The following is a 123,329-nucleotide window of genomic DNA, read 5'->3' on the forward strand; positions in this document are numbered from 1 at the left end:
AATAAGAAACTTCCAAAGCTAAAACTAAGGAAGAATCATGTGATTTTAAGTGCGATGATGAATTGGGCGACAATTCTATTGATGTTGATGATGCTCAAGTTAAGGATGCTGCTACTTCTTCTAGAGCATGAGGTGTATTGATATATAGAATGCTTTCATGATCTAATTGATTTGGATGCTTTTCTTGTTTCTCATATTCAAAAGGAGACTATAAATCAAGTAAAAAAACTATATTATAATGCCACTCAAGCTAAGATTGTTCCAAAGAATACTGAAACTAAGATTGTTCTATTTCACTAGTTACTCAAGTTTTCCAAGTGCAGCCTATACTCGTCAAACATCCATTAGATGCAAACATTCACCAACTCCTTTTCATCATGAGATTCTTATATATCTAATGCTCTTTCTTTAAAGCTTTGGATGTATTTGAAGATATTTTCCTTGGACTTTTGTTGCTCTCTTCCCAATCAATGAGAGTAACATTTTTCATGGGTAGAGAAACATCCTAGACATATGGCTCCAAGATTCTATAGAACTAGAGGTAAGATTGTCATACAATGTATAAGCCTTTTGAATGAGATACTCGGAGATTGCCTTCAACTTGAAGTCATCATCTAATCTCACAACTTAGAGAGTTTTCACAAACTTCATAACATGCTCATTTGCATCCTCGGCCTTACCAATGAATTTCTTGAACTTGAGATTGATGTAGTCCTTATGGTATGACTTAGTATCCACACTAGTTGGATATGGCAACTTAAGATCAAACTTGAAAAAGTTCAAGCTCTTATTCTTTTGATTGAGTAGGCTTTAGAGCTTTTTTTTTTTTTTCATAAAATCGTTAATAGTGGCCAGTGGGATTACTACAATAAAAGTAATTGGCAAAATTACCACAGAGGCATTAATTGTGTTGGGATTTCCAGTGGCTACCATATCAATAATATTCTCTCTTCCACTCCTATTTGTATTTACAATCGCAAGAGTAACTCTATTTGACACTTTTTTTTATTACTATTAAGCTGTGTGGGTTGAGCTTGAGAAGTGATGGTAGTAGAGGATACAAGTTGGGATATTGTCTCTATTATTCACTCGTTGTTATCTTTCAATGTTTGCATCCTCTCTTAAGAAGTTTGTATCATTTTCATAAGGGCTTAGATATAAGTGGGAAAGGTGCATTTTGGTTGCTAGTGAAATTGTCCATCTCTTTGAGTAGTGCGAGGTTTTTCCAATGAAATTTTAACTTATTGCAAACACTCTTTCTTAATAGAGTCGTCAAAATAAAAAAAGGGTTCTTGTGATAAGGAGAGATAGTATTGCAAATAAGTAAAAAGGATGTGCTAGAAACGACAAATATGAAGATTGGAGCAACCTTTAAAGTGTTAGATGTTGTGGCAGGTTATGATGAACAAAGGTGGTGTTTGGTACTTTACAATGTAATGTGATTGTAAGTAATGTAATTGTAAGCATAGTGATTGCAAGGAAGATGACATTGCAATATTTGGTATATAGACAAAGTAATGATTAAAATGCAGAGAAGATAACCTTATAGCGTTTGGTTTACAAGTATTTTGCTGAAAAAGTAATATCAATTTTCAAAATTACCCTTATTTATTAAAATGCAAGTTTAATATACTTATATTTTTTTATTGTTAATTTTTATATAATATAATCTCTTAAATATATTTTTAATGTTGTATATTTTAATTTCATTTCTTATTATAATCTTATATATTCTATTTTCATTGCTTAATATAATTTCTTATATTATATATTTTAATTTAATTTTTTCTTTTAAAAGACAATATAAATTTTATTGATAGTCACCATTGCTATTAAGAGTAATAAAGAGACATCCTTCGAAATTTATATAAAAAAATAAATTATAACATTGCAAAATATTTTTAACAAAGTAACAAAGTTGAAGGGTAAAAATATCTTTAAAAACATCACAGAGTGTAATGCAATATGATTTCATTGCTTTGGACTGCAATCATATTACATCTATTGGCTGTAATGTGATTGCATTGTAATATTACATTACAGTGGTTTATTGTAAAATAAACACTACTATGCAATTCAATTAGACATATTGTAAGGAATGTGCTCTTTCTTCCCTTATACCAAATGCTATCAAAGTGTAAAAAAATATGTAAGTAATAAAATAAGGTGGAGAGAATGGAAGGGAGTAGATAAGTAGTAGAGCAAGGTGGAGAACAACGCAGAGAATGGTTAAGTAGAAGAGAATTTGAGAAAGAATAGTTGGAGAGATAGAGAGTTAAATGTGAGTCTATTTGCCTTTGCCAAGGAAATCTTTTTTTTTTTATCCCTAAATGAATTATCAAAGTTTTATATATAGAGCAAAAAAAAAAAATTAGTTACTCATGAGCATGCTTTAATGCAAATGATGAGTAACAATTATGAATAATAAGTGATAATTACTGAAATGCCCATATGTGACCATCGAGAGTATTGGTTTTTTCTAACGGACTTTCATTAATGGTGTAATAAATGTTTTTCTTGAGAAAAAAGGAAAACGTAAAAAGGAAGCGAGAAAAACACTTGTATTTAAGAAAAAAGTAAAGAGGAAAATATGGCTATATATAAATTATGGCAATATATTAATTATTGACCTGACATAATATTTATAGAGCAATTAAGCAATATAAGCACTGGCACAGTATGCGTCGTCATATATATAGAATATATGAGACCCCGTGATCATCAGCTTCCAATAGTTTTAGTGCATTTTTTCTTTTGGGGTTTGACAGCGGCCATTGCCTCCCATAGTCCTATTTTGAAATTGCAATTGGCTAAGAAACTTCAGCACTATAGAAACATTTGCTCATGCTTGCCGCCCACCTGTCCTGCCACACATGCCAAGCTTGCTGTTGAATATTATAACGTTACTGGTACTGGTGAGAAGGAAAAGTGAAAGGACGGATTTTCATTTTTAATTTAATTGGTTATGTTGCTCCATTTATTTGCCTTCTTATGGTTGCAGCCTTGTCATTGGAAAGAAAATTTTTCGCCCCTTCCTATTTTTCATTCCCATCAAACATAGCCTTAAATTCTGATGTTCCCATTACTACTTTCAAGTGTTCATATATGAATATGTATGTGTATGCGCGTGGGTTTTATCAAAGTAGCTAGTTGATGAAAGAGTTACAATTAAAAATATATAGGTCATATGCTGTACAAATAATTTATTTTTATGCAATGGCAGAAGAAGCCTGCAGCCATAAAAAAATTGACTGAAGCCCCGACCAAGCTGATCAAGTCAGAAAGCGACAATCTATATATTTCAGATTGAAGACTAGCATCATTGGTTTCTCCACTACCCCAATTTCACCATGGCTTCAAAGTTAGATCAGCTTCATTTTGTTTTGATACCCTTAATGTCCCCTGGCCACCTTTTACCGATGACAGACATGGCAAGACTGTTGGCAGAACATGGCGTGATTGTTTCGATTGTTACCACACCCCTTAATACCATAAGATTCAAGTCCACCATTGAACGTGCTGTTGAGTCTGGTCTCCACATTCGACTTCTCCAACTCCAATTTCCATCAGATCCGCTTGGCTTGCCAGAGGGGTGTGAAAACATGGACCAGCTTCCTTCCCGTGACTTGATCAAGAACTTTTTCAAGGCTGCTAGCATGCTACAGCAACCATTTGAGCAACTCTTCAATGAATTACAACCCCGGCCTAGCTGCATAATATCCGGTAAGAATCTACCTTGGACAGTTGACACTGCTCTCAAGTTTAATGTTCCAAGGATTTTCTTTGATGGAATGGGTTGCTTTTCTTTCTCCTGTACTCATAATTTAGAGGTTTCTAAGGTGCATGAAACTATGTCTAAGTTTGAGTCCTTTTTGGTACCTGGCTTGCCTCATCGAATAGAATTAACAAAAGCTAAGTTGCCTGAAAATCTCAATCCTGGCTCAAATGATTTGACAAATATGCGTAGTAACATTAGAGCAGTTGAGCTAATAGCTGACGGAATTGTGGTCAATACTTTTGAAGAACTAGAGAGTGAATATGTCAAAGAATATAAATCAGTTAAAGGAGACAACGTTTGGTGTATTGGCCCGCTTTCAGCTTGCAACAAGTTGAATTCAGACAAAGCCGAGAGAGGTCAAAAGGCCTCAATAGATGACAACCAGTGCTTGAAGCCCTGGCTTGACTCAAAGAAACCTGGCTCAGTAATTTATGCCTGTCTTGGTAGCATATCTGGCCTCACAACTTGGCAACTCGTGGAGCTTGGTTTAGGCCTGGAAGCGTCAAACCAGGCATTTATATGGGTTATAAGAGGAGGCAAAAAATCAGAAGGATTAGAGAAGTGGATTGCGGAGGAAGGTTTTGAAGAAAGGGTTAAAGATAGAGGACTTATAATCGGTGGTTGGGCACCGCAAATATGGATCTTGTCTCATCCTGCAATTGGAGGGTTCTTAACACACTGTGGATGGAATTCAACCATGGAAGGCATCTGTGCTGGTGTGCCAATAGTAGCCTGCCCGTTGTTTGCCGAGCAATTTCTCAACGAGAAGTTGGTTGTGGAGGTGCTGGGAATTGGCGCAAGTGTGGGAGTCGAGGCTGCAGTGGCATGGGGAATGGAGGATAAGTTTGGTTTATTGATGAAAAGGGAACAAGTAAAGCAGGCTATAGACAAGGTGATGGACAAAGGCAACCCAGGAGAGGAAAGAAGAAAAAGAGCAAAGGAGCTCGGGATGAGAGCAACTAAGGCTATTGAAGAAGGTGGATCCTCTTATCAGAACATGGAAATGTTAATCAAATTTGTTCTTGAACGAACAAGAGGTGGCTAAACTAGTTCTTGAGCAAGATGAAAATTAAGATCAACATTTCTTAGTTAGGGTCATACCTTTTCGTTTCCTTGTTTAAGAGAAGGCTTGTATGAAGTCAAATAAAAAGCTATGGTACAACTTTGACAACTAAATTTCTTAAATAATTCAATGAGCTTTTTTTACTTTGTAACATCGTTAATTTTAGTTTATAATTTTTTTTTAATTATCTCGGCCTTCTAATTAATTAAACCTAATTGTGTGACTAAACAAAATTGATTGATTTTAAATTAAAAGATATTTTCAAAATCATTTTAATAATCAGTGTCACGTCGTAATCAATTTACCACATCTATCTCAATTTCAGATTTGATTTAAACAAGCGGAGACTTTGGTGACCTACGATATGTCTTATTATGTCTATGAAAAAAAAGTACAGCTATTTGAGTTAGATTGTTAACTGATAGTGCGAGGGGGTGGCCTGGGTACATCTTGAGCAGCCTGTCCAACCTCTTCCAGTTCCACAATGGTCCACTTGCTTTCCAGTTACCTTTTCTTTCACGCGCTACTACATGTTAAAAGCTCATTGTGAATTCACAATATTCCACAGCTACAGGAGAAAGATAAATGCCATTATTAAATGAAATAGAATATATATTGGATAAACAGTATTAGCACAGATATTTTGTAGTTCTTTAGCTTATCCAAAAGAAAAGGAGGAAAAAGAATCTAGCTGCTTTCGTGAACCATGTTTTTCTTGTTATTTTTCTCTATCCAGCGTAGTGCCATTAAGTGGGGTGAGCTTTGATCCTTTCTTATCTAAAGGACATGAAGCTCCCCTCCTTTTTCCAGGACAATCTTCATCAACACCAAATGGCCGTATTTATGTTTCCCAATAGACGAGCAGCTCCAAATTATCTTGTTAACTTTATATGGGCCGTGGCCACATGAGAGGTCTCCTTGATAGACGTATATTGCAAAACTGTGGGTGTAGAATGGTGTGATTAGACAGATATAGATACTTGATTTTAGTTAATATATATCATTTACAAAATTATTTTATAGTATCATATTATGCAGAAAATAATGAGAACAACTATTACAAGTGAAACACTATTTTATGTAGAATAACTAAAACAAGTGAAGTGCTACTTCATGCAGAACAATTACAACAAATGAAGTGCTACTTCATACAAAATAACTAGAATAAGAGAGGCATTACACTATATGGAACAACTAATATAAGTAAAATAGTTACTGTGCACAAAAAAATCATTTCACATGGATGACAATGAAAGTAACTCAGAATAAGTGATGGGATTCATGAATTACTTTCATCTTGGAATGTTCTGAAAAGTTTGGCTTGATGGCTCTGATATGAAGATAGTTAAGAAGTTTTCCTCTTAATCTTTTCCTGAAGTACAAGTGTTCACCCTCCTACCTTGTTCTCGTATACCTATTCACGTATACCTTTTTCTATTGTACCCGTTCACGTACAACTTCTTCTCTTGTGCCTTTCCACATATGCCTCTTTTCTGTTACCTTTAACTCGAGAATAAGTCTTATTACACCTAATTACTTTAATGATTACATAATGGGTTTCTAATCGTTACTTGACATTAACTCTTAGTAATGATTACCCAACATTAAAACTCTTATTAATAAGGCCATTCATTACGTGCATTAAAACATTTTTTTATAATCGTTATTTTTGGCACCATATATAGAGCCTTCACAATACATTAGGGGGCTATTCCCCTTGAGTTAGAAATGATCCTTTTGAGCTTTTCTCTCTAATTCTTTTATACTCCCTAATTCTCCTTTTATTATTTTTCACCTGTCACGACACTTTGTACTTCAAGAACTACTCCAATTTTCCTCTCTGTCGTTTCTGATGCATCTTTTTACTTGTTTGTAACGCTTCCTCTCCCTATCACAAGAACCTTACATTTTGGGGACTCCACTAGGGAAAAGTGATTACATTAAGTAAAACCATTACTATCACAACTTTGCTTTACTAGAAAGAATGGACAGTTCTTTTGGCAACCAAGATGCATCTATTCCCACCTACATCTAAGAGCTGATGAAAATGATCGATACTTCTCAAAAGAGAATGCCAGTGTTGGAAGATAACAATAGGCGGATGTTGGAGACCATATCTCAATTTGCATCCTTCACTGCTACTACTTCTCAAGCTCAACCTGTACACCTTAATGGTGATAAGGATGCAATTGATGGATCTACTCCCCTAGCTGTAAACACAAATGTGAATGGAGGAAATGGAGAAAATGCAGTTGATGTGATAGGTGTTAGAAATCCTAATTTAATCAATTATTCTATGGTTGTTAGGCTAGCAATTACCTTTACTGCAATAATCCTTCCAACCACTACTCAAGGCTTTGTGACAATGGAAGAGCTCTAAAAGTTACTAGATCAAAAGAATAAGAGATTCAGTTTTTTGGAATTTGATCTTAAGTTTCCTTACCTAGCAAGTATATCGTTTAAGCTATATCTTAAGGACTATACTAGTCCTAAATTTAAACAATTCAATGGTAAGATCGATGATGCACGAGAGCATGTTATGAAGTTTGTGGAAACACTCGGAGTAGTGGGATTGGATGATGATTTGAAGTTGAAGAAATTCTCTAAATCTCTCATTGAAAAGGCTTATACATGGTATGTTAATCTCACCTTTGGTTCTGTTGAATCTTGGAGTCAAATGTGTAGGATGTTTGGAGAGAAGTTATTCTTTACTCAAGAGAAGGTTACGTTAGTTGATCTAGGAAAAGAATATCAAAAGTCTAAAGAAGACTTCATGGAGTACATCCAACTCTTTAGAGAAAGGATGTTGGACATACAAGAGTCTCATGATGAGAAGGAATTAGTGAAAGTTTGCATTCAAAGGATGTTCAATGAATATAAGCTACACTTGGAGAATTTATCTCTTCCAACATTTGTTACCTTGCTGGAAGCGGCACGAAAGACCAATAATACGGTTCTTAAACAAAGGGGAGCTACTCACTTTGATAAAATGAATACCCTAATAGTGAATGCCATTCAAGGAAGAGATAGAGAAAGAAAAGGTCCATTACAATCAAATTTACATCCTAGAAGAGATGATCTAAGGAGAAGGCCATATGAAGAGAACGAGTCTTCTCCACCATTCTTAGTTCCATTAGATGGAGTGAAAGTGCTTCTTCATGAATGGATTAAGGATAGATAGGTGAACTTGCCCCATGTTACACAAACATCAATAGTAGAAGAGAAATCCAAGCCAAGATATTGTGACTATCACAGAACAATTGGTCATTCACTTATTGAACATAGAAACTTGCATAGAATATTGCCCAAAAAGACACAAGCAAAAAGTTACTGATTGGGAACAATAAGGTCTAGAGCAACCTGCTTCCCACTCATGTTTGATACTTTACGACTTTGACTCTTTATTACTTCATGTATTGAAATTTGAAATTTGGAAAGACAAGAAATTCATACTTTAGCTACTAGCTTTATCGCTTATACTTTGGTTATAATTATATTATACTATTGGTTGTAAGATTTATCATTCATTCTTTAACCATAGCTCATCACTCTTACTTCAATTGCAAACCTTACCGCTCATATTTTAGCTATAATAATATTGTTTCTATTGGTCGCAAGCTTTATCGCTCATTTTTTAACCATAATTCATCATTAATATTTCAGCTGCTAGCTTTATCGCTCATAATTTGGCTGTAATGATGTTATGCTATTGGCCGCAAGCTTTATTGCTCATTTCTTGATCCTAGCTTATTACTCACAAATTGGTTGCAGCTCTTATACTTACTTATTCAAAGGGTTGAACTAATCTTTTTTATATTAGGTTAAGAGTTAACCTCCTTGATGTGAAGTTGAGATTCCCCTTTGGCCGCATATAGTAATATGGAGAGTGAGCATGTAACATTCATATAAATATTATTACTATGATCAGTCTACAAAACTAATAAAGGAGTAGCCAACTATTGAGTTCCACAGAGAAGAGTTGCTATTTTTATGATTGGAGAAAGTATCTATATTCTTGAGAAAAGTCGCTCTTGAAAGAAGCATCTAATCATCTTTGCAACTTCTCTTCAGTAAAACAATCTTTGCTACAATATTTCTTGATGTATCTAATTATTCTTAAGAAAAACCACTATTGAAGGAAATATCTAATCATCTTTGCAACTCATTTTCATTTCAATACAATAATCTTTGTTGCAATTCTTCTCAACTTTGCTAGCATTATATATGAACTGTAACAACAATTCTCATTTTTTGAGAAGTATTTGCTCATGGAATATTGGCAATCATAAGTCAACTTTCAAATTCTTTTGTTACATATGTGTTACACAAGGGCTAGAAGCACTATTAGCAAACAGAAGTTTGAATACCAAAACTCATATGAGCACAACTCTTAAGTTTAGCTAAGAGAACATAGAGCCTTTCTAGAAGAAACAATGAAACACAAGAAGAAAAGTGGTTATGAGTAAAAGGTTCACACAGGTGATCATATTTTAATTGATGCACTACTCTATATGAAATATGAGGAACTTCACCAATTTTGCAAACATCATGCCAAAAACGAGATACATTCTCATATGCAATATTATTATCTTTTTTTCTTTATACACATTATTACAAATTTGACATTAAACTACATATGTTTTAAAATGTACAAAAAAAATAGTATTAGTCACTTTTTTTGTTCTAGCATTAACATAATAAAGAATGCATAAAATAACAAAAAATACATTTCTATATTAATAGGAGAATGCCATTAAAAGATTAAATAGTTACATTTTTTAGATTTTATTATATAAAGAAATATATTATCTAAAGAAATATTAAACTTTGTTATTATTTTTAAATATCTTTTTCTGTTATTTATTTTTTTTAAATATAACATAAAAAATATAAATACAAATAAAAATAAAAAATCAATAAAAAAATCACTAGCCCCACTTAAAAGAGCTCACGACGTGGCAAGCTCTGCTTAATGTGCCACAAGCTTCAATTGAGCGAGCTCACAGCTCTTCAAAGTAAAAATGCCATGAGCTTTAAAACAAAAAGCTCGCGATGTAGATTCAACACTTCAAAGGAACAATTTTATATATATATAAAAAAGAACATTGTAGCCTGTGACCTTCAAAACTAGAAAAACCCACTTATATATGTAAAGAAAAAAAATGTGAACCATAGCTTGCAGCTGGTGCTGCCAGCAAACCAAAGAAAAAACAAAAAGCTGACAAGTAAGCCAGCTTTTATTTGCTTCTTTTATTTATTGTTTCTCTTTTCTATCAAAGGCTACATATCAAAATAAAATAATAATGGGTAATAAGGATTGAAATAAATCCTTACATCAACAAGGATTTTTTTTCTTTTGCATATCAAGGTAGGTTTCTTTTGAAACGTAAATATTCTTGCTTTGTGATTTTCTTCTAAACTCAAATAATTTATTTGTTTGTTTGAATGTATATATATAATTTTCCTTCAATCAAAAAGATTCATCTTAGTATGAAAATTTCTTTTCTCATATTTTAATAAAAAAAATTTTCATGCATGGGCCAACAAGTAAGAGAAATTCAAATTTTTTGAAAAGTAAGAAAAATACATGTAAAAAAAATTAAATAAGAAATTACAAAAAGAAGAAAAACTTACTCACTTGAAAAGATCCGTAAACGAACTGATTTTGTTTTGAATTTTATTTTGCTCTACTTTGAATCTAATAAAAAGAATTATTCATAATAGTTTCGTATTTATAAGGCATACAAAACCAAGATTTTTATGAAAAACATTAAGTTTCCTTTTATCAATTGTATTTTGAAAATCTTATTTTATATGAAAAATATATTACAATATAATCAAACAAATATTACACAAGATATTGACATCACACCTTACACAAGACTGTAACATATTACTACCTAAATCATTATTGGCTAAGATATTACTATTTAAGGTATTACTGGTTAAGGTGTTATTGCCCAAGGTGTTACCCAAGCTGTTATGGTATAATGTGTTATAGATATTTGATTTTGGTTAATATATATTCTCTAAAGAATTATTTTATAGTATAGTATTATATAGAGAACAATGAGAACAACCATTACAAGTGAGACACTATTTTATGTAGAACAACTAAAACAAGTAAAGTGTTACTTCACACAGAACAACTAGAACAAGTGAAATGCTATTTTATGCAAAACAACTAAAATAAGTGGAACACTACTCCACATGGAACAATTAATATAAGTATAACAGTTACTTCACATAGAATAATCACTTCACATCATAACAGTGAAAGCAATTTGGAATAAGTGATAGGGTTCATGAGTTATTTTCATCTTGGGATGTTCTAGAAAATTTGGTTTGGTGGCTCAAATATGAAGGTAGTTAAGAGGTCTTCCTCTTAATCTTTTCCTGAAGTACAAGTGTTTCACTCTCCTACCTTGTTCTCATATAGTTGTTTACATACACCTTCTTTTATTGTACCTATTCACATACAGATTCTTCTCTTATACCTTTTCACGTATACCTCTTCTCTGTTACCTTCTATTCAAGAGCAAGTCTTATTACATTTAATTACTTCAATGATCACATAGTGGGTTTCTAATCGTTACTTGACATTAACTCTCAGTAATGGTTACTCAACATTAAAGCTTTTCTTAATCAAGTCATTCATTATGTGCATTAAAGTGTTTTCTTGTAATCGCTATTTTTGATACTATATATAAAGCCTTCAGAATTCATTAGGGGGCTCTTTCTCCCGAGCCAACAAATGATCCTCTAGAGCTTCTCTCTATAATTCTCTTTTTATTGTCTTCCACCTGTCACAACACTCAATCTTTCAGGAAATGCTCCAATCTTCTTTTCCGTCGCCTTCAGCGCATCCTTTTACTTGTTTGCAATGCTTCCTTTCCCTATCACGAGAACCTCTTTACACCAGACATATAAAACATTATGCAGCCTAATTATTCAAACGAATTCTTGCTCACAAAAAGATTTTTTTTTCTATAAAATGACCATGACAATGACAATGTTATTTAGTGTTTGGCAACCATGTAATGTGATGACAACTTTAATTGGCAGGTAAAATCTCCTATAGTATGTAGCTGGAATTGGATGAAGCTATTGAAGCTACGAGCAAAAGCGAAGGTATTGATTCAACATTTGACTAGTAATGGTGAGAGAACATTTCTTTGGTATGATAATTGGCATTTATCGGGACTTTTACTAGATAAGTTTGGGATGAAATTAGTGTACGATTCCGCAATCTCAGATGAAGCTAAAGTTGCTGCTGTCATCAAGGATGGTCATTGGTTTTGGCCTCCTGCGTGATCACTTTACTAAGTATAGATTCAGATTGGTTTTTTTGGCATCATGGAACCAGTCGCTGATAAACAGCATGTAGTCATTTGGCTAGCGTCCAGCTCCAGGAAGTTCACCACTTCTGACGCTTGGGATTCGCTAAAGGATAAAAAAGCTAATGTTCCTTCTTGGCACAAGCTAATCTGTTCTAGATTTCACATTCCAATATTCTTTTTTATTGCTTGGCTGCTTATCCTGAACAGATTAATCACTTTATACGGAATTCAGTCATGGGGGATTTCCTTGCATTCTACTACTTGTGTTCTTTGCAATTTAGAATAGGAAAGTGGACACCACTTGTTTTCACTTGTAGCTACTCTCAAGCTGTGTGGAGAAGGGTGCGGCAAACATAAGGGAACCAAAGATCTTTTGGAGATTGAGACACTGAGCTTATAATTTGGGCTATTTCTGTGCTGAAACGGAAGACTGTTTCTTCTTTACTGCTGCGTCCAGCTTGGACTGCCTATTTCTATCATATTTTGAGGGAGAGGAATTCAAGGAAGCATAACTTCAGAACATTACCTCATAATTCCTTTTTTACTGAAATAGCTGCTGATATTCGAGCTAGATTTAACTCCTTAACTATTTGTAATACCAATCCCTCACACGTAGAACTTCGTAAGAGCTGGGCATCGTTCTTGTGTAATTGTAGATGCTAGTATTTAGGCTTTGCCTATCCTGCTTATTTCATCATATGAAATAAATTTCAGTTACTCAAAAGAAATGTTATTTTGTTTTTATCTTTAATTAGATTAAAAAAAAAACTAAAATATTTCAAGCACTCTGTAATGGCAAGCAGCTTTAAACTTCCACCATGTCGCACAGGCCAGCAGTCCTTGGTAGACCAACAATTAGTACCTTTGTATGAAAGCCTCCGCCCTCTTTGGCATATAGGAAAATGTTGTATCCTCTTCCCAAAAGAATAGTCCAGTTTCTTGGTGGTTATGTATGTCACGTCTCAAACTCAAAGATTTAAGACACGACGACATGATATGTTTAGGAAATAAATTTAATAAGTATGTAAGACCACATATCATACTAATTGCCTATTTGGTCTGAGGTTTTTTTGACTTATCTATTTCTTAAAAGTAGAAGTAAAATCAAATAGGATTTTGAAAAGCTTTAAACAAAAAACACTTTTTCAAATAATAAAATCTCAAAAAAAAAATTTAAGAAAAGCTTCAAAGAACAGCTTTCTCTTCTCTTTTTTTTTTTTTAATAAGATACATCAATTTTTGAAGAAAACTTTTCTTTTCGTTTCAAAAATATCCTCATTTATTAAAAATAATCTCAATATCAACCTCTCAAAAAATAACATCTCTCTCAATAGATCTCCCTCTCCTCTCACTCCCTTTGCAAATCACCTCTCTGCAATGCAAATCGCGATCTCTTTCTTCTTTATCTCTTTCTTCTTTATCTCTTTTTGCAAAAACTACTAAAAAGGAAAAAAATGCAGAAGACATAGACTACTAAAAAGTTATTTATTAAATACTCTTCATAGTAATTTTGTAATACCCCGTACTTTGATATGTTGATTAATAGAACTTGTCGGATATCAATTGAGGATGAATTAATAATATAAAAAGTGATTTGGAAGTGAATCGGGGCATAATAAGACATTTTGGGTGCTAAGGAGACAAGTGAAAAATTTTAAAATAAAATAATATTTTATTAATAAAATAATATTAAGATATTAATATTTTATTCAGTGTCGAAATTTTCTATGAAGAAGGAGTATATGGTCAATCTAAGTGGGGGAGAAGAAGAATGAGGAAATTTCGGGGAAGAATGATGTTAATGGGATCCACGTGTTTTTATTAAATAAAGCTAGCAAGGGTAAGTAAATATTTAAATATTTCGGTGATACCGCGTTGAAGCATGAACTTGATATTTTATTGATACAAGTTTTAAGGAAGAAAAATAGAAGGAAATTGAAATTAAAAGATTGTGGGACGATACAATTAAAAAGGGTGAAAATCTTGGGTAAAATGATAATTTTGCCATTAAGTTCGTCAAAGCTTCCAAAGGAAGCTTTGACTCTTCATCCTTATCTCATGGCTGGTTCTTATCTCTAGCCACAAGATATTTTCCTCTTCTCCTCCATGCTGCACATCATTTTCAAGCTTCCATGCCAATTTCACCTTGCTACCATGCATTTGAAAAGAAAAATGGCTATGTTTTGCAAGGAAAACCGTACTTTTGAAAAGAAAATAGATGAGATCAGTTGGTAGAAAGGAGAAAGGAAAGAAAGAAAGGAGAAAGAAAAAGAGAGAAAGGAAGAAAAAACTTGGTTTTGGTGATTCAAGCAAGGAAAGGTAAGGGTTCTTGTTTTTGGCTTGAGTAATTCTTGAAAATGAGTTAGTAACTAAGAAAAATGTCTTGTGGCAGCAAAGATTGGCTTGATTGGAGAAAAATTGGTGACGTACAAGCCAATAAACTCGTGGGTACATGATGGACTCAAAGTGAAAAAGGAAAGCGGTAAGCTTAACACTATGTTTTAAAGCCTACGATTAGTTGAATATTATGTGGAATTATGGTTGTTGAAAGTATCTATTTGCATAAGCTAGTTGAAAATTGTTAAGTTTGTATGGCATGTTGTTTGAAAGAAATGAAAAAGGAATATTGTGGAGGGAGAGTTGAGGAACAAAGTATTGAAAGTTAGATAGATAATGATGCATATAAAGTTGGAATTAATTGAGTAAAAGTGAAAATGATTGTTGCTGCCATATTTGTAGTTTATGTTGAGAAATATATGACGAATTTGAATAAAGATAGTTGGAAAGGTTGAAATGGGCACTTGATGTTATAAACAAGTTGCCGATACTTATAATTTAAAGAATTACGCAAGTAAAGGATAAAAGCAATTATGGTAAAATTGTATCAAGATATAAGTTAGTTGAATAAAGATTTATGATTGAAGGAAAAAGAGAAGTAGAAATGATATACACTAAAAATATTGAATTTGGATTGTTGCTAGGAAATGAAAAAGTAAAGATAGTAGACTGTGGTGGTGTGTCGGAGGAAATAACGAGTAACTAGCAAGTAGAAATAGCTAGATACGCCTCCGAACTAATAGAGATGTAATATCCCGCTATCGTAAGGTGAATAAACTTGCATTAAAATGATTTGGGATAAATGCATACGTGTTTAATTGAATCACCTGAAATGTTTTATCGGACTTTTCTTTAAAATGTGCATGGGAACAAGCCCTTGATGAAATGATTTTATGTGGTAAAATATGTGATATAATGAAACCATGTGTTCCTATATTATGTGGATATGTGTGTTATGCTTTGAGTGATAATGTTGTATAATAGCTATAACCGTGCACATGCGGTGTGGGAGTGCACATGACGGTGCCGATGGTGTGCGGTGTGGGAGTACACATGCCGGTAATGATGTGGGCGGGATTGCGTGTGATGATGTTGAAATGTGCGTGTAGGGAGTGCACATAATGATATTGCCTTATGCATGTAGGGAGTGCACAAGAGCTAAGAAAGGCGGCGGTGGTGTACATGTATATATATATGTATATATATATGCTATAGACAAGTTATGAAAATAAAAAATGTGATTGTACTATATGTTATAGAATGCCTTTCTGCTGCTGCGAGATTTGCTCTGCTATGCTTGCCTTGCTTAAATTTCCTAAATGTTTTAAAATGAGTTGAAAAATAGCACGGCATCGAGTTTTATTGATAATATATAAAATTGCATTGTTTTTACACAAGTGCATTATGTTTTCGAAAAGCTTTCTATATCGTTTGCTTATTCCCTTCTTATGTTCACTCACTGGGTTTATGGTTACTTTTTTTAACTTCATGTTTTCAGATTCGGAGGTAATTGGGACCTAGATTGAATTGTCCATTTGTATTTGCGATTTGGTAAGTACCATGGTATCCTGCAACTTCACCCATACCCAGAGTCACTCCGCTGATAGTCAAGGTCTCTTGTCAGTGTATATATATTTACTGAAATATAAATTATGAGATTGTTATACACTCTGTATATTGATTGATTACCCTTATCGATTAAAGTTGAAGAATGATAACCGTATTTTGAGGATGTTATATATATATACACACACACTTGGTTCTCACGATCTAATTTCGAAAGAACATTTATTAGAAATTTTAAATAATAGATCTTAAAGAAAAAGAGGCTTACTTGGATCTAGTGGGCTATACCTATTGGGCCCTTGTGTCGGTCATGACCCAAGAATTGGACTGTGATAAATTTCAACAAAAATTAGAGCTTATATAAGTTGTTTTATCAAATAGTTTATCCATAAAAAAGAGCTTATAAAAGTAAGTTTAAATCACAATAATATTTCCAAAAATCTCTTTAAAATTTATATTTTACAAACCCAAAAGTCTCAAAATATATAAATATTATTATTTGAAATCTACAAAACTTCCATCTACCTAACTTTTTTTACAAACCAAAACTGAATATTCACATAAAAAATTATACAAGCAAAAAAGATAGATGTTAATCGTGCTAAACAAAGCTCTCCCTAAACAAATCTAATTCCTCAAATATGCACAAATATCAAAATCTATAAAAATAAAAAAAATTAAAAGAATGAGTATAACCACTCAGCAAGACTTCCCTGATGTTGGATTAAGTACGTTGCAAAACATTTAGACTATAGTTATCAATAATAATAAAAATGGTAATCTCATTTATTAACATGTTTTCTTCAAAAATTATATTTTCACATAACAGAACTAAATTTAGTTTCATTTCAATTAACATAACTAAACATAATTCTCAAAAATTGTAATTAGTAATTTTTTGTAATGGCCTCATTTAATCATTATATCATAGGTTGGAATCATAACAAAAATCACAATTAACTTCAATGGCATCAAAATCAGAACTAAAATCACAATTAACCCTAATGACGTGGATCAAAAGTATATTAGAAGCAACCAATGGTTACACTAAATAATATCACAAAAACTATTATTCAATAATCGGTGGTGCGATTTGACACCGGTTTCTAATAACAAAGTACATCTCGACGTGGCTAACCCCCATTGGCAAGTAAGAGTATAGCCATACTACGAGACAAACAAAACCTATATTAAGATTATCTAAAATGTACAAAGCACTATTTATTCACTCGTTACAAAACAAATATCATATAAAACCAATTTCATATAAAGATAGATTTAAGTATATTAAACAAAATCCTATTCCGAGTTCAAAACAAAGAATCATATATTGTACAAATTATACTCCAAAATCGAAGCAAAGATATATACACACACACATAATTTAATGATGAAAGTAAATTTCACATTGAGGTTAATTTTCAAGGTGTAAAAATACCAAAAGAATATCAAGTCACTTATTTAATTCATTAAAATCAAAATAAAAGAACAAAACATTCAATCCTCTTGAAGCTTATTAATCCAAAACTACTCAAAATTAGAAACAAAAACCACTAAAATATCAAAATAAACCATGACTTTCTACTTGTCATTCTACGGCATTTAAGACGTATAGCAACCTCTTTTGCAAATTGAAAATAGTTTCCTATACTAAAAACAATTTTCCTTTTGTAAAAGAAAGGATCCAAAATTATGTAAAAATTGAAAAGTAAAGCTTACTCAATAATATGCACTCGAGCATTTGGCTCATTGGTTTGTGTATTATCTCCCTACCTAAAAAGCAGAGTTCGAATCCCCCCTCCCTCAATTATAAAAAAAAAAGCTTACTTAATAATATCAATAACACTTATGATTTTTTATGAAAAATCTAATACTAATTTCAGGTAAATTCATATTTGTAAATTTTTCCTTAAATCAAATGGGTCTTTACAAAATCAATCAACAATTTTTTGAAATATTTTATTTATGTAAAAATTTAACAAAAATCATAAAACTAAAACTTATAAAATTTTATAGCAAAATTAATTAAATATTGTTCAAAATTTATTTTTTTTGGACAGTGTTCAAAATTTATTTTGGAATAACGAAAACATATTTTTTTAATTTTTGAAATTCCATATTCTTGATGGTCATTTGGCATACTTTGAGCACTTTTAACTCCTAATCCGAGTTTATTATAGTGATGAATTGAAGACCACTTTTATGTATTCATGTCATACTAGCTATAACATAAAATATTTTTCAATAAAAAATATAACAAAATTCACAAATTCCAAAAGTCAAAATTTTGAAACTCATTATAGTATTATCCATTATTTTTAGGTTTCAAATTCAACAAGCACACTATGAATCTTCAATTCTTTTATAACATAAAGATCCTAACCAAGCCATTGAAACTGAAATAAAGATTATGTTTCCTACTATAAAAGCTCTCAAAGGATCGATAAAAAACGTTACCAAAATGTGGAGTTCCAGTGATACAAACTTGGGTCATTAAAACTATAAAAAATAGGTTTTTAGCAACTTCGAAATTAATCTCTCTAATTACTCAACCAATTAAGGTGCTACAAAAACCATTAGAAAGGTTTTTTGAAGGCCTTTTTATCGATATCCATCATACTTTGGGAAAGTCATCGAAACGGTATTGATTTTGTCAAAAAATTGAAACACTTAAAATGAACCTAATTTTGTGTAAAACTATGCAAAATGCATTTCATAAAATTAAAGAATATTCTTACCTTCATCCTTCAATTGAAGGGATTTTTTCCCTAATTTCTAGCCTCTATTTTTTTTAGGGTTTTCTCCGATAAAAAGAAAAGTAGTCATTAGCATTAAATAAATTTAATTAAACCAATCCTATTAAACTTTGTAATAAACCCCTAAAATGAAAAATTTTAATATAAGCCCAACTATTTATGAAGTAATTTAATGAATGATCTGTTTGTTGCATTTTGGGAGATTATAAATACAATAATACAAATGTTTTTTAGGTTATGGTATTACAATATTATCCTTACATAGCACATTGGAGGAAGGATATATTTTTATATTGTATTTTTAAAAAAGGCAAAATGCATAAAAAAGTTATTGAATTATTCACAAAAATTCAAATAAATTTTTATTCTTTTATTATATTCAATCAAATCCTAATAATTTTATTTTGAATCAAATAGACTTTTATGATTAAAAGTTGATTAAATGTCATTAGTCAAAACTCCACTTCTTATTTTTATGCAATATGATGCTGATATGAAATATTAATATATCACAATAGATGACGACATAACATGATGACATGGTCACATAGTATTTTCATTCTCTACATTAGCGTCACATTATTGTCACATGAAAATAAATGACACATGATATTTTGATTAATCAAAGTTAGTAAACCGTTAATCTTGAGAACTAATTTAATTTAAAATAAAAGTATAGGGATTTGATTGAATGTGATAAAAATAAAAAATTATTTAAATAATTTAAAAACATTTGAAAATATTATGAAGGAAGGATATCTTTTGATCTCGTGCCAATAAAAAGAAGGAAGAAATTTCAATTTTCAAGTTCCACGGTGAGACTTGGAGAGCAAGGTTTACTCCCGAGTGGCAAGAGTCCTAATCCTTATATATATATATATATATATATATATATATATTTGAAGTCCTAATCCTTTACCAATTTAACTAAAACCCCTATAAATTCCCAAGACCCAAACCCTTTTTCCTCTGTGATTACTCTTCTCTGCCTTCTTTTTTCTTATTTGTTTCGAGTTTGCTCAGACTATAATTTGGTAAGCAAAGAAGAAAGAAGAAAAAGATGAAGGTGATAGCCAACATATTTGTTGGCGGTTTTGGGAGGAAATACCAACCCTTCTGCGGATGATTTGAAGCACATTCTTGGTTCTGGTATTCTTTCTTTTTCCCTCTGTTTCTTGAGTAATGCGTTGCATGTTTTCTTTTTGTCCCTACTGATTTTATGTTTTGAAAGATGAAAACTATTATTCCTGCGGATTTTGACATTCTGCTTTTTCTCTATGGAAGATTTTATTATTGTTCATCCCTGAATTCCTTTAGTTTCCACCTATGTTTAGTTTGAATTTTGGTCATTGGCAATAATTTACATTACACAGATCAGTTTGAGTGTTTTAAGCGAGAACAGACTCCTAAATTAAGTAGGACAATTAGTCTGCATTTTTCCCTTTTCACATAATATATGTATTATTCAATGTTAAAAATTTTACTATAGTAGGAATTACGAAAAATATAAAGTAGCGTAAGGGAGAATCAAACAAACTTATAATAAGTTCAGGTTTATTATTTTCTACCTTTTTATTACTTTTTTCTTCCTACATCTTACTGTTGGAAGCAAATAATAATACTAGTAAAGGTAAAAAAATGTATTTGAATATAAAAAAATAATAATTTAAAAGAAACAGAAGTTAAGATTTAACTTTCATGGATAGCAAGTTATCATAATTTTACTTTTATATAGAAAAAACATGTTTAGAATGATATTATACTTAACCATTTACTAACTTCATCAGGCATAATTTTGTTTCTACTAGTGAATGTTTTCTTGGTAGCAACTTTCGTAAGTAGTGGAAAGAATAAACAAATAAAACCGTTATTAATTTTAGTTTGTTACTGCTGCTTTCGTTAACAGTTGGAGTTGAAGTGTTGAGTTTTAGATTGACTAGAATTCTAGATCTTATTTGATTATGATTTTTTGTTTGTGTACAACATTGAGTAGTTGTATGGTTTTAAACTTCTTATTCCACATCGAATCCTAATCACATTTTACTTTGGACTTTTATACTATAAAAGTGGATTTCTAGGCTTTAGAATTGAAAGTAGTGCTTTGAGAGCTCAAGAGAGGGAACATCTTGTAACTCTATCTTTTGCTCTAGGTGGAGCTAGAGTGGTTTGAGTGAATGTTCTTGGGAGATTATTGAGGAAGAGTGTGCAAGGGATCTTGGGTTGTTTTGGGAAACCATAAAGGTCAATTTATTGTACTTTAAATTCTCAATAATAGAAGAATAGTTTCACTCCATGGACGTAGGCAAGAGGCCGAACCACGTAAATTCTTGTGTTTTTCTGTTTGCTTATTTTCTCTAGATTTTATCTTTGTTGATTCTTGGGCAATTTCCATAAAAAACTGGTATCAGAGCTTCGGGTTCTGTAAATTCAAGATTCAATAAGGATGTCGAAAGTTACTAGTTCTACGAATTTTTCAATTGAGAAGTTTGATGGGAATACTAGTTTCACGCAGTGGCAGAGAAGGATGAAAGATCTCATTGTGCAACAAGGTTTAATGCGCCCCTTGCTAGGAAAGGAGGAAAGACAACCAGATGACATGAAGGATGTTGAATGGGCAGAGTTGGAGCAAAGGTGTGTGAACACTATTCGGCTTTGTATTGGAGATAATGTGTTTAATCATGTTATTGATGAGGATTCTGCTCTAAGATTATGGGCAAAGTTAGAGAAAATTTACTTAGCGAAAAGTCTTTCTAACAAGTTGCAGCTTAGGCGAAAGTTGTATCGCTTGAAGATGGAGGAGAATGGAGACCTCATGAAGCATATGAATGAATTCGATGGAATCATTTATCAGTTGAAGAAGGTTGATGTCAAGGTGGAGGAAGAGGAAAAGGCACTATTGTTCATGGCTTCGCTTCCAGACTCTTATGGGGTATTTGTGGAATCTCTTGTATGTGGGATGGATACAATAACGTTAAAACAAGCACAAGCAACGTTAATGTCTCGTGAAGCCCGAAAGAAAAGTAAAGAAGGGGATGGAGATCCAAATGGCTTGGCATTGGTAATTGAGGCTAATAGGAGGAAGTCAATTGGTAAGGGATCTAAGGGTGGCAAGTTTAGATCCAACAATGTTCAATGCTTTAAATGCAAAGGGTATGGGCATATTAAAAGGGATTGTCCTACAAAAGAGGATGAAAGTAACAAGAACAAAGGTGAGTGTGCTTTCGTTACTGAAGGTGATGATTGTGATGTTCTTACAATTTCAGAAAATATAGATGCAAATTCTGATTGGTATTTAGATTCTGCTTCTGCTACTCACATATGTTATCAAAAAGATTGTTTTGATTTACTTCAAGGAGGGGTGGTTGGGAATTTGACTTTAGGTAATAAGTCAATAGTGAAGGTCATGGGGCTTGGAGTGACGAAAATCAAAATGTTTGATGGGGTTGTGCGCTCTTTGGGTGGTGTGGCCTATGTCCCAAAGATGCGTAAGAATCTAATATCATTGAGCCTGTTAGACTCTAAAGGGTATGGATATTCTACTTGTGATGGAGTAGTAAAAGTCGCACAAGGCGACATGGTCCTGATGAGGGGGAATTTGCATAATGGCTTGTATCATCTAGAAAGTGAGGCCTCGAAAGGATGGGAACAGTGCATAGGGGATGGTAGCTACCAAAGTGAGATTTCATTTGCCGAGGAGGTGATGAAAGGTTCCCATGGTGTAGACGATGGTGAAAGGACGAAAAATCTTGCTAGTAGTGAATTGGAAGGGTCATCGAGGTCTCTTTTCGAAGTCAATTAGTGCCATTGACTTGACGGCTACACAGGTGCATTGGCCGTTTTGTGGAATCAAGTGTTGGACCATGCTTGATTCGGTATGTGTAGTCGTGGTAATTATAAAGGTCAATGATTTAGAAAGTCTTGTGCTTGGAGAGTTGTTCAAGGTGTTGGAAAGTAGGTGGAGTTAGGAAGTTGCAATTAGGTGCGACTAGTGGAAGAAGTTTAAAGAGTTTGAATTCAAGTCAAAGGTGGAGATTTGTTGAGTTTTAGGTTGACTAGAATTCTAGATCTTATTTGATTATGATTTTTTGTTTGTGTACAACATTGAGTAGTTGTATGGTTTTAAACTTCTTATTCCACATCAAATCCTAATCACATTCTACTTTGGACTTTTATACTATAAAAGTGGATTTCTAGGCTTTAGAATTAAAAGTACTGCTTTGAGAGCTCAAGAGAGGGAACATCTTGTAACTCTATCTTTTGCTCTAGGTGAAGCTAGAGTGGTTTGGATGAATGGTCTTGGGAGGTTATTGAGGAAGAGTGTGCAAGGGATCTTGGGTTGTTTTGGGGAATCATAAAAGTCAATTTATTGTACTTTAAATTCTCAATAATAGAAGAACAGTTTCACTCCGTGGACTTAGGCAAAAGGCTGAACCACGTAAATTCTTGTGTTTTTCTGTTTGCTTATTTTCTCTAGATTTTATCTTTGTTGATTTTTGGGCAATTTCCACAATAGAGTTGAAACTGACGATGACAAGATTGAGTTGCTTTTGTCCCAAGTCAAGGGAAAGGATTTGGCTGAGCTTATTGCCGTTGGAAGGGAGAAATTGGCAGCTATGCCTTCTGGCGGAGCTACTGTCGCGGGTACTACAGCAGCTGTTGGAGATCCTGCTGCTACCCCTGCTGTTTCTACTGAGGCCAAGAAGGAGGAAAAAATCCAAGAAGAATCAGATGACGACATGTGCTTCAGTCTCTTTGATTGAGGAATAATTAGAATATTAAAAACTTAATTTTCTATGTACGTATCAGTTAATAGGATAGGATCATAGTTGGTAAACATACATACATACACACACACACATATATATATATATACATACATACATATATATATACATACATACATATATATGTACATACATACATACATATATATATATACATACATACATACATATATATATATACATACATATATATATATACTGCTAATACATTTCCAGTTTAGATATGGATATAAGTTTTTCTGTTTGTGTTTCTTCCTTCATGTTTTTCTTATGCTTTTGTATGTTTAAGCATTTGATTCTTATCAAAGTTTTTAACATTAAACAAGTACAGCTATTACATTACCAGAACAGTGTGCATCATATTGATCTATCTCATCAATTGCAAGGAACAAAGAAAATAATTTATTTTCTCTCATTAGTGAGAGTAATTTATTTTCATCAAAATATGTTGTCAGTCTGATAAAATGATATATACATAAAATGGACTAAAAGATCATTAAATTTAGATAGTAATTTGAAACTGGCTCTCCTCTTGTCTCAAAGCTTAGCTGCTTCACATAACTTTAAAGAGTAAGGTTGGAGAACTTGCCAGGAAAGGAAACCCAAAAGGAAAACAAAGAAGACGTTTCGAAGTAAAGTCGCATCCAACTCCTGACACTGAACATTAACCTATTTTAGCGTTTTCCTGTTTGTTCATATATTATTCTTAAGGAGCTAAACCCGGTGATTGTGTACCACATGTAGATGGAACCCATAATGATTTTTGAGTCTAAACCCATTGTAGCCTACCACACGTAGGTGGATCTTATTGATAGTGTACAAGTGGCTGAAACTCATCCCAAATATTGAAGCTTCCACCCATCTCTCAGCTTTGAACCAAGTTTCAAAAACAGGGACCTTCAATACCGTTTCAAACTTCTGTTTTTGTTTCGTTGGTTTCTTTGGCCATATCGCCATATCATATTGTCCTTCACATATTTAATGTTCAAGTAATATAGTACTCTTTTCTAATATTTCGTCAATGTTGTGTTTTGTCCTTAAAGAGCATCGCCATGTATATGTCTCTTTACTCTTCCCTTACACACATACCAGTCAAATACTCAGGGTCACTGCACACCACGTACTGAAATGGAGTTTACTTGAGACAAACAAAAATGATGAAACTGTCCAACAGTCCACACAGTTCTAGGCTTTCTAGCCAACCACATCTATCACAATTTGCAGAATAAACAAGGTGCTTATGTATGCTTTTTCATCAGCAGCGAAGTTATACCATACTGAAATGAACTTGCAACTTTTCTATATATAGCAGAACTCGGCGCCCTTCTGTTACAATTCACTTTCCCTGTTCCTTCTAGTCGTATTGCCATGGGTTCCCTGTTGGCCAGCTTCACTTTGTCTTGTTCCCTTTCATGGCTCAAGGCCACTTGATCCCCATGGTAGATATTGGTAGACTGTTAGCACAGCGTGACGTGATTGTTACCATAGTTACGACACCTCATATATTAGAAATGAGATGAAGAAATAAGTCCTAGAGTATTATAAATGGCTGAACACCTGATGAAGAAGTGAAGCCATAAGCAAGACCGAGGGAGTTGCTGTACGCACCGTTTTACTAAACATAGGAGGAAAGGCAATAGAATAGATGAAGCACACCATTTTACTAATAAGCCATTCTTTCAAAAATTAGTCAAGATTAGTTAAGTTGCTTAACTTAGGAATAGTTAGAGTTTTTCTCTTTCATCTAAACATAGTACTGTATATATTCTCCCATTCTGCTGCACAGTTTTTTGCTTACATCATATTTTTCATGGTATCAGAACAAGTCGTTTCTAAGGTTTAGTGGGATATCACATTCTTTTAAAGGAATCATTCATCTTTCATTAAATCAATAAGTTCATTTGAAGAATAGACTAGTATTTTCTTTCCATTTTCAAATCAGTGATTGTTCATTTTCTTTATTTTCATTATTGAAATCGATTGAAAAACCTACAACTATGGCTGATTCAGCTAAGTCCAGACCAACTCAGACCACAACTTCATCATAGACTAATACACAAATCACTCAAATCCCTCCCATAGCTAATCCTCAATCACCTTATTATCTACATCATATTGACCACCCAAGCTCAACAACTATTAACCCCAAACTCTCTACTAGTGATTACATTACCTGGAGCAGATCCTTTTTACTTGCCCTTTCCATCATAAACAAACTTGTGTTCATTAATGGAATCATACCAAAACTTGAAATCATAGATCCACTTTTTCTATCATGGACTTGCTGCAATAACCTTATTGTAGCTTGGTTACTAGATTTGATTTCTCAACTAGTGGTTTCAATCATATTTTATATGGATTCAGCCTTAGTAATGGAACACTCTCAAGTAGAACTTTGCTCAGCCTGATGACACTAGAATATGCAATCTTCAATATACGTTGGGGAATGTAACTCAAGGAACAAGAACTGTTGATGCATATTTCATTGAATTGAAGGGACTTTGGGAGGAAATGAAAAGCTACAGACCATTGCCTCATTGTGAATGTGGGAATTGCAACCCTATTTGTTTTAAAAGGTACTTAGACCAGCACCAAAAGGGCATGGTATTCAGGTTCTTGAATGGGTTGAATAAGTCCTTTGTAGCCATTAGGTCCTAGATTATTCTCATGGATCCCATTCTTGCACTTGACAAAGTATACAGTTTAGACTTAAGAGAAGAAAATCAGAGGAATGTGATGTTTCAAGCTCAACCAACAATTGAGTCTTCAGCTATGATGATTAATGCAAAAAGCAAAAGAAAATGGAAGAAAGATATTGTTTGCAACCACTGTGGGAAGAAAGGGCATACTAAGGATAAATGTTTCAAAATCATTGGTTTTCTAGGGGACTTCAAGTTTACAAAAGGGAAAGGAAACAACAGGAAGGGAAAAATAGTACTAAACAATGTAGCCGGAAGCTTTGAAGCAGTTACTGGGGAAGAAACTCAAACTGAGCAAGAAAAAGATTCAAATGGAATTGGTTCCATGTCTCAATTATGAATTCTTCAGCAGCAGGTAAGCGAGATAATGGGGCTTTTAAATGTGAATGATACAAATGGAAGAGATGGTAATAATATATCAACAACACCACAAATAGCCAAACACTCACTAGTAAATTCAGCATTTGCAAGTATTGTCTTAAATCATTTCTATTTCAATACTGCGAACAATTTGCCATGTAAATATGGAAATGTGGATACTAGCATGATAAAACAAGATCATTGGATAGTGGATTTAGGTGCATCAGATCTTATATGCTATACTTTAGATGTTTTTGCTCATGTTAAGTCAGTACACAATTACTTTGTTCAGCTGCCAAACAAAAAAAAAAATTCTTGTGTCACATATAGGGACTGTTAAATTAACAAATTCATTGATATTGCATAATGTCCTATGTGTCCAAAGTTTCAAATTCAATCTCATATCAGTAGGGCAAATTACAAATGATGAGAAGGCATTAGTTCTTTTTACTGACAAACATTGTGTTGTCCAGGACATATCATCATGGATAGTGATTAGGGTTGCTAAAGCCTACTAAGGACTTTACTTGATGTAAGGCAATCAAGATGACCAAGATTTCTCAAAATTCTCTTTCGAAAAGCTTGTAAAGTTTCCCAAAGTTTTCTATGTTAATATTTCAAAAACATATAACAAATGCTTTGATCTATGGCACTTTAGGTTAGGCCATACATTTGTTGAAAGCATTAATGTAATTAATCAAAGGTTTCTAGATGTGAAGTGCACAAAAGACTTACTTTGTGAAGTTTGCCATTAAGCTAAACAAAGAAAACTCCCTTTTCCAATTCATATTCAAAGTTCTCAAAAACCATTTGAGTTAATGCATATTGACATTTGGGGTCCATATGAGACACCAACATTATCTGGACAAAGATTCTTTCTCACCATTGTAAACGATTACAGTCGTTTTACTTGGATATTTTTAATGAGGAACAAATTAGATGTTTTGACGATTATTCCTTCATTTGACAAATATGTTCAAAGACAATTTAATTCATCAATTACATTTTTGAGGTCTGACAATGGTCAAGAATTCAGACTTGGTGATTTTTATTTAAAAACAAGAGTTGCTCATCAATTGTCCTGTGTAGAAACTCCATAGCAGAATGTTGTTGAAAGAAAACATCAACACATTCTATCTATGGCAAGAGCTTTTATACATCAATCAAGTGTTCCACCACATTTTTGGGGTGATGCAGTAGTTACTACAGTGCATATAATTAATAAGGTGCCAACTAGAATACTAAAAAATAGGTCACCTTATGAGTTATTATGCAACAAACCACCTTCCTATGACCATTTTAGGATATTCAGATCTTTATGCTTTGTGTCTACACTATCACATAATAGGAAGAAGCTAGACAAAAGAGCAAGTAAATGTGTTTTTCTGGGCTATCCAAACAATGTCAAAGGTTATAGAGTGTATGATCTTGATGCAAACAAGGTCCTTATATCCAGAAATGTTGTTTTTTATGAAAAAGTATTCCCATTTCAATATTCACAGCAAAGTACACAATTATCTATATTTTCTCAAGCACATGATGTGCATGTTGCTCACCAAAGTCATTTTGATACTTATTAACCTAATTTCCCTTTCCATGACGACACATCAGCTGATCCAAGTTTGTTTGAACCCGTTTCACCTTCACAAACTCAGGAAAACACCAGATTCCAATGATTTGCTATCAAATTCACCTAACACTGTCAACATGCCTACCATAGTTGAAAGTATGCATACTGATACAACCAGCAGCATTGTTCATGATAGTAATGATTTGGAAACAGTTTTGCCAATTAGGCAAAGTACAAGAATCAAGCATACTCCTAAATATCTTGATGTATATTATGCAGATTTACCTTCTAAAACAAATGCTGTCATAGCATATCCAATTTCACAACACTTATCCACTCAACATCTATCACCTGCACATAAGACATTCACCATTTTAGTTTCACAAATACAAGAACCAAATTTTTATCATAAAACCATTAGTCATTCACATTGGAAATATGCCATGAATCTTGAACTGAAAGCTATGGAAGATAATGATGCATGGAGTTTAGTTCCTAAACCTCCTAATGCTCATGTAATAGGTTGCAGGTGGGTTTACAAAGTGAAACTCAATGCTAGTGGACCAATTGAGAGATATGAGGCAAGATTGGTGGCTAAAGGCTACAATCAAGTTGTAGGTTTCGATTACTAGGAGACCTTCAGTCCTATTGCAAAGCAAACCACAGTAAGAGTATTTTTTGCATTAGCAGTAGCATACATTTGGACATTGTCACAATTAGATGTGAACAATGCTTTTTTACATGGAAACCTACAAGAAACTGTTTACATGGAGTTACCAAAGGGTTATTCCATTAAGGAGGAGTATCTTACAAGAACAAAGTTAGTGTGTAAGCTACATAAGTCACTTTATGGACTAAAACAGGCTTCGAGACAATGAAATGCCAAATTCACAACCTCCATCCAACAATATGGATTTAAACAATCGACTGTAGATTATTCCTTATTTATTATGAAGACAAAAGAGGGAGAATTTATTGCATTATTGTTGTATGTAGATGATATCTTAATTGGTAACACATCTGTTGAAGCAGCAAACAGTGTTAAAGAATTTTTGAACACACAATTCAAATTGAAAGAACTTGGTACAGTGAAATTCTTCTTGGGGTTAGAAATTGCTGAATCACCAGAGTGAATCTTTATATGCCAAAGAAAGTACATGTTAGATTTACTAGAGGAGCATGGACTCTTATGGGCTAACCTACTACTACTCCTATAGATTACAACTACAAGTTACATAAGGCTGAAGATGAAGAAAGATTAATAGAACCTACGAAATACAGGCAACTCATTGAGAAACTGCTATATCTTACATTTAGCAGGCTTGATATTTCATATGCAGTTCAAATTCTTTCCTAGTTTATGGAAAAACCATCACAAAAGCATCAGATAACAGCTTATAGAGTGTTAAAGTATTTAAAAAGTTCACCGAGACAAGGAATATTGATAAAGTCCAAATCAAATTTAAAGGTCAAAGCTTATTGTGACAGTGACTGGGTAGGATGTCCAAACACTAAAAAATCAGCCACCGGATATGAAATATTCATTGGAGATTCCCTTGTAAGTTAGAAGTAAAAGAAATAGTCAGTTGTGGCGAGAAGTTCTACAAAAGCAGAATACAAATCAATGGCCACAACTTGCTGTGAGATTATATGGGTAAAACACCTTCTGTCAAACTTTGGAGTCAAACATGAAAAGGTGGTAGAGCTATATTTAGATAGCCAATCAGCTATACACATTAGCAAAAATCCAGTTTTTCATGAGAGGACAAAATACATTGAAATGGATTACCATTTTATTTGAAAGAAGGTTATGACAGAAGAAATCAAGCCAGTATACATCTTAACAAATCTGCAGATTGAAGACATGTTTACAAAGGCTTTGCAGCCTAACCAATTTCAGAATCTGTTGAACAAGATGAACGTTGACAACATCCATCGTTTATCTTGAAGGGGAGTACTAGAAATGAGATGAAAAATAAGTCCAAGAGTACTATAAATGGCTGAACACCTGATGAAGAAGTGAAGCCATAAACAGGACAGGGGGAGCTGCTGTACACACCGTTTTACTAAACACAAGAAGAAAGGTAATAGAATAGAGGAAGCACACCATTTTACTAATAAGCCATTCTTTCAAAAATTAGTTAAGATTAGTTAAGTTGCTTAACTTAAGATTAGTTAGAGTTTTTCTCTTTCATTTGAACATTGTACTATATATATTCAGCTTGCACTGTACCTTATTTTTCTAATGAGAATGTTCCTAATATTCTCCCATCTTGCAGCATAGTCTTTTGCTTACACCATATTTTTCATCATAATGCAGGCATAGTCCAAAAATCAATCGCCAATGCCACGGAATCAAGGCACCATATCCGTTTAGTTGAACTCCAGTTTCCTTTCAAAAGAGTAAGATTACAAGAATGGCGTGAGAATATAAACATGCTATCTTCTATAAATTCTTTAGTGCAGCAAACATGATGGAAGAAGCAATGCATAAATTATTTAAGAAGCTAACACTCTAACTCAGTTGTATTATTTCAGACATGTGCCTGTATTACACCAGCAAAATTGCTAGCAAGTTTCAATTTCCAAGGATTGTGTTCCAAGGATTTTGCTGCTTTTGTCTCCTTTGTTTGCACAATATACACTCCTCCAAGATACTTGAGAGCATAACTTCTGATTTTGAATATTTCACCATGTCAGGCTTGTCTAACACGGTTGAATTTACTAAAGTTAAGTTACCACTTAACTACGAAGAAACCTAGATGAAAAGTTTTGAACCAATAGGAGAAGTTGACCCAGCATCTTAGGGGGTTGTCATAAATACTTTTGAAAAGTTGGAGTCATCATATGTCAAAGAATACAGGAAAGTAAGAAAAGACAAAGCCTAATGCATTAGTCCAATTTCTCGAGCCATAAAAAAGAGCAGGATAAGGCTCAAAAGGGTAACACAGCTTCAATTAATGAGCACCAATGTTTAAGAGGCTTGATTCTCAAGAACCGAGCTTTGTAGTTTATGCTTGTCTTGGAAGTAGTTGGTGTATTTTAAAATAGAAGGTTGTCTCAAATAATGAAAAGCTATCTTAGCTTAAACGTTATGTCACATAAAATAACATAGTGTGACTATTAGATTGTAGGTAGGTTTTTCATGTAAATAGTTATATCTCTTGGTAAAGTGACATATTGAAAATCACCTCTAAATCCAAAGGTTATAAGACAATTGAAAAAACATCACAACTTAAAAGTTTGAATATGAAAAGTTATCTTTTCATATTGCAGTTCAAAGATTATGTCTTATGGAATGAATGGTTGTCTTTGCATTAGGTGATTATTGAAACAATATTTTTATCCAAGGATTGTATCTTGCAAAATGCAAAGGTATTTTTAAGACAAAAAAGTGCCTTGATGAAAGGGTTGTGTCCTTGAAAAGAGACAATTCTAAGCCTATATAAGGACTTGTTATCAACTATATTGACACACCAAAAACAAATAAGATAAAGAGTAAAAAAATCAAGAGCATTACAAATGTTATATTATGAAATTAAACATAAACACTTAAGTTCCCATCATTTATCAAAAGAATCCAAATTCCTTATAATATACTTGTTACAGAAAGTAGGCTCTAAAGCCAAAGAACTTTGCAAACCCTCAGATGTATTTAGCGGTCTGTTTTTATAAACTGCAAAGATGAAATTAGACATTGGTTTTATTGTATCTTTAAAGCTATATGCATAATTTCCTTTTTTACATACTGAGTGGTGGGGGCAAAATAAATATTAAAGATAATGTCTATGAAGTGGATTGCCTTGAAGTCAAATTTGTCGGTTCCTTGAATTCCATCTAAATGCCATTTGCGCCAACAATTTTAAGACTTATGTTTCATGGTGTTGGAATTCAATGGCTTCCCTAAAAAAGATATACCAATTCATTGGCAAAAGATGGACTAATTTGATGGTGACAAGGAAAGTGACAAAATGGTTCCTCATCAGATTACGAGTTAAGTTTTCTTTCCTTACTTGATATGTATGATATTGTATTTGGTATGCATGGAAAACGTATATTGGTTAGAATAAAGGACTTCGTTATATTCATATATAATCTTGATATGGATAAGGTTATTGTTATATCTTTTATAATTGACATACTTCTTCCATCATGGAGAAACACTGAGAAAACTTTAAAGCATAAGAAAGAAAATATGTCTCTTGAGAATCTTGGTAATCATCTTCGAAATAAAAAAAGATTGTCGTAACCAAGATGAAGTCATAAATGAGATGAGAAAGATAAAGATCCTAAAGTAAACCATCTTGAGTTGATGAAGGTCCATGTGATGGAAGACATAAGACGTGGGCATGTAACATTCCTATTATACGTTAAGGTATAATGATGTTAGTATCTAAATACCATCAAAGTCCATGTGATAGGTGGGCATGTGACATTCTTATTATACATTAAGGTATAATGATGTCAATATGTAAATACCATCAAGGTCCATGTGATAGGTGCGCATGTCACATTCTTATTATACATGAAGATAAAATGGTGTCAATATGTAAATTTAACATTTTGGTATATGGTGCATTCCTATTTTATCATCGAAGGCATAATGGTGCAATATAGATATTCAATATCTTTGACATGGCATCCTATCGTGCAATAAAGGTCCAATGGTACTTGTGTGAACATATACCTTGATGTGTTAATTTGACATTTTGATTATACAATAAGGTATAATGGTGGTGTGAATTGAGAAAAAAGGGAATGCGTGTAAGCTTGTAAAGCCTTTGTATGGATTAGAACAAGCACTTAAACAATGGTATGAAAGATTGATGACGTTATACTAGCTAATGGTTACAAGATCAATCAATCTAACAAATGTGTCTATAGTAAGTTCTAATTGTCATCGTTAATTTGTGAATATGTGGATGACATGTTAACCTTAGTACCAAATTTAGAACAAGTGGAAGACACAAAATGGTTCTTGTCAAAGAATTTTGACATAAAAGATTTGGGTGTAGTGGATGTTATTCTTGGTATAAGAATAATGAAAGATAATAATAGCCTAACATTGTCTCAATCTCATTACATTCAAAGGATTGTAGTGAAGTATGGTAAGTTAGATTGTACGTTAATATTTACACTTTATGATTCTAATATAAGGTTAGTACCTAACAAAGAAAAGCTAATAGCACAAAATGAATATGTAAGGGTGATTGGATGCCTAATATATGCAATGATGTGTACAAGGATAGATATTGCATTTGTGGTTGGGATGCTAAGTAGGTTTACAAGTAATCCCAGTAAAGAACACTAATATGTTGTTCATAGAGAACTAAGGTACTTAAAGAATACAATGAATTATGGCATTTGTTATTAAGGTTTTCCTTCGGTTTTAGATGGGTATAAAGATGCTAGTTAGAAATAAAATAAAATGGATCATACCTCTATGACTGGTTGGATTTTTACAATTGGTAGGGGTGTTGTTTCTTTGGATTCTAAGAAACAATCTTGTCAAACAGACTCCATTATGATAGTTGAATTTATAGCCTTAGCATCTACCACCAAAGAAGTGGATTAGTTAAGAGATTTACTCTATGAAATTCCGTTGTGGCCTGAACCAAAGGCATCAATCTTGATATATTGTGACTATTAAGCAATGCGATCAAAGGCATATAATCAAGCATACAATGAAAAAAGTTAATATATTGGACTTCGACATAGCATCATAAGACAAATAATCAGTGATGGTATAGTCATTATAAGTTATGTGAAAATTTAGCGGATCCGTTCACCAAAAGTTGAAAAAAAGACTTGGTAATGAAGACCTCAAGAGGGATGGGTCTAAAGATTACGTTAGATTGAATAAATACTCAAGAAATCAATTCAATAAGAAATAAAACACATCAGGTATAAATATACCCAAGCATCAATGCGAAAAGAATGAAAAAAAAAAACAAAAGAAGAAAACTAAGAAGAAACAATTGGCATAGGAGAGAAAACAATTTTGAGTTCTTGGGCTCTTAGGTTTTGATTTCTTTCTAGATCTAAAAGGATGGGTTTAATTTATAAAAAACTTTTTTGATTAAAGAAACAAGGGAATTGAGAGGATTTAAGGAGTGAGGTTGTCTTTTAAAGAGGTAAGCTCTCACTTAAAAAGAGAGTGAAGAAGTTAGAAATAAGGAAAAGAAGGGAAGAAAAGCTTTTATATCAAAAGCAAAACTAAGGGAGAGATTTGTGCACTGAATCTAATTGATCTGACCCACGCTTGGTATTTAAGCATGCCTGAACTCATTTGGGTAACCTTGACCCATTAATTGGTTTTTTCTTTAGAATGTTTGGTCCAACTAGATGAGTTTTCTTTTTATTTCTTTTTATATTGAAATTAATTTAATTAATATTTTTTAACATTTAAATTAAAGTATTTTCTTAATTTAATAACTTTTGAACTATTTGCTTTTATGATTCTAATTTTTATTTTTATTGTTTTGGTCATTTAAAAATTAGAAGTTTACATAACTTTAGGAAATTTTCCAATGATGAAATCTCAAAGATCTCAATAGAGGTAGTTCTTAGGAATTTCTAAGTGAGAAAATCTTCCAAAATTATGCCATAAGAGCTTAGAGAATTTGACCTTTAAAAAAAAAGAGTTTGGAGATTTTGAAACATTTTTTATACCAAGGATTTACATAAATATTTAAATAAAGGAAAAAAGGATAAAAAACTATAGAATTAAATAATTAAATTCTCCAATGATGGAATCTCAAGGATACCAAAAAAGGTGGCTTCTTGAGAATTTCTAGGTGAGAAAATCTTCCAAAATTATGCCATAAGAGTTTGAAGATTTTGGAAAATTTTTAATACTATGAATATTTATTTATTTATTTTGATAAACTAATAGAAAACGTAAATTATAAACATAGAAAATGGGTAAAAGAAATAAAATTGAATATTGAACTAAATTTGATTTAATAAGACTTAAAAGACACATAATTAATTCGATACCAATTAAATAGGTGTTGTGAGGGTGCTAATACCTTCCTCACATGTAACCGTACTCTTCAACCTAAGTCTGTTTTATAGACTAGAACTTATTCTTTTTAATGAACCTAAATCATGCTTAGGAGTTGATTAGGAAAAATAGATTTATCTAGGTGGTCAATCGCACCTAAACAAAAAAGATTAATGGTGACTCTTTTTAAGTCGAATTGTTGCTTTTTAAGACTCACTCGTTATCAATTACACATCTTTGCACTTGATTCCACTTAAGAAGAAAAAAAAAAACAACGTAAATAAGTAAGAAGAGGAGGAAAGAGATATAGTTGCTACCACTCTTCTTGCTTCTACTTGTCAAAAAAGGAAAAATCGTGTCTTAAAGAAGTGCATTTATTCTTTGCTACTTCTTGTTTTTTTATTTTGTGTCATTGGTGTATTTATTTCCTCATTTTGATCTTTAGTCTTTTCTTTTTATGATTATAAATGTAGAGGTCAACTTAGCCAAAGAATAAGAAACTTCCAAAGCTAAGACTAAGGAAGAATAATGTGACTTTAACTGTGATGATGAATTGAGTGACAATTCTATTGATATGGATGATGCTTAAGTTAAGGATGCTGCTACTTCTTCTAGAGCACAAGGTGTATTGATATATAGAATGCTTTCATGATCTAATTGATGTGGATGCTTTTCTTGCTTCTCATTTCAAAAAAAAAAAAAAGAATATAGATCAAGTAAAAAAAATATTATAATGCCACTCAAGCTAAGATTGTTCCAAAGAATACTAAAACTAAGATTGTTTTATTTCACTAGTTACTCAAGTTTTCCAAGTGCAGTCAATACTCATCAAACATCCTTTGGACGCAACATTTATCTACTCCTTCTCATCATGAGACTCTTGTATATCTAACATTCTTTCTTTGAAGTGTTGGATGTATTCCATGAGATCTTCTTTAACTTTTGATGCTCTCTTCCCAATCAATGAATGTAACCTTTTCATGGGTAGAGAAACATCTTAGACATATGACTCCAAGATTCCATAGAACTAGAGGTAAGATTGACATACGATGTATAAGCCTTTTGAAAGAGATAGTTGGAAAATTCTTTCAACTTCAAGTCATTATCTAATCTCACAACTTTGAGAGTTTTTATAAACTTCATAACATGCTCATTAACATCCTCGGTCTTACCAATGAATTTCTTGAACTTGAGATTGGTTAGTCCTTATGGTATGACTTAGTATCCACACTAGTTGGATATGGCAGCTTAAGATCAAACTTGAAAAAGTTCAAGCTCTTATCCTTCTGATTGAATAGGCTTTGGAGCTATTCTTTTTTCACAAAATCTTTAGTGGTGGCTGGTAAGATTACTAGAATAAAAGTGATTGGTAGAATTATCACAGAGGCATTGATTGTGTTGGGATTTCCAGTGGCTACCGTATCAACAATATTTTCTCTTCCACTCCCACTTGTATTTACAACGTAGGAGTAACTCTATTTAACACATTTTTATTACTATTAAGGTGTGTGGGTTGAGCTTGAGAAGTGACGATAGTAACGGATACAAGTTGGGATATCATCTCTATTATTCGCTTGTTGTTATCCTTCAATGTTTGCATCCTCTCTTGAGAAGTTTAGATAATTTTCATCAAGGCTTAGATATAAGTAGGAAAAGGTGCATTTTGATTGCTAGTGAAATTGTCCATCTCTTTGAGTAGTGCAAGGTTTTTCCAATGAAATTTTAACTTATTGCAAACGCTCATCCCTAATAGAGTTGCTGAAATGTAAAAGGGTTCTTGTGATAGAGAGAAATAGTGTTGTAAATAAGTAAAAAAGATGTGCTAAACATGACAAATATGAAGACTAGAGCAACCCTTAAAGTATTGGATGTCGTGGCAAGTTATGATGAACAAAGTGTAAAGAATAGGTAAGTAATAAAGTAAGGTGGAGAGTATGGAAGGAAGTAGAAAAGTAGCAGAGTAAAGTGGAGAATAGCACAGAGAATGGGTAAGTAGAAGAGAATTTGAGAAAAAGTATTTAGAGAGATAAGGAGTTTTTTCCTTTTTCTTTTTTGAAAGGCTAGAGATTGGGAGTTAAATGTGAGTCTATTTGCTATTGCCAAAGAAATCTTTTTTTTTTATCCCTAAATAAACTGTCAAAGCTTTATATATAGAGCAGAAAAAATAGTTACTCAGGAACATACTTTAATGCACATAATGAGTACCAGTCACTCAAAAGAGCTTTGATGTACATATTGAGTTATAGTTACTAAAATGCCATTATGTAACCATTGAGAGTATGGGGCTTTTCTAACGGACATCATTGGTGGGGTAATAAATCTTGTTCTTGAGTAATAAAGAAAAGGTAAAAATGAAGTAAGAAAAGTACTACTTTCGGAAAAAGTTAAAAGGAAAATATGGCAATATGACAGTATATTAATTATTGACCTGACTTAATATTTATATAGCAATTAAGCAATATAAGCACTGACACACTTGCACATGCGCTGTCATAGAGAATATATGAGACCCCATGATCATCAGATTCCAATAGTTTTAGTGCATTTTTTTGTTTGGGGGTTTAACAGCGGCCATTGCCTCCCATAGTCCCATTTTGAAATTGCAATTGGCTAAGAAACTTCAGCACTATAGAAGCATTTGCTCATGCTTGCCGCCCACCTGTCCTGCTGCACATGCCAAGCTTACCGTTGAATATTATAACGTTTCTGGTAATGGTAAGAAGGAAAACTGAAAGAACGGATTTTCTTTTTTAATTTAATTGGTTATTTTGCTCCATTTATTCGCTTTTTATGGTTGCAGCCTTGTCATTGGAAAGAAAATTCTTCACCCCTTCCCATTTTTCATTCCCATAAAAAATAGCCTTAAATTCTGACGTTCCCATTACTACTTTCAAGTGCTGATATATAGATATGTATGTGTACGCATGTGTATTATATCAAAGTAGCTAGTTGGTGAAAGTGTTACAATTAAAAATATATAGGTCATATGCTGTACAAATAATTTATTTCTATGCAATGGCAGAAGAAGCATGCAACCATAAAAAAAAAAATTGAATGAAGCCCCGACCAAGCTGATCAAGTCAGAAAGGGACTATCTATATATTTCAGATTAAAGACTAGCATAATCAGTTTCTCCATTACCCCAATTTCACCATGGATTTAAAATTAGATCAGCTTCATTTTGTTTTGATACCCTTAATGTCCCCTGGCCACCTTTTACCGATGACAGACAGGGCAAGACTGTTGGCAGAGCATGGCGTGATTGCTTCGATTGTCACCACACCCCTTAATACCATAAGATTCAAGTCGACCATTGAACATGCTGTTGAGTCTGGTCTCCACATTCGACTTCTCCAACTCAAAATTCCATCAGATCCGGTTGGCTAGCTTGCCAGAGGGGTCTGAAAACATGGACCAGCTTCCTACCCGTGACTTGGTCAAGAAGTTTTTCAAGGCTGCTAGCATGCTAAAACAACCGTTTGAGCAACTCTTCAATGAATTACAATCCCGACCTAGCTGCATCATACCTGGTAAGAATCTACCTTGGACAGTTGACACTGCTCTCAAGTTTAACGTTCCAAGGATTTTCCTTGATGGAATGGGGTTGCTTTTCTTTCTCCTGTACTCATAATTTAGAGGCTTCTAAGGTGCATGAAACTATGTCTAAGTTTGAGTCCTTTTTGGTGCCTGGCTTGCCTCATCGAATGGAATTAACAAAAGCTCAGTTGCCTGAAAACCTCAATCCTGGCTCAAATGATTTGACAAATATGCGTGGTAACATTAGAGCAGTTGAACTAATAGCTGACGGAATTGTGGTCATTACTTTTGAAGAACTGGAGAGTGAATATGTCAAAGAATATAAAATAGTTAAAGGAGACAACGTTTGGTGTATTGGCCCGCTTTCAGCTTGCAACAAGTTGAATTCAGACAAAGCCGAGAGAGGTCAAAAGGCCTCAATAGATGACAACCAGTGCTTGAAGCCCTGGCTTGACTCAAAGAAACCTGTCTCAGTAATTATGCCTGTCTTGGTAGCATATCTGGCCGCGCAACTTGGCAACTCGTGGAGCTTGTTTTAGGCCTGGAAGCGTCAAACCAGGCATTTATATGGGTTATAAGAGGAGGCAAAAAATCAGATGGATTAGAGAAGTGGATTGCAGAGGAAGGTTTTAAAGAGAATGTTAAAGATAGAGGACTTATAATCCGTGGCTGGGCACCTCAAATATGGATCTTGTCTCATCCTGCAATTGGAGGGTTCTTAATGTTATTGTTAATTCACAACAGAAGTATCAAGCACGCAAAGAAGAAAAGTAAAGACAATGAAAAGAGAGGAACTTGGTTAATATCGATCATACCATTAACTGAAGAAAGATACATAACTATATACATGAGATGCATGATTAAAACTTGTACAAAATCACCAAGTGTTTAACATAACATTAAGGTAAGCATGAAATGCTTACACTTTCAAAGGACATGTAGCAGCAACAAGGACTCATGCTTATCAAGCCAATACAACAAAGCAAAATGGACACTTGTCCAATACTTAGTTAAACAAAAATAACACTCAAGCTAGTTTTCATCTCAATACTCGTTTTAAACACTAGCTTGATGAACATTTAATTTGCTTCTTAGTTCCTCAAACCTGGACAAGTGCAGAGGTTTAGTTAGAATGTCTGCAAGTTGATCACTGGAACTACAATGTTGAATGGATATCTCTTGATTCTTCTCAACTTCTCTCAAGGCATGGTATTTGACCTTGTTATGTTTTGTTCTGCTATGAAAAACAGGATTTTTCACCATAGCAATAGCAGACTTGTTGTCCACATACAGTTTGTGTTGGGTGAGGGCTGATCATGCATCAAATGCAAATAAAACGCAGCGAAAATAAATTTAAAAATTAAATTTATGCCTCACCCTCCTAGGATCTCTTTCATGCTAAATTGAGTACAAAAGTAAATGAAAATAAAATTATGTGATCATATCACTTTACCTAAATAACAAAGGTTGATGAATTCTTTGTTAAATCACTAAATCAGCCTTCAAAAAGTTCAACCACCTCAGCCCGGTTGTTGCAAACCAAAGTTGTCCAAGGAATCCTTATGCAGCCTCTAATGGTGATCCACACCAATGAATAAGAAAAATCCTTCTGTAAGGATTGGAAGTGCTTAACCTTGACAATGTGCTAGTAAAGATGAGTTTCATAAACTCAAAATCCACACAAAATTGTGGGGCTGAACACACAAAAAAAAAATGAAATGAATGAAAAACTATTTTTCTTCACACAATGAACGACAAGACAAAAAAATTTCTAATGTGCCGTTCACTTTTTTTTTTCTTTTCAGCCGTTTTCCACTCTCTTATTTGGAGGCTATAGCAAGGTATTTATACCTTGGATTAATTTTAAACCCTAATTACAAAACTATTTTGTAATTGCCAATTAATCGAATAATTTGATTAAATAATTTAATTAAGTCCTTAAGAAGCCCAATTAACGTAATTGTTTAATTTAATCAATTAGGCCCAATAACTTAATTAAACAATTTACTTAATTAAGCCCAACAATTTAATTAAATAATTTTAATTAACTAGGCCTAATGACTTAATTAAACAAATTTAATTAATTAGGCCCAATAACTTAATTGTTTAATTTAATTAATTAGGCCAAATAACTTAATTAAATAATTTAATTAATTAGGCCCAATGATTCAATTAAACAATTTAGTTAATTAGGCACAACTTAATTAAATAATTTTAATCAAGTGCTTGAGAAGCTCATAACTTCTATTTTGATTAAGTCCAACTTAATCACCTCTCCCATTTTATTTTCAACATTCATTTTAGGCGTGTGACCCATTAAGCTTCTAACATATTGGCAATGAACTCAACATATAATTCTTAAGCTAAACTTAGAATTAGATAAATTTAAACTACTTTAAATTTATCATTAATCAAGTTAACTACCTAGAGTTCATAGACCAAGATTGGGATCTAGCAATTCATCATGGCCACCCAAATGTTAGAAGAATCAAGATGGTTTGACTCAACCTTTCAGTGATCAACCTTTCAGTATAATTCATTCCCTCATCATATATCCCGGAGATGATAAGAGCATGGTGCAGTGTCTACTCTTATTGATCTCCATATTCATTCTTAAAGTTTGATCATCAGCTTTATAAAGACTTATGAAATTTCTTTCATAATCTTCAATTCGCCTTAGCCAATGACTTCAATAAGCTAATATCAACCAAGAACAGCTAGGATATGTCCCCTACATCACTTGGGGTGATGATTCTTATCTTGACCACTCATTTGCCTTCACATGCTTCATGCTATACCCAAAAGCATCTTATTTTGGCATCCTTGGTTAGGCACTCGTAGAGATAAAATCAAATCATAACACTCCACACATAAGACAACCTGGTGTCTCAAGTCTAGGGAGTATTTACACAACTGACACATGAGAAGTATTGCATAGACACTTGAGTGAAATACCAAATACACTTCTCATGGCGGGTCACGTTCAGTGAACTTGCTCTCCTAGGCAAGCACCTACATTCTAGTTTCAAGTATCTCTATACTTTAACCTATGAGATCAGTTGCTTACTTCTCAAGTAAGAAACATAGAATGTACCAGTTTCTAAGTATCATTGATGTCTAGTCTCAATGATACATTGACCAAGAATATTTTGAGATTACGCTTTGATGCATAAGGATCTCATAACTGCAACCCATTACAGTTCCCTAGCAAGGCATAGTAATCTCATGGACTTCATCCAATTAGATTTATAACTTGTTATAATTGATGTCTTATTGATGAAGGAAAACCTTTAATCATTCAACATGAATGATGTTGTTGTATGATTGGAATCAAGCCTTAACCAATCCCAATTGGCTACAAGGCTCATCCCAATAGTTTGACTAGAGGCACATGAAGAAAACCAAGATCAATTAAAATTTTCTTCACTTAGATGGCTTGATTTGGAGCTATAGCTGCCTCTATATACTCTGCTTCTGTAGAGGATTGAGCAATAGTCTCTTGCTTATTTGAATTCCAACAGAAGACACCATTTCCAAGTGTAAACACATATCCATAAGTACTTTTGTAATCATCCACACATCTTGCCCAGTCATTATCTGAGAAACCAACTAATGCAATTGACTTTGCATCAGAATTAGTGAATTGAAGACCAAGATTAGCAGTACCTCTTAAATATATAAGCATTTTTTTAGCCGTTAAAAAAAGCTCAGTGGTAGGAACTTGCATGAATCTAGACAGATAATTCATAGCAAACATCAAGTCAGGCCTTGAAGCACAAATTTACAGCAGTGATCCTATCAAGCTTCTAAATGCTAAAGGATTTTCAAGTATAGATCCCTTATTAACTAACAGCTTCTCATGAGTAACAAGTAGAGCTCCTACAGTTTTGCAACCTAACATTTTAAACTTGTCCAGAACTTCACCCATGTAATTTGATTGAAATATATAAATTCTTGTATTACGTTGAAGAATCTGTAATCCAAAAAATAGCTCATCTGTCCAAGATCAGTCATTCTAAATCTGTTTTGCGTTTCAAACTTAAGTTTTGTAATTATTTGATCATCTTCTCCTACAACAACATGTCATCAACATATAATGAGATAATCAAAGGATTTTGATCACTAGTTTTTTGTATATACAAGGTAGCTTGATTACTGCTCTTTTAAAATCCTTGACTCTTCAAATAGTCATCAAACTTGCAGTACCAGGCACGTGGTGCCTGCTTCAAACCATAAAGAGCCTTATGAAGTTTGTATACCTTGTCTCTACTAGGCTCAATTTTAAAACCATGAGGTTGCTTAATGAAAATTTCTTCCTGCAAATCACGATTTAAGAAAGCAGATTTAATGTCTAAATGGAATATATTCCATTTAAACTTAGCTGACAATGCTATCAGCAATCGAATGGTATCCATTCTGGCAATTGGTACAAATGTTTCATGATAGTCTACATTAGGCAATTGAGCAAAGCCTTTGACAAAAAGCCTTGCTTTATGCTTGTTCAAAGAACCATCAGAATTCAATTTCTTTTAAACACCTATTTCACTCCAAGAACATGATGATGCTTAGGCCTATCTACTGAGATCCATGTCTTGTTAAGATTTATCATCTTCACTTCCTCTTTCATAGCTTCTTTCCATTATGGGAATGTAACAGCTTCTTCAAGTGTAGCAGGCTCAGATACTGCTACATTACAGCTTTCATAAATATCTTGTAACAGTCGGGTACCTCTCACAGAAGGTTCATTTACAATCTGTTCTATATCAAGCATCTCATCACTACTTACAAGTTGAAGATCAACATTTTCATCTAAAATTTTGGTATACTGCACTTGCTTGTGCTCTCAGTTCTAGTATGCTCTTTCATCAAATGCTACATGTCTGCTAACAGAGACTTTACTAGACTCAATTTGATAAACTTTATAAGCTTTAGATTGTTGGCTGTAACCAATAAAAATTCCCATATTTGCCTTGGGCTATAGCTTATCTCTAAGTTTTTCAAGAACATGAAGATAACAAATGGATCCAAAGATCCTTAAATGATTCATAGAAGGCTTGATGTTATGCCAAGCTTCATAGGGAGTTTTGTTATTCACAGCTTGAGTGATCAAGGTATTTTGCAAATAAACTTAGTGTGAGCTGCTTCAGCCTAAAGCTTTTATGAAGCATCTTTTTAAATAGAAGACACTTGGACATCTCAACGATTATTTTGTTCTTCCTCTCACCGACATCATTCTGTTCAGGACAATATGGAGTTGTTAACTAATGATGAATACCCTCATTCTCTAATTAGCTTGTGAACTCTGAAGAAGTATATTCTCCTCCATTATCTGTCCTTAATGTCTTGATCTTGCAACTAAATTCATTCTCAACTCTAGCTTTGAATTTCTGAAACACTGAGAACACTTCTGACTTATGCTATATGAAATAAATTCAGGTCATTCTAGACATATCAGTAATAAAAATAACAAAGTATTTACTTTCATTTAAAAAAGGATCACTCATAGGTCTAGCAACATCAGAATGAGCTAAGTTCAATTTGTTCACTGCTCTATTCAAAATTGACTTGGGAAAAGACTTTCTAGTCAACTTACCATATTGACAGGAGCTGCAAATAGGACCATTTCCATGCAATTTAGGAAGATCTAATAAAAAACCAGAGGCAATTGCTTGCAGTAAAGACTTATAATTGCAATGGCCTAGCCTTTTGTGCCATAAATAGGTTTGTTTTGATGAAGATTCTATTGCAGACAAACACATATTTCCCCATTTAACAGGAAAATAGTTTCTCACCATAGGAATAACCATCATGTAGACACTAGAAGGTTCATAAACTGTGCAAGCATTATTTTTGAATACCAACATAAAGTCATCATCAACTAACTAGCCAACACTCAATAAATTTTGAGCTATTTCAAGAACCAAAAGCACATTTAGAACATACCTGGTGCCTAAAGTAGTTTGGATTGCAACTGTTCCTTTCCTTATAGCATTTAGTATAAAGTTATTTCCAATTTTAACTGAAGAACAGTGATCAGTATCAAGTTCAGATAATAACTCAACCTTTGAAGTCATATGATTAAAACATGCACTATTAAGAAACCACTGGTTTTTATCTACTAAATTAGAACTTCAATAACCATGAACAAGACTTCCTCTACAACTTCAGCTTTCTTAACTTGTTTTGCAATCTGAGGCTTTTTATCTGCAACCTCAGCTTTATTCTTTCAGACTTTTTCTACATCTCATTGCTGCTTACATGCATTACATTTGACCCCAAGTCTGAACTAGCAATAAGCTTTAAAATGGCTTCTCTTCTTACAATAAGAACATACTGGAAACTTGCCTCTTTTATTTTGAAACATTCCATTAGCTATACTAGCTTTGTCATTTTCTTTGTTTTCATTTGAATTCTTTTTAAATGAAGGATCAGCAAGAGCTTTACCTTTTGCATGAGCTGCCAACGCATGATCAGCTTTTTCATCTTTTCTTGTTGCCTTCCTTTGTTCATCAACTTCCAAAGCACTCACAAAGTCTGATATTGAAAGTTCTGAGATGTCCTTTACTTACTCTAGAGAAGTAATTATGGAATCGAACCTCTCTAATAAGCTGAACATAATCTTCTCTACCACCTTTAAGTTAATAAGAGAGTCTCCCATAAGTCTAATTGGTTTACCAATTTCATCAAATCTTCAACAAATGCACCTACTCTCTAGTTCTCTTCATTCACAAAAGCTTATATTTCTTTCTGAGATTTTGCAAACGCACCTGTTTGCTTCTTGCAAACCCCAAAAACTTTTCTCAAGCTTACTCTAAGCCTAGTTTGCAGTCTCACATCTCATTATTCTGTTAAAAATTGATTCAAACACAGCTGAATGTATGAAAGATAGAGCTCTATATCTCTTTGTAATGTTTTCTTCATGTTACTTCACTTGTGCCTACATAGCATTCTCCTTCAGCACTGGTAATTCAGTCTCAAACTTAACAGCATTCCAAAGATTAACACCTTTGAGAAATGCTTTCATTTTTACAACCCAAACAACATAGTTTGAACCATCGAAAGAAGGTGGTGATTGCTGTGTAACATTTGAGGTTGAAGTTGACATTGTTTGAAAAGAAGTTGGGTTATGGTAGAAGAAAGATGAGATTTTAAGATTGTTTGTAAGTATTTTAAGTGACTCAAGGATCGATTATGAGCACTAATACCATGTTATTGTTAATTCACAATAGAAGTATCAAGCATGCAAAGAAGAAAAGTAAAGACATGGAAAATAGAGGAACTTGGTTAATATTGATCATACCATTAACTGAAGAAAGATACATAAATATATACATGAAATGCATGATTAACACTTGTACAAAATCACCAAGTGTTTAACATAACATTAAGGTAAGCATGCAATGCTTACACGTTCAAAGGACATGTAGCAGCAAAAAGGACTCTTGCTTATCAAACTAGTACAACAAAGCAAAATGGACCCTTGTCCAATACTTAGTTAAACAAAAATAACACTCAAGCTAGATTTTTTCTCAACACTTAACACAGTGTGGATGGAATTCAACCATGGAAGGCATCTGTGCTAGTGTGCCAATAGCAGCTTGCCCGTTGTTTGCCGAGTAATTTCTCAACGAGAAGTTGGTTGTGGAGGTGTTGGGAATTGGCGCAAGTGTGGGAGTCGAGGCTGCAGTGACATGGGGAATGGAGGATAAGTTTGGTTTATTGATGAAAAGGAAACAAATAAAGCAGGCTATAGACAAGGTGATGGACAAAGGCAACGAAGGAGAGGAAAGAAGACAAAGAGCAAAAGAGTTCGGGAAGAGAGCAACTAAGGCTATTGAGGAAGGTGGATCATCTTATGAGAACATGGAAATGTTAATCAAATTTGTTCTTGAACGAACAAGAGGTGGCCAAACTAGTTCTTGAGCAAGATGAAAATTAAGATAAACATTTCTTAGTTAGGGTCATACCTTTTCTTTTCCTTGTTTAAAAGAAGGCTTGTATGAAGTCAAATAAAAAGCTATAGTACTACTTTCATAACTAAATTTCTTAAATAATTCAATCAACTCTTTTGCTCTGTAACATCGTTAATTTTAATTTATAATTTTTGTACCTAATTCGGCCCTTCAATTAATTAAACCTAATTGTGTGATTGAACATAATTGATTGATTTTAAATTAAAAAATATTTTTAAAAATATTTTAATATTCAACGTCAATTTCAGATTTAATTTAAACAGGCAAAGACTTTGGTGACCTACTATACCTCTTTTCTCATGATGTGAACACTTATTTTAACTGATATTGCGAGGGGGCGGCCTGGGTACATCTTGAGCAGCCTGTCCAACCTCTTCCAGTTCCACAATGGCCCACTGCTGCTTTCCAATTATTTTTTCTTTGACGCGCTACTACATATTGAAAGCTCATTGTGAAATTCACAATATTCCACAGCTATAGGAGAAAGATAAATACCATTATGAAATGAAATAGAATATATATTGGATAAACAATATTAGCAAAGATATTTTGTATTTCTTTAGCTTATCCAAAAGAAAAGGAGGACAAAGAATCTAGTTGCTTTTGTGAACAATGTTTTTCTTGTTATTTTTCTCTATCCAGCATAGTGCCATTAAGTGGGGTGAGCTTTGATCCTTTCTTATCTAAAAGACAATAAGCTCCCCTCCTTTTTCCAGGGTGTTCTTCATCAACACCTAGTGGCCGTATTTATGTTTCCCAATAGACGAGTAGCTTCAAATTTTCTTGTTAACTTTATATGGGCCGTGGCCACATGCCAGGACGTCTCCTTGATGGACGTATGTTGCAAAACTGTGGGCGTAGAATGGTGTGACTACTGTCCCCTTGACAGACATGACGTTATGCAGCCTATTATTCAAACGAATTCTTGCTCACAAAATGATTTTTTTTTTTTATAAAATGACCATGTAAATAGAACTGAAAATTACCATGTAATAACAATGTTATTTAGTTTTTGGCAACCATGTAATGTAATGACAACGTTAATTGGCAGGTAAAATCTCCAGGAGTATGTAGCTGGAATTGGAGGAAGCTATTGAAGCTACGAGCAAAAGCAAAGATATTGATTCAACATTTGACTAGTAATGGTGAGGGAACATTTCTATGGTATGATGCCTGGCATCTATCGGGACTTTTACTGGATAAGTTTGGCATGAAATTAGTGTACGATTCCGCTATCTCAGATGAAGCTAAAGTTGCTAATGTCATCAAGGATGGTCATTGGTTTTGGCCTCCTGCGTGATCTCTTTACTAAAGTATAGATTCAGATTGGTTTTTGTGGCATCATGGAACCAGTCGCTGATAAACAGGATGTAATCATTTGGCTAGCATCCAGCTCCAGGAAGTTCACCACTTCTGACGCTTGGGATTCGCTAAAGGATAAAAAAGCTGCTAATGTTCCTTGGCACGAGCTAATCTGTTTTAGATTTCATATTCCAAAATTCATTTTTATTGCTTGGCTGCATATCCTGAACAGATTTAAGTACTTTCTACGGAATTCAGTCATGGGGGATTTCCTTGCATTCTCCTACTTGTGTTCTTTGCAATTTAGAATAGGAAAGCGGACACCACTTGTTTTCACTTGTAGCTACTCTCAAGCTGTGTGGAGAAGGGTGCTGCAAACATCAGGGAACCAAAGATCTTTAGGAGACTGAGACACTGAACTTATAACTTGGGCTATTTCTGTGCTGAAACGGAAGACTATTTCTTCTTTGCTGCTGCGTCCGGCTTGGACTGCCTATTTCTATCATATTTTGAGGGGGAGGGATTCAAGGAAGCATACCTCCAGAACATTACCTCATGATTCCATTTTTACTGAAATAGCTGCTGATATTCGAGCTAGATTTAACTCTTTAACTATTTGTAATACCAATCCTTCACACGTAGAACTTAGTAGGAGCTGGGCATTGTTACTGTATAATTCTTGATACTGGTATTTAGGCTTTGCCTATCCTGCTTATTTCATCATATGAAATAAATTTCAATTACTCAAAAGAAATGTTATTTGTTTTTATCTTTAATCAGAATTTAAAAAAAAAAAACTAAAATATTTCAAGCAATCTGTCATAGCAAGCAGCTTTAAATTTCCACCAAGTCGTACAGGCTGGCAGTCCTTGGTAGACCAACAATTAGTACCTTGGTATGAACGCCATCCGCCCTCTTAGGCATATAGGAAAAGTACTGTATCCTATTCCCAAAAGAATATCCCAGTTTCTTGGCGGCTATTTATGTCACCCCCCAACTAAAAAATTTAGGACACGATAACATCACATGTTTAGGAGATGAATTCCATAGGCACGCAAGACCACAGATATTATACTAATTGCCCGTTTGATCTGACCTTTTTCAGGCAAATCACGATTTTCCTTTCTTCTATCTTTTTTTTTCCTTTCTTCTATCTTTTTTTGTAAAGATTATTAAAAAAAACAAAAAACAAAGACCACTAAAAGTTATTTATTAAGAGTCTATTTGGTGTTATTTTTTTTCAACTTAAAAAATATTATAAAACTCTTATGAAAAATAATACTTTTTAAAATTAAGTTAAAACTCTTTGGTAAATTATTTTACAAAATAAATTATATAAATTTTAATTTTGATTATAATTATTATAAAGGGTATTTATATCATCTTCAATTACCTAATAAACTAAAGCGGAACAAATATGTTAGGAGTTTATATACGATTTCAAATATTAAAAAAAAATTCATAAAGAAACAGAATAACTATTAAATTTGTATAGTAGTAATAGTATTAGATTTTTTGACGCAAAAAAGAAAAAAATTTTAAATAGTATCTGAATGTAACTTTTAATTTTGGGTTTCCTTTTCTCTTAATTTTTGTAAGAGTAAAAAAATTTTAGATTTTGTTACTTTATTGCTACGTCTTCTTTTTTTTTTTTTGATAATTTTTGTAGAGAAAGATAGCAAAGAGGGAGATAGCAATTTTGCGTTAAGGAATGGTGATTTATAAAGAGATGTTACAAAAACCATTGAAAGGTTTTTTTTAAGCTTTTCCATCGATAACCATCATAAGTCACCGAAACGATATTGATTTTGTCAGAAAGTTGAAATATTTTGAAATAAACGTTTATTTCAAGAAAACTAGTTTTTTCCAACAAAAAAAATTTTATTGAAAATTTTCAACGAAATTCCGAGGAAAATATTACTTAACTTTTTCCAAAGGATTTGCAACAAATTTTCAATGGAAAATTTCCATTGGAATTTTTTTTGGCACAATAAAATTACTTCTACCAAACTTTCTCCAATGGAAAATAATACATCGGAAATCCATCAAAAAGTTTAAGGGGCTAAAAAAATATAAAGCCTGCTAAATTTTCCAACGCAATTTTCCTTTGGAAAAATAAATTACTAATTAAAATTTTCCAACAGAATATTCATTTGGAAAATTCTGTCGGCATTGCTATTTTTAAAATTTTATTAACCCTTTATAAGAAATATATTAATAAAATTAAATATATACATACTGAGCTTTATAATATTAAAATTTTAAATATGTTTCCTTAGCTTATTTTTTTTCAAAATATTTTGGAAACTTAATTGAATCTTAAATTATTTTGAAAACTAGGTTAACCTAGTTTTATGCAAAACTATGCAAACTACAAGATTTCATAAAATTAAAGAATATATTCTTACCTTCATCCTTCAATTGACGGGATTTTTTTCCTAATTTCTAGCCTCTATTTTTCTTTTAGGGTTTTTTCCGAAAAAAAGAAAAGTAGTCATTAGTATTAAATAAATTTATTTAAACCAATCCTAATTAAATTTTTTAATAAACCCCTAAAATAAAAAATTCTAATATAAACCCAACTATTTATAAAGTACTTTAATAAAGAATCTATTTGTTGTATTTCAAAAAAAATAAAGGATTTATTTTTTTCTATTATTACATTTTGAGAGATTATAAATACAATAATACAAATGTTATTTAGGTTAAGGTATTACAATATTATTCTTGCATACCAGATTGGAGGAAGGATATATTTTGATATTGTATTATTAGAAAAAAGGCATAATACATAAAAAAATACTGAATTATTTACAAAAATTTAAATAAATATTTATTCTTTTATTGTATTCAATCAAACTCTTATAATTTTATTTTGGTTCAACCAAACCTCTATGACTAAAAATTGACTAAATGTTATTAATCAAAGCACCACTTTTTATTTTTATGTAATATGATGTTAACATAACATGCTAACATATCACAATAGATGTCAACATAGCATAAGAAAATGCTCACATGGTATTTCTCTACATTAACGTCATGTTGTTGTCACATGAAAATAAATAACAAGTGACGTTTTTATTAAGTAAAGTTAGTTAACTGTTAACCTTGAGAACTAATTTAATTTAAAATAAAAATATAGGGATTTGATTGAATATAATAAAAAATAAAAATTTATTTAAATAATTTAAAAACATTTGAAAATATTATGAAGGAAGGATATATTGTGATCTCATGCCCTCAAAAAGAAGGAAGAAATTTCAATTTTCAAGTTCCACGGTGAGACTTGGAGAGCAAGGTTTACTCCCGAGTAGCAAGAGTCCTAATCCTTACATAAAAACTAACAAAACACAGAAAAATTTTCAAGAATATTATCATAAACCAAAATATAAGAAATACAGAACATAAAAGCAGAAACAAAACAAACCCAGTAATGTTGATAAAACAATAAAATGTTTTATACGTGGAAACACTGGTCATATTTCTAAATATTGTAAAATTAAAAAGAAAATTACTCAACTCCAACTTTAGGAAGAAATAGAACAAAAAATTAATGAGATACTTTAAGAATCTACAACTAATGATGATGCAACAGAAGAATATCTAGGAAATTGGCAGATAGATGAAATACAAACAAGTTCTCAATCCTCAATAGAAACTGAAAATGTAATACAAGTCTTAACAAAAGACTAGGAATTCATGATTGAAATCACTGATAAGATACAAGACTCAACTCTAAAGAGAGAATATTTACAAAAACTAAAAGACTCAATAAAAGAAAAATATGATAAAACTAACCTCCTATACTATGAACCTATATATAACATTAAAAGCATCATCTTTGACAAATATGAAAAAACAAAACCAAGGAAAATAGCAAAAGAAGAATTAAATTTAGAAATAAAAACCATAAAGGCAGAAATCTCTGAACTAACAAAAGAACAATAACAAATTAAACAACAAATTGAATTTGTTAAGAACACAGAAATTCAGACAAACCAATGCTCTTCAGAATCAAAAACAGAAGATCAAAAAACACAAGAATATATGATGATTCTTATTGAAGTATCCATCCAAAGATACCTAATAAAAATAAAACTCTTAATTAATGAAGAATTTCAATTAGAAACAATAGCACTATTTGACACTGGTGCAAGTCAAAATTGCATCCAATAAGGAACTATACCAAAAAAATACTATGATAAAACAACAAAAGGATTAAAAATAGCCAATGGTGAAAAACTCAAAATTACATACAAAATATCCAATGCAGAGATATGTAACCAAGGAATCAAGTTCAAAACACCTTTTCTAATGGTCAATAATATAACTTAAGATATTATTTTAGGAACTCCTTTTATATCATTATTGCAGCCGTATCAAGTCACTCACAAAGCCATCACTACCAAAATATTAAAAACCAAAATAACTTTCCTTTTTGTAGAAAAACCAAGAGTCAGAGACATTAATTTGTTAAAATCTCTATCAATTCATACAAATCAAATTTGTCACGACCCGGAACTCCCATCGAGCCCGTGACAACCGCCGCGACGTCCCGATAGGCACTCATTACCCCGAATGCCGATCGAAACCCCGCAAGGCTTAGCATCAACTTCTGCATCTCCCTAGTGAGCGACAATTATTAAATCTCACATTTCAAAAAAAATCATAAGTCATTTCCAAATCAAAACAACAAAATATTACTTTCTGGCTCACAGGGGCATTTTCGTCATTTTTCTTCGAAAATACCAAAACTCGCCAAAAACATGGTGTAAAAGCTAAATATATTCATACATATTTTAAATTAAATAACTGAAGAATAAAATTACTTTTACAGTGACACGTGGGCCCTCAACTGACTAAGAAGATGTAGGGCTACGAACCCTTACTTCCTATGATGCAACTTCAAGATTAATTCTCGTCTTAATCAACTATCAACAAACTGTCCTGAGCCTGAAAAATGGATAGGAAAAGGGGTGAGATTATGATTACATAATCCCAGTGAGTAAACAATTACCATTAAAAGCATCTAAAGCCGAGTAGATGGAGACAATATAAAAACGTTATATCTCAATAATGTTCATAACACAAAATTCGTTTCAATCTATACCAAATAATTTCTTTTTATCAAAATTTTCCAGCTTATGAATTTCTTAAACTTGGCCCCTGCCATAATCATTCTCGCGGGTACCTTCGTCAAGGTATCCCACTGAGACCGCCAAGGCTATTCAATGACCCATACCCATAAACATGTTTTCACATTTGACACACAGCCGTTCCTTGGCGTTGGCTGAGTCTCACTCTCACGTGGTGGCCCAAACGTGAGGTGCACTCAAATCATACCTCAGGAGATACTTCACCCAACATCTCCCCCCGGAGGTAAGTATATAATTGAGTTACCGTGCCCCTCTCATAGGCAGTCCACGGAAACCCCCACCACTGCAGTGACCGTTTAATATACCACCAAACCCATAAAAATTCTAGTAGCTTAATATGGCGAATAAAATTTAATCCAGTCTACCGAGACCAATCCAAAATTGTTCATATATTTCATGCCAACCCCAAAAATTTAGCCATCATGCTACCATAGTGTCATAAGCCCCAATTTCAATAACATATAAAATCATAAATTTTAACACAGTCTCCATATACTCAATTTTCTCAAAACAATATTTGATTTCAAAACCAGTATAAATCTCATTTTTATTAAAAAACATTTTAATTGGAAAACATAATATTTTATAATTTAAATTCACCATTCAATAAAAGCATCAAACAAGTATAATTACTCTAGATATTTAAGACGATAAATTGTCCACTCGTACTTTTAGGAGTCGATGTACTCCTAATCCCAATCTTCAAGCACAATTTCTGTACTTTTACCAGTGTAATTTGCTCACCACCTATCCATAATGTACAATACATAATTCACCACATCAATGCTTAACCATTATAAAATCAATTCAGGCTCGGTATAGATGCATGATATGACATGCAACTTATCCGACTACCGCTTAAATGCGGTGCTAACCTAATTCGGCCTATTACCCGATTAAATTACTAACGCGTCCAATTTAATCTCAAATTAATTTTTTTCAGTTTCTATACCTCAATTGCACCCAAATTGACTTAATGTTCCTCAGTGTGGTGCAAATTATCAGTCTTGGTAGCAAATTACGAAAATACCCCTAGTGGGTAAAAATTCGTATTTTTGCTCCGAAAATTCCTATTATTTTTTTAGGCTCATAATTTATCATTATTCATCATAATTCCTCAAATAAACATCAAGATCAGCAGCCAATATTCCCCTAGAAAATTCGGCCAATAATGGTAGTGGAGGAAAATAAATTCTTTTCTTGTTGTTTTGTTCCTAAATATGCTAAATAACTTAAAACACTAACATAACTTAAAATCAAATTAATCTAACAAGTTTCTCTCTCCTAACCCATTTTTTCAGAATTGAATTCATCCTCAAATCACATGATTCAACCGTGGAAAATGATGAGAAATGCATGGAAATGATAAATCTTAAGCTAAGCTTGAAAAATCATACCTTTAAACACTTGATTCCTTGAAAAATCACACTATTTCTTTGAATTTTCTCACTCTAGGGTTTGTTCTTATTTCTCTCTCTCTCCTGCTGGTTCTGGCTGACCATCCCAATGAAGAATTCTGGAATTTTCAAGCCTTTTAATAGGCTTAATAAAATATTATTATTTTATTTACCTTTTGAATATTTTATTATTTTATTTTTTCTAGCCATTTTTTTGACTTTCTTTTTCTACCACTCAATCCTCTTCACTTATCCATGTCTTCCATGAAATTTCTAGACTTTTCCAAAATTTTGGTGAAGCAAATTTTTAAAAATTACACTTTTACCCCCGTAAAGTGAAAAATTACATTTTTACCTCAAAAACTGAAAAATTGCCCATAGACATATTTTTCATCCCTTCTACTCATACCATTCTCCAATTTGTAAAATGTGATCTAAATTCTCTCAAAATCTCAAAATTTATCCGTGGATGGAAAAATTACGATTTTACCCCTAGATAGTGAAAATTCTGATTTGACTCCGAATTGATCTTCAAACTCCGAATTACCATTTTGAGTCATCCTGAACTGTTAAACTCTTAATTTCACCTTAAAATTCCTATTTGAACTAGTTCGAGGCTTAATCGACTCAATAGTACCATTAGGGGCAATATCATCTTTTAACGATTTCTCGAACTTCCTAAATATACAAACATTCTATCGAGCATGTGAATGACATTATAATTATTTTACAAAGCAGGGTTTGACAAAATTAATTCTTTAATCAATCATAAACAAAACCAAATCACCTATTTAAAAGAAGAAGTCTCTTTTGAAAAGTTAGAACAGTAATTAACCACTCACAACATTAAACAAAAAATTGAACAAATTAAGAATGAAATAGAAAAAACAATATGCTCTAATATCCCTAATGCTTTTTGGAACAAAAAAGAACATGAAGTAGAACTACCATATGTAAACAATTTTGATGAAAAACAAATCCCTACAAAGGCCAGAGCCATTCAAATGAATAAAGACATGGAAGAATACTGTAAAAAAGAAATCCAAGACTTACTAGACAAAAAATTAATTAGAAAAAGTAATTTACCCTAGAGTTGTTTCGCTTTTTATGTAGTAAAAAATGCAAAAATAGAAAGAGGAATACCAAGATTAGTAATTAACCATAAACCCATTAAATAAAGCACTGGAATAGATTAGATATCTTATTACAACAAAGAAAGATCTTTTACAAAAACTTTGCAATGCTCAAAATTTTTCAAAATTTGATATGAAGTCAAGATTTTGGCAAATCCAAATCAAAGAAAATAAAAGATACAAAACAGTCTTTACTGTCCTTTTTGGACAATACGAATGGAATGTGATGCCCTTTGGCCAAAAGAATGCCCCATCAGAATTCCAAAGAATAATGAATGAAATATTCAACCCATATTCTCAATTAACCATAGTATATATTGATGATGTTCTAGTCTTCTCAAAAAACCTAGAAAAACATTTTAAACATCTCAAAATATTTATCGATATTATTAAAAGAAATAGATTAGTTGTGTCCAAATCCAAAATCAGCTCGTTTCAGACCAAAATCAGATTTTTAGCTCATTATGTGACCCAAGGAACCATAATTCCAATAGAAAGATCAAATAAATTTGCTGACAGTTTTCCTAATAAAATTACAGACAAAGCCCAACTCCAAAGATTTTTAGGAGACCTTAATTTTGTTATTGATTTCTATCCTGGATTAAATAAAATATGTAAACCCCTCCATGATAAGCTAAGAAAAAAACCCTACTCCATGGACAAATACCCATACTGAAATAATCAAACAAATAAAAACCCATATAAAAGAACTTCCATGCTTACATTTAACAGACCCTTTTCTACAAATCATAAAAATAGATGCATCAGAAATAGAATATGGTGGCATCCTCAAAAAGATCAAGAACCAAAAGGAATACATAATCCAGTATACCTCCCAGCATTAGACTCCAACTTAACAAAACTATAGTACTATCAAAAAAGAGATTTGATCAATTGTTTTGTGTATTTCAAAATTTCAAAGTGATTTATTAAACCAAAAATTTCTTTTAAGAATTGATTGTAAATCAGCCAAAGAGATTTTACGAAAAGACGTACAAACTATTGCATCAAAACAAAATTTTGCCAGATGGCAAGCAATTTTAAGTGTTTTTGATTTTGATATTGAATACATCAAAGGAGAAGAAAATTCTTTACCAGACTTTCTTACCAGAGAGTTTTTATAGAAAAAAAACATGCCAACAAAATTGAGAGACAAAAAGAAAGACAAAGGAAACGAGAAAGAGGAAGACAAACCTTCCCAAAATTTGACCCAGAAACCTATTAAATCATGGTATGAGATATGTACCTAAGAAGAACAAGAATTACAAAAAGAAACTGAAAGTTCCTCAAAACTGTTACAAATATATCAAGACTCCCAAGACCCATATGAAATAGATTCCCAAGTAAAAAAATGGATAGAATCTCTATCCCAATCCCTAGAGGTTGCACTAGCCCGAGCCTCTCAAATAAAAGAACAAATACCTCTTAAATAAATTGCTTTGACAGCAATAGAATCCGCAAAGAAAAATGAGATTGTGCTCCATCAACCCAAAACCCTTCAAACAATTTTCCCTGAAGACCAAACACTGACCCAAACACAATCCCAGACATCATCCTCCCAAAAAAGCCAAACCCAATATTTTTGAAAGAAAAATATCCAAAATGTGTTATTAATTGAAGAAGGATTCTATCATGAATACCCCCAAATAGCCATTCGAAAAACCTTCCAAGGATGGCACTATAAACCATGGGATCTGCAAAAGCCCCAACAATATTACGAAAATATTTTAATCCAAATAGGTTCTACTCTTTTCAAACACTATACTGATAAAAAAGACCCTACTCTTATAACCCATTATACTGCCCAGATTTTAAAAGTTTTTAAAGCCCATAGATTAGGGAGAAAATTTAAATCAATTTCAAAGATTTCTAAATAATTTTGCAAAAACAATTGACCATTGCCTTGTTTTCAACTATTGGGCTTATCAACAGGCATGGTTCAATACTTTTCTTTTTAACAACAAACATAATCGACATTCCTAGTTAATGTTTTTCAAATTTAGAACCCAATACAAATTTTCAATATGGTTCTCACATTGGTGGAATTGGTTTGGACCATTAAGAGAAATCCTTCCACCAAAAATTGATCAATTATATGAAAAGTTTTCCCAAAATTTCCAACCTGAGGAAGATCAGGCAAATTTGCATGTATCTATACATTTTTTTTAAATTAATTATATCATGGATTACATCATGGGACTATTCCTATGATATTGATCCTCATTCTAGAGCCCCAGTAGTAATCAGAACATTTAAGATGAAATGGTGGGACAAATTTGATGATAAAAATATGATCACCAATATCTACTGACATGGTTCGAAAAGAATCCAAAACTATGCAAAATTTCTCATATTTCCCAAGAAAATGCAAGGTTCTTGCAAGAAAAATCCAACGCAAGTGCTCTACTTGCTCAAGCAAAGACAAAAACTGAATATAAAAGAATAATGGCAGAAATGCTCAGTCCTCTGGACTCAGATGAAGAACCAGAACAAGAGGAAACTGCTTCATCTAGAGCGACAGCAGACCTCTCCCAAGATAAAGACTACATTCCTCCAAGAAGAAAGAGATGAAATTGCACACAAACATGTCAAGACAAAGTAACAGACTCCCTATCATCACGAGAGGCACAGTAAAAAGTAGATTTTCTGCAAAAAGACATCACAAGGTGTACAGTAAAAAACATATTCTCTGCCCAAAGACATCACGAGGTACACAGTAAAAAGCAACAGATTCCCTACCAAAAGACATCACGAGGCGCATAGTAAAAAGCAGATTCCCTTCCAAAAGACATCACGAGGTGCACAGTAAAAAACAGATTCTCTGTAAATAAATGTAAAATTCAAATTGAAATGAAATGAAAATTCAAATGTAAAATCCATCTATATAAGGATCAGAAGCTCAAAACATAAGGCAGAATTCTCTGAATCAAGTTCAGAACTTCTCTTTCCAGTCTCCTTGTATTCCAATATTTATTTTCAATATATTTTCATTTTGATTATTTTTCCCGGTGATCGATCCTCGTTGGTCTTGGTATTAGAGCACTTCATTTTGATTTTCATTTTGATTGTTGGCAGAGAACTTCATTTTGATTGTTGTCATGAATTCAATGTACTCAAAACTATTACAAATATATCAAGACTTCCAAGACCCATATGAGATAGATTCCCAAGTCAAAAAATGGATAGAATCTCTATCGCAATCCCCAAAAGTTGCGCTAGCCCTAGCCTCTAAAATAAAAGAACAAATCCCTCTTAAACAAATTGCTTTGACAGCAATAAAATTCGCAAAGAAAAAAAAGATTGTGCTCCATCAACCCAAAACCCTCCAAACAATTTTTTCTGAAGACCAGACACTGACCTAAACACAATCCCACACATCATTCTCCCAAAAAATCTAAACTCAATATTTTCGAAAGAAAAATATCCAAAATGTGTTATTAATTGAAGAAGGATTCTATCATGAATACCCCCAAATAGCCATTCGAAAAACCTTCCAAGGATGGCACTACAAACTATGGGATCTGCAGAAGGCCCAACAATATTACCAAAATATTTTAATCTAAACAAGGTTTGTTCTTTTCAAACACTATACTGATAAAAATGACCCTACTCTTGAAACCCATTCTACGGCTGCGATTTTAAAAGTTTTAAGGCCCATAGATTGAGGAGAAAATTTAAATCAATTTCAAAGATTTCCAAACAATTTTGCAAAAATAGTTGACCATTACCCTATTTTCAACTATTGGGATTATCAACAAGCATGGTTCAATACTTTTCTTTTCAACAACAAACATAACCGACATTCTTGGTTAATGTTTTTCAAATTTGGAACCCAATACAAATTTCCAATATGGTTCTCATATTGATGGAATTGGTTTGGACTATTAAAAAAACTCCTTCCACCAAAAATTGATCAATTATATGAAAAGTTTTCCCAAAATTTCCAACTTGAGGAAGATCAAGCAAATTTGCATATATCTATACATTTTTTTTTTCAAAATTAATTATATCATGGATTACATCATGGGACTATTCCTATGAGACTAATCCTCATTCCGGAGCCCCGGTAGTAATTAGAGCCAGCATCGGATAAAAGGTATTTTCTTTAAAATGCAAGCATTGTGTTATTTCCAATATATTTTCTAAGTTCTGGTTTTAATTGTTCGATGGTACTATATTGATTTCTGTTGAGTCTTTGGGAAATTAGTCTGTTGAGCCGTAAGTTAGGCATGTTAGACATAATTTTCCTTTGTAGGCAGAAAACATAAAGTGCCACCAGAGCAGTAGAAACCCCCTTATGTAGGAGAATAAATCGAAAATACAACATGCTTCACTTTTTAAGAGCTACTTCTTGCTTCAATTCAAACTCTAACCAAACCCAGAGTGTCAATGAGGAAAATATTCATTGTGAAAATATTATACAAGAAATTAAAAAATTAGGAAATTCCAAGAGTCCCTTAAAATCAAATTTACAAATCTTCAACATTCCATGCTTTGCATTTAAATTCCTTTTACGAATATTTAATTAAAATAAAAGAAAAAAGAATACCAATTCAAAATCAATATGAAAATATCCAACTTTTGGATCAAGATACAATTCAAAAGCTTAAGAATCAAAAATATAATTACATCTGTTTTGGACTAATACAAGTAGGAGCTAAACCTCTTACCAAAGAAGGATTAGATACTTCTATCCTCATAGTTCTTAGAGACAAAAGACATCTTCATTTCAATGATTCTTTGTTAGGAACAATAGAAACAAGCCTCTATAGAGGGTCAATACATTTTAATTGTTTTTCAAATTTCATGGTCTCATTAAAAGATAGAAATATTCTAAACTCATTAACACTCCAAATTCAAACTCATAATTACAAAATGATGCCAGGATCTGAACCATTAACTGTAGTATATAGATTATATTACAAAGCAATGTACTCTGTAATTAATACTAAGGCTTTAATTCATAGCCCAAAAGGAGAAACTCTCTTAATACAAACAGACATGACCAGATCTTATACAGTGATACCCAGAACCATTCAATGGCATGAGATACAACTTCCAAATAGATAGAAAATAAAAAGAGCTACTAATCCTGTTATCATTCATAATACAGAAATAAACCATGTAGCAGAATATAGGGATGGTTTGGTAGAACTTGTCTTCAATAGACCTCCAAGAGTACCCCCTAGACAATCTTTTGATACAGAACAAGCAATAGCCTCTATAAGAAGTATAAATATTTTAGGAGAAAATCCATCCATAATAGGAATAGACTTTAGAACAGCTAGAGCATCTGTAGCCTCAATACCTTCTACTATTAGGACAAACTTACAAGGAGTAGACAATTCCTCAAATGTACCACAACCTGTGTACACCAGACAGCAAAATAATCCAACAAACTCTCCCAATATGTCACCAACATACTCCTCAATGACCAATAATCCAAATCTAAGTGCAAATGATTACCAAATTCAAAAATGTTTGTATTAGAAAAAGAATTTAAAATTAACAAGGAATGGTGCAGAAACCATTTTTATTCAAAGCAAAACAAGAAAAAAAGAGAAAATTATTTCAAAAAGTATGATCAACAAAAAGATGAAATCCTAAAAGAATATTATAATTTCATGAATAAACATAAAATCTTAATAGAGTTCTTTAAATGGTTTGAAAACCATTATGAACCCCAATTAATAAATACTGTAAAAAATATTACTAAATGGCAAACAAATAAAGGAGAAATTGAATCACAACATCCCCTTCTAATAGAAGTTTAGTATACACACAAAAATGTAGGAATCAGAGCAACCCTATTAAGGACGCGATCTTCTGACATAGGAGAAACTGTTTCCTCAAAAGACATAAAGATGATAGTTGAACAAAATAATTATACAAATCTAAATCTACATACTATATCAAAACAATTAGAAAACATAGAAACTATAGTAGAAAACTAACCCAAAATTTACTGACAAATACAGAAGAAATAAAACCCTCAAAACCTATATTTACACCTTTTGAAGTTCCAAAAAGATACCATCAGGAATAACAGAATTAGTTTTTAAAAGAAATACAAGCTCGCATTGATGCTTTAGAAAGTCTAAATTCAAGAATAATAATCCCTAAAACACCAACACAACAAATTCACACAATCAATGTAGTAAATAACCAAACAGATTCTCAAAGCAACTCAGATGATTCAGAAGACCAACAAATTAATAAAATGGTTTGGAAAGAACAACCTCAAAGACTTTATTACCCCAAGATTACTGCACCAGACATAAATATTGAAGAAAAACCATTATTCCAAAATAAGTACAATGCTAATACAATTAATGAATGGAATATAGACGGAATATTTGAATATAACATCCTCAGTACACTTCAACAAATGACAATAGTTTCAAATGTATACAAACATAAAACCAAACTGGTCAAATTACAGATCATGCCATAGCAAATCTTTTAGTCACTGGCTTTATTGGACAGTTGAAGGGATGGTGGGATAACTATCTTACAACAAATCAACAACAAGAAATATTAAAAGCCACGAAAAAAGATAATGAAGGCAATAATATCTTAGATAGTCAAGGAAGAGAAATACAAGATGCTGTTATAACCCATATTTTCTCAATATCTAAACATTTTATAGGAGATCCTTCTCACCTTAGGGACAGAAATTCAGAATTATTGTCAAATTTAAAATGCAAAAAATTGACAAACTTCAAATGGTACAAAGATATGTCCATGACAAGAGTAATGCAAAGATCAAACAATAATCAACCATTCTGGAATGAAAAATTCTTAGCTCGACTTCCCACATTGTTAGGAGAAAAAGTTAGAAATCAAAAAAGAGAAAATTATAAAGGCATAATACCTTATGAAAATCTTACATACGGTGAACTAATAAGTTTCACTCAAAAAGAAAGACTAAAAATTTGCCAAGATTTAAGACTCCAGAAACATTTAAAGAAAGAAAGAAAGCAATATGCCAAAGAACTAGGATCATTCTGCCAACAATTTGATATCAAAGAACAACAATTTACTTCAAAACCCTACTGTTCTAAAAAACCAACAAAATAGAAGAAAAATTTTCAAGAATATTATCAGAAACCAAAATATAAGAAATATAGAAAACAAAAACAGAAACAAAACAAACCCAGTTATGTTGACAAAATAATAAAATGTTGTAGATGTGGAAAAACTGGTCATATTTATAAATATTGTAAAATAAAAAAGAAAATTAATTAACTCCAACTTGAGGAAGAAATAGAACAGAAAATTAATGAGATACTTTTAGAATCTACAACTGATGATCATACAATAGAAGAATATCTAGGAAATTGGTAGATATATGAAATACAAACAACTTATCAATCCTCAATAGAAACAAAAAATCCAATACAAGTCTTAACAAAAGACTAGGAATTCATGATTGAAATCATTGATAAGATACAAGATTCAACTCTAAAGAGAGAATATTTACAAAAACTAAAAGACTCAATAAAAGAAAAATCTAATAAAACTAAACTCCCAAACCATGAACCTATATATAACATTAAAAGCATCATCTTTGACAAATATGAAAAAACAAAACCAAGGAAAATAACAAAAGAAGAATTAAATTTAGAAATACACACCATAAAGGCAGAAATATCTGAACTCAAAAAAGAACAACAACAAATTAAACAACAAATTGAATTTGTTAAGAACACAGAAATTCAGACAAACCAATGTTCTTCAAAATTAGAAATAGAATATCAAAAAACACAAGAATATATGATGATTCTTATTTAAGTATCCATCCAAAGATACCTAATAAAAATCAAACTCTTAATTAATGAAGAATTCCAATTAGAGACAATAGCACTATTTGACATTGGTGCATATCAAAATTGCATCCGATAAGGAATTATACTAAAAAAATACTATGATAAAACAACAAAAGGATTAAAAGCAACAAATGGTGAAAAACACAAAATGGCATACAAAATATACAATGCAGAGATATGTAACCAAGGAATCAAGTTCAAAACACCTTTTCTAATGGTCAAAAATATAACTCAAGATATTATTTTAGGAACTCCTTTTATATCATTATTGAAGTTGTATAAAGTCACTCACCAAGCTCATCACTACCAAAATATTAAAAACCAGAATAACTTTCCCTTTGTAGAAAAATCAAAAGTTAGAAACATTAATTTGTTAAAATATCTATCAATTCATACAAATCAAATTAATTCTTTAATTAATCATAAAAAAAACCAAATCACCTATTTAAAAGAAAAAGTCACTTTTGAAAAGTTAGAACAGCAATTAACCACTCACAACATTAAACAAAAAATTGAACAAGTTAAGAATGAAATAGAAAAAACAATATGTTTTGATATCCCCAATGCTTTTTGGAACAAAAAAAAAACATGAAGTAGAACTACCATATGTAAAAAAGTGTGATGAAAAACAAATCTCCACAAAGGCCAGAGTCATTCAAATGAATAAAGAAATGGAAGAATACTGTAAATAAGAAATCCAAGATTTACTATACAAAAAATTAATTGGAAAAAGTAATTCACCCTGAAGTTGTTATGCTTTTTATGAAGTAAAAAATGTAAAAATAGAAAGAGGAATACCAGGATTAGTAATTAACTATAAACCATTAAATAAAGCACTGGAGTGGATCAGATATCCTATTCCAACAAAGAAAGATCTTTTACATAAACTTTGCAATGCTCAAATTTTTTCAAAATTTGATATGAAGTGAGGATTTTGGTAAATCCAAATCAAAGAAGATGAAAGATACAAAACAACCTTTACTATCCCTTTTGGACAATACGAATGGAATGTGTTGCCCTTTGGCCTAAAGAATGCCCCATCCGAATTTCAAAGAATAATGAATGAAATATTCAACCAATATTCTCGATTCACCATAGTATATATTGATGATGTTCTAGTCTTCTCAAAAAACCTGGAAAAACATTTTAAACATCTCAAAATATTTATCGATATTATTAAAAGAAATGGATTAGTTGTGTCCAAATCCAAAATCAACCTGTTTCAGACCAAAATCAAATTTTTAGGTCATTATGTGATCCAAGGAACCATAATTCCAATAGAAAGATCAAATAAATTTGCTGATAGTTTTTCTGATAAAATTGCAAACAAAGCCCAACTCCAAAGATTTTTAGGAAGCCTTAATTATGTTATTGATTTCTATCCCGGATTAAATAAATATGTAAACCCCTCCATGATAGGCTAAGAAAAAACCATACTCCATGACAAATACCCATACCGAAATAATCAAACAAATAAAAACCCATATAAAAGAACTTCCATTCTTACATTTAGCAGACCTTTTTTTACCAAAAATCATAGAAACAGATGCATCAGAAATAGGATATGGTGGCATCCTCAAACAGATTAAGAACTAAAGGGAATAAATAGTCCAATATACCTTTGGCATTGGACTCCAACTCAACAAAACTATAGTATTATCAAAAAAGAGATTTTATCAATTGTTTTGTGTATTTCAAAATTTCAAAGTGATTTATTAAACTAAAAATTTCTTTTAAGAATTGATTGCAAATCAGTTAAAGGGATTTTACAAAAAAGTGTCCAAAATATTGCATCAAAACAAATTTTTGCTAAATGGCAAGCAATTTTAAGTTTTTTTTATTTTGATATTCAATACATCAAAGGAGAAGAAAATTCTTTACCAGACTTTCTTACCAGAGAGTTTTTACGGGAAAAAACATGCCGTCAAAATTGAGAGACAAAAATAAAGACAAAGGAAAAGAGAAAAAAGAAGACAAACCTTCCCAAAATTTGACCCAGAAACTTATTAAATCATGGTATGAGATATGTACCCAAGAAGAACAAGAATTACAAAAGGAAACTGAGAGTTCCTCAAAATCGTTACAAATATATCAAGACTCCCAAGACCCATATGAGATAGATTGCCAAGTCAAAAAATGGATAGAATTTCTATCCTAATCTCTAGAGGTTGCATTAGCCCTAGCCTATCAAATAAAAGAACAAATCCCTCTTAAACAAATTGCTTTGACAACAATAGAATCCGTAAAGAAAAAAGAGATTATGCTCCATCAACCCAAAGCCCTCTAAACAATTTTCCCTGAGGACCAGACACTGACCCAAACACAATCCCAGACATCATCTTCCCAAAAAAGTCAAACCTAATATTTTCGAAAGAAAAATATCCAAAATGTGTTTTTAATTGAAGAAGGATTCTATCATGAATACCCCCAAATAGCCATTTGAAAAACCTTCCAAGGATGGCACTATAAACCATGGGATCTGTAGAAACCCCAACAATATTACCAAAATATTTTAATCCAAGCAGGGTCTGTTCTTTTTAAACACTATACTGATAAAAATGACCCTACTCTTGTAACCCATTCTATGGCCAAGATTTTTCCCAACATTTTCGATAATTATCCTACCATCCCTTCAAGTGTCTAGTAAAGCCAACGACTAAAAGATTTTCTATGGCGTGATCTGTAATTTGACCAGTTTGGTTTTGAGTTTTGTATACATTTGAAACCTTTGTCATTTGTTGAAGTGTACTGAATATTTCATTCATTATTCTTTGGAATTTTGATGGGGCATTCTTTAGGCCAAAGGCATCACACTCCATTCGTATTGTCCAAAAGGGACAAGTAAAGGTTGTTTTGTATCTTTCATTTTCTTTGATTTGGATTTGCCAAAATCCTGACTTCATATCAAATTTTGAAAAAAAATTGAGCATTGCAAAGTTTCTGTAAAAGATCTTTCTTTGTTGGAATAGGATATCTAATCCATTCCAGTGCTTTATTTAATGGTTTATAGTTAATTACTAATCTTGGTATTCTTCTTTCTATTTCTGCATTTTTTACTACATAAAAAGTGAAACAACTCAAGGGTGAATTACTTTTTCTAATTAATTTTTTGTCCAGTAAATCTTGGATTTCTTTTTTACAGTATTCTTCCATTTCTTTATTCATTTGAATGGCTCTGACCTTTGTAGGGATTTATTTTTCATCAAAATTTTTTACATATGGTAGTTCTACTTCATGTTTTTTTTTGTTCCAAAAAGCATTGGGGATATCAGAGCATATTGTTTTTTCTATTTCATTCTTAATTTGTTCAATTTTTTGTTTAATGTTGTGAGTGGTTAATTGTTCTTCTAACTTTTCAAAAGAGACTTCTTCTTTTAAATAGGTGATTTGGTTTTGTTTATGATTGATTAAAGAATTAATTTGATTTGCATGAATTGATAGAGATTTTAACAAATTAATGTTTCTGACTCTTGGTTTTTCTACAAAAGGGAAAGTTATTCTGGTTTTTAATATTTTGGTAGTGATGAGCTTGGTGAGTGACTTTATACGGCTTCAATAATGATATAAAAGGAGTTCCTAAAATAATATCTTGAGTTATATTTTTGACCATTAGAAAAGGTGTTTTGAACTTGATTCTTTGGTTACATATCTCTGCATCGGATATTTTGTATGTAATTGAGTTTTTCTCCATTGGCTGTTTTTAATCCTTCTATTGTTTTAGCATAGTATTTTTTTTTGTTTAATTCCTTCTCGGATGCAATTTTGATCTGCACCAGTGTCAAATAGTGCTATTGTTTATAATTGGAATTGTTCATTAATTAAAAGTTTTATTTTTATTAGGTATCTTTGGATGGATACTTCAGTAAGAATCATTATATATTCTTGTGTTTTTTGATCTTCTGTTCTAATTCTGAAGAGCATTGGTTTGTCCGAATTTCTGTGTTCTTAACAAATTCAATTTGTTGTTTAATTTGTTGTTGTTCTTTTTTTAGTTCACAGATTTTTGCCTTTATGGTTTTTATTTCTAAATTTAATTCTTCTGTTGTTATTTTCCTTGGTTTTATTTTTTCATATTTGTCAAAGATGATGCTTTTACTACATGTTTGGGACAGGGAATAGCTAAGTTATTCCCTGTCTATTCCCATGTGTTTGCTTTACCTCTGTTTGGTAAGCAATGTCATAGGGAATAGCTATTATCTAGTAATAGTTATTCCTTATGACAGGGGAAAAACTCAGGCTTAACTACATCCAAGCTTTCCCATGGGTTTTGCTATTCTATGACTAATGGAATAGCCTTAAAATGTGATAAGATTAAAATACCCTTTATAATTTAAAAATATTACAACCCTAGACCTATAAATATTTTTTTTCTCATTTTTCTTTCTTTTTTCTCTCTCTTCTCACGTTCTTTCCTCTCTCATTCACTCTTTAACTTGCATTCATCACCGGAGATAACATTGGCAGCAGCAACAACGACGACGGTTTCATGACCAAATATGGTCTAAAAGCGTCGATCTAATCTTTTTCAATAAGATTCAATCAAGATCTAGCTAGATCTAGCACTCAACGGCTAGATCTAACCGTGGGAAGCACCGGATCTGGTGCTTCTCGACCAAATCCCGTGACTCAATCTAGCATTTCATAGCTAGATCCAGTCGCGAGAATCGCCGATCTGGTGCCTTAATGGCCAGATTCGACCATATGGTGCTCCAGATCGGCGTTTCATTACGCCCATTACCTTTCCAATGGCCGGTCTGTGGAGAAGAAGAAAGGAAAAAGGAAAAAAATAAAAGAAAAAAGAAAAAATTATTTATAAATTTTACAATATTAAATATTTTATATATAATTTAAACATTATTAATATTAATATGATTAAAATATTATAATATAAATATTTTAAAATATTAATATTTTATTTATTAAATTATTAATATATTAAATTTTTAATGAGTATAAATAAAAAATAAAAAATTATTAATATTTTAATCATAATAATATTAAATTATAAATAAAATATTAATAATTAAACTATACTAAAATATTAATATTTAAATTATAAATTATTAATATTTTAATTACATTATAAATTATTGATATTTAAAAAATAAATAATTATATAAATAATAAAAGGGTATTTTTGTCTTTTTATTTGTTATTCCTTTCTTATTCCAAAGTTATTGTTATCAACCAAACATTACAATAAGTCATAATAATTATTTCTACTCTAATCCATTCGTCATACCAAACTATGTAATACCTATTCTATTCTCACCTCATTCTATTCCCACGTAATAGCTATTCTAATCTATTCTTGTGTATTCCACGAACCAAACGTGCTATTAATATTATATCTAGGTTCATAGTTTAAGAGGTTAGTTTTATCAGATTTTTCTTTTATTGAGTCTTTTAGTTTTTGTAAATATTCTTTCTTTAGAGTTGAGTCTTGTATCTTATCAATGATTTCAATCAAGAATTCCTAGTCTTTTGTTAAGACTTGTATTAGATTTTCAGTTTCTGTTGAAGATTGAGAAGTTGTTTGTATTTAATCTATCTGTCAGTTTCCTAGATATTTTTCTATTATATCATCATCAGCTGTAGATTCTAAAAGTATCTCATTAATTTTCTGTTCTATTTCTTCCCCAAGTTGGAGTTGATTAATTTTCTTTTAATTTTACAGTATTTATAAATATGACCATTTTTTACACATCTAAAACATTTTATTGTTTTATCAACATTACTGGGTTTGTTTTGTTTCTGTTTTTGTTTTCTGTATTTCTTATATTTTGGTTTCTGATAATATTCTTGAAAATTTTTCTTCTATTTTGTTGGTTTTTTAGAACAACAGGGTTTTGAAGTAAATTATTGTTCTTTGATATCAAATTGTTGGCAGAATGATCCTAGTTCTTTGGCATATTGCTTTCTCTCTTTCTTCAATTGTTTTTGGAGTTTTAAATCTTGAAAAATTTTTAGTCCTTGTTTTTAAGTGAAACTTATTAGTTCACCGTATGTAAGATTTTCATAAGGTATTATGCCTTTATAATTTTCTATTGTTTGATTTCTAACTTTTTCTCCTAACAATGTGGGAAGTCCAGCTAAGAATTTTACATTCCGGAATGGTTGATTATTGTTTGATCTTTGCATTACTCTTGTCATGAACATATCTTTGTACCATTTGAAGTCTGTCAATTTTTTGCATTTTAAATTTGACAATAATTCTGAATTTTTGTCCCTAAGGTGAGAAAGATCTCCTACAAAATGTTTAGATATTGAGAAAATAAGGGTTGCAATAACATCTTGTATTTCTCTTCCTTGACTATCTAAGATATTTTTGCCTTCATTATCTTTTTTGGTGGCTTTTAATATTTCTTGTTGTTGATTTGTTGTAAGATAGTTATCCCACCATCCCTTCAACTATCCAATAAAACCAGCGACTAAAAGATTTACTATGGCGTGATTTGTAATTTGACTAGTTTAGTTTTGAGTTTTGTATACATTTGAAACCATTGTCATTTGTTGAAGTGTACTAAGGATGTTATATTCAAACATTTCATCTATATTCCATTCATAAATTGTATTAGCATTGTACTTATTTTGGAATGTTGGTTTTTCTTCAATGTTTATGTCTGGTGCAGTAATCTTGGGGAAATAAAGTCTTTGAGGTTGTTCTTTCCAAACCATTTTATTAATTTGTTGGTTTTCTGAATCATTTGAGTAGTTTTGAGAATCTGTTTGGTTATTTACTACATTGATTGTGTGAGTTTGTTGTGTTGGTGTTTCGGAGATTATTATTCTTGAATTTTGACTTTCTAAAGCATCAATGGGAGCTTGTAGTTCTTTTGAAAACTGATTCTGTTGTTCCTGATGGTATCTTTTTGGAACTTCAAAAGGTGTAAATACAAGTCTTGAGGGTTTTATTTCTTATGTATTTGTCAGTAAATTTTTGGTGATTTTGGGTTGGTTTTCCACTATAGTTTCTATGTTTTCTAACTATTTTGATATAATATGTAGATTTAGATTTGTATAATTATTTTGTTCAACTATCATTTTTAGGACCTTTGAGGAAACAGTTTCTCCTATGTCAGAAGATCGCATCCTTAATGGGGTTGCTTTGATTCCTACATTTTTGTGTGTATACTGAACTTCTGTTAGAGGGGGATGTTGTGATTCAATTTCTCCTTTATTTGTTTACCATTTAGTAATATTTTTTACAATATTTATTAATTGGGGTTCATAATGGTTTTCAAACCATTTAAAGAACTCTATTAAGATTTTATGTTTATTCATGAAATTATAATATTCTTTTAGGATTTCATCTTTTTGTTGATCATAGTTTTTGAAATAATTTTCTCTTTTTTGCTTGTTTTGCTTTGAATAAAAATGCTTTCTACACCATTCCTTGTTAATCTCAAATTCTTTTTCTAATACAAATATTTCTGAAATTTGTTAAGTCATGAAATTGTGCATTTCATAAAAAATAGGTTACAAAACTCCATAACCCTCTAAAGCAAGACAAAATAAATCCCTATCAAGAAGGCCTTGCTCACTCCCCTTATGCAAAAACAAAAAATACTCCATTTACAAAATATTCCTTGAACAATTTCAATTCAAAATCCCATAAAAAAATTAAAATCCGCAGCAAACATGTGTAACAAGCATCCCAATCTCAGGCACAACAAAACCGTGAACAACCATAAAACCCATCAAATATACTTTAGCTATTTCTTTTCCTTGAGCCCATCATCTTAACTAATCTAATCCAACTCATCAACACAAGTATCTCTATTGCAGCACACGTTTCAAAGCAAGTCATCACCAGAAGGCATCCAATTACCAAATTCATCATTCTACTTACAATTACCATAGAAGAGCAAAATCACTGTTCATCGTCATTGAAAATCCCAAGATCCGTCATCTAAAAAGATAAAACAAAATAAGAAAGAGCTTGATGTCATCTCTAGATGGCGAGATAGACAATATTTGATCAGAGAGAGAAATCGAGATTTAATTTTAACATTTTTGTCTGGATGGCGGGATAGAGAAAACTGAAATCATTTTAACTTGTCTGAAATTGTTTAAAGGGTATTGTTGTTAACTCATGTCAAAAATTGGCTAAAAATAGTTAAAATCATAAAAAAAAAGGATATTTTTGAATTAAGCTTATGAGGAAGGTTATTTATCACAATTTCCTCTTCTTATGCTTTTGCATGTTTAAGAATTTGATTCTTATCAAAGTTTTTAACATTAAACAAGTATAGTTATTACATTACCAGAACAGTGTGCATCATATATATTGATCTATCTCATCAATTGCAAGGAATAGAGAAAATAATTTCAGTGAGAGTAAATTATTTTCATCAAAGTATGTTGTTAGTCTCATAAAATGATACATACATAAAATGGACTAAAAAATCATTAAATTTAGATAGTAATTTGAAACTAGCTCTCCTCTTGTCTCAAAGCTTATCTGCTTCACATAACTTTAAAGAGTAAGGTTGGAGAGCTTGTTAAGAAAGGAAGCCCAAAAGCAAAACAAAGAAGACGTTTTAAAATAAAGTCTTGTCTAACTCCTGACGCTGAACATAAACCTATTTTAGCGTTTTCTTGTTTGTTCATATATTATTCTTAGAGTACATTTCATAAATGGGCCTCAAGCATAATGCGTTTTTGAGAATGGTCCTCCTTATAATTTTATCTGTTTAGCTAAGAGAAAAAAATTGGACAAAATTGACCTTAATGAAATTGACCCATTTGCTAAGCTCCACGCCTCAACCCGAAACCTATTAACAGGTCAAGTATGTCCTTTATATGGACCACAACTCTTCGATTTTCATCGAGAGACCATACATATCCTCAGAAGTAAGTCTGTCAAAAGCATTCCTTGACAGTTCAACTTTCGAGCATTTTGGAAGTGGTAGAAGCCTTTTGGAGTGGTTATTATTCGCATAAAGGTAGTTCACATATTGAGCAGTGTCAAAAAGTTGACATTACGCTGAGAAAGGTATAATATTTTTTTATGAATTTTTTATTTTATTTTTAACTATGTGGAGGTTTTTGACAGAATGGTTATTGTTCATGTTTAGGGTTAAGGTTTTTGAGCATAAACCTATACATATTGCTTGTTCATATTGATATTGTTGTTGTTTGAAATTTTTGAATATAAATATGAAGGTGGTATTGTTGGTGTTATTGAGGTGGAAAGGTGACCGACCATGCGTGACTAGTTGATATGTATGTGTTATGACCCTTTGTTAGATATTGCGTGAGTAAAGGCGTGCTTAGGTGGTTGGCAACTTTTGCGTGAGTGGATTTTGGCATGGGGTCACGTAGGGTTTGCGTGATTGCAAAAGGGTCTAGCTTTGTGTGACTGATTGATAGGTCATTACGTGACTGGTTTTTAGGTTATTGCGTAAATATTGTTCAGGCATGGCGTCAGTTAATGTGTGTGTGATTCGATTAGTTTTTCTTAAAATTGCGTGACTTGTTTTTAAATCATTGTGTGATTTGATGTTAGTAATTGTGTGACTATTGTTGTAGGAAATTGCACGAGTGTCACAACTGCATGAAATTTATCTACATGGGTTCATTCCGTATTATTTTAGGTCAATTGTAATGTGTTAATGTGTATATGTTGATTTACTTAATAATCCATGCTCCACACTTGGATTAATTATTCTGTTTTAGGGTTGTCTAAAAACAGTTAAAAATATTGCTATGGTTATTTTTTGAGTGAGCTTATGAGGAGGGTTATTTCTAAAAAATTCATGTAGTTTTTTTGTTAATCTATAATGATGGTATTGACATGACTAAAATGGGAATGTTATCTGTTTTATGTTGTAGATGGCTAGCACAAGAACAAAGGAGGAAAACATGGAGTCCTTGCTTTGTGTGTCGAAGCACCGATGGGGGTTCAATGCGGGCATTAACATCCACTGTAAGTGGTTGCATCTGCACGTGATACGTGAGATGCTGTGTCAAGTGAACGAGTTGGAAACTTTAAGAGAACATGCTTCTGGCACATGATGGATGTCGAAGTAGACAAGAGTTTATTCTGTGCCAGTCTAGTGCACAATCTAATACTGTGTAGAATTAACAAACCTAATGCCACAGAGGCAGATTTATGGTTCACAATAGGGAAAATGAAGGCTCACTTTTCTAAGAAGGAGTTCTGTCTGGTGACAAGATTGAAGTTTGGTCCCCTACCGGCCTTCATTGTCAATCCCTACGAGGCTTTCCCTAGAGGAATTCACCTACGATATTGGGAACTTGAAAATAAGGTGAAGATCCGACAGGTTTTACATACGTTCAAGGGAGGGCAGTTTCAGCAGGAGGGAGACGCGAGCAAGATGGCCTTCGTCTTGATCGCAACCAATGTTTTAATCGGTCAAGACTACAGACGATCTGTGGTTCCATGGTTGTTGTCACTGGTCTAGAACATGGACGAGTGGAATGCATTCCCATAGGGCATATACGTGTGGAGCTTGACCGTGGATTACTTGCTGAGGGGTTTCGAACCTCCTACTACAAGCGAAGTAGATAAGAAGTGTTACCACCTCTACAAATTCATATGGGTGTTTCAGGTAGTCTGCCATAGCCTAATGTTTATCATTATCATTATTGTTTTCGCATAAGAATATATGAAGTGAGTAAAAATGTTACACAATTAATGTGCAGTTTTGGGCGTTGGAAGCAATACCTGAAATCAGAAGCTTGTTTGGAAGGCAGCGACAGTCCAGACAAGTTTGGCCAAGAATGTTTAAATGGCAATGTGGTGAGAGGCCTACAAGCTTCCATGCCAATATTGCAAGTTTGGAGAAAGAGAGCAAGGTGAGTAAAGAAACCATATTTTTTTTGTTTTATTATATTTTATTTTATTGTCATAGAGTAGCGAGGGTTATACCTAATGGCAATATATGTTTTGGTGTAGTTGTGGGTAGTGAGGACGTTGGAACCAACGGCAGAAGAGATGTTGATTTCATACTGGGCGGACATTGAGGTTAATATTTTTAAGGGGTAGCAATACATTCTATTATGGAAGTTTGAGGGAAATAATGGATCGTAAAGTGAAAAGTCCAGTATGACGAGCCGTTAAGCAGAGACTCACCATGGACGAGGAGGTTCATTTCGAGTTCAGTGCTGTTGAGGCACCTCATTCTCCTCCTACAACTTTTCATGGTGCTTCTGCTACTACTTATCATGCTGTTACTCTTACTGCTCCTCCTCATGCTTCTACTGCTGCCCCTCCTCTTGCTTCAAGTGCTGCCCCTCATGTTGAGCCTCGCAACCGGGCGCTGCGTTCATAAATGACTACGAGCATTAAGCGAGAGATGCAAAAGATGCAAACACAGTGGAAGAAAAACCTCAAGTTATTGCAAACGAATATGCAGATGCAGATGCATGCAATGCAGTTAGAGATCCAGTAGTCAATGCAGTTGGAGATCCAACAGGCGATGCAGATGCAAACGCAGTCACTGCATGAGCATATCCAACACTCACTACAAGGGTTGGAGGATCATATTGTTGGTTGGTTGATCAACCGTTTTGAGGTATGAGGTTTTATGTTATTCATCGCGTGAGTTATAACATGTACGATGTATACACTGTTCTAATGTGTTTGATTTTTTTTATCGTTTAGGGTCGAAACTCACCTCCCGGTAGCTCGATTGAACATCATCCTACGCCTATCCCATCTCCGATAGAGGTAGCCCAGCATTCTTAGCCCACACCTATTCCCAAGGCTCCACTTCTTTTGTTTGAGGTTGAAGAAAGACCTCATCCTGCTAGTAGTCTAGCTACAACTTCCGCTCGTCTTGCTCTTGTCCCAACTCCAATAGAGGGCCCCCCGCATGGTGAGATCACACCTTCTGCTAAGGCTCCACCTCGACCTAAGCCTAAAGATGCACGTGTGATCTTGGCCAGCAAATACCTTCGAAGCCCATACGTTAACCTGTTATTAGTACAACGCAAAGCGAAAAACGATTTGAAGGACAGATATGAGTCCTTCTTGAAAAACGATCAAGCTAGGTAAAATGAAAACAGTAGACCATATTAAGGTTAACGGTTCTGGGGTTTTTATTACATAGACCTTTTGACATGGGTATTATTATGTGGAAATTGTGAGAAATAACCTTCGCAATAAGGCAACTTTACTATAATTTTAATTTAACTCTATTTTAAATATACAAGGTTAACATTTTGGGCATCAAAGGGTAGGAGGGCCTTGATTTATTCCGGCAATTGGAGATGTCGACAAAGTTGATGGACACGAACATCATTGTTTCCCACTATATGCCATCAGGCGGGGTACTTTGTCAGCTCGCTCCATCAAAAGTGAGCTTTGACGCGAATGAGGTATAGGTTAAATAAGAAGACCCCGATACAGCAAGATTCGCACAGTTGCGGGGATTGGATTATAGCCTCGTTGCAGTGGTTGATTGGCTCGGATGATCACACGCTGAAGACAAACGCCATAGAAGGCATTCGAACAAAGTTTGCCCTTGAGATTTTTGCCAATAGCTTAAGTTGTTAAATTTTTTAATTTGTTTATTCTTTTTCAATCTGTAAATAACACTAACATTATTCTGTATCATTTTCATATTATTATTTTTGTATCATTCACATATTATTCTTTGTATTCATTGATGTGATAAGCATACAGGTCCAATAAGAACAACATTCTTTTTTCCTTATTCATATCGTAAAGTCTGTTTGTATTTTACACAATTTACATGACAGCGTTCATTCGTTTGCATATGCCAACCCTCATTTACTTCTTTACTTTATAGCCTATATGACATGTTGAATTGCATTGCGTGACATAGGGTTGCAAGCAGTTGTTATTGAATTACGTGAATGGTGGAGATGGAATCGCGTCACCAGTTGATATTGATTCGTAGGAATATTTATTATGGAGTGACACGAGTACTAAATTTTGAATCACATCAACAGTTAATATGGAATCAAGTCACTAATCCACTTGGATGTGAGTAGTAAATATGGCTCTCGTGAACCGTTAAGATTTAGAATCGCGTGAGTATTTGATATTGACTCCCGTTAGTAGTAAATATGGAGTGGCGTTACTAATTAATATGGAAGCACGTGACATGATTTTTTTTATGGAATTGTGTGACTAGTTGATATTGACTCACGTGAGTAATATATGGAGTGACGTTACTAGTTACTATGGAATGACGTGAGTATTTATTTTAAAATCGCATGAGTAGAAAAATAGAGTCGCGTGACTAGCTATTATGAAATTGCATTACTAGTTGATATGGAGTTATGTAAATAGTATATATGGAGTGGCGTTACGAATTCTTATTAAATCGCGTGACTAGAGGATATGGGATTGCGTGACTAGTTAAGCTTGCATCGCATGACTCACCTATTGTGTGTCATGTTCTTCGAATAAAGGTAAGCCAATTATCATGGACAATATCAAACCATAACTTAACCCCAAGCACCATCATAACAAAATATCGAGTTGAACACCATAAACCCTCAACCAGATGAAAGTTAAAGCACATGTTGAGGGAATTTAAAGAAAACAAAATACCACAAGTCAACTATGAGAAATAAAAACTACCATATCCATAATCCAGTTAATCCATAACTCTCAAATATGAATAACTCTCAAATATGAATGTTCATTTGGTATGGTTGACTCAACCAGAACCAATGACAACTGACTTTCTTTTTCTTTGAGGTTAATGTCGAAGAAACTCATCTGAAGATAGTCAATTCTGTCGCGATTTTGCTGTTCGAACAATTGTATCTGTTCTTTGCATTAGAAGATTCTCAACATTCTGTATCCTCAATTCCAATGCTTGCATTCTAGCAGTTTGATTACTGAGTTTCTCATCAATCCTCAAAAGCATATTATACATCACATCATTGGAAACAGGAACTCTAAATGGTTGTCTGGATGGAGTATCATGGGCAGGATGAACTAGGTTACCTTCGACAGAGTTCAATGGCTCATCAAGACTCAAGTCATATCCCCTTTCACGAGCCATCGAAATGAGAGATTACGAGGCTTGTGACTGGTCCAATTAGCTAGATACCTATTGCTCCATATCCCTTTCTTCTTAACTAAAGTCGAACTGATGTTCCCGTATGGAAGGGTCGTCTCTTCCCGCATGACAACTTGTCTTATTCTCATGATCATATATTCTGCAATATTCACGCCAAACTGGCTTTCAATTGTTTCCATCATCCACAGATCCTCAACACTAACATGTCTTAAACAACTTATTCTTCCCTGTAATGTGGATGCTAGAAAATTATGTACCAGCCTATCTAGTGCAGAATTCAAATGATGAGCAGAACATGACTCTGTGGTGTATGGTTCTTTTCTGCTTACCACCTGGGCCCACATGCGGGACGGGTCATATGATGAGGGAGGTCTGTATTGTCTGTATCTGTACTCCATTTTCAAGAGCTTCTTAATATCAAAGAGAGTCACTGTAAACTCTATTCCTCCCAAAAACACGTTCAAAACGAATGGGTCAAAATCTCTAGGATTTTTAAATTTATTTTCTCTTCGACGAATGCTGGAGTAAAATTCCCTAACAAGAGTCGAGTTATAATCAAAATATGGAAAGGTACTTAGACCCTTAAGTTTACCCATGTCGAAAAATGAAAATAAGTCACCTTCAAGGTATATATTTTCCTTTAAGCTTTCCCAATCTACCACTTTCCCGCACGATATCATGGAATTCTCTATTACCCAATACCTACCACCATGTGATATGTCCCTAAACCGTAAGGGAGAGCACAGATCATTACTTGGTTCAATTGAAAAACCAATTGATGCAGCAAACAGTTAAAGATCTAGTTTCCATTTCTTCCTTGATCGTAGGCTAGAGTATTCATCATCACCTATACTTTGGTCACCATTGTCACGGACATTGGGTCTACTCAAAGTTGCGGCCATTGCTTAAGATAGTACAGGATGGTTCAGTGTTAGTGGTTCAACTTTTCTTCACCCTTAAACTAAGTTTGGAACGGTTGGAAGATGAAACGACAACTATCGATATATTCATAAGCTATGGATAGATACTGAGAATATTGAAATATGAAAGAAACGGTTGGAAGCTATCTTATACCCTTTATGTTTTTTAATTACAACGGTCGACATTAAGAACAACTACCATAAAAACAATTACCATAAAACCCTAAACCCTTGTACTCTAGCTATCCATACAATGCTATGCTATTATTATACATCATTTTCTGGGCAAAAATATGAAGCAAGATGCCAAAATCAATCACACAAATATTATTAAATATTTTGTGCTTTATTTAATGGTTTACAACGAAAAACAAATTATGAAGGAGTACAATGAATTTGATGATCCAATAAATGGGCTAAGTACTGTAATTGGAATTTGATGATCCAACTATGCAATGGCATTTTTGTAAATAAGGAGAACTGTAGTCAACTATAAGATAAACATCTAATTTTTTTTCCAGCCATTTCTCCTCACTTCTAATAGCTTCTTCTTCTTCTTCCCATCCTTTTTTCAACCCGCACATTTTTCATATTATTTGGAAGCCATCCCTTGCAACCTCCATAACTTTCTTAAAGTAACTTCAATTCTCATGCTTTAGTACACTTTTTCAAACCTCCATAACTTTCATAGGATTCTTTGTGTTTTTTCACTTTTTCACCTCAAAGATCCTCAAAAGTCTTTCCTCAATACTTTCTCTCACTAGTTGGATGTCAAAAAACAAAAATAAGTCACCCTCAAGCTTTCCTCAACTTTAATGGTTCAACTTCTCTTCACCCAACAACTAAGTTAGGAATGGTTCGAAGATGAAACGGTAACTATCGATATATTTATAAGTGGAAATTGTGGGAAATGACCTTCGTAGTAAGGTGACTTTAAAAACACCTTATAATGTGAGAGAATATCTTATTGCTCAGAAGTAAACATGTTTAATCTTTATATTGTAGCAATGTACATTGCAGCCATATTGGAATCATCATTCATGAGTCTAGCTGACTTCAAAGGACGATTCTTCTTACCAGCATCTAAAGCCCAACGACGTCAGCTCTTACACTGTCACGTGACTGATGCTGTTTTTCACTTTGAGTGCTACCAAAACCATTTGGTGTATCCCAACCATTTGAACTTGCTAGTTGATTTGACTCATCAAGAGAGCCTCAACCTTCATAACATTCTGGTGACTATTGTTTTTTCCAGCCAATAGTTTTGGAAGAATCGTCCAAGGTTTTCATAGGAATGACATCTTTTGTTCCCCAACCAGATCGTTGCAGTGCATCACTAGCATAAGGTTTTTCACATTCTTCCTCCATTGTTCCCTAACTAGTTCCAACGTCCCCACCATTGGACTTGAAGGTTTTTTCTTCCATATGGACATCTTGTGTATTTTACTTTTCATTCCCCAACCAGACAATTCAGTTTGCTCTTTCATATAAGTTTCATCCACTTTGAGAGAGACATCTTGTGTTTTAGATTTGCTTTTCCCCAATCACCCCACTGAGTTTGCTTCATTGTATTGGTCACTGCTGCTGCAACATCTTGTGTTTTAGATTTGCTAGTCCCCCAATCACAACAGTCATTATGCTTCATTGTTCTAGTCACAACTGTTGCAACATCATGTGTTGCAAATATGATCTCCAGACTCTGTCAAACTCAAGTTGAAATAATATTATTCAATTCAAATATCAATGGCCAGTTCGAAACGATCCCTAACAACTGATGTTTGAAGGGCCAATATCTTCAAGTATGACACCTATAAAGTTATTAGAGTTTGTAGTCCACATTAGACAGCGGTTTTGTGTGTGACCGGGTTGTTTGCAAATTGCACATGCCTTAAGTTGTCGTCGTCAAGCCATCAGTTGAGCAGATGATGTTTCCCCGTTTGTCGATGGAGCTGCAAATAGAGTCCGATAATTTTATCTATTATGACCATAGCTCTTGCATTGTGAACATCTATGTCGTTCGCTGCCTTCCCCAACTGAAGGAATCCTTTTCCTCCTAGGTCTTCCCGCTTGACCTCGCCAACTTGGTGACAAAACGATAATTTGTTGAACGTCATCAGGGATGTCCCACTCACTGGGATGCCCAACCGGGCGAATGGGAATCGCATATCCCTCCACCCAAGATCGAGTCTTGTAATAGTCCGAGCAGAATTCAATGGCTGCACGTTTGCATTTACTGCCAAGGCAATGAAATCACAATTGGCGAACAATGTAAAAATTCAATTCATCATGCACAATATAACAAAACATGATTGTTCATACCTTATTGCAGCCATGGCATTCATGTAGGGGAGCAGATTGGTCTGGAACTCACCGCATGAACACGTCTTGGTGGAAAGGTTCACCACTTTATCCTTACTTTCACCTATAATTTGAAACTTCACCCGATCGATTGCTTGTATGGAAAAGTGACATGCTTCATTGAACCGTCTGTTCAATAGATCGGTAGCCCAAGGGCTGAGGGGTGTGGTCAAATTCAATGCCTCATTGTGCCGGTCATGGAACCAACGTTGAAACATGCCTCTGATGCACTCGATCAACACCGTTATTGGCATTTTTCTTGCATGCCCTAGGCAAGAGTTAATACACTCCACAATATTGGATGTCATTAGCTTGTATCGCCTTACTGGTGACCGTGCACGTGCTCATCTCTCAGGGCCTAATATCATAAGGCTATCATAAGTAGGCTTGCAAAGTTGTTTCAGCTGATTCATATGTCTGTTAAAATCAGCAAGCCTATAGCAGTTGGTGGCCATGGTGAAAATCACGGCAATATCTTCGCGTTGGAACATGTTTTTAACGTTTTTCCCTAAGTGGTAATTACATAGACAGTGATGAGCGTCCTTGTACACTTTCTCAACTGCATTCTTAATGCCAAGATGCTGATAAGAAATGAACATTATATTTTCAAGACAACCAATCACATGACGCAATTGGTTAAGAAACCACGACCAAGACTTTTCGTCTTCGACGTGGCCAATGCCAAATGCAAATGGATATATCTGCTCATTCGTATCTTTGCATACCGCCATAAACAGAATACCATTGAATCTGCCTTTCAAATGTGTGGCATCGATAGCGACTACAGGCCTCATTATAGTACTGAACCCCCGAATACATGATCCGAACACCGAGAAACAATATTTGAATCGTTGTTCCCCATCAGTAGTGACACACGTGACAGTACCGAGATTTTCATGTGCCAACATATAGACATACGAGGGGAGAAGTTGGAATGACTCTTTAACGGACCGAACACAAGACTCATCGCATACTCCTTCGCTTGCCAAGCCTTACCATATAGGCATTGCAATCCCCACTTGCGATTCATCTCTTCCCTTATTTCCTTTGGTCTCAATGGGGTTACTCAATTTCCTTGCACCCTACTAGAGATAAGCTCACTAATTACCCTCGTGCTTGCAGTTCAGTACCCACATTGTAAACCATCAACAGTACACGTGTGTACCTTCTAGAACGTCCGAAGTTGCCAATATTCTCCCTCAGGCAACTTCGTTGCACACAAAGCAAACTGGCATGCCTTATCCTTACAACCAACCTCAAAACAAGCGTGACATGACTTTTTAACTCTAACCTCAAAATGCTTTTTTAGTGTCAACATGCTCAAAGCTCATTTCAATTCAGCCTTCGATGGAAACACTTTTTCGCAATATAAGTGGTCGTCCATTGATCTGGATTCCTCACTCCCAACTATTTGGAAGGATATCATATCTAGTCCGGGAATAATCCATTCACAAGATACCCTTGTATTTAGCCTCTCTTGATTACTGTCATCAGGCGAACGAATGTCGTCTTCAAGTGCGATGGCATTCTCATAAATAGGGTCCGCACCCTCAACATCTTCTAACTCAACGGTTCTGCCATGGTCGTCTAACTCAACCTCTTCTAACACAACAGTTGTGGTATAACGTGTACCGCCATCTGCATGATTGCAATAAGGAATGTCGGTCTGCTCAACCCTGTTGTCTTTTGAACGGTCTTCAAGTCTGCCAACGTAATCATCTTCATAGTCATCACGCAACTCATCATTCCGATCCGCCGTGTCGTCCTCTTTAACATCATCTTCAATCTAATCAGATGCATCGTCATCACTCACAACCATCACAGTGTCATTTGCTAATGATAATGGACCCAATGCATTTCTGACCAATTGTTGTGTTTGTTGCAAAATACCAAGTATTTCATTCGATGCACATTCCGATTGGAATTGTGTAGATATCATTTGCAGACACCTCATGTGTGCGCTGGGCTATTGAAACTCATGAGGATACGTCAAACGTGATTGCCATGGTTGCTTGTTAGGAAATGCATGGTGTGGTATGTCATAATAATTAACATTCTGTTCTTGGTGATTACTGTGTTGGATACCGTGCTCATGTGGAATATCGTTTGCATTTCCTGCTTTAACTATCACAAACACAACAACTGCCCTCTCATCCGTAGAATACTTACTACATCTTCATCATCCCTGATAACTGCGCTTGAAACCCTTGCAGCATGGTTGAGCGATGCATGTAGCTCGATTTCATTATTATGTGAGTTGACCCAAACAACCTCTTCAACCAGCTTCACTAGTCCCGAAAATGACAAATCACTCCTAACACCCCTCACTCATGTCTCACCACCCTTGTAAGTGTCATCGACCCAATGATCACCGTATGTAATCATAAGCCTCACATTTGACAGGCAATTGAAATTTAACAGAAAATAAGTGTCACAATCAGTCAATTTATCAAAAATTGCCCCTCAATGCATACAAACCATTTACGCAATGCCTAAGTCACATTTGGTCGGCTGCAGAAATTTAACAAAAATTAAGTGTCGCAGTGTCTAATACACATTAATGCAATGCCTAATAACTAGTGAACAAATGCCCCAAAACAAGAGGCAAATTGCATAAGTCACGCTCCACCACTCTCGCAATACATAACAATAGGTCACGCAATATATAAAAACCAGTCACGGAAGCCTAAAAATTACTAAACAAAAGCCTCAAAACAACACATGAATTGCACAAGTCACGCGCCACCACTCTTGCAATACATAACAACAGGTCACGCAATATATAAAAACCAGTCATGCAAGCCTAAAAAACTACTGAACAAAAACCTCTAAACAACACATGAATTGCACAAGTCAAGCGCCACCACTCTTGCTACAACAGGTAACTCAATATATAAAAACCAGTCACGCATTGCCTAAAAAACTATTGAACAAAAGCTTCAAAACAACATATGAATTACACAAGTCAGTCACGCACCGTCAGGCTCGCAACACTTAAGAATAAGTCACTCAACGAATAATAAGCCTCAAAACAATAGGTGAATTGCACAAGTCACGCACCATCAGTCTCGTAATACCTAATAATAAGTCAATCGATGCCTAATATTCACTCACGTTATGCCAACTTAAACAGTCACGTACTGGCCCAACGTCACGCAATACATAACAACACGTCACCATAGGTGCTCTATTCTATACACATACAAACCACTCACGCAATGTCTTAGCAGAAGATATGCATTGCATAATTCATGCACCACGTATAACCCACTCTTCCAATACCTAATAATAGGTCACCCAATGCCTAACATCCATCCACAAAGTTATTCAGCATAATATAACTTAAACAAAGAAAATAACTCAAGAAAATATGTGCTCAATGAAAATAAAAATTCCTATAAATTTTATTAAAATTGAAAAAAAAGACCCCCCTAAAAATACCAGGAGATGATACAAAAAAAATGAACTGTAGTTCATTTATTCCTAAGTGCATCTACTTTGAACTTTATCTCGACGAGAATCTTTTCGTTACTCAGGATGGCAACCTCCAAGTCAAAAGTCCTTTGCATCAGGTTGTCCATGAAGGCGTGCATCTCTTGCTGGAATATCTACAACTGTTCCCTCAAAAGCACCTCCTCCTTTTCAGAGGCTACCTCTTCCACGTTCTCAACTCTTGGATCTCTAGAGGTCATTTTTCAATTATCTGAGATTGATTAAGATAATTGAATTTGATACAAATGGTTAATGGTTCCTTTTATTTATAGGCATGAATGCTGACTCTTCGTTTTCTACACACATATAAGTGCAATGAAAATGGGCTAAATTGGTTATTAAGTACTTGTTCGGCCTGCCCTTTCATCTTATCTACTTTTTAAAAGCAAAAGCTATGCCCAACATCATTTTTCAAAAAATTCTTAATAAAAAGCAGCTTAAAGGTTTTCACTCTTTTTCACTAATCAAAAAGGATTTTAATGTTACCTCTTTTCTCTTTTCCAAGAAATTCGTCATCGTTCCTCTTTTCTTTTCTTTTTTTAATTTAAGCATCATGGTAGACCAACCAAAATCTAATACTATTGATACTATACAAGTCTGAAATTATATATAAACTTCAAGAATTACATTAGAGCTTATTAGGTTATTGAAGATGACACTCAATATCCTTTTGTGGTAATTTTAACCGAAATTATAGCTTATATAATTTATTTTGTTAAACAGTTTACCAAATAGCTTTAGCCTATTTCTCTTCTAATTTTTCACAATTTGTTATTAAGGGGGCTAAATTAGTAGATAATCACCTTCAACATTAGGTAGCTAAAGTCACGCAATGCCTGCAAACAGGTCACGCAATGCTTAACAAATATTCAGTCTCGCTATGCCTGTCACGCATTGCTCAACAAATATTCAGTCACGTTATGCCTGTCACGTAACGCTCAATAAATATTCAGTCACGTAATGCCTATAAAGAACTCATGCAATGCTCAACAAATATTGAGTCACGTAATATTCAGGCACCTAATATTCAGTCACGTAATGCCTGTCACGCAACGCTCAACAAATATTCAGTAACGTAATGCCTATAAAGAACTCACGCAATGCTAAAAAAATATTCAGTCACGTAATATTTAGGCACCTAATGCCAAATAAACAGGAAACAGGTAACGATTCCTAATATCCAATCACACACCCTAATATCCAGTGACTCAATGCCTAACAAATATTCACGCGTCACCTATAAACTGATTGATTTCACTACCCTCAGCCAGATTTAAGTTTCCAAACTCATAATTTATCCATCAACTTTTTTCGTTTTATGAATAACCCTAAATAAACCCAAGAACCCATAACAAATACCTTGATGTCATCTCTGCACTTTGGGATCGTGAGAAAGTTAGCTGCCGATATAGACTTCGATGGCATTGGAGAGCTGAACGGAAGGATAGCTAAATCTAAATCGATATTTAATTTTGAAATTTTAAGTTGAATGGCAAGAGACCAAAAAGAAAGAAATTGAGACGCACCTTCATTTGGATTAATTGGTTTAAAGGGTATTCTTGTCAAGTCATGCCAAAAATTAATTAAAAATAGTTAAAATTATAAAGACTGTTATTTTTTAAGTCACCTTACTATAAATGTCATTTCTCACAATTTTCTCTTATTGTTAAGGAGCTATACCGAGTGCTGGTGTACCACACGTAGTAGCAACCCAAAATGATTTTTGAGTGAGTCTAAACCCATTGTAGCGTACCAAACGTAGGTTGAACTTATTGATAATGAATAAGTGGCTGACACTCGTCCCAATCAGTAACTTGTTTAGTTCTTAGAAGCTGCCGCGCAACTCGCTCAGCCTTGAACCAAGTTTCAAAAGCAGGGACTTTCAATACCGTTTAAAAAATCCTTTTTTTTTTTTTTTGTTGGTTTCTTCGGCCATATCGCCATTTCATATTAACGTTCACATATTTAATGTTCAAGTAATATAGTACTCTTTTCGAGTCTTTCGTTGATGTTGTGTTTTGTCCTTAAAGAGCATCGCCATGTGCACGTCTCTTTACTCTTCCCTTTCACAAATACCAGTCAAGTACTCAGGGTCACTGCGAACCACGTATTGTACTTGAGACAGACAAAAATGATAATAACATTCCATCAGTCCACACAGTTCTAGTCCACATAGCCAACCGCATCTATCGCAGAATAAACAAAATGCTTATGTATGCTCTTGCATCAGCAGCGAGGTTATATCATACTGAAATGAACCTGAAACTTTTCTATATATAGCAAAACTCGGCGCCCTTCTGTTACAATTCACTTTCACAGTTCCTTCTAGTCGTATTGCCATGGGTTCCCTATCCGACCAGCTTCACTTTGTCTTGTTCCCTTTCATGGCTCAAGGCCACTTGATCCCCATGGTAGATATTGGTAGACTGTTAGCACAGCGTAACGTGATTGTTACTATAGTTACAACACCTCATAATGCAGGCAGAGTCCATAAATCAGTTGCCAATGCCACGGAATCGGGGCACCCTATCCGTTTAGTGCAACTCCAGTTTCCTTTCAAAGTAGTAGGATTACCAGAAGGGTGTGAGAATATGGACATGCTGTCTTCTTCAGTAGAGAACTGCTTCAAATTCTTCAGTGCAGCAAACATGATGGAAGAAGCAGCGCAGAAATTATTTGAGAAGCTAACACCCAGGCCCAATTGCATTATTTCAGACATGTGCTTGTATTACACCAGCAGGATTGCTAGCAAGTTTCAGGTTCCAAGGATTGCGTTCCATGGATTTTGTTGCTTCTGTCTCCTTTGTCTGCACAATATACGCTCCTCCAAGATACTAGAGAGCATAACTTCTGATTCTGAATACTTCATCGTGCCAGGCTTGTCTGACAAGGTTGAATTTACTAAAGTTCAGTTACCACTTAACTATGATGAAACCTGGAAGGAAATTTTGGAACCAATGGGAGAAGCTGACCAAACATCTTACGGGATTGTCATAAATACTTTTGAAGAGTTGGAGTCATCGTATGTCAAAGAGTACAGGAAGGTAAGAAAAGACAAAGCCTGGTGCATTGGTCCAGTTTCTCTGAGCCACAAAGATGAGCAAGATAAGGCTCAAAGGGGTAACACGGCTTCAATTAACGAGCACCACTGTTTAAAGTGGCTTGATTCTCAAGAACCGAGCTCTGTAGTTTATGCCTGTCTTGGAAGCATCTGTAATCTGAGGCCCTTACAAATGATAGAGTTGGGTTTGGGCTTAGAGGCATCGACCAAGCCATTCATCTGGGTCATAAGAGGAAATGATACATCAAAAGAAGTAGAGAAGTGGATTAAAGAGGAAGGATTTGAGGAAAGAACAAAAGGAAGAGGGCTTGTAATTTTGGGTTGGGCACCCCAAGTACTCATTTTGTCACACCCTGCAATAGGAGGGTTCTTAACTCATTGCGGATGGAATTCAACAATAGAAGGCATCTCTGCTGGTGTGCCATTGATAACATGGCCACTATTTGCAGACCAGTTTAGCAATGAGAAATTGGTAGTACAAATGCTGAAAATTGGTGTGAGCCTTGGAGTTAAGAAACCTTTGTTGTGGGGACAAGAAGAGAAGGCTGGGATTATGTTGAAGAAGGAAGATGTTAAAAATGCAGTAGATAAATTGATGGATGAAGGAAAAGAAGCAACGGAGAGAAGGAAACGAGCTAAAGAGTTTGGAGAGAAGGCAAAGAAGGCTGTTGAAGTGGGGGGATCTTCTTACGTGAATATGACACTGTTAATCCAAGATATCATGCAACAATCTCATAAAACGTGTTGGAAATCGGGTCCAACCTCACATGCTGAGGAGATATAGAGTGAAAGGTACTATTTCCGTTTTGAAGTTTACATATTTCAAGTGAATCTGCAATGCATATGGTTGTTTTCTTATAATCAAAGTGTAAATTACAGCTCAGTCTTTTTCCTTCCAAAATCCCAATGTCTAGTTTCTAATAACTTAGTTAACCTGTATGCAGAGAAAACGGTTAAATGGTTTCTAGATATGATTGGATGAGATTAATGAAAGAAGTTCATTAATCCTTGTATAACACTTAAAGGTAGCGTTTGTTATGAGAGAAGTGGGAGTACATTTTTTATAATGAGCTCAATTAAATTACATTGTAATGTTTGTTTTGTAACAAACTACTGCAATGCAAGATTGTAATGCAATCATATTACAGCTAAAGAATGTGATGTGATTGCAGTCCAAAACCAATGCAATCACATTACATTACACTTTGTAATATTCTTAAATACATTTTTACCTTTCAACTTTTTTACCTTATTAAAAACATTTTGTAATGTTACAATTAAAATAAAAACTATTAAAATAAAATATACAATATAAGAATCAGAAATTAAAATAAAATAAAATATAAGAAATTAAAATTTATATAATATAGGTAAAAAAATTAAAATAAAATACATATAATATAAAAAATATATTAAAGAAATGAAAATAAAATATATAAGATCATAATAAGAAATGAAAATAAAATATATGACATTAAAAATATATTTAAGAGATGATATTATATAAAAATTAACAATAAAAAATACAAGTATATTAAATTTATATTTTAATAAATAGAGATAATTTTGAAAATTAACATTATATTCCCAGTAAAGTACTTGTAAACCAAATGCTACAATGTTATTTTTCTTGCATTTTAATTATTATTTTCCTTGTATATCAAATACTGTAATATTATTTTTCTTGTAGTTACATTACTTGTAATTACATTACCTATAATTAAATTGTATTGTAAAGTATCAAACGCCAACTAAGGGCGTGCTTGATTGGGAGGAATGAAATAGTTATTTTTTTTTTCTATTCTCATTCTTGAGATAAAGTTGCATTTAATTTAACGGAATGACTATTTCTTGAAATAGACATTTTAAGAAGGGCTTGGTAATGTCTATTCTAAGTTGTTGAGAATAAAAAAAAATTGAATAGACAAAAATATCTTTTTACAATTTAAAAAATTACTTTATAAAATAATACTAAATATTTTCTTTTTTTTCTCTCTTTCTCTCTCCTCTCTCTAAAGTAGCTCAATTTTTGGAGCTTTCGATCACTGCCGCCTCACTCCACTACTGTCCACTCTCTTATATTTGTTTCTCCACCATCCATTTCCAATCAAGTGTGAGATGCTACCCGAGAAGTTGCCTTTCATGAAATCTAGGGGAAAATCAAGAATGCTAATGATGAGAAGAAGGTAAAAAATGCAGAATTGATGGGTAAAACACAAAAGACGTAGGGTAAAGGTAATACTCCTAAGGTGTTGCTCCAGAGTGCCTCAAATTGGGTGGTGGTGGTGACAAGCACAGAAAACACAAAATTTTTTACTTCATTTTCAAAAGCAAAAAAAATGAAAATATTTAAATATTATTTAATTAAAATAAAATTATAATAAATATTATTTAATATTATTATTTGAATATAATAAATGTAATAAAGGGTAGTATTTAGTATTGTTTAAATTCAATGAAAAAGATATTGTCTTTTAATATTAAATATTATTTAATTATAATAAAAGGTTTAATTATTTTCTAATAAAAAATATTATTAAATTATAATAAAAATATGTTAGTATTTTGGTGAAAATATTATTTAATTATAGTAAAAGGTATTTTGATTTTGTTACTTAGAATATTTTTATTTTAACAAAATAAATTCTTTAAATTTAATAAAAGATATTTTTATCATTTACCACTTATTCCTTAAGTATTCATAAAACTATTTGTATCAACCAATCATTGGAATAAATCATAATAATAATTCCTATTCTATTATATTTTCATGAATCAAACTATATAATAACTATTCATCTTTTATTATATTCCTACAAAATAATGATTTTATTTCCCTCTATTCCATTATGCCAACCAAACACGCCTTAAAAATTTTGACATTTACTAGGCATTTTTAGTATGAGTTGTTTTCACTTGCAAGTGGCTTGTACTTTAAAAAAAAAAACAATTGAAACCAACTAAGTGACACATGGCGCTGTTACCAACCTAGATAGGATCCGCAAATTCAGTTGAAATAATACAAAAGACGACAACATTCACATGTTTCCGGATAAATTACTATATATTTCTGTCCATATATGAAATGTTCCTTGTCCTGAGCCCACTAGCACAAGAGCGTACAGCAAACAGACCGCTTGGAACATATTCTCTTCTGAAGAGGAAAAAAGAAGAACAGAAAACCCCAATTTATCATGTCCCCCCAATTCCCTGAGCTTCACTTTGTTTTGATACCCTTGATGTGCCCAGGCCACCTTATCCCCATGGTGGACATAGGGAGGCTACTGGCTCAACATGGTGTGACGGTCACTATAGTCACCACACCTCTGAATGCTACCAGGTTTAAAAGCATCATTGATCGTGATATAGCTTCTGGGATCCAAATCCAACTTCTCCAGCTACGATTTCCGTGCATTGAGGCTGGCTTGCCTGAGGGTTGTGAGAATGTAGATGCTCTCCCATCACGGCATTTGTCCAAGAATTTTATGGATGCTGTTGGCAAGTTGCAGCATCCAATTGAGCAGTTCCTGGAAGAGACACAGCCCAAACCAAGCTGTATCATCTCTGATGGACATATTCCCTGGACATTTGATGTTGCTCAAAAGTTCAAAATTCCAAGGCTTGCTTTCGATGGGACAAGCTGCTTTACTCTGACATGCTCACATTTTATTGGCATGTCGAAGATTCATGAGAAGGTCTCTGATGATCTAGAATCCTTCGTGGTGCCTGGTTTACCAGATAGGATTGAACTAACTAAAGCCCAGCTGCCTACTGACTTCAATCCAGGATCAATAGTTTTAAAAGACAAGGAAGAACACATGAGAGTAGCAGACATGGCATCATATGGTTTGGTGGTTAATTCTTTCGAAGAATTGGAATCAGGATACATCGAAGAATATAGAAAGGCAAAAGGAGACAAGATTTGGTGTATTGGCCCTGTGTCACTTTATAATAAAGGCAAACTAGATAAGGCTCAGAGAGGAAACAAAGCGTCAGTAGAAGTAATCCAGTGCTTGCAGTGGCTTGATTCATGGCCACAGAACTCAGTAGTGTATGCCAGCCTTGGAACATTAAGTTGTGTTGCACCTATGCAACTAACTGAAATGGCCTTAGGCTTAGAAGCATCAAACAGGCCTTTTATATGGGTTATCAGAGAAGGATATAAATCTGATGAGTTCAAGAAATGGTTGTCTGAAGAAGGGTTTGAGGAGAGAACCAAAGGGAGAGGCTTTTTAGTCCATGGTTGGGCACCGCAACTTTCCATACTGTCTCATCCAGCAGTAGGAGGGTTATTGACACATTGTGGATGGAATTCAGTGCTAGAAGGATTATGTGCTGGTTTGCCAATGATAACATGGCCCTTGTTGGCTGATCAGTTTTTCAATGAAAAGCTTGTGGTGCAAATATTGAGAATTGGGGAGAGGGTGGGAGCTGAAATTGCCATGAAGTGGGGAGAGGAAGAGAAGTATGGGGTGATGGTGAAGAGAGAACAAATTATGAAGGCTATAAATTTGGTAATGGATGCAGGAGAAGAAGGAGAAGAGAGGAGGAAGAGAGCAATGGAGCTTGGGGTGTTGGCAAAGAAGGCATTTGAAAACGAGGGATCCTCTTATCTCAATGTCAAGCGGCTAATCAAAGATATTATACAAATCAGTGGGAGGAAAGCAGAGGCATAACAGAGTTGCATAAAAATCTGGCATGTGGTAGACCATTCTTATGGTTTTTATTTTGTTTTTTCTAAGCATTATATCCATATAATTGTCCTCTGTCAATCAGCCCCATAAGATAATTGATGCCCTCACTACATCTACTAACAAGGCAGAATTATAGTTTAGTAAAGCCCAAAATAGATCAAACTCCAATTCTCCTTGTTCCCTAGACCCTAATACCTTTCTATGTAGTTCCATTGCTGGATGCATGATAATTCTAATAAAGGTCAAAATTCTTGATAACTCTTTGAGAAAAGTCAGAACAATGTTCTCTAGTATCAGCAGAAACAACCTGGAAGTGTAAAGCAGTTCCAAAAGGTTTTGCAATTCATTCTCTAAATCTTTGCTGTTATTCGAAAAGTAAGCAGAACTATATTGACCACTATAATTTTCAACCAGCTCCATGTTGATTTATGGCTTCAGTTTTTTGGAGTGTCGACACCCATGGCATGGGGATGTTGAAATCTATTGGCAGTTTTTGTTTCTTTGGGATGTGGACACTCAAACCTCAGGGATGGAAATGAGTGTCGACACCCAAGGCATGGGGATGTTGAAATCTCTGGGTAGTTTTTCTTATGTCAATTTAACTGGGTTTAAAACATCTTGCTGGTTAAATCGATTGTGCTTAAATCTTTCTATGTCAACTTAACAGGACTTGAAGCATTTTGGTACCAATTAGATTGAACTTAAATCCTCCCATATTAACTTAATTGGGTTTAAAACATTTTGGTATTAGTTAGTTTGAATTTAAATCCGATAAAAAAGCACACATTCCCTTTCAAGGAAAGTTTACTTTAATGTTAATAAAAAAAATTAATCAATATTAAAATTTAATAAAAAATCATAAATTAAAGATAAAATAATTAATTTAAATAAGTTATTAAAGATATTTATCATTCGCTATTTGTATTTTTGAAATTTGTGCTTTTTTATATAATGTATGTACGTGTACCTATACATAGACCTAGATATAATTATCCAAGTCAACTATCCCCTTAAGATAATTAATGTCCACTAACTCTAGTCTAAACTTGGTTTAATGGTTTTATACATCATCATTTCCTTCCGTTTCACCGGGGACCCTGTCTTCAAATCTTCAAAAATTAAAATTATGGGGAACTAAGAAAGAGACTACATAAAATGCTTAATCCTCATGAGCCTTCCCATGCGGTTCAACTACTGCATTGATGAAAAATTGAATCATCAAAAGCATTCTTGATAGCTTCGAGAAAAGCCAAACAATCCTCTCTCGTATAGCAGAACCTAGCTGGAACTATATACAGCAGTTCCAACTCAAATCTCTTTACCTTAATTTGCTGTTATCCAAAAAAAAAAGCAGAATTATGTTGACCCATACAATTTTTTACTGGCTCCATCTGCCAAGCGTTGATATATGCGGCTTGAATTTGTCTGGAGTGTCGACACCAATGGCATGGGAGCGTTGACATCGTTTCAGAAGATGTCTGTCTTGGGCATGAAGCATCTCGGACGTTGACAATCGCTCCTAAGAGTATGGATATCTACTTACTAATTACTTAAGACTTTTGTTTGTTCGGATCTACTAACATAAAATAGACCTTTAGTAGGTCTTTTATGTGGTTAAAACACATAAGAAACACTGTTGAGTGCGCTATATTTTATAATTTGTAATATCAATTGCTACATCTTGTAGGCTTCATTTACATTTTCTTTTCAGATTATGGAGAAATCTCTCATAGGTTTTTAACCATAGACATAGTCTACCTAGCGCAACCAGAAAAGTCATTATGTACTTATATCTGGATATTCTTGAATACTTACTACTTTTATTGGTTTTACTTCTTGTCTTGTTAATTACATTTGGATGTTGTCACAACATAAAGCAGGTTGTATTAGTCGGACTTTCAATCTGCTCATAATTTAACGCATATCAGACTTTGCAAAGCATATAATTCTGGATTTTGAAGAGTCCAACTTTTGGAAGTTACATCCAAACTGAAAGTTTGACCAGAATGCAAGTCAAAACAAAACCCAGTTAGCTGCCAGGATGGAGTCATTAGTTCTAAAATCTGTTCATAGTCAATATGCATACGTATATCCTTACGTAAGACTAGAACCATTGCAGCATGTATAAATAACCACCCAATCTAACTAATGAAAGAACCATAAAAGCAAGCACCATATTCAAATTCGTTCATACTAGTCTGATTGGTTGCCCATCTAGCTTAAACACTCAAACTGCAATGGCCTTAAACTCATTTCAGCCTCATTTTGTGTTGATACCTTTTATGTGCCAGGGACACCTTATTCCCCTGATAGACATAGCCAGGTTATTGGCGGAGCGCAATGTAATTGTTACGATAATTACCACACCTCAGAATGCTGCCCGCTTAAGCATTTCAATCGATCATGCTATTGAGTCTGGGCTACCTATTCGTGTCCTACAACTTCACTTTCCTGCTGCAGAGGCCGGTTTACCGGAGGGGTGTGAAACTCTTGACAATCTCCCTTCCATGCATCTGATGAGCAATTTTTACTCTGCATTGAGCATGCTGCAGCAACCACTAGAGACGATGTTTGAAGAGCTAAAGCCCCGTCCATGTTGCATTATACATGACAGGAATTTCACATGGATAGCTGAAATTGCTTCCAAGTTTCAGATTCCAAGGATTTCCTTCGATGGGAAAAGCTGCTTCACTCTCTTGTGCTGTCATAATATAAGCACTTCCAAGGTCCATGAATGCGTTTCCGATGGAGAGCCTTTTGTGGTGCCAGGACTGTCTGACAGAATTGAATTCACAACAGGGCAGCTACCTGGAAACCTCAATCCTGGATTTAACATGAAAGAGACTGCTAAAAAAATAATAGCGGCAGAAGAAGAAGCGTATGGCTTAATAGTTAACAGTTTTGAGGAGTTGGAAGCAGAATATGTAGAATCATACAAAAAACTTAAGAAACAAAAAGTATGGTGTGTTGGTCCTGTGTCACTATGCAACAAGGATAATTTTGATAAAGCTCAAAGAGGTAAAGAGGCTTTAACGGATGAAAATCAATGCTTGAAGTGGCTTGATTCATGGCCACCAAGCTCTGTAATCTATGTTTGCTTTGGAAGTCTCAATCGCCTAACACCTCCACAGTTAATTGAACTTGGTTTAGCCTTGGAAGCATCAAATAGACCTTTCATTTGGGTTATTAGAGGAGGGTATAAGAAAGGAGAAATGGAGAAATGGTTAGCAGAAGATGGATTTGAGGAGCGGATAAAGGGACAAGGCCTCTTGATAAGGGGCTGGGCGCCACAAGTGTTAATTTTATCGCACCCATCAATTGGAGGATTTCTGACACACTCTGGTTGGAATTCAACACTTGAAGGGATTTGTGCTGGCGTGCCAATGCTAACATGGCCTTTGTTTGCTGAGCAATTTTTAAATGAGAAGCTACTTGTACAAATTCTGAAAGTTGGTGTTCGGGTTGGGGTAGAAGTTGCGGTGCAGATGGGGGAGGAAGAATTTGGGGTGCTGGTGAAGAGGGAAGATGTTAAGAAGGCGGTGGAGAGTTTAATGGATGAAGGAGAGGAAGGAGAAGATAGAAGAAAAAGGGCAAGAAAGCTTGCAATGGTGGCAAAGAAAGCAGTCGAAGAAGGAGGGTCCTCTTACTTTAACATGACACTACTAATTGAAGATATCGTGCAACAAGCCACTAGTCCAGCTTCAGCCTGAGACAGAAAGGGACTCTGCTGTTTTTTTTAGTAAATTTTTTCTGTTTCAAATTTATTTATAATTTGTTCAAAAATAATGATGGGGAATGTGATTTTAATATTGTATGCCAATAAAGGAGATGAAATTGGAATAATTAATTGTTACCGCTGTTGCGCTATTTTTCTATCTATTTGCATTTTAAGTTCAACCTTGATGTTTCTCTTTTGTACTATTATACAACCTGGAGCCCAGGACATCAGACTTTCTTGCATAAAGAGAGATATCGCCAAATTAAGTTCCAATTTGCAAGAATGCAAATAAAATTAATTCTGTTAATGGTCATTGACAAGTGTCCAAATATACAAAAAGCTTTTCCAATCTTTGCTATTCAGTATCAGATAAATTTATGTCTGCAGGGGAAGCACTTTTAGTTTTACTTTATTCAGGGAGTCGCACTAAAAATTTCATTTTCAACTATCAAGGACAATATAGAGCACCGCAGTCACCATCATAACAGTACTCAATGATTTAGATTTAGCCTCCAATGCTTGTTGTTCATATTAAGTATGGTGAACTGATAGTTGGAGCTACCGTTCTTGGGTTTATGTTCTTTGTGTTAGATACTCTAGTCTTGTACTGTCAGTATGTTTGTTATACAGGGTGTCATGGTGTCTGATGTCCTTTGCGGGTGTAGACACCCATTTAATAAATAAAATAAAATTAATTAATTAAAAAAAAGAAAAAAAAAAAGGGACTGGATACCTACTTTGTCTCCATTGTCAACAAAATACAGAGCATTAAATGCTCCTCTAGCTGCCGGGATTTGAAGATCATTCCCGACAGATTTGTTTTTGACTTGAAGGCCACCCATCCAGAAATCATGCTGAACAGAGCATGTTTGCCTCCTCTTATTGTTCAAAAATTTGGACAATTGAGTCCTATAAAAACCCGCTGAAAAGGAGATTTTTTTTTAAAAAAAAAAAGGGAAAAAAGCCCGTCGTAGTAAAAAATCAGAGGAAAAACCAAAGAGAAAACGATCCAAAAACAAAAAATTTTCCGAAGACAAAAAAAAATCCAACAAAGAAAACAGCAACCAAAAATCAAAAAAATCCCTAGTTTTCTCTAACAGCCAGAACCACAATCAAACAACAATAAAAAAATCAAAAAATAGATACAAAAATAGGAGAGGTAGGAGGATAGCTTAAGATTCCCTGTTTTGGGTATTTTCTAGGGAGATTTTGAAGCATGAGGAAAAGGTTATTTTTTTTGGAGCCGACGAAGAGAGAGGGAGCTCAGTTTCCTGAGCGGTCGACGAAAGGAAGGAGAGATCTAGAGGTTTGTAGGGTGGCTGGCGATTCAGATCCGATTGAGAGAAGGAGTGAGGAGCTGCTTGTTGAGAGGAAGGGAAGAGAGGTTGTAAATTTACAGAGAAGGGAGAGGGGTCGATTGGCTAGAGAGAGAAACGACAGGGGAAAAATGAGGAGAGGAGAAAAAAAGAAAGTTTATATACTAGGGTTAGGTAAGGATAAAACGACGCCGTTTTGAGAAGGTCAGATTTGGCCGCACAAAGGCACTTGAAACGACACCGTTTTGGCATAAGGAAGCTCAATGTTTGTGGCATGCATATGGGCTTTCCGCCAATCTGATGCATCTTAGGCTAAGTTGGGGTTGAACTTTGGGTAAGTTTTAAATCTTGGGTTATGCTTGTGGTAGTTATGTTGATTTTTTTAATGTAGCCTTGTGTTAGTAAAATAATGGAAACATAATATATTAATATGGTAATATAAATTAAAAATATTAAAAAAAATCACAGAAACAGAAAGCCTATAAATAGGTAAATACCGAAAATAAAAAATGTAAAAATAATAGGTAAATAAAATAAATAATAAAAAGATTGGGGTAGATAGGAAAATATAGAAAATATATATATGCAATAAGATGGAAATGATAAGAATATTAGATATAAGAAAGTTATTTAGTTCTAAAAACGGATTCAAAAAAAATAAAATATATATAGGATAATAAATAATCACTTAATTAAAAATAATAATACAATAAATAGGTTTAGGTGGACATTGAATATAAAATATATAATGAGCATATGGTAAGTGGAATGAATTTACTTAGATTGAATCATATACATAGAGAAGAAAATGTATGGTTAGATTAGGAATACGGTTAGGAGAAAATATAAAATGGAGGAAGAGTTGAGATGTCAAATATAAAAAGGGAATACATAATCATGTGAACTTATATAGGAAAAATAGGAATGAATTAGATAAAAATAAATACAAAAATAATAAAAATAAATGAAATAAAATGAAATAGAGAAAATATGTGTAAATAACAAATTAGTAGGAAGAGGTAGCTTTATATAAAATAGAGAGAGAGAGAATGAAAATGGTGTAAGATAAAGAATTATTTATATAAATAAGATAAGTATTTATTTCAATACCGAAGATGGGATGTCCGTTCGGAATGTGAGAAGTTGCAATTTCAAGTGAACTTCTATAGGTTAGGGGTTTCAATTAAGACTCCATCCGTACGATGGGAGGGTCCTAATTTGGAATTCCAATGTTTCTAATGAAATAAAAATTATATACTCAATTACCAATTAATCAAAATACATAAAATAAAAATAAGAAATTAATGATAGTAATAAATTTGTTAATCATAATAATACCAAAATAAAAAATACATATGCACGAATAATAATAATTACGGACAATAAAAAGATACTTGGTCTAAAATTATGGTTTTGAAAAAATTTCAAATAGTAAAATAAACAAGTACTTATATAGCAAAATATATAATGAAATAAAAACAGAATAATAAATAAATATAAAATATTTGTTCATGATAAAAAAAATGCATACAAAGAAAAGTAGTAGATTTTGTGAAAGGTAAGAAACGTACGTAGAGTCTATGAGTGCGTCACGTATCATGGTTGCATTGTCAATTGTCATGGCATATAGATATATTCTGTATACGGATAAACCCCGATGATGGGACTTTTCGAGAAAGCTTGCGAAGGCAAGTTTCATCGGTAAACTCCATAGGTGAAAAGATGACGCAAGAGGGTCTAGGATTGTATTTTATTAAATTTAATTTTTTGCTAATTTAGTTGATTTAGGATTTATTTTTTTTTATTTTATTTAGATTATGATTCTTTTCTTATTTTTATTTTAATACTTTTAAAAATTAGTATTTGATTAGGATAGTCATGTTATATTTAGGAATAGAACACCTATTTTATTTAAATCTCTTATTAATTATTCTAATTGTATTAGATAATATAAAGTAGAATTTTATTAGGATTTGGGCCTATAATACTATAAATAGGACTCTTAAGCTTAGTTGTAATTCATTCAGAGTTGAGAGTTAATAAATAATATTTTCTTAAGTAGGAGTACTTAATTCTCTATACTCTTTTTAAAGAGTAAGAGATTTTAATATCTTTGGTCTAACCAACCAAAGTGGGATTTTAGTTAGTTTTCAACTTAGTGGGGTTTTCAACCTTGTCAAGATTGGTGATTCACCTTAGTGGGGTTTTCAACCTCACCACGATTGGTGTCTTTTATAACGCCCAGATGTCTTTACAACGCCTCGACGTCAGTTTGGTATCAGAGCGGGAGGATCATTGTTCACTATATAAGTTCAGGTTCGCTGTCAAGTTTCGATACTCCCTGTTCAGGTAATTTTATTTATTGCTTTATAAGTTATATCATCATTTTTTTTTTGTTTTCTCTACAACACCATAATGTCATCACCATAAAAAAAAATGCCGCCAAGACGTCAAAATCGTGAAAGAGATTATCACGAAATTGATATTGCAGAACTATGTCAGTAAATTTAAGAATTATAAGAGCAACTTACAAGACGTGATGCTCAAATCAACAATAGCAGCTTTAGTGATGAAGAGAATGACACCAACCCATTTCATCAAAATTCATCCTCTAATGAAGAAGTACCTATTCGTCGTCTGAGAACTGCTATTGCTAGAGATTTAAGGATCAAAGTCTTCATCTTGAGTTTGAAAGAAGACTTCATCCTGATAATTTCCTTGACTGGCTTTACACAGTGGAAAGAGTTTTTGAGCTCAAAGATATTTTCGATGAAAAATGTGTGAAGCTTGTGGCAATTAAATTGAAGAATCACGCTTTTATTTGATGGGATAATCTCAAAAGGCAATGTGAAAGAAAAGGCCACAACAAGATTAGAACATGGGATAAGATGCGTCAAGAACTCAAGCGTAAGTTCCTTCTTGAGCATTATCGACAAGAAATTTTTATCAAATTTCATAATTTGAGGCAAAAAACAATGTCGATGGAAGAATATACAATGGAGTTTGAACAACTTCACATAAAGTGCGATGTTCATGAACCTGAAGAACAAACTGTAGCTCATTATCTTGGGGGTCTCAATGTTGAAATTGCAGATGTTGTTCAACTACAACCATATTGGAACCTAAATGATGTCATCAGATTAGCACTAAAGGTTGAAAAACAACGATCACGAAAAAGGTCAATGAGTTCATCTAGACAACAAGAATCTACCTCAAACGATGGAAGTCAGAGTTCAGTAACCATTCCGCCTACAAAGGTAAACTCTTCCAAAACTGCAAGTAGTAATGATAAAGAGACTACTTCTACTCGTGCTTCTAATGTCAACAAAAAGTGCTTTAAATGCCAAGGATTTGGGCATATTGTTTCTGATTGTCCGAATCGAAGAATTATTTCCTTAGTAGAAGAAGAAGATTTTGTGAATTGAGAAAAATTAGAACCAGTCTATGATAAGTATGATGACGAAGAGATAGAAGAAGTTTCTGCTGACCATGGAGAAGCTCTTGTTGTTCGTCGTAACCTTAATACTGTCATGATGACTAAAGATGAAAGTTGGCTTCGTCATAACATATTCTATACAAGGTGCACATCCCAAGGGAGGTTTATAATGTCATTATTGATAGTGGAAGTTGTGAGAATGTTGTTGCCAACTACATGGTGGAAAAGTTGAAACTTCCAACTGAAGTACATCCTCATCCTTACAAGCTACAATGGCTGAGAAAAAGAAATGAAGTTAAGGTAACAAAGCGCTGTTATGTTCAATTCTCTATTGAAAATAAGTATGAAGATGAAGTCTGGTGTGAAGTTATCCCAATGGATGCATGCCACTTGTTGTTAGGACGCCCATGGCAATATGATCGTCAAGCTCACCATGATGGATACAAGAATACTTATTCCTTCATTAAGGATGGAGTAAAAATTATGTTAACTCTATTAAAGCCAGAAGACCGACCAAAGAGACGAGAAAAATAAAACACTCATCACTATGTCTAGCTGATAAAACACTCATCACTATATTTAGCTTAAACAGAGCTTATTATGAGTCAAACCATTTATGTCTCTTATTAGTCTCCAAGGAGAATGAAGTATCTTCACCCATATATGGTCAAACAAAATTGGTCAACCAAAGTTCGGGAAACTTATCAAGAAGCTTTGTGGACAACCATGCCGTTAACAAGACAACAATTAAGTATGATTTTCCTATCCCTTGATTGGATGACATGTTCATTGGCTTTAGAGTGTTTTTGAAGATCAATTTGAAGAAAGGATATCAACAAATTCGAATACGACTTGGAGATGAATGGAAAACAATCTTCAAAACAATGGATGAATTGATCAAATGGTTGGTATGGACTATGACAATATATGGATTCAGACATCAACGAGAAGTATGTCAAGGCTTATTCGTCAGAGTCAAGTTTTTTTTTGACCCGAGGAGAATGATGCGGGAGCGTCTAGGATTGTATTTTATTAAATTTAGTTTTTTGCTAATTTAGTTGATTTATGATTTATTTTCTTTATTTTATTTAGACTAGGATTCTTTTCTTATTTTTATTTTAATACTTTTAAGAATTAGTAGTTGATTAGGATAGTCATGTTCTATTTAGGAATATAACATCTATTTTATTTAAATCTCTTATTAATTATTCGAATTGTATTAAATAATATAAAGTAGAATTTTATTAAGATTTGGGCCTATAATACTATAAATAGGACCCTTAAGCTTAGTTGTAATTCATTCAGAGTTGAGAGTTAATAAATAATATTTTCTTAAGTATGAGTGCTTAATTATTTAGGCTCTTTTTAAAGAGTAAGAGGTTTTAATATCTTTGGCCTAACCAACCAAAATGAGATTTTGGCTATTTTTCAACTTAGTGGGGTTTTCAACCTTATCAAGATTGGTGATTCACCTTAGTGGGGTTTTCAACCTCGCCACGATTGGTGTCTTTTATAACGTTCAGGTGTCTTTACAACGCCCCGACGTCAAAAGATACTTCTAAGCTCAACTAGTGCGATGGGAGGGTTTGGAGAAATATCTTTAATAAAAGGCTTCTACCCGTATTAGGATTTTGCATTCATGAAAACACTATTTTTACTCCCAAACGACTATCTCGATGATGGGATTTACCTAGTAAACTTGCGAAAGCGAGTTTCTTAGTTATTTCCTTAGGTGAGAGAATATTCCCGGATCTCACCAGTATGATGGGTGGATCTGAAAAGTACGCTCAATAAAAGGTTTTTGTTTGGCACTATCTTCTTTTTATGTCATGCATTTCACAATTGCATCACATGTACCTCAAATTCGTAAAACATTTTAACTTGATTAATAGAATAAAAGATAAATTAAACAACTACTAACAAAGGAAACATAAGAACAAGTTAATGGCTTAAGATAACAAATGATTAAATGGTAATGTTCATGGAACGAGACTCACAAGAGTGCTAACCCTTCTTTGTGCATAACCGTACTCTCGAACCCAAATCTGAAAGAGACGTAGACCAATTTATAGTTCTTTCGATGGATCTAAAATTAATTTAAGATTTCGTTGAATAAAACAAAATTAGATGGCCAATCACACCTAGGTAAAAAAAAAGATTGGTGGCGACTCCCTAAATTTTTTCACGTCTAGCGGTCGGGTTCTTGAACCCGCAAGTAACAACAGCGGGCAGACCACTTCTGGATTTGATCTGTTTTTTTTTTTGTTCTTCTTGGACCTTTCCAGTTTTTACCCTTTTGGGATGATTAATAAAATTATCATTTTGATTGAGCGAAAAGAAAAAAAAAGTACGGTGTACGTTTTTAATATATGCTTTAAAAATCCTTTATCATATAAAAACAGATCATTTTAAAAAATAACCCTTAAAGATATGATGTTTTTAAAAATAACCTTCTTTATAATTTTAACTATTTTTAACCAAGTTGAATAAAATTACTCTTAATGAAATTACATGTTATGATGTTACAAGTCATGTACAAAAACATATTACACGTTATGGTTAGATAGTTACACGTCATGTTGCACAAGAATATTGTTGTTACACATCATGGTTAGGTTGTTACACGCCATATTGAAAAAAAATACTGTTGTTACACGTCATGTTGAAAAAAAAATTTTGTTGTTACACGTCATGTATAAAAACATATTACACGTCATGGTTAAAAAATTTTGTTACACACCAATGTTGAAAAAAAATGTTATTGTTATACGTCATGTTGAAAAAATATTGTTGTTACACGACATATTCAAAAAGATTTTGTTACACTTTAATACTTAAAATGTTGTTGTTACTTACGAACTAAAACTTTAAATCCTCTCAACTCTTTCTATTTTTTTTTTATTTTTTTGATAATTTGGCACCGATTAAAGTGTTTTTACCATGTTTTTATAAATTAAAATATAATTTTTTTATCTAAAACATCTACTTTGACTAAAAATAAAAAAATTTTCTTTAAAAACCTAAGTTTATAAATTTTTAAATTTTGAGTTTATTAGTATCTAAGTCTCGAATTGATTCAATTAAAAATTATTTCATACATCTGTAATTATTTCTATCATTTTAGTTTTATCCAAAATATCTAAAAATCGAATTTTTCAAATAACCACCCACCCAAGCACTTCAAAATCATTGTTTGGTGTTTTGAAAGTGTAAAAAAGAGAAATCTGAAAACGCGGGAGAGAAAAATCGAAAGTATAGCATACGAATGTTGAAGAGAGAAATTGATAAAATTTAAGAGAGTGAGATGGTGAGAGAGAGAAATCCGAAATATAAATGAAAAAAATTGTGATGAATGTTTTAATTTATTTGAAATAGTTTAAAAGGTGTTTTTGTCAAATCATAACTAAATATGACTAAAAACAGTTAAATTCATTTGGATGGTTATTTTTAAAATGTTTTTATCAAAAAAATCATTGCTCACAATTTTCTCTAAAAAACTGTTATGTATATACTGTTTTTATGGAGAATATCCTCAACTGTAGTTTATTAGCTGGAAGATTTTAAAACATGGGTAATTTTTGATGCAGTCGGATTCCTGTGCTCCATGTCTGATAACTACATATTTACTGTTTGGATTTGCCCTAGAAGTCGTCTCATGATGAACGCGGAAGAACAGAGTAAACTGTTGCCGCTTACCACCGACTCTGATTAAATGAATTTGCCAAATGAGACAGCATTTGAAGACCAGAATGAGAAACCGACAAGATTGAGAGTCAAATTGGCAGGGCAACGACATTGAGACACCATTGTATATGTTTAATTATCTACAAATGCATATGTAGGCTCTTACGTCACAAGCACCTTAAAAACAGGTAGACAATGACAGCAAGCCGATAAGGGACACCGAATAAATTGCTATATTAATCAAAGATTATTCCAATCAATAAGCATTAGCTTCTATTTAATCAAATATTACGCATTCGTCCGGATCATTGTCACTCTGCCCAGAAATTCACAAAGCAATGAACATGGAAAGCTGTGAACCTCACTTTCTGTTCGTACCCTTGATGTGTCCAGGCCACATTATCCCCCTGATGGATATTGCTAGATTACTGGGAGAGCGGAACGTAGCTGTCACCATGGTTATAACCCCGCTAAACGCTACTCGATTTGGTTCAGTCATTGAACGTGCCCTTAAATCTGGATTACCTATCAATTTCTTACAACTCCAGTTCCCTTCAACTGAGGTTGGCCTGCCCAAAGGCTGTGAAAGTATTGACCGCCTACCTTCACTAGACTTGGTAGGCAAATTCTTGACAGCACAAAGCATGTTGCAAGAACCCCTTGAAGAAGCACTGCAAGGGATGAAACCATTTCCAAGTTGCATAGTGACAGACAAAAATATTCCTTGGATAGCTACTACTGCCTCCAAGTTCCAGATTCCAAGGATATTATTTGATGGGACGAGCAGCTTCACTCATATATGCTCTCACAACTTGCACAAATCCATGGTCTACGAGCATTTTTCTGATTCAGAACCTTTTGTGATACCCGGATTACCTCATCGAATTGAATTCACAAAAGCCCAGTTGCCTTCATCATTCAATCCAGGTTCCAATAAAGATTTGATGGCTTTCCGCCAAACTGTGAAAGCTTCTGAGGCAGGAGCATTTGGAGTTCTCCTGAATACTTTTGAGGAATTGGAAACAGAATATGTGAAAGCATATCGAGAAGCCACTGGATTTAAAGTTTGGTGCATCGGTCCTGTATCATTATGCAACAGGGAAATCTTAGATAAGGCTGAACGGGGTAGAATACCCGCGATAGATGAAAACCAATGCATGAAATGGCTTGATTTCCAGGCAGCAGGCTCTGTAATCTACGTTTGCTTCGGAACCCTGAATCGCATACCATCTTTGCAGTTAATTGAGATTGCCATAGCCTTGGAAGCCTCAAACAGGCCATTCATTTGGGTCTTAAGAGAAGGATATAAAAGAGAAGAGATGGAGACATGGTTAGATGAAGTGGGATATGAGGAAAGGATAAAAGGACGAGGCCTCTTAATAAGGGGCTGGGCGTCTCAAGTACTAATTTTATCTCACCAGGCAATTGGAGGATTTTTAACACACTGCGGCTGGAATTCAACGCTTGAAGGAATTTGTGCCGGTGTTCCAATGATTACATGGCCTTTGTTTGCCGAGCAGTTTTATAATGAGAAACTCATTGTGCAAGTACTAGATATAGGAGTCGGGGTTGGGACTCAGCAGGTTGTTATGCACTTTGGCGAAAACGACAAGTCTGGGGCATTGGTGAAGGCTGAAGATATTAAGAAGGCTATAGACAAATTAATGGATGCAGGAGAGGAAGGAGAGCAAAGAAGAAAAAAAGCAGCAGAGCTTGCAGCTACGGCAGAGAAGGCAGTAGCACAGGGTGGGTCTTCTTACCTTAACATCACTCTGCTGATTGAAGATGTTATGCAAAAGCCAAAATTCAATCAAACAAAGTTCTGAGAGGGAGTCAATTGCAAGCTTGATCAGAATGATCTTTGTTTATCGTGGTCGAAACAACCTTAAGGAAACGCATACCATCATCATCATAAAAATCACATAAATCCCTTTTGATAAGATATTTTCTCACATAATATCATGAGGATCTTTTTCCTCATATAAAATTCTGTGTTTTACTTCTAATCCCTCAAGAATAATGGTGTTAAATTTTTTTAAAAAAAGATAATAAGATCTTTATATTTAAAAATCTTATTTCTTATATTTGAACCTTAAACTTTGTTCACACATTTGAGGTTAGAAAAAATTCAATTTAGATACATCTTTCATGAAATAAATATTTTTGTCTGATCCATGCTCTTTCTTTTTTAAGCTTTTACTATGGTCAGATGACTTTTATTATGGATTGTATTTCTGGTTTTTTTATTCTCTTCGTGTTAGTACCTTATCCCCTTTTTTGATGGGTACATGAATGGCATGTTTGTGTTGGATCTGCTAAGTTTTGGATCCAGCTATGTTTCCCTTCTTGATTTTAATTAAATTGAAATTAGATCTAGAAAAAAAAAACTTAGTTGACAACAATATTCTATTATGTACTCTTTTCATTTCCAGAAAAACATTTCTTTGGTAAACCTTTTTCATTGTTATAAACTTGTAATTATCAGAACTGAATAATTTTCACACTTATCGCTTAATTTTGCATGCACACCAAAAAAATTGTAAACTCTGATACTTAAAGAACTAAGATATATAGCTGCCGAAATAACAAAGGAGATGCCCACAGGATTATTTTGGCTTGAAATTAAAAATATAAACATTTCAAAGGTAAGCAAGCCATGTTGGTGTATTTTCAAAATAAAAGAATTGTTTCTTAACATGGAAAGCTATCTTAACTCAAAATTTATGAGACAATTGGAAAAACACCACAAAAAAAAAAAATTATCTTTCATATTGAAGCTTAAAGTTATGTCTTATGGAATAAGTGATTGTCTTTTCATAAGATAAAATGAAAAATTAACTTTTCCTATTCTGTCTTTTGAATGAATAGTTGTAATTTCAAAAGTTAACTATCCCTTTATCCCAAAGTTGTGTATTGCAAAATGTAAATATGTCTCTTAGACAAAGAAGTGCCTTGATGAAAAGGTTGTGTCTTTAAAGAAGAGACACTTGCAAGCTTATATAAAGGGCTCGTTGCCAACTATTTTGACACATCAAAACAAAAACAAAACAAGAGAAGAAAAATTAAAAGCAAAAGAAGTGTTGTGTTCTTAAAATTAACATAAATAGTTAAGTTCCCATCAACTACAAAAGCGTTCAAATTTCTTATAATTTACTTGTTACAGAAAGTAAGCTCTAAGGCCGAACAACTTTGTAAACGCTCGGGTGTATGTAACAGTCTACGTTCGTTAAATGTAAGATAAAGTTAGGTGTTGGCTTTATTGTATCCCTAAAGCTATTAGCATTATTCCCCTTTATATACCAAGTGGTGAAGGCGAAATAAGTTTTAAAGATAATGTCTATTGAATAGCACGTCTTGAAGTCAATTTTGTTGGTTCCTTAAATTCCATCTAAACCCCATTTTCATCAACAATTTTAAGACTTATTTTTTATGGTGTTGAAATTCAAAATGGTTTCACTTAAAGAGATGGCTACCAATATTGTCAAGTTAGATCGCTTTGAAGGTATTGGAAGCAAGATACCTAGCCAAAGATGCAAGTAGCAAGAAATTTTGGGTTAGTCATTTCAATAATTACAAAATAGTTGATAATCGTTCTGTTAAGGAGTAATTACATGAGCTTGAATGCATTCTAAATAACTTTAAGCAATATGGTCTTAAAATGGATGAAGCTATTGTAATATCTTCTATAATTGATAAGCTTTCCCCCTTATGGAGAGACACTAAGAAAACTCTAAAACAAAAAAAAAGAAAAAAAAATGTCTCTCGAGGACCTTGGTAATCATCTTCGAATAGAAGAAGATTATTGTAAACAAGAAAAAGTCAAGCAAGATGAAAAAGAAAAAGATTATATGAAAAGAATCTTGAGACTTCGCAAGTCCATGTGATGGAACACAAACCATCAAACAAGCCGGACTTATGCAACAAAAGAATATATTCCATTGGTAGGAATGAAAAAGTCATGAGATTAAAAGGAACAAAAAGAAGCCATGTTTCCATTATAACAAACTTGGACAATTCAAGGCAGAATGTAAACTTTTGAACAACAAGACACAAGGTGTGAACAACAACAAGTTGGTGCTTATGGTTTCCAAGGTCAATCTTATCCAAGATGATGGAGCATGGTGGATTGACTTTAGTGTAACTAATCATATATGAAAGGACAAGAGTTTATTCAAGACTTTAGAAGCTGTTAATGATGGAACTGTGTTGTACAAGGGAAATTCCTCCATTACACAAGTGAAATGAAAAGGCATTGTGGAACTCATGTTTACTTCTAGAAGAATACTTGTACTAAACAATGTTTATTATGTACTAGAAGTTAGAACGAATCTTGTGTTGGGTAGTTTGTTGAATAAGTATGGCTTCAAATTAGTATTTGAAACGGAAAAGTTTGTCCTTACAAAAGGTGGACAATATGTGAGAAGTGGATACGTATGTGAAAATATGTTCAAGCTTAATATTAATAAAAATGCTACTAGTTCTACTTATATTGATGCCTCATTTAATGTTCATGATAGTAAAGCAACATTGTCTAATTTATGGCATAATAGATTAGATCATTTTCATTATAGAAGAATGCATAATATGGCTAAATTATAGTTGATACTAATATTGATGGAAATAATGATATGTGTACGACATGCATGGTTACTAAAATCACAAGAAGCTCATTTCTTAAGATAGAAAGAAATTCTAAATTACTTGCATTAATACATTTTGATGTTTGTGATATGCATAGTACTCCATCAACGGGTGGAGAGAAATACTTCGTAACATTTATAGGTGACTTTTCTTGATTTTGTTATATTTACTCATTGCATACTAAAAATGAAGTAATGGAGAAATTTAAAATCTATAAAAATGAAATTGAATTGCTTTGTGAATTGCTTATCAAATGTTTACGAAGTGATAAAGGAGGTGAAAATTATGATCCAAAGTATTTCAGGTCCATAGGTATTATTCATGAGATTACCGCTTTGTACGCACTAGAACAAATGGTGAAGTGAAACATAAGAATCGAGTTCTTACAGAAATGATCAATGCTTCGGTTTCTAATTTGGGTTTAGGAAAAGGATTTTGGGGTGAAGCCTTATTAACAGCTTGCCATATACTAAATAGAATCCTAAACAAAAAGGAGTAAAACTACTCTTTAAGAGTTATGGAAAGGAAGAAAGCCAAACCTTAATTATTTAAGAGTTTGGGGATGTTGAGCCATAGTAAGAGTTCCAAAACCAAAGAAAAGAAAATTGAGTGAAAGAGGAATTGAATATATATTTATAAGATATGCTGAACATAATAAAGCATATCGCTTCATGGTGATAGAGCCCAATGATTCATATTCCATTAATACAGTCATAGAATTACAGGACACTATTTTTGATGAAACAAGGTTCAATTCAATTCCAAGAATCAAAGAAATAGTAATGTAAAGTGATAAACTTTCAAAAAATGGTGAGGAAACTACTTAACTTTGAAAAAGTAAAAGAATTAGAAAAGCAAAGACATATGGATTTGATTTCCTCATGTACTTAGTAGAAAGGGTAATGAAGTATTGAGATGCTTCATTTTGTAGAGAAGTAATGCAAGATGAGATGGACTCGATAATGGGAAATAAAACTTGGAAGTTGGTAGACCTTTCACCAGATTACAAGTAAACAGGTGGTAAATGGATTCTCAAAAAGAAAATGAAGTTGATGGAAGCGTAAATAAGTTTAAAGTAAGGTTGGTGGCAAAAGGCTCTAAACAAATGAAGGTGTTGATTATTGTGATACATATGCATCGGTAGCAAGAATAGCTACAATTAGAGTGCTTATAGCACTTGAATCTATACATAAGATGGTAATTCGCCAAATGGATGTTACAACGACATTCTTAAATGGTGAATTAGATGAAGAGATGTATATGGACTAACCTGAAGGGTTTGTCTTTTCTGGTCAAGAAAAGAAAGTATGTAAGCTTGTAAAGTTCTTGTATGGATTAAAACAAGCACCTAAACAATGGCATCAAAAGTTTGATGAGGTTGTGCTAGCTAACGGCTTTAAGATCAATCAATCTGATAAATGTATTTATAGTAAGTTCCATAATGGTAGAGGTGTCATCATTTCTTTATATGTGGATAACATGTTAATCTTTGGTACTTATTTGGAATAAGTGGAGGAAACAAAAAGGTTCTTGTGGTGGCACAAAATAAATATGTAATGGTGTTTGGATGTCTAATGTATGCTATGGTGTGTATAAGTTCAGACATTGTTTTTACGGTTGGGATGCTAAGTTGATTTACAAGTAATCCAAGTAAAGAACATTGGTATGTTGTTCATAGAGTTTTAAGGTACTTAAAAGAGTACAATGAATTATGGTAATTTTTTTTATAATTAGGGAAAGAGGATTTGAACCCTGCTCTTTTAGACAAGGAGATGATGCACGAACTAATGAGTTAAATGCTCGAGTGTAAATTATGGTATTTATTATTCAAGTTTTCCTTCGATTTTAGAAAGGTATACAGATGCTAGTTGAAACTCAAATAAAACAGATCATATTTCCACAACTAGTTGAGTTTTTACAATTGGTGGGGGGTTTTGTTTCTCGAGGTTCTAAATAGCAATATTGTCAAGCAAGCTCTACCATGATGGCTGAATTTATAGCCTTAGCATCTGTCATTTAAGAAGCGAAATGGTTGAGAGATTTACTTTATGAAATTTCATTGTCGCCTAAACCAATGGCACTAATCTTGATACATTGTGACAATGAAACAATTGTATCAAAGGCATATAATCAAGCATACAATGGAAAGATTTGATATATTAAACTTCGATATAACATTGTAAGACAAATAATTAGAGATAGTATAGTCACTATACGTTTTGTGAAGTCTTATGAAAATTTAGCGAATCCATTTACCAAAGGTTTGAAAAAGGAATTGGTGATAAAAACTGTAAGAGGGATGGGTCTCAAGCCTATTAACTAAATCTCCAATAGTGAGAGCTCACCTTAACATTTATGGCTGACCTGTAAATCTTAGGTACCAACCATTCTACCATATGGATGATTGCAAGCACTAATTTATATTTTTCATCCTTAAGGTGTATGGTGCTTGGTTCTCATAATGTGTAAGGTAAGGTTGAACAAAAATTCTTAATAGACCCATAACATGTATATATTGAAATACTATAATTACAAGGTACTTCTGATAAAGGTTACTTATATGAGTAGAAGTATGGCCACTTCTAGGTGCTAAAAGCTTGACTTTTACAACACTTATGAATGGATGCAAAACACAAGATCATAAAACGTGTTAGTAAAACTAGATACAAAATAAGCAAGAAAGCTTGTGTGTGTTTAGTGGCCCAACTAGTCAAATGAAGAATTGATGGTTTAATGCTTGGTCAACCAATCAATTCAGATTAGAACCAACCACACTCACTAAGTGAAGGTTTAAATATGAGGAATACCTTCATTTATGAACAAGATTCCCAAAGTTGTTGGTATTTGAAAATTTTGAAAATGGTGGGGGATTGTTGGTGTATTTTTAAAATAAAAGAATTGTCTCTTTACATGGAAAACTATATTAGCTCAAAGGTTATGAGATAATTGGAAAAACACAACAAATCAAAAGTTTGGATATGAAAAATTATCTTTTCATATTGAAGCTTAAAAGTTATGTCTTATGGAATAAGTGATTGTCTTTACATAAGGTAAAATGAAAAATTAACTTTTCATATTGTGTCTTATGAATGAATGGTTGTAATTTCAAAAGGTAGTTAACCCTTTATCTAAAGGTTGTGTCTTGCAAAAGGTAAATATGTCTTTTAGACAAAGAAGTACCTTGATGAAAGGGCTATGCCCTTGAAGAAGAGACACTTGCAAGTCTATATAAAGGGCTTATTACCAACCATTTTAACACATCAAAACAAAAATAAAACAAGAGCAAAAAAATCAAGAGCAAGAGAAGTGTTGCGTTCTGAAAATTAACGTAAGCACTTAAGTTCTCTTCAACTACAAAAGCGTCCAAATTCTTTATAATCTACTTGCTAAAAAAAGTAGGCGTTAAGGCCAAACAACTTTGCAAACGCTTGGGAATTTCTAACAGTCTACTCTCGAAATATGTCTTAAAGATAATGTCTATTGAAAGGTTCACCTTGAAGTCAATTTTACCAATTCCTTAAATTCCATCTAAAACCCATTTGCACCAACAAGCCACAACATAATAATACCTTGGATTAAACAATTCTTAGGTTTTCTATAGACTTTAAAAATTCATCTTCTAATCAATTAACCAAAATAAAGTGTTACATTATGTTAAAAGTATCACATATACACAAAATTCACCTTAATAGTTGCTGGGTAAGCATAATATCATCATCTTAAGTAAGTAATATCACTTTGGACATATAAAAACTTTATTTTCTTATCTATTACAAAATTATTTAGACAGAACCCACCATACAACTATCAATAACCACAGCTTCTATACAAAAAAGGTGATAATTAGCTAACAATTAATTAATTAAAGCTATCTAACTCCTTGTATTAGTTGTTGGTGTCAAAGGTTGTAATTGCATTCTAAACACAAAGTTAGCTATAAAACTGAAAATAAGCTATTGAATATTTAAAAAAAATGTTATCAAATATGTTTTATAAAGGAATACCTTGGAAGCCTTAGATCTTGTGGTATGCATTGAAGTAAATGATAAAAAGTTGAATTGAAAAATGAGGGATGTGTTAAAATAAAAGGTTGCTAAACTAATGAAAAACAGTTTAGTACTTTGTTGGTTGATTAAGTATAACTTCATATATATATATATATATATATATATATATATATATATATTAATGAAATAATTACCAATCTTATGAAAAAAGCTTGTTTATTGCCACCATGTGCTGCAACTTATGTTGTCAGACTTTGTGTAACAGCTTGTACTTTTGCTTTTCTAATTGGTTTATTTAAAAGATAAAATACAAAAATAAAAATACATTTATGATATACATTAACAAAAGACTAGTAATAAGTTTTGTTCATTACCTTTGAAAGTTAAAATGACATTGATAAACATTTGCACCAAAGTTATGAGATGTGGGGTTTTGAGATATAGTAGCTATCGTTGTTGAAAATTGTCGTTTTGTTTCCTTTTTCTTCTTTGATGTAGCGTTCTTCTTGTCACATTAGCCTTGTAGCCTTTACCATTGTGACCTTCAAGTTACCACATTTTACTAGCCTATTTGCCCTTGAAAACTTTGTATGTATTCTTGTACTCATTTAGTGCCTTTTTCCTAGCCTTTTTAAGCCTTCTTGAAGGTTGAAACATAATTGGAGCTTCAATTGAATTCAAATCAGTCTAAGTCCCTTCATCATTGCTTGGCATTAGATGTATCATACCTTTGTATGTCTTCAAGTATGTCTCTTTTGTGTAGCATTAATCTACATATTCCTTTGGCTTCTCTTTATTCATGAACATCTAAGTCACAACAAGCTTACATGGCACACCAATAAGGTCACATCTCTTAAATGAACAAGTTCTTGTAACTATATATATTGTACATGATTTGTTGAAATAGTCCACCTTATATACCTTCCTACTAGCTAGAGTGGCCAACAATTCCTACTTTATACCTTATGTTTTTCAAGCCTTCCTTGTATGGTAAGAGCGATTGGGTCTACATAGTTTTCCATACCTTCCCTCTTAACATATAGTCTTTTCATTAACTTTCTCTTAATCCACTCCAACATTAATACAATTGGCTTGTCCATGGCTAATAAAATGTAGGCATTAAATCACTCATATGTTGGGAGTAGATCTTTGTCTATGCATGTGTGTTGTGTAAACTATGAATTTTAAAAATTTTCTAATTATGGAAGCAAGCAATCCAAATACACAAGCGGAAGTACACATCATACATCAAACAAATCGATTTAATCACATCTAGAAATTCAAGAATCATAATAAATTAGAAATCATACCTTTTTCTTATGAGAATCTTGATTTTTATCATCTAGTGAATTGAAGTGAATTCACCACGACACCAAAACTATAATTTCTTGACCCAATCAACTTACTACTTATTCTTCAAGAATTTTTTCAACTTAAATCTTGAGTAGACAAGGTGTGGAATACTAAATCAAGATGGTAGCTATTGAATTGCTCTCTTTTTCTTCTTTGAAACTATGGTTATCTTTGTTGTAAGAGGTCTATACAAAAAAACACATTAGAGAAAAAGAAGAGACTTAAGAGAGGAACAGCTAGAAAGGAATTCTTGAAGAAGAATTTTGTAGCAAGGGGTTCGACCAAAGAAGAGAAATTTTCTTTGCGTTATACACACTTGTTTTATGAGTCACTGCCTTACCTTGATTCCCTTATATGCTTACTTTTTTATTTTTAAAGAATTTAATTATAATTAAATTCTTATAAAGAGTCCAAGTTCGTCATCCATAAAAAGTTATGGTTGCACTATGCTTTTCCAATAATTATCTAAATTATAATTAAATAATAAATAATTATTTATATAATTATAATTATTTGTCCATGTCAAAATAGGGATTGTTATTGAATAACTATTCTAATTTATTATTAGCTATTTTTAATTAAAAATAATTAATAATAAAATAAAAGAATCCTAATCAAACATGGAGTCTTATAATGCACCTAAACATTTGGCTTATTGATTGATGCATGATCTCTCTGTCTAAAGAGTAGGGTTCGAATTCCCCTTCCCTAATTAAAAAAAAACACATGGAGCTTATAATTTATCATAAAATTATAATTAATTATAAATAAAGAATAAACAATTTAATTTCTTAATTATAATTAAAATCCTCCAATATTATTTTATCTTAAGATAATAATTATCTTAATAAATATTTTCTATTTTAAGACAACTCTTGTCTTAAAAATATTTATTTATTAAGACAATTTTTAACTTATCAAAAATAATACAATTAAGACAGCACGTGTCTTAAAGCAACACATATATTTTGGTCTAAATTAAGACAACATATGCACCTTGTCAAAATTAAGACAACTCTTATCTTAATTAAGAAAACACCTAAAGTTATCATTTTTTAACATTAATTTAAATAATTAATAATACACGTATTCCATCTTAAATAAGTTGAATTTTACGAAGTTAAGTGAGAAATCTATTTGGACGTAAATATTCCAAACTTCAATAAACTTAGAATTATTCTTAATCTCATTAAGATAATTCAAGTCTATTAACCATGGAATCATTCCACTATAAATTTATGGTCGCACTCTTGGATTATTTACAATTACAAGAAAGAGTCCAATATTAATGTTTAATATTGGTTGTCCAATTACAAACCATATGTTGTGAACTCTCATAACCATCCAATGATAAAAAGTAAAATTACCATTTTACTCTTTATGTAAATTTTGTCTCCTAATCTCAAATTTCATCCATTTGGTGATCTACTACTTTAAATCTAATCTTTTGAGTATCAAAACGTGATGAGTAGCTAATTCATCAATCCATTGAGTCTAAATTAATCACTAATCTTTCTAAAATCACTAAAAGTGATGTTAATGCTATAGACTCCACTTTTTGAATATATGTTCCGAGATGCTAACTGCAATTATAATCCAACATATGAGTCTAGATCAACCCAATATGATGATCATGCCCATGGTATATCAAAGATTATAAGGAGATAAAACACGAGTCCATTATTCATCAAGATTTCGATTCTACCTTAAACGAATACATAAGTGTGAGATCAAGGTTTAAGTAACGGTTAAAATTAAACTTGATTCTCAAATGATTCTAGATCAAATTATAGTGTCATTACTCGAAGTCAACTACTTGATGATTTGAAACTCATCATTCTCTTGTAGTTAATCACATTCCTTACATTGCAAGTCATCTAGACATTACAACCTTAACATAATAAAGCGACCAGCTTTATTATATACTTGTTTTCATAATGAGTGAGATCATAAACTCAACTATTCGAAGTTAAAGAGGAGTTGTCACCAATCTTTTTTATTTTTGTTTAGGTGTGATTGGCCAACTAGATAAATCTATATTTTTTTAATGAGGTTCTAAGCTTGATTTAATCTCATTTCAAAGAATAGGTTTCAATCTACTAACAAGCTAAGTTTGGAAGTACAGTTACGTGTGAGGAAGGTGTTAGCACCCTCACAATGCCCACTATGTGTACCTATTTAATTATGTATTATCCTTTCTAAACTTAATAAATAATCCTTAAATTCGATATCCAATCTTATTTTCCTTAATTACTTTTTTATATTTTGATTATTTTATTTTATTATTTTAAAACAAATAAAATCTTTTGATATTGAAATATTTTCCAAATACTCCAATACTTATGGCAGAATTCGAGAAAAATACCTTATCTAGAAATTTTCTTGAAGTTATTACTTATAACATTCTCGAAATTTCATCATCGAAGAATTTTATTTATTTATTTTATTTATACTTTTTTTTTATTTATTTCATCTTATTATTATTTTTATTATTTTTGTTATCACTGTTATTTATGCAAATCCTTATATTGAAAATCTTCGAAAATTTTCCAAAACTTATGGCAAAATTATAGGAAATTTCCTCACCTATAATTTCTCTTAAAATTATTACTCGTAACTTTCTCAAGATTTCATCCTTCGAGAATTTTTATTTATTTAATATTATAATTTTAATTTGCAAAAATTTTGAATATTTATTTATTATTGTCTTTTATGTATATAAACGTTGTTAATAAATAAATCTTTTTTGCAAAAATTAATTATGAGATTACCACTGAATACTTATGGCAAGGTCTCATAATTATTCTTACTTTGAAAAATTTAAGAACATCACTACTTGTAACCTTTTTAAAATTTTCATTTAAAGGATTCATTTTTAAATGATTATACAATTTTATGTACATATTATAGAATTTTAAATGGGTTATTTTGTTCCAATGAGATATGTATGGATTGCATGTATGTTATATGATGTTAAGGTGGAGGATGATATTCCCACCTATGAGCTTATGAGATGACAATGATATGCACAATATGAGAATGAGCACATGATGTATGCTAATTTGCAAATTGTATGTGATGATGCTTCCACATACCATAACAGTTAAGTATGGGTATTAAATGATTATAATGAACTGAAAGATGAGTATGATTATGACTAAGAGATATAAAGAAAGTTGTGATGTCCTAGGGTAATGGGGGATATACCATTACCAACCATGTGACCCACGATAATAGAAGCTATACCATTACCAACAGTTTATATGAACAGGAGTCAGGTAGTGATTCCACTCCAAGATGCACCAAAGTTGTCCCAAGGTAATAGGGGCTATATCATTACCAATTGTATGTCCTAAGGTAATAGGGGTTATACCGTTACCAATAGTATGTCCAAGTAGGAAGATAAGTATACACTACAAAAAAATCAACTTTTTCCAATGGAATTTTCCGTTGGAAAAATGCTAAATTTCGTTGGAAATAGGCATTTCCAACGGATTTTCAACGAAAAATTTCGTTGAAAATTTCATCGGTAATACTTTTCGTTGGAAATCCGTTAGAAAAATAAGCTCAATGTAGGGTATCCGACTGGATTTCCGTTAGGAATTAAGTTCCCGACGGAAAATTCTATTGGAAACAATTCTGTTGGAAATTGTTTTCAACGGAATTTTTCGTTGAAAATGCATTTCCAACGGAATTTTTTTATATTCAAAAAAGCATTTGCAACAGAATTTTCCATTTGAAATGCTTTTCCAACGGAAATTATTTTACTCGATTACCAATTTTCCAAAAAAATTACCAATTTTCATTTCGATAATAAAATATCCATTCACATCAACATTTGAATTTCATATTATATAAAAGAAACACATATTAAAAACTGAAATTCAAAGTCAAAAATATCCATTGGAAATGACACCTCTTTTATTATATGTCAAAGGTTGCAGGTTACAAGTCACAGCTCTTTGGGGAACTACGGGGAAAGGCCAAAAAGGTATTGCAAATTGGCATAGGCACAGGCCTTAATCTTGAGTACTATGCTGATAATAGTGAGGTCCAAGTATTTGGTGTGGATCCTAACAAGAAGATGGAGAAGTATGCTCGAGCAGCAGCAGCAGCCGTTGGTTTACTACTGAACAATTGAAATTTCATAGAAGCTATATGTATATGTTCCCTCTCATACTTGTTATTGAAATTTGTGTTTACCATATTGCTATATCTGCTGCCTAAGATAATTGAAAAACAAATCCAATTTCTGAAGCAGCTATAATCAAAGGCAACAATAACAAGAAATCAAAAGCAACAGTAACAAGATTATGCATCATTATTCTACAGAAATCTAATTTCAAGTTGTTTTGCTTTTCATTTTCTGAATTCGAAGATGTTGACTATAAACAGTACAAATAAAAAAATCCTGATGCAGCCTTAAGCACTCAAGCCATTGCATTTACCAAGTTTCAAGTGCTACAAAAAATTCCCACAAAAAATACAGTAAGAACTCACCAAAGATCCAGCCCAAGATTCGCAGCAAATAAACTTAGCAACAAGACTCTACGGTCGGCAAAACAAGAACTCTACGCTCGGCAAATAGGCTCAGCAACAAGATCCCCTCCAAGCACTCAACGAAAAAAGTGAGCAAGGCACTCAGATCGACAACAACAAGGCTCTACGTTCGGTAAATAGGCTCAGCAACAAGATCCGGTCCAAGAACTCACCAAAAAAGTCAGTGCATACACCTATTCCCCAAATAAAAATATATATAATAAAAATTAATAACAAAATAAATCAAATAATCAAATAATATAATAAAATTTTTAATTTTTAATTTTTAATTTAAAAATAATAAAATAAAATAAAATAAAAAGAGGGAACAGATAAGGACTAAAAGTGGGATAATTGGCACCGAAAAGGAAGGAGAAATCGGAGCTCTTTGCACCGATCAAGAATTGGCTGCTAAAAATGAGAGAAAGATTCAAGTTTTGTTTTTTTTTGTCAGATCTAGGGATTGTCTGCGGAGGGAAGGGATATTTAGGGTTTTGGGTGATCGAGCTTTAAGCCACCGGTGGAGGGGAAGGTGAGAAAGAAGGAAAAAGAGGCAGTTGAAAAGTTTAGAGAGAAGTGAGAGGGTGGCTACGGCTAGAGAGAGAAAAGGAAAGAAGAAAATGAAGGGAGAGGAGAAAAAGATAGTTTTTTATACCTAGGGTTGGTAGCTATTAAACGGCGTAGTTTTAAGAGATAGAGAAATTGCTGCATAAGCACCAAACGGTGCGTTTGGTGTGAAGCACACTAGGTTACAGAGACAGGCCTGGGGCGCTCTTGCGTGGATCAGTTTTCTTGGGACATTATTTAAGCCCAAGTTAGGTAAAGGCTTTATTTTTTTATTTTATTTTATTTTATTTTTTATAGATCTATTGTGGCTTGGGTTGGTCCATTTTGTTTATTCTTAGAATTATTGTGTAATTGTGTATAATTGAGTTCAAATTATTTTAGCATAATATTCTAAAAAATCTTTAGGTAATATTTTTAGAGTTAGGAAATTAATGCAAACAAAAATGTATGTAAATAATAATAGTAAAAAGATAATAAAGTAAAAATATATATTTTTTAAAAAAATGTTTAGTTATAGAAAGGATTTGAATTTAGGAGAATATTTATAAAAAATATATAAACCTTGGCAAATGAAACATACATATATAACAAAAAAAATAAATGTCTAAATAAAGTATAGTTGTAGTAATGGATTTAGTTCAGTTAGAGAAATAAATAATAAAAAAGAAAGAAGGATAAAAGTAAAAAGAAAGGAAAAGAAGAAAAAGGACATGGGAGTAAGTAAATGATTAATAAAAATTAAAAATAAATAAACAAGTAAAATAAAAATATATAAAAGTATGATAATAAAATAAAAGAAAAAGTAAATATTTGTCAACAAGGGTTCCAATGATGAGGTAAAAATATATTAATTATAATAATAAAATATATGTTTTAGGTCAATATTAATAGTTAAGAAAGCATAGAAAATTGAGTTTTAAATATTAATCACAAGAATAATTTATACCGATGATGGGATGTCCATTTAAAATGTGAGAAGTCACAATTCCAAGTGAATTTCCTTAGATTAAGGATTTCAATTAAGACTCTACCAGTACGATGGGAGGGTCTTACTTCGGAATTTCAATGTTCTTAATTTTAAATAAATTAAAAACTATACATATTTAATCACCAATTTCCATTTGAGTTATATGGCAGTTCCAATTCGTTTGAAATTAAGTTGGGGAGTTTGAAAATCTAAATGGATGGGTGGTAGACTTGGTTAAGGTTTAACTTATTTTTCATTAGGGCAAAGGTTCAAGTCACCCTAGCAACACAAATTTAAATATTTTGAATTTTATCAATAAATTAATGTTTAATAATTACTCAATATAAAATATAATGTTATATTACTAAATTTATTATATATATTAATGATACAAATATTATGTAATATAATTTGATATATATAACAAAATTTGTGTAATTGCTAATCAATATAATTTTATGAAAAATATGATAATAACTAATAAAACTAATAACTATAATCATATAAATAAAATTACTATAAGCTTACATATAAAACATATTAACATGTATGTATGTACGATATTTAAATATCTCATATACATACATACATATATATATATATATATTAACTTTTAAAGTTATATCAGTTAAAGAATATAACTTGTACTGCACGTTTGGTACAGGGAATAGCTAAGCTATTCCCTGTCTATTCCCAAGGGAATAGCTTACCTTCGTTTGGTATGGCTATATCACAAAGAATAGCTATTACCTAGTAATAGCTATTCTCTCAAAAGGGGTAAAACTAAGGCATAGTTAAACTCGAGGTTTCCCATGGTTTTTGCTATTTCGTGACCATGGGAATAGCTCTGAATTATGATAAGACTAAAATGCCCTTTATCATTTAAAAATATTATAACCCTAGACCTATATATATATATATATATATATATATTTTTTTTTTCTCATTTTCCCTTCTTCTTTCTCTCTGTTTTCATGTTCTTTCCTCTCTCATTCTCTCTTTAAGTGGCATCAACACCGGAGATGATGTTAGCGGCGACGGCGACTGCGACGGCGACGGCAACGGAAGCTATTATGACAGCGATTTTATGACCGAATATGGTCGAACAAGATTCAAATGGAGATTGAGCCAGATCTGGCACTCAACGGTCGGATCTGGCAGCGGGAAGCACCGGATTTGGTGCTTCCCGACCAGATCCCACGGTTGGATCTAGCACTCCACGGCCAGATCCAGCTGCGGGGAAGCGCCGATCTGGCGTCGTAGTGGCTAGATCAGGCCACATGGTGCGCCAGATCAGCGTTTTATTACACCGATCGCCTTTCCGGCAACCGGCCCATGAAAAAGAAAAAAAAAGAAGAAAAAAAAGAATAAAAAGAATAAATTATTTATAAAATTTAAAATATTAATATTTTATATATAATTTAAACATTATTAATATTAATATGATTAAAATATTAAATATTAATATTTTAAACTATTAATGTTTTATTTATTAAATTATTAATATATTAATTTTTTAATGAATATAAAAATAAAAATTATTAATATTTTAATCATAATAATATTAAATCATAAATAAAATATTATTAATTAAAATATTAGTAATTAAATTATATTAAAATATTAATATTTAAATTATTAATTATTAATATTTTAATTAATTATAAATTATTAATATTTAAAAAATAAAATAAAAAATAATTAAATATAATAAAGGGTATTTTTATCTTTTTATTTTCTATGCCTTTCCTATTCTAAAGCTATTGTTACCAATCAAACACTGTAATAAGTCAATAATTATTCTTACTCTATTCCATTTATCATACCAAACTACATAATACTTATTCTATTATATTCTCACCTCATTCTATTCTCACATAATAACTATTCTATTTCATTCCTATCTATTCCACGAGTCAAACGTGTCAGTAATTTAATACTAATACAATAAGTTTTTTTCTTTTAATAATGCAAGTTTATATTTATAGTCTAATATAGCTATCATTCTAATTTGTATACATAGATATAATAAACTAATATATTTTAAATTTATTAAATTAATAAGTTCATTATATATCTATCTTCTTAATTTATATATATATTAACTAATTAATATTAAAACATACATAAAGTATTAGTATTTTTTAAAAATTTCTTATTAGATCTTATCATGTGTTTTTTTTAAATTTAAATATTTATTTTCTTCTTTTTATCAATTTTATAATGTTATAGAATCAATTAATTTGAAATTATTATTTTATAATTTATGATTCAATAAAGTTTACAAAAAAGTAAAAAAAATAAGCAAAAGAAAACATAATTAAACTTTTAAATATTATAAACTTCACATATGAATATATTTGATTTTAATAATATCAATTTTTTTATAAAAGATTAATAAAATTTATAAAAATGTAAAAATATTTTAATAAAAAAATAAAAAATTATTATTACCAACGAAATTTTCGTTGGAAACTTCAACCGGGTTTTAAATTTTTTTTTTAGTCTTAGAACTTTTTGACGGATTTCCAACGGAAATTTCGTTGGAAATTTCGTCTGAAATTGTGGTCTCTTGTCTTTTTTTGCTTCCCAAAAATTTTTTCAACGGATTTTCAACAGAAATTCCATTGGAAATTCCATCAAAAATAGTAGTCTCCTGTCTTTTTTTGCTCATCAAAAATTTTTTCAATGGATTTCCAACGAAAATTTTTCGGTTGGAAATTCTGTCAGAATTGATTGTCTCCTTTGTTTTTACTCGCCAATAATTTTTTTAACGGAATTTTTCCGTTGGATATCTGTCGGGAAAAATTGATAGAAATTTTTTTAAATTTCCGTTGGAAATCCGTTGAAAATTTTCAACGAAAATTTTTTCGTCAGAAAAAACCATATTTTTTGTAGTGTATACCATCATCACTAGCTAGCCTTAGCTTGTTTGTTGAATTGATTGATGTGTGAGT

The 123,329-nt window shown here is 32.9% G+C and overlaps 3 protein-coding genes, 1 long non-coding RNA gene and 6 pseudogenes across 4 annotated transcripts; 9 read left to right on the forward strand and 1 right to left on the reverse strand.

Annotated features, from left to right (window-relative positions):
• Nucleotides 1-3,170: 3,170 nt before the first annotated feature.
• LOC108662314 (UDP-glycosyltransferase 73C3 pseudogene) lies at nucleotides 3,171-4,984 on the forward strand (annotated as a pseudogene).
• A 7,213-nt stretch (nucleotides 4,985-12,197) lies between these two features.
• LOC108662315 (large ribosomal subunit protein P2B-like) lies at nucleotides 12,198-23,600 on the forward strand. The gene is made up of 5 exons (XM_088806340.1): nucleotides 12,198-12,305; nucleotides 12,389-12,523; nucleotides 19,914-19,989; nucleotides 20,353-20,356; nucleotides 23,354-23,600. The coding sequence occupies exons 1-5, from the start codon at nucleotides 12,198-12,200 to the stop codon at nucleotides 23,598-23,600; spliced, it is 570 nt and encodes a 189-aa protein (XP_088662466.1).
• Nucleotides 23,601-24,645: 1,045 nt separating this feature from the next.
• Nucleotides 24,646-31,304, forward strand: LOC108661907 (UDP-glycosyltransferase 73C25 pseudogene; annotated as a pseudogene).
• A 7,108-nt stretch (nucleotides 31,305-38,412) lies between these two features.
• LOC18598079 (UDP-glycosyltransferase 73C3-like) lies at nucleotides 38,413-46,719 on the forward strand (annotated as a pseudogene).
• A 747-nt stretch (nucleotides 46,720-47,466) lies between these two features.
• On the forward strand, nucleotides 47,467-48,825 carry LOC18598080 (uncharacterized). The gene is made up of 2 exons (XR_016026487.1): nucleotides 47,467-47,634; nucleotides 47,821-48,825. It is a non-coding gene; the product is annotated as an uncharacterized LOC18598080 (long non-coding RNA).
• Nucleotides 48,826-80,510: 31,685 nt separating this feature from the next.
• On the reverse strand, nucleotides 80,511-81,151 carry LOC148762366 (uncharacterized). Its single transcript, XM_088806349.1, has 2 exons — nucleotides 80,859-81,151; nucleotides 80,511-80,772 (listed from the first exon to the last, which is right to left on the reverse strand). Exons 1-2 carry the CDS (start codon nucleotides 81,149-81,151, stop codon nucleotides 80,511-80,513), a joined length of 555 nt encoding a protein of 184 aa, XP_088662475.1.
• Nucleotides 81,152-86,677: 5,526 nt separating this feature from the next.
• LOC18598082 (UDP-glycosyltransferase 73C6 pseudogene) lies at nucleotides 86,678-88,534 on the forward strand (annotated as a pseudogene).
• A 1,688-nt stretch (nucleotides 88,535-90,222) lies between these two features.
• LOC18598083 (UDP-glycosyltransferase 73C3 pseudogene) lies at nucleotides 90,223-92,402 on the forward strand (annotated as a pseudogene).
• A 1,888-nt stretch (nucleotides 92,403-94,290) lies between these two features.
• LOC18598084 (UDP-glycosyltransferase 73C4-like) lies at nucleotides 94,291-96,011 on the forward strand. The gene has a single exon (XM_018120785.2). The coding sequence runs from the start codon at nucleotides 94,382-94,384 to the stop codon at nucleotides 95,852-95,854; it is 1,473 nt and encodes a 490-aa protein (XP_017976274.2). The 5' UTR covers nucleotides 94,291-94,381; the 3' UTR covers nucleotides 95,855-96,011.
• An 8,559-nt stretch (nucleotides 96,012-104,570) lies between these two features.
• On the forward strand, nucleotides 104,571-106,238 carry LOC18598085 (UDP-glycosyltransferase 73C3 pseudogene; annotated as a pseudogene).
• The last annotated feature ends 17,091 nt before the right edge of the window (nucleotides 106,239-123,329 follow it).

Source organism: Theobroma cacao, chromosome 5 (genome assembly GCF_053813885.1).
Source record: "Theobroma cacao isolate CCN51 chromosome 5, ASM5381388v1, whole genome shotgun sequence".
NCBI lineage: Eukaryota > Viridiplantae > Streptophyta > Magnoliopsida > Malvales > Malvaceae > Theobroma > Theobroma cacao.

Bases quoted from the DNA above. Each gene is read 5' to 3' on its own strand.
- LOC108662315 (XM_088806340.1), top strand. From the start codon at position 12,198: ATGGAACCAGTCGCTGATAAACAGCATGTAGTCATTTGGCTAGCGTCC. The intron at 12,306-12,388 runs GTTCCTTCTTGG...TATCCTGAACAG, and splicing joins TAAAGGATAAAAAAGCTAAT to ATTAATCACTTTATACGGAA. The intron at 12,524-19,913 runs GTGCGGCAAACA...TGAAGGTGATAG, and splicing joins CTCAAGCTGTGTGGAGAAGG to CCAACATATTTGTTGGCGGT.
- LOC148762366 (XM_088806349.1), bottom strand. From the start codon at position 81,151: ATGCCAATAACGGTGTTGATCGAGTGCATCAGAGGCATGTTTCAACGT. The intron at 80,773-80,858 runs GTATGAACAATC...TTGCCTTGGCAG, and splicing joins AATGCCATGGCTGCAATAAG to TAAATGCAAACGTGCAGCCA.
- LOC18598084 (XM_018120785.2), top strand. From the start codon at position 94,382: ATGGCCTTAAACTCATTTCAGCCTCATTTTGTGTTGATACCTTTTATG.